Raw genomic sequence first — 121,902 nt, forward strand, 5'->3', positions numbered from 1 at the left:
CAGCCTAGAGAGAAATGCTTTGTAAGACCTTGGACGCACTCTCACTCCTTGCCTCACCAGTCTGTTGTGCTTTCTTAAGTGTAAGACTACAGGCAGGAAATGGATTTTTCATCAAGTTTTTCCTTTCCCACAGCTCCTTTTGGCTGTCTGCTTTTTCTACCATTTTCTAGACATGCTGAGTCCCAAAGCTCAGACTGCTTCGCTGCTATAATTAAATCAAATTAACAAACAAAACCACACCATGTTCTAGAACACATCAATGAGCCTCAAAAGAATCACTGAAACGGCTAGCATTTCCAAAAAAAAGGTCAATTTTTTGAGCAAAGGATAAGTCTAGTAAGTCCTAACAGTTATGACTGCAGTCACGTGTTTTTGTTTCATTGCATACAGACCCTAACAAACCTGTCAGCACAACAACTATAATTCTTAATACAATATTAGTATTACATTTAGTTTAATCTTTTCCATTTGGAACTGGGGGGAAAACATGCAAAGGGAACAGGAGCTTGACTGCATAAGTTCTGAGGGAGACAAATGCAAACAGACTGTGATTCTTAGAAACTTGTATTCCAATTACTTAAATTAGCACTCAAATTTGAAGTGCCCACAATACCAGCATTAAGTGCCTTTTGAGAACAGACTTAAAAATGGTTCCCCCTTTTCACAGAATGGCTGAAGTTGGATGAGACCTCTGGAGGTCATATAGTCCAACACCCCTGCTCAAGGACGGCCACCTATAGCAGGTTGCCAAGGATGACATCCAGACAGCTTTTGAGCATCCCTAGTGATAAGGACTCTATATTCTCAATGGGAAGCTTGTTCCACTATTTCAGCATCCTCACAATAAAAGTATAGATAACCATTTTTATGGTTTAGGAACACTACTCCCCAATTCAGTGCCCCCCAGCAAGACTCTCCCAAACCAGATGCCACTTGCTTGCTCCCCACTCCCTCCTGCTCAGGTTGAGATAAGAACAATTTACTGGAAACAGCAATGTGATATGAAAGGAACAATAGCAGCAATAATGTTATTAACAAAAGGTACAAGACAAAGAAACAATTCACATGGAAAGTGAAACACCACCAAACCCCCTGTCATGCCTTCTGTCCTCCCAGCTGGAAAAGAGAGTCCCTTACTCCTAACTCTGACAAATCACATTAGATAGTATTGAATAACAGTGGGATCTGGCCATGCCCCCTTCCAGCTATTGTAAAAAATTAACCCTGTTCTGGCCAAAACTAGGACACACCATTATATGTACATAATGGTTAAATGGAATTTCCTCTGTTTGTGCTCATTGCCTCTTAGCCTGTCATCAGACATCACTGGAAAGCACCGGGCTCTACCTTCTTTACAACCTCCCTTTAAGTATCTGTACACATAGATAATATGCCTCCTGAGCCTTCTCTACTCCAGACTAACAGTCCCTGCTCTCCCAGCCTTTCCTCCTATGGAAGGTACATCAGTCCTTTCACCAACTTAGGGGGCCCTCACTGGACTCTCTCCAAGACACTCCTGTACTGAGGAATCCAGAGTTGGACACAGTAGTCCAGCTGTGCAGGCCTTGTCAGTGCTGAGGAGAGGGGAAGGATCACATTCCTTGAATCACCATGTTAAACTCCTCCTAATGCAGCCCAGGATATCATTAGCCTTCTTTGAAGCCAGGGTATGTTGCTGCCTCATGTTCAACTATGGTCGTGGTCTCCACTATGACCCCCACTGCCTTTTCTGCAAAGCTGCTTTCCAGCTGGTCAGCCCCCATAATGTAATAGTGCCTGAGTTTGTTCCTCCTTATGTGCAGGACTTCACACTCAGTGTTGAAATTCATGGAATTTCTGTCAGCCCACTTTTACAGCCTGTGAAGATTCCACTGGGTTAGCCACTTCTACTTTGGTGTCATCTGGATACTTCAGATGGAATATTCCACCCCAGTGTCCAGGTCATTAATGCAGATGTTGAACAGGGCAGTAGCCAGTATAATGCCCCTGGGTACAAAGCTAATTACTGGCCTCCAGCTAGACTTTGTGCTACTGATCACTGTCCTCTGGGCTCAGTCATTAAGTCAGTTTTTCAGTGCATCTCACTGTTTGCCCATCCAGCCCATACTTCATCAACTTCTCTATAAGGATTCCATGGCAGAGAGTGTCAAAAAACTTACTGTAATCAGGGCTGACAATATCCACTTTATCCCCCGTGTCTAACAAGCCAGTCATTTCATTGTAGAAGGTTATTAGGTTGGTCAAGTATGACTTCCTTTAGTGAATCCATGTTGATTATTCATGATCACCTCCTCTTCATGTGGCTAGAAATACTTTCCAGAATTAGTTCTTTCATTACCTTACCAGGGATCAAGGTGAGACTGACCAGCTTGTAGTTTCCTGCATCCTCCTCCTTGTTCATAGGTATGACATTTTCTTTCCTCCAGTCTTTAGGTACCTGGCCCAGTCATCATGACCATTCAAAAATGGCTTCACGTCAACATCACCCAACATCAGTGAGCTCCCTTAGTACTTACGGGTGCAGCAGGACCTCTGGACTTACATAAGACTAGTTTGCCTAAGTATTCTCCAACCTGCTTCTCCCACCATGGGTATGCCTTTCTTGCTCCAGACTTCCCCAGTCTCCGGGTCCTTAAGAGTACTGAAAGTTGAACTTTCTAGTCTTTCTAGTAAAGACTGTGATGAAGTACTTGGCCTTTTTCGTGTCCTCAGGGCTCCTGCCCCATTTATCTGTGATCTCGTATTTTCTTTAGTGTTCCTTTCACTACTTACATACTTATAAAAGCCCCTCTTTGGTTAGTCCCAAACTGCCTTCTGATCCTGCCTCTTTCAGGAATCACTAACTCACCTTTATCCACGCACAAACTTTTTCTGACAGTAAAAATCCAGCCATTACAAGCATCCTGATGTTGTGCAAATGACATTGGGGGACCCAACCACCACTGGAGTGAGAGATACCTACACATCACAGCTAATCTTCATACACTTTTATTCACCTCCTTAAGACACTCTTCTACTGTTACTCCTATTTTTCTTATCACCTTCACTTTTCATTATTAACTGTAAATGCTAAGCATGAACACAAGGTCCAGTTATTGTTAGTACTCAACATTCCAGTATAACACTTTAGTGTTTAAATACTGGAAATAAACACAATCCCCCCTTCGATAGGGTGCCATAGATGGCCTCCCATAGCTCTGCTAGTTTTTTCACCATCTAAAGACAAATTGCTCATTAATCTTACTTCCAAAGCAAGTCTTAGTTTCAAGCACTTGCTTGTGTCAGCCACACAAAAACAGTAATAAATTTCATTTTTTTCCCAAATTTCCACTCTATTTTTTTAATTAAGTTGGAGCTACAGCCAATTCAATTATTTCATCTCTTAGTATGCCAAGTGGAAACATTATAGTGTGTAAACCTTACTCTTTCCCAATGTAATGCTTTTTTGAAGTCTGGAACTTTGCTTTATTGGTTCTTTAACTGTATTTTCATAAAGAGATGCTTGCACATTTGAAATCACACTTCATTGTGCATCCCCAGTTACCATGTACATGTGTATACTTGAGTGATACATAACATGAATGGCAACATGCAGTAATATGCATACATTTGCAAGCCCATCAACAGCTTTAAGAACTGGCAACTTAATAACCTAGTTACTGAGCATATAAATTTCTTTTGTGACCCAGACTTTATTTCTCATGTTTTAAATTCTCTAAGTCTTGTTATGTATCTCCACCAGAGGATATACATAAAAAAAAGTTTGGAATAAAAACTTACAGTTCTTAGTGCTCTAACTCACATACTTAAAGTCCATTTAAACACATTTTTAATACTGTAGAGAGTAACAAAAAACCCAACCCAAACCAAACCAAACAAACAAAAACTCCCCAAACTTTCAAAGAGACAATGGAGATTTAAGACGTACTACTGAGTTTTATGGCCTATAATAACCCCGCAATGACATTAAAATTGCCAGTGTTTATCCCAGCAACAAATGTGACCCAGCCTGTACTGCTTTCTTTCAAAGTTTGAAGCAATTAACTCAATAGGTCTCCAATATATTCAGATTATTGTTACAGTAAGAGGTTACAACACATCAACATTATTTTTGATGAGTGGAAGAACATTTTTGAAAGAATCTTTACGGCACTTGAGAAACTGCAATTTTCCCCCCTCCCCTCAAAGAAAGAAAATATAATAAATGTGTACTACCTTGTCACTTTACAGCTTGACTCAATCAGCTCATTTTCAATATCCAACAGACTAGAAGGTAAATTGTATTCCAAGGATGAGGCCATTCTTTTTAAACGCAGTAAGCCAACACAGAATTTTGCTCCCATCTCTTCCAGTTCTCTTGTCCCTATCTGCAATCCCTAATTTGAAAATGAGATTTAAAAAATACAAAATAGTACATGCAGATGGAACCACACATGCTGCAGAATTATTCTACATCAACACTTTGTTATTTTATTCAATACAGTCTCTTGGTTTAAAGACAGAACAAATAAGAACTGTAGAGTAAACTCTTAGCAAGAATAACAGAAGAGAATCAGAAATAACTAGATGATTCCTCTAAGTCTGAACAGAGACACCCACGTTTTTTGGAGCTTTCTAGTCTACTTCTAGCACATCAGTATTAACAGTTCTTGACCCAGTAGCATTTGGAGAGAGACAGAGATCATGTCCAAATTTATAAGCATAAATAATTTTTAAAAATAGAGACAAAATTTATAAAAATTAATTTCAAATACAAGATTCTTCAATGTAAGTTCCATTAATAAGAAGGAAGAAAGACAAAATTCATATTGTAGCTGTGATTAAGTTCATTGCTATGTTCTAACACATAGATATGACTATTTAAGACATCAAAGTTACTCCTTGACACAGATATCTCTTCTCCCCTATAAGTTAGAGGCTATGTGTTAATTCTGAAAGCATTTATTCACACATTTAGTAATTAAAACTAACAAATAAATTATCAAAGGTCATAGTTGTTTTCTAACTTGAATGATATACCCAGGCATTTTCCTCTGCAAAGACTATTTAGGAGGTAGAATTTTTGTAATGCTCTCCAAGTGATAAAGCCTCCCATCAGATAATGCTACACTTTTAATTTAGTCAGGAGTGCAGTATACAGAGACATAACATCTGACCTCAACTACTTTATGAATTGAGCATAGTCTAGAGTGACCCTCAACTGTTATGGAATTGGCTAGTTGTAACCGTATATACACTAGCAAATTCAATGGCACAACCCAGCTCCATCTCCCCCTTTGCAACTTCTGTATCTCTGGAGAATTTAAAAGGGTTTTAGTTTGGATCTTCTAAACCTCTTAATGTAAAGATTAGTTGAGAAGAAGCTTTGACAAAACAAACAGGGAAGCAGAGGAGCCAGGAATTGGTAGTAAGCTAAGTCATCTAGTAGGAAAAATACATGAAGCAAAAAGAATGGAGTAGAAAACTTTTTACCAAAAGCTAAAAAAAAAACCAAACACATAAGCTTTGTATGTGTTGCCACACTGACAATGTGTTTTAAAATGCAAGGTTTAAAAGAAAGTATGTTGCTCCAGAAATGGTTCATCCCACACATTGTTCATGTACTGTTTTGAACATACACACAACTAATAGATGGAAAGTTTGATTTTCTTGTGAGTTCTTTTCTTCCCTTAGTAGTCTTCATAAACAAGGTGCTTTACAGCAACAAGATAAAGCTATATCCACCATTCTAAACAGTGCCATCCTCCACCCAAATGGTACTGAAACCTGTTAGCAGTGAAGAAGAGTTGGATATTTGAGTATTATTCTTAATAGTAATGCTACTTACCTCTTTTATAATGCTTTTGTGCTGTAGGTTTCAAAGCACTTATTAATAAAGGAAGAATTATCCTCACTTTACTGATGGAGAAATGGAGGCAGAGAGGGTTGAAGCGATTTGCACAGTGTCTCACAGCATGTCACTGACCCCGCTGGGAACAGAAATCAGTTCTCCTCACTCAGTGTAGTACCTTATCCACAGAGGCCTATTTTTTGTTTTTGTTTTATATTTGTTTGCACATCATTAACTTTCAAAGGCCCCAAACATAGCTGGGGCTCCACTATGCTAATCACAGGAAGACACAGTCCCTGCCCTAAAGAGATTAAAATAACATTAAGGACAAGAGGCAACAAGTATGCAGAAGAGGAAGAGAAGTGTAACAGTAATCTATCTCACTGTTACAAAGATTACTAATGTGCACAACTTGATGGTTCAGAAACTTTTCCAATCAGCGTCTACATCTGTTGCTGAAGAACTTATCATTAGTTGGTAGGTTCCTTATAGATAGGATATGTATAACAGGAGGCTCTCTAAGTTGAAAAAGGAGTAAGAGTAAAGTATGACGGAAAGTGCAAAGACAATTGTTAGAAAGATAAATAGCGTGCACATGTACCATGGCTGCTATTTTCAGCAGAGCAGAAATAGGATACAACTAAGAGAAAACTAAATGGATCAGGTTGGAGGTGGATAACTGTGGAACACTGGGAGAATAAACTTCGAACTTACTACCCTAAAGGGCCTACATAATTGTGGTAAAAGCCCATGCTAAAGTCTAGATTTACTTCTCTCATTTCTTTAAATGATAAGGGGAATGCAATACCACACAACTGCCAAATACTGAATTTCTTAATCCACTGTTATTCTTCCAGCAGCCAAACCTCATAATTTCCATGAAACAAGACACTCAAAGTGTGTTTCAGGAAATAACAATAATAATCATCATCATCAGTTGCCATCACTAAGGGACCTGAGATGAAGTTCAGTTTCACTGAAGCCATAATTACACTCCTTTTCTTGATCTTGTAATTATCCTCAACTGTTGTTCTAGCACTTTTAACTGTAGCCTACTAAAGATGTTGCTTTTAAGCACAAGCCACCTGGAAGTAGCTGCTTTTTTTTTAAACATGGGCTAAATGTCATTCCTTTTCCTTTACATTTTATACAATTGTCTTTCTTCTAGACAGTAACATTTTAGATGGAAGGTTGAAGTCTTTCTTACTAACCGTGTAATGAAGATACCTTCATATGAATAGAGTGTTTCAGTGATTAACTTTGCTACCTGAAAGCAAAGAGACAAAGCAAAGGCACAAGAGACTGTGACCCCAAGTTGAGAAAAATGTTCCTGTAATATGTACTTAACCAAATTAAGATTTGGAGAAGTCAGTTGGACAGCAAAACATCATGCTGATCTTCTGTGTTCAGCAGAGGCTACAAAGACATAATCATTCTTGAGAACTCAAAATCTAAAGGCAGAAGAATCATCGTAACTGAGAAGTTTGTTGACTGAATCCTTACTTCCTGAAGTCTTCTCTTCATGTACATCATAGAATTTCCACATAACAAAATCTTTTCCATTAACTTCAAAACTGATCAATACTCCTAAACTTAGTAATTTCTCATCAGGAAAGGGACTGATTTCAGTTTTCAGGTGGCTTAAATTATCAAAAACATTGTTCTTTTGTCTGCCATATTAATTATGCTCCATAGTAGATCCTGGAGAATCTTTTCCCCTGAAAGTTTGTTTTTCAACATCTTGAATTGCAGATGACTGAGCAATATTTGCAGCACTAATTCTCAACACACTACAAAGACTCCATGTAATCAGTTGAAAAAAGATTGCTTCCAGAGATACTCTGTTATTAGAGATCCTAAATTCAGGTAAGAATTGCTAACTTCAATTCCACAGCTTCCTGGCTGGAAACAGTCTAGCATCACCATTGTCCAAGTAAAATGAAAAAGAATAAAAAGAAAAACTGATGTTCAGATATTACCCAGCTTTGGCAAAGACTCAGTATTTCTTCCACAGACAACTAAATTGTTCAGTAATCCTCTTTGTATTTTGAACAAAATTCAGCAATGACGCCAAACCGGAATAAGACTGGAAAAGTGCTTCAGACCTTTACACAGTCCAGTCTGTGTATCTGAGAGTCTGAACTCTCATGCCCTTTGGGATGGGAAGTAGGAGGGAAGGGAATTTCTACAGTTCAATTTCTATTTTGAAATAACATATTATGACATATATAATTTAATTTATACCCTAAGTTTATTGACAGAGTTGCTGGCCCCATTCCCTCCACAAAAAAAACCCAAACAACAAAACCCAAAAATACCCCCCAAGCCTGAGCCTTTTTATCTCTTTCAGCTTCTCATTGGGGAAATGCTGTTCTTTTCTGTTCGGTCCAGTCAACTTGGCTTTTTAGATATATTTTCTTAGTAAGCCTGAGCATTATCCTAGTGAAGAAATAATTAAGAATCTTCCTGTACGTTCAGAGGATGACTAAGACCTCACAAACTGTTTTATGCCAAATAAAATGAATGGCAGAACAGCAATTTTATCTCATCAGCTACTTTATATTACACAGAGGAATGCTCTTTCCTTTTCAGTAAATGATTCTTCCACAGAATCCAGCCATTTTTTTCCTTCATTGCAGAAGAAGGGCTTTGGAGTTTTAAGCATCTTGAAAGTTTGTCCACAAAGCTCTTCACTTTTCTTAAGTACTTTCTGTAGCAACACTGCATGAAGATTCATGTTTAAGAATATTCTGAAAATTTCAAAATAAGCAAGTTGGATCAGTTATCTTTCTTTAAAGCTCCATAATGATGTAATCTGAGGAATAATGGAATATTCTGACAATAGCAGGAATGCTTCTGTATTAATTGACAAAATTTAGTACTTACAGACCTACCAAAATTCCTGCCAAAATGTCTGTTTTCCTGCTGTCTAGGGAGACAAGCATGGATGTTGGAACATACATTAATATACTAAATATACCTTGTTCCAACTTTTTTTTGTCCCACCCTATCCTTGATCCCGGCCTTCTGATCCTCTGTCTGTCAAGCACCTTATTTGAGGCTTGTGATCATTTTCTTGATTAGCATTCCTAAGCTCTATTTTCAGGCAGAGGAAACCAACTTCTTCCATGAATGTTGTCTACTATTGACACACTAAAAACAAGGCCACATTTTGTTTTCAAATACCCAGCCCTGTTAATACTTTTCAAGAAGAGAAAATGAAAACAAATTTTAAATCAAGAAGTCAAACAACTATAATGAGTTCAGAGATGATGTGTAATTTATAATGGTGGTAACCTGATATGAAAGTGTTTTGATTTATAAGCCTGTTTCTTCAGCTACATAGGAAATTCTGTGAGGGACACTACTAAATACCTGCTGAAGAATCATGAACTGCCCTGGTGAAGTCTGAAATTGCCATGTATTAAGGAGATTTTTATTATAGTATTGGCATTGATTATTACCCAATTTTAGTAATCTATTGGACAGAACAGTTCTGGTTTTTTTTAACTACATGCATATATATGTGTTACAAGCAATGATTAATATTAATCTTGTTAAAACAGCCCATAAGCATAACTGTTATGCAACTTATAATATTGCAAACTATGTAATTTCATCCTGCCATTAGTGTACCCAGACCTCAGAAGGTTTTAGAAGGTTTTAGAAGTTAAAGCAAGCGAGCAAGCAAATGGGGTTATAGAATAAGATACTGATGCAAATGGAAGAAATTAAAAAGAAAGAAAAGTTTAACTGAGATATCTTCTTACCTTATATTTGCCCTGGTCACATCCACATAACGTGCTTTCCATTGTGTAGCTCCTTTGTACTCCTATCTCTCTCCAGACAACAACCCGTGCTGTAGATTCCTTGGACTTTTCCACTACAAAGCTGCAGCTGCCCATGCAGAATGCTGGGGCAATCTGACTCAGGATCTTGGGGAGTGCCTGCAGGACAGCAATTTGAAATTATTTCCTTTACAGAAGGAGATGATAGGGGGCCACATAATCACAAACCGTTATGAGAAAATTTTACTGCAGTTTGAATTAAAGTAACAAGAAAACAAATCTCCATCTTAAGTTTTAAAAACAGTGTCTTCAGGTTTGCCTTTTCCTACTTAATAAAATCCTTTTTTTCAGATTCAGTCACTCAAATTGTTAGTTATGTGGGTAAGAATCAGGATACAAGAGAATTCTTCAGCTGATCATCATCTTCTCCCTAATTCACCAAGCTAAGCTTGCTTAAATTAAGTGTACCACTCTTTGCATAAAGTTATTTAATTCAGTTTCAGACTGTTTCAACAATCCCATTTACAGACCTAGCAAAACCAGTACTTTATTAATACATAAAATTAATTTGTATACAGCAAAGCACTAGGTGCATATTTAACTTCATGATTGTGAATCAAAATTAGTATAACTGTTTACATGACAGCTTCAAGGAATAGTTACACAAATATGTGTGTTTGACTAATGCTAAATGACTATTCTTTCCAGTTTTTACTTGTGTCAGTTAAAACAAAACATGACTGCTTCAAATTTATTACTTCAGTAGTACATACACCATTAGTAGTGTAACCTTGCCCAAACATTTCAGTCCACCTTTTTGAAATCAAAAGGTTTTTTTCCCCACAACTCTTATTGACTGTTGTCTTCTGTACAGTATAGCAGTGCAGGCTGAAGAGACAAAACCTCATATAAATGTGTTACAGCAGCAGGATGTGAATGGCATCCGATTCAGCATCCAGGAAATCACACAAGAAAATCAAGAAGTGATAGATTTTGCTTTTTGTAAATGAGGGAGTACAGAAAGCACCTCTATTCGTTTACACTCATGGATGTATAACAAGCATTTTATCATGCATTCACGTGTTTGTCGAGCTTAACTCTGCATTTCCTCAAAAAAAACAGGGGGGCCTGGATGCATTTAGGTTGCACGGGTTTGCAGTTGCCACGAGGCGGCAGTGGAGATTCACAGAAGAAACAGGTAACATGCAATCCTCTAAATTTTTGACATTTTTGAAAGTTTATACAATGCAGTGACTGCTTTTGTGGAAGTTGATTATGTATATGTAATTAGGGGCACATGTCTTACCTACAAATCTGTATAAGAAGAATCTTCCCTATTTCCACACACAAAAATGAGTATTTCTCAGAACAATCCTGTATCTTTTCTTGTTCTAGAATATTGTTTGCCATGTTTAAATGACTATACGCTCATCTAGTAATTATGAATGCACAGAAGTATACTTTCCTCCTACTGTCTCTAACAGTAATATTAAACACACACAAAAAAAGCACTTACTGGTAAAAAGAAACAACAAAAAAAAATTAAGCACTCTACGTAAATATTTAAAGCTCTCAAAATACTTAAAAGTACACTCATGAACTAAAAAGAGATCATTTTAAATAAGTCTGCTTATGTTATAGAGTCATTACTTGCACAGAATATTATCAGGAAGTTATTTTAAAAGTATATTCCAAATCCATGCCCAACGACAGAGGTACAAATGCCAAACTTACCCTGTAACCAGGGTCTTCCATCAGGTCACAAGAGGCAGCATTAACACTCGTATGCCACATTGTCTCTTTGATGCTGCAGCCATACATAAACACATTCTTTTTACGAGAATGACCATGATAATCACAGTAGACCTACAATAAATCATTTGGTAAAATAAAACCAAGGCATACGGAGTTAACATTTTATGAAAGTAACATAAGGCAAATTTTTTTTATTATTTGTATTATTGTTGAAAGTTCAAAAGAATTAAGCAACACAATTCCTTATATAATTAACTTGTGTATTATGACAAAAACCATGGGATTCGTCTAAGGAAGGTTTAACCATCTATCCTAGCCAATGTAACAGATTTACATCTACAGGTTTGCAGAAGACCAGTTCTCCAAGTTAAATTTAAGTGTGACACGGTTTACAAGACCACATTAAAATGTTTAATTCATAGACTAGTTACATAGATAAAGTTGAAAAAATTCAGAATTGCTTACACACACATACTTACCAAAGGTAAACGTTTTATAGCAGCCAGATATTGCAGTAACCCTTTAGCATGGTAAATAGTGGGATGCAGATCTGGATTTGGATTTTGCCACTGTCTGTTTAAATCTTCTCCACTTAAAGAGCAACGGTGGCTATTGTGGGGGGGTGGAAAAACGCATGATGTAGTCTGTATTATCATACTTTTAAATAAGCCTCCCCCCCACCTCAAGATTTCCTCATCACCACTGCTTCTTTGGAAGGAGTCTGGCAAGAAACAAACTTCAATTTTCTAACATGCCATGTAATAGAATTGTTTGGGGTATTTTAAGTTATGTTACAGAGAAACTAAAAATAAATTAGAAGTAGCTTCTTATGTGAAGTCACTTTTAATATTGTTTATTTGCTGTTGAAACTGACGGCTTGAAATTCTACTCAAATGTTAGTTCAAAATTAGTAATTTAAAATTTAAGGTATCTTTACATTTTTGGTGTCTTGACTTCTGTAATTTAAAGACTAATGTCAACTAGAAATCTAATACTTGAAACAGGAAACTGTTAGGAGACAAGGAGCTGTGAGAAAAAGAAGAAAGAAAACAAACAAACAAAAACCCAGCAAACAAATAAAGATCATCTCTGCATTCAGTCAGCTATCAGCAAGAACTTTTAAACTTGCAGAAACTCATGACCGTGTAGTCATCTTCATTACATTTGCCTTTAGATTGTCTCTGCTTGGACATATTTCTTAATTGTCCCTGTAGCCTGAATTATTTCATTAGAAGTGTTTCAGTATATATATGCTCTTACATTTAAAGACAGAGTTCTACTGAAATCCATAATTGGTTTTATTTTTATTATTTTGTTCAGAAAACTTTTTAAAATATTACCCATAACTAGATGAGAAGAAAATGTAGATTCATCATAGCAAAATTTCTATTTCATTTGAATTCTAGTAACCAAGTAAATGGAGACTGCTGAATGCTTACTCACAGCAATTTCAAAAGGTTCTGAAATATCCCTTAAATCTATTAAGAAAAGTAGCAGTAAGTGAAATAATTACTATGAATAACTTTAATCAAACCAGGATACTCTCTTACCCTTTCTCTTGCACACCTATTAACTTTCCACTTTTAACAACATATGACAACAGCCAAAAGATATATTTACGTAAAAAATTTTCTCAAATATGAGGCTTTTTTTTTTTCATTAGGACTAGAAGTTGTTTAGCTTTTCCTAAATGTCAGGTGTGGTCTCATATAACACTGTTACACATATCCAAGACTGGTGTTCAGAGAGACAATTAAAATGTCATGTCAAATCACATAGCAATGATTATTATCAATGGAAAACTAAAAATATTTTTTATAAAACTGAAAATTGTGACACAATGCAACTACATTTTAAAAAGAAAAAAATGAAAAATTCCTAGCAATATTGCAACTGTTGGTTGGATTTCATCTCATTAAGTACTGCATTTGTATCTTTCCAGGATTACTTTAGATTATTCTTTTTAAAATAATGATGTAAAGAATTAGTAGTGCAGGCTACATATTTGTAAGTAAATGTATGCTTACTTTCCATTGATGACACCATCTGGATTGAGCATGGGAATAATTTTGAAAATGTAAGATTCCCGTAAACATTGGGCATTTGGACTATTACTCATAAGGTATTCCAGTGTTCCCTTCATAACCCAGCTTGCATTAGTCTCTCCAGGATGTACACGCGCAGACAGGAAAACATAAGGACGATTCCCTAAAAGAAGTATGCGTAGAAATTGCAAGATATGATTTAAGCTAAGTAAACAGTTTGTTAAATTGAAAAAAGAGCCAATAGCCAGCTACATTCATTACAATGCAAAAAACTCAGTATTTGTGATTTGAGTATTACTGAGTATGAGTATTATTGATCGAGCTTGCCATAATATTTTTTAAAGGACTGCTAATTACAGAACTATCACAGTGGAGCTTTAAATTAAATCAGACAATTATACAGTCACAACTAGTTTGAGCTAGCAGTTATGATAGGACTTTCACAACTTTTTTCCCAACAGCCAAGAAAAATACTGGGGTGGACAAACAAATCAGGAATGCTATTACAGACAAAGCTCACTTCGCATCACAGTAGCTTACATATTGGCTTTATGAAAGATTTATTGACAAGCAAATAACCTCAGCATTTGGAGAAAAACATTACTCATTAGGCACTCTTTTCCAAGAAGTGTTGTCTGCAAAATGTAACATACAAAAACATCTAGCAACAAAAATTTTAAATATATTAATATATACTCTTATATTTCCAAATATAAATAACTTTATTTGACTACTACAAATAAATATTACTAAATAGACAGCAAATCCTAACTACAGGTGCCTCTTAATTTCAAGGAAGTTATTAACCTTATTTTACATTGCTGTTTTTACAATGCATAGCAGCCAATACTAATTTTTTTTCTATAAATACCTAGTTTTGCATTATTTTCAGATGATGATAAGAGAAGTCATACTTACTGAACTGACAGACATGTTCATAGTAACTGGATTCTGGCATGGCTGTAATAGTGATTAATGGACAACTGTTGCCACCCAGGGTCTTGCAGAGAACATCTTGTCTAAAATATATCTGTTGAGGGTTGTGCATAGATTCCAGCTTCTGAAGATGCATCTTCATCCAAAAAATAATGAAAAAATACTTTGAATCCTTCAAATCACATGACAGCATACTTCAAAGGTACTATTTAACAGATCTTTCTTATTATTCTAAATAATGCACAAGTTTCCATCATAATTCTGACGATGAAATATCATTCTCTACATCTCTGACTGATTGAATACTTCTCTTTGCAGATTCTGTTTTTCCAACTGCTTCAAGAAGGATGAAGGCAGAGAGGGTACATTATTGTACACAGATGTTACTGTAAGGGTATATGGAAGGTAAGAACCTCTGCTGCATTAAGGTTATCTGATAAATGACCTTTCCACTGCAAAAAGTGATAACAAGTAAAGGAAGAATCAACAAACAGCAACAGAGAGCTGAGACACAGCAGAAACAATAGCAAAGACCAAAGTCACCAGTCTCTCACTGACAGGCCATTAGGAATCTACAGACAAAGATTTGGAGTCACCTGAGGAATAAGGAGGAAACAAGAGGAACTTGAGGATTCAGGAAATTCAAGAGGGGGGCTGCGGTACCATACAAAAAATCAAGCACCTGATCCCTGCAGTATGCCTTAGCTATCTCTCTCTCCTTAGCAGCCTCACTCTCTATTCTGTGCATGCAAGTGCTATGTAGACTAGTGCAACTAACAAGACAGGTGTAGGTGGATTTGAGAATGATCAAGTGTCTCAGCATCATTAGTTGGAGACGACACACCTCTTGGGAGCATCTTTGTGGGTACCAGAGACTCTGTGTCCCATGTCCCTGCTGCTGTTGGAATCAAAGCAGACTCCAGCAGATGGAGCTGTAGGCACTGCAGGTACCCTTCAGTCAGTGGCATCAGCAATGAAAGTGTCTCAGTGCCAGCTACTGCACTAGGTAAAGTGTGTTGGTGTTCAACCACTGAAACAAGAACAGTGTGCTCCCAAACTGGTGGTGCAATAAAGGCTGATTTCTCAGTGCCAGCACCTAGAGTAGCAACATGGATTACAAGCCCATGTGCCTGGTACCAGCTGCTAGGGGTGGCGGGTAAGCATAAGCATTTTCCCCACAGCAGGTGTGCAAGGGGGGAGTGCATGTGCAATTTGCTAGCAAACTCCAAGGTGGACTACCAAGCCAGTATGGGGTCCCAGGTCAAGGAATGGGTATCAGGTGGGCAGAGAGTCCATGCTGGCATCTGGGCAGAACCACAAGTACAGAGTGCCTGTGAGATGAGTGAGATTCTCTTAATTATAGTAACTTCAGTTATCAAGAAGTATATGTAGAACAGCAGGATACAAGTCATTTGACCCAAATTTGACTCAAATACAAATATTTCATCCAATTAGCACTGTTTCCAATCAATTATCACAGAATGGGTAAGGTTGGAAGGAACGACAGTGGGTCTCCTGCTCCAATCTCCCTCCTCAAAGAGGGCCATCCAGGAGCAAATGGCACAGGATTGTGTCCAGACAGTTCTTGAATATCCCCAGTGAGGGAGATTCTACAACTTCTCTGGGCAACCTGTTCCAATGCACAATCACCTGCACAGTAGGGAAGTTCTTCCTCATGTTATGGAGGAACTTCCTGGGTGTCAGTTTCTGCCTGTTGCCTCTTGTCCTGTTGCTTGGCACCACCGAGCAGAGCCTGGCTCCATCCTTTTGGCACCCTCCCTTCAGATACTTACAGATATAATATATATTGATGAGGTGTCTTCTCTGTCATCTCTTCCTGAGGCTGAAAAGACCCAGTTCCCTCAGCCTTTCCTTGTAAAAGAGATGCTCCAGTTCCATAATCATTTTTATGACTCCTAGAAAACCCATTTAGCCTGCAAGCATCAATTCTGTTTTTCCAGGACTGTTTTTCAGAACAATCTATACACTTTGCAGTCTAAACACTAACATTATGAACATTTTCAAATTTTAAGGAGCATTTTAAATTTTATTAAAAGAAACAAAAAAATGTACTCATGAATGCTTATATTTCACACTTTCTAAAACTATAGATATTTATCTGTGTAACATACCATAATCTTCTTACCTTTAAAGTTGAGTATGTATACGGATAATGGTAAGCAAAGTAGCACACATCATCTTTATGTTGGAAAGTCACTGTGAACGTAATTGTGTAATAGGATTTTCCTTTCTGACCTCCAGCAGCAATTGAACTTCTTGAAAAGTGATTCCTAAAGCAAAAATAAAGGTAGCATACATATTAATTTTTTTCATACCATTGATTATTTCTGAGCACACATTTTAAATGTCAGAAGGGTTTTTAGAAATTCTGCATACATTTAGGTTACAGATTCCCACCAGCTGTAAAGATCCTGTCTTACAGCAGTGATACACACATTCATCCACATTGGAAAAAGGTGAGCAAACAAAAACAAGCAAAGCAATAAAACAAACAAAGCCAAACAAAAAAAAAGTAAGCAAACAGCTATCAACCTAGAAGGATTGCATATGGATATGCTGTACCATGTCATCCTGTGTTCCAGGATTGCTCTACACTGATTGCACCATAGATTACAGGAGGCTCATCAAAAGGACCATGTGGTCAGTATTAGCCAAAGTCAGTAAGAAGATTTCAAGAAAGCATGCATATATACAGTCCCTTAAAAGCTTCTCTGAAACAGTGTGCAGTTTCTGAGAAAAGTATAAAATATGAAGAGCTTAAATATTAGTAGTGTGCTTGCAAAATAAGACCCTGTATATTTCTATCACTTCTGTTATTCTCCTTAGTAACTTGGGAAGAAAACTCTGTTCACAACAGAATAACGTAATTATCAAATGCAGAAACAAATGTTTCTCCTCATAAATTGTACCTCCTGCTAAACTTCAGTTAAGATTTGCTATACGTTTGATTCACATACTTACTTATAGTAACAAATATCTGTCCCAACACGAGTCCAACATGGTTGAGAATTTAGTGCTTCTTGAACAGAATACATGAGGGGTTGCATACCTGAAAGAAAACGTGCATCTCACTTTAATGCTTAACTTTAAACAGAAAGATCTTAGCACTAATGGACCACATCAACACGTACATACAAGTCTACAAATTACCTACACCTATTCACTCACTATCATAGAGTATATTTTCATGAATGCCTGGGTATTGTATGCTCTTTCAACCAGATGACAAAAGATTCCTGATTTTCAGAAAATAACAATTAAAGAAAAGAACCAGATCCATGGAAGACCAAAATGAAATGAGGTTAGCATAAACAGTAATCTACAAAAAATCCTGGGTCCCACTCCATCCAACTCACGCAATAAAAAGGCTTCAAAGAGAATATAAAAAATTATACTATTATCCATTCACATAAATAACTGAAAAATAACTAAATTTTAGGACAACTTTTTTAACAGTTATCTCTTTAAATTATGTATTTTTGGATAGTATACTTAATTTGAATACTTAATATGAAGTTAAAGCAGAAAATAACATATAGTAATTGAACATCATTTACTGGTTGAGTAATTAGCCAACCACATAGACTGATTTAGTCAATGTACTTAAAAAACCCAAAAGTAACTATCAAGTAAGTATATGCAACATGAAAGAAGATTTAAGACAACTGATGAGGATTAGTAAATAATTTAGAAGCATCTTATTATTGGTTAAACTACTTGGTATTCTGTGACTTGATCAATGTGAATGTTATGTGTATGACAAAGAAGAATATAATATTACTCTGTACAAAGAGTTGAATTTGGGGGGGAGAAGGAATTTCTTTTCTTCCTTCTTTAAGGACAGATTTCAGAATATATAGCAAAAAAAAAAAAGAAACTTCACAAAACAAACGGTTTTAAGCTGAATAACACACACCACATACACACTCCCAGAGAAGTGGAAGAAAGGCATATTCACTAAGCCAGTACTTTTGAATGAGGTACACGCTTCAGATTTGCTAAAGACTTCCAGGATCATTTAGGAAGCCCAGCAATTCAAAGGCAAAACTGTTTTAGAATGTCTCTGCTTATTTTCACATCTGAAAATATACCTCTATGCAGCAATAGACTTATGATGTCATTTTTCCTGACCTCTGTCAATCAACAGGCTTTGGTGCTGTCCACCCCACCCAATGGTCTTAGATCACTTTTAATTGCACCGGTAAATTCCTTCCACTTTGGCCTCACTTACAACAAAACTTCACTTTAAAAACTGACAGCTCGTGGTTTAAGATACATTTTTAATTTTTAACTGAAGCTGTCAAAACATCTTCTATTAAAATAGTATTAAAATAAAGCATGTAAACTGACAACATGAATACTACTGATCCTGTGGAAAAGGGAGGGAAACAGCTGAGATGTCTAGTATAGATATTTTTTAAGTATTTCTTCTCAAAGTATGGGAAATGTATCTTACCGTAGTTAAACTGACTGTTTGACTTTTCACAGTTGATGATGTTAAATCGGTAACCAATGCCAGTTTTCATTCCACTGACTTCAAAGTAAAACCACTGATGATAATGATTGCTATTTATATCCGAGTTCAGAATTAGATCATACTCATTTCTGAAGATCAACAAAAACAAATCAATCTTTTTTTTAAGAAGCAGAAATAAAAGGCCTAAAGTATGAAAAGAAGAACTGAAATATCTTACTTTCTGATCTGAATAACTTTGCGCAGGTTTCCAGATTCAAATTTGGAATTAAACTTCAAAACATCTGCCTCCTCTGGTATGGAACAACTATGAGTAGAAAATTAGTCCAAAATGAATAAAACAAACTTAACTAAAACAAATTGATTTCTTTCAGTCCTCACTTGGCAGTTCAGAAACTACTTTGAATATTCCTCTAAATACAGCCTGGATAGCAGAAACACTGTTACATCAGATAAAACTTTCAATGAAATATGCTTTAAATATTGCAAATCATATTACAGAGTAAGTAGAATAGACTTGGGGCCCCCTGGTGGTCTAGTGGTTAGGATGCAGCACTCTCACTGCCGCAGCCCAGGTTTGATTCCCGGTCAGGGAACTCCCCCAGGCAGATGGAGCTCGTCAGCCCTGTAAGGCCATCCATCTAAGAGAAGGTCACTCTAAACAAACCTACGTCCTGAGGACCTCGCTGCCACTGTCCAAGCTCGCTCGGCCCCGGCAGATGAACCTCAGGATTAAAGGGTGGGCTCCGTTCAGCGCACACTGTGTCTCACCTAAAAAATCCACTGCACAGGCTTGAAGGGTAATGACCTTTCCCAAATCTTCGCTCGCAAAGACTGGCCATACATACAGACTAGACTTAGAGTATGAGTCAAATATTCTTTTCAGAAAGGTAAACACTTACCTCAAATTATCAAGGTCATACACAACTCTGTCTATAATGTCATTTTGATAAATCAGCCTTTCAATATCTTGAGAGATTTTTGTCCTAAAATAAAAGGTAAAGTTCTCATTTAAACTTTCACATAGTATTCTCAATTACAAAAGAGGAATTAACTCATAAAGGAATGAAAACTAACAAAGTTGACATGAAGATAGTGGTATAGTTCAGAGAGATCTCAGCCTCACCCTCACTTATGTGTACTTAAGTTTAAACACCTGCATTCACAGCTGACTGAATCCAATATTTATATGTGAGGGAACTGAGTTTTCATGCAGACAACCCACTGGGTTTTATCTTATGGAAAAAAATGCAGTTTCGTACTTTATAATAGAAGCAGGAATAACTCAAACGTTACTTATGTTAATGCTTTAATCCAGGACAACACTTGATAACATTAGTAACTTATATGAGTCCTACCATAAGCAAAATTAGGGAGTTTTAGAGAGTAGGTCGTACAGTGAGCGTGTTAGTGAACTAGCTTTTCACCTCTGGAGATCTAGGTTCATTTAGCGACTAGGTAACAAATAAAAATTAATTTGGTGATGTCAGCCAAATGTCAGGTGTATGCTTATCCAGATCATAAAACCATTGCACAACTGGCAGTATCTAGGTCCTGGTTTGGAAAAGTAAGAATGTGTTGCAGTTCAAGAATGAAATATAGTGGCAGAGCTGTGTGGAAAAGCTTGCACAGCACCTGCAATAAGAAGAAAAGGAGGTAGATTAACAACGAAGAATACAAAAACAGAGCAGTAAAGTATTCATGCTGGAAATTCGCAATTTAATTAAAATAAATACTGTTAACAAATGAGAAAGAGAAGGTAAGTGCACAGCTCTAGCACCCCTTTTTAAATTTAAACTAACTGGAAAAGAAAAAAATTCACAAGTCCAATGTACTGACAAAATTGTGATGAGGTTGACTCATCACAATCTATCTGAACAGGTTCAGCTCAGGACAGAACCACAAATTTTTCATCTTGCACTTGATCTTACAGAACTCTTCAGACCTCAGCATGCCTCAGCTCTAAAAGGTCATAACACTTCCTATCATCACAGGAGTTTTGCCAAGACAAACCTCCATCAATGAAAATACTTCATAAATACTATATAAATAATAATGGCATTCAAATACCATTATAATGACCAATGTATAAGAAAGGAAGAAGAAACAGTATTCAAGATGCACACTAAAAGGAAAAGGAAAAGGAGTAGTAGACATTTTCAGGTTCCAAGAAAACCAAGATAAGCTATATCAAGATAATTAAAGAAAAAAAAATCTGGAACCAACACTGTTGATGTGAGCTGTGTTCTTATAGACTAGTTCTTTGTGGATCCTGATGATTAGAAAATACAAAAGTGTACAGAAAAAAATAACAACCTAAATTTTTAAGGAATGGAAGAAAAAAAGCAGGAATTTAAACCCAAATTTATACGGTATTGAACTATATCATAATTTTCTTCTCTAAAACAGAGTAACATAAAACACTTCAGTTACTCTCAATTTCATTTTTCCAAACAATAATAACCTGGTGAGACATTTGATGATAATTACATGCTACTGAACTTAAAAAAAAAAGTACTCCAAAACACTAATTCAAAAACATTTCATCTCTTGGCAAACTGCAAGACTAAAGAAAAAACCCCAAACCCCGCACCACATTGCTCTAACAAAAGTATGAAGAAAACCTACTCAATCACACCTTAGACCCACCAATGTTTTCTTAAATTACATGGATGGATTAAAGCAATCATTGGTTTTCTAAAGAAGACTTAGCTGATTAGCAGTAACTAACTGCTTGCATTAAGGAGAACGTAAATCCCACTGAATGTCAAAAGAGCTTGGACACAGCTTTGTAGAAGGCTTTAAAGTTTTTACATTCCCCTATCAAGCTCATTTTTACCACTTTCCTCAAAAATACGAATCCTAAGAAGATTAAGCCCTTTTTAAACAGGTTCCCTTCTCAGAAGTTTGTTATGTTGAAGTAACAAGACTTGACTCATTTGTAGAAAACTGAATTCTTAAAACAGTGTATCTTAAAAATGTGATGTAGGATTTTTGATTCAAGGTTAGCAGTACTATCTGATATTTCATTCTTGTTTCACACAAGACTTAAAGAAGTTACTTTCAACATACGAAATATAACAAAACCAAAATATTTTAAAGTTAAAATATACCCTGAAATTACGTTCTACAAATCAGCTTTATGTATAACCACACAAGGTTCATTATTACAGTTCTTTATATCTAAGAACAAGCACTGGAATGACAAATTATATCTGACTTCACTCAGTTTTATTCAGGAAATTTCAGAATAATTAGTTAGTACAAAAACATACTTGAGGATTTGCAAGATTTTCTTACAATGCAGTTCTTAGGTGATTCCTGACTAAAGACTATCTCTCTTCTAAACTAACTATCTAATAAAGAACTTACAGGGAAGATTCTCTTCCTTCAACACTGAACGCTATATTCATTATGTCATTAGTTTTCAGCACTTGTTCATTTCACTGGTAAGATCACTGTTTTACAACAGGTATGAAACAGCTAAAGGATTTTAATTATACCACCTAAACACACGTAATCTCTTAATCATTTTAAAATCTAAATGTAAATATGAAGAATCTCATTAAGTTGGTTATAGTTACAAATATAAAGCCAAAGGCATTCAACCTCATAATTAGGCAGGTGGCAAAGTCTCATAGCTACTATTGTATGTTCTGCTAACATGAGGATTTGTCTACAGTAACCTACTATGTATGAGCCAACCCTTCATACCAACTCTGCAAATTATCTTAAGAGTCTCATCAGTCTTCATCACTCCTCATCATCTCAGAGAAGAAATAAATGGGCGTGTTGATGTATTGTTTTCTGTTGGTTTGCTCTATTTTTCCTTGTGTGTTTATTGTGTGCCATTCTGCAGGACCTAACACAAACTGCATTCTCAGCACTTGTTACCTCTAAATTCCGTCATACTACAAACACCAAAACCAAATACTTCAGAGTATTAATTTTTTAACTTTTTCCACTACATTTTCCTGAAAGATAGCTTTTAAGCACAGCAGAGAGAAAAGCTGAAGCATCTTCGAACTGTCCTAGCTTTGCTAAGACCTCGAGAGCATTCAGTTGGGGATTTTTTTGTTTATTTGGTGGTGTTTTTCTGTGGATTGGTATGTTATTTTGCAAACCACAAAATTTAGATGGGAGATGGTGGGAAGGTAGAAAGAGAAAGTATAAATTAAACTTAGTATTTAGAAACGGAATTACAGAATTAGCAATTACAGATCAGACTGTGTTCTTCTCTATGGCTCTGCACTGATCAATACCCATTCACCTACCTTCAAACTGCTTTTCACTGAAAACAGTTTTACATGCCAAAGTAAACTGTGTAACATGGCCTGGCAACCACAGAATCACAAATAGTCAGGGTTGGAAAGGATCTCTGGAGATCATCTAGTTAATCTCATCCTAAAAACCGTTCCTCAAGGGAACAATAACAACAACAAAAATGAGTATGGTAACTCACCTCTGCACCCCATATGGCCTTTCCAGAATAGGTTCCTTAAATGGGGGTGGAATATGGCCAAAATAATCTGGATAGGCCACTTCTGAATATTCCGGAATAGATTTTGTGCTTTTTACCATTTCAATATAAAGATCACAGTCATGAACTGATGATACATCGGAAACCTCAAGCATGACTTGTTCCCCTGATGAACTAGATCTGGAATCCTCCTCCTCCTCTGAATCCACTCCAGTGCAGCAGAGTTTTCCCAGCTGGACAGATGATCCTTCAAATAGGCTACTTCCACAGGGTGAAACATGTTCACAAGGCTTACCACAAGCAAGTGTGGTAAGGCTAGCTATGCTTTCCTTCTTTACTACACACCCTGGACCATAATACTGATCATTTTTTGCACTGTTCTGCAGACTGATTCTGTCTAAGCCTTTTACAATTTCTTGGCTTAGACACTGGCATGATGGAAGCATGTTTCTTTGATCATTTTGGTGATGTGAGCTACTGTCTTTCATACCATCTTTCTTTGGTAGTTCCAGAAAGACTGGCCTTCTATTATACTCCTCTCTCAAAAAAGGATTGCTTTCCTTCAAAGCAACCCCTTTCGTTGACTGGTTTGCTTCAGCAGAGTGCTCCTCGCTGGCTGTAGGAACAACAATAGGTCCACTCAGATTTGCATCAGGTACAAAAGGCTTTGGTTCCTTGGAAACTAAGTCCCATTCCTTAAAAAAAAAGGTGAAAAAATAATTTAAAAAAATTTTAACAGTTCCTAAGTTCCATTTACATTAGAAACATTTCTCTTTCCCTGTTCCTGAGGTAAGTTTTTTAATAATCCAAAAGAAATGTAATTTAAAAGATAACAGTTATTATGTTATAAACTATACTAGCAATTAAGGTTCATCTTTTATAAGATGAAAGCTTTAAAGCCATAAACACATAGTTCATCAATAACAAAGTATCAAGTCAATGCAATTGACCCAGGTATTTTAACCACTGATTTTAAGTAGATGCACAGCATAAAGGAAATACCTAATACAATGAAGCTCTCTCAGAAATCTCATGTCCTTTCTTACTATTTTATTTCTGCCATGTCCAATAATTAGACATCAGAAAACAGTTTTGTTTACATCTGCCCATAGTTCCCTTCTCAGTCAGACTGAAGTAACCATAACATTTAACTAAGTTACTTAGTATATAATCACTCTCATATGTAGAACTAGAACTGCAGACCCACGTTTCTTGGCTAGAGGAACTATCCATCAAAAAAAGAACTTCAAAGTGTATTCCAGAGTCAACATGACGTTAACAAGAAATGTCCTGAGAATCATATACTTTACCTGAAAGTTTTCTGAAAGTTCTGGGAAAAACTGCTCATACATTTTCAATTCTTCTATGGGTCTTCCCAATTCCTGTCTAGGTTTCAGTTTATTAATATCAGTCTCAATATCATCATTCTGAAAGATCATCAGAACAAATTAATCTTGCATCCAGAATAAATACACTTCTAAAACATTAATCTGAAACATTCGCTTCTCATGCCTGACACAGCCATGCTTTAAAAGCTGAATACCCCTATTTGAAAATTAGCTGAACTGCAGCTTTCATCATGAAGATTTAAGCAGCTCGGTTTTATTAGTATGCCTAAGTTTCTATTTCAACAGAAATACTAAAACATCTCAATTTTCTTGCTTTTACACAAATTTATTATATACAGATATCAGACTACAGTTTACATGAGATCTGTGCATATTTTGACTATTGCAACTTGGAATGTGGAGACTTCAACTGATTGCAGTGACAAAGCAATGCTGCTTCCGTAGAAGACACTCCTTTCATCAGGGCTCATCAGATCCTTGAATAAAAGTTGTCTTTCCAGACTATGGACAGACAATTCAATTAACTCCTAAATACCTGTAATATAAAAATACTGAATAAGGCAGTTCTGACCAAATATCCATCCGTGTTCCAAGTGGCAGGTGGAGAGCAGGATAATAACTTCCCAAAGTGGTACAACAGTGAAAGATCTATTTGTGCCTCTACAGTTGCCTGAACTTACTACCTTGCTGAAACACTGATATACTCAGTCCCAGTCCAGAATGATCAAAAAAGTCAGAGCAGCTCTTACATACTGAGCAGCTTATGTAGGAAAAGTGGGCTGAGAGAAATACAAGTGGGGAACAGAACACTGCCAAAAGAGTTTGCAGTTCTGTTCCACTGTACTCCAGACACATTAAGTGTGAAGTAAACAGATTTTGATAAAAATCTTGAAGCCATCTGAACAAGAAAGGCTGATATTTCCAAGCAGCACCTGCTTTCTTTAAGTTTCAGCAGCTTTTTTGATTAATTTTGTCTCTACCAACCTTAAAATGTTGGTCTTTATCATCATCATTTTCAGTTTCAATTTCAGATTCTGTTTCAGCATCATCGTTATCATCACTTTCATCCACTACATCATCCACTACAATACAAAAAAGTTTGGTAAGGCAGATTATACATTTAATCCAATATACAAGTTCAAAGAACTTCTCTGTTCTGAGTTTATTCTCTTTTTCACTTACCACATGAAAAAAAATTTGAAACCCAACTCATTAACTAGTCCTGTTTGTTATGTTTTCATTATGTTTTCTCATAAAGGGTTTCTCATGCAGGAAATCTGCTGATTGTCAATAAAAGGCTCACTCAGAACTTTACAAATTATACTGACTTCCTAGTGTATTCAGAATAACTACATGTATTGCTTTTACAATACTGACCACAGAAGATTGCACTTTTAAAAAACACAGACCTCTACCCACCCCACATTTTACATGTCTTTTAACACAGAAGTTTTTCCTTTCAAAGCAAATCCTATGTATTCTATTTCCTTAGGTTTTTCTCTTCTTTTTATAGAAGATAACAAAACCATTTGAAAAAACATATCAGTAGTTCACTTCACCAGACTAGGAAGTTTCTAAATAGGTATTATAGAGTACCAAACATACTCTATTAAGTGGAGATTTATTTTCTGTGAATTTTGAAACACACTTCTAGATCTATTTTATATGTGAAGACAAAACATATACTCCTTACTCCTGGAGTTTGAGTCTGACCCACTTAAACTCCAGTAGGATAGCTTACTTCTTTCAGACCATGATGACATTTTGTTTTAGGAGATACTGTGAATAAGAAGATATTAATAAGTCTGACTTTGTCTCTTTGTTTTAGAGTAACTTTTTGACAGCAACTTTATTAGTTGCCTACCCAGGTCCAAAGCTGTTTCACCATATCTGAATATGCATTAAACATTAATTCTCTGAAACTAATGAAAGATGCTCACAATGGGCTGAATCCATTTCCTACAAAGCAGTATACAAATGCTTTGCAGACAAGTGTTTCCTAAGAGACTGCAACAGTCCAAGAAAGCAGCTTTACTTTTTCATCATGCAAATGAAGGAAAAACCACAATAATTTAAAAACGCCAATGCTTCAAGTGGCACATGCTTATCTAAATTCACCACACCCTGAGTTATCAGGATAACAGAAAGAAAGGAATACATGCTCCTGTAAAGCAGGATGTACACTACATCACATTTCACACAGCAGAATGTACATAAGTGAGTTAAAAGGAGAGACCATTTAAGTTTGTATACAGCCTATTCTTTACACTTCAGACTTTGATGAACATCACCTTTTAGTTCCTGTTTTCTTTTTTATTTTATAACCACAGGTGTGGACAAAGTTTTCATCACTTAAAACCTACAATTAGAAACTAGTGATGAAAACTTTGCAGTCACAGACCCTTTCCTAGTTAAGAAGAGCATCAGAGCCCAAGTTTTAGGTGAAAACACAAATAACTGCAATTGATTCCACTTTACACAAAGCAGCAATAGACATACTCAAAGACAAAGTATTACAAAACTACCATACCACCAGGAGGCAAACTGTACAGCTGAGCCACAGGACCGCTGGCAGGAATAACTGGGAGTTGGAAATGGAAAGCACTTTTAATAGTTGGTAAAGGAAGACGATTTTTAGGAAAACATTTTCTCATTATTAGGCTGGATGTGTTGACGAGAGGATCAAGAGTTCTTACTGCAAGGCACTCCTATTAACAGAGAATAACAAAAAGTATTTATCAAACTAACAGTCAAACTACATATGTTACACTATTAATAAATTCTAGAAATCTGTATTTTGTTTACAAAAAAATTTGCTAATGTCTCCTTTGAAGGTCAGAAAAACTTCTACCAACTCATCTTTTTAAAAATCTAAACTTCAAAATTAAAAGGTATTTTTACCTCATCTTTTTTTAAATTAAGTTCAACCACGCCTTCCAGAGATAGTCACAGTAAAATAATAGCAAATATTAATTTAATTGTGTACTCTTTCACTCTGTTTCAGGCTGGTACAGAAAATAATGCTTACTTCCATAATCAGGACTGACCACGAATCTCATAAAAGAAATATGACGAACTTGAGGTCAGGATCTTTTTAAAGCTAAAGAGGCAAAAACACCAACATAAGAAAAACCAAACACGATAAACTTACTTGTGAAGTGTTGTAAAGAATTTTCATCCCATTGGCATCAATGAATGCTTTTCTTCCCAGTTTGATGTTTGTAACACTTTTAATGCACTGCAAAACTCCTTTACGTATCAGCATGTATCTGTGACGACTATCATGACGGTGCCAATCAACATAAATCGTTAAAAGCACTTGCACATATCCTCTGTCTACTGCTCTCCTGGCATTTGTTTCTTTGCAAAAAAAGTTAGGAAAGAAAATTAAAAATTGACCAAATGACTTCAGTATTACTTTCAAATCAATGTTTAAGTTATTCCTTTTACGCAAGAGAGTTGTTTCATTTTAAGTAGTGTTTTAGCCACACTTAGCAGAGTTTTACATCAACCTAAACAGAAATGACTGAACAATTGAGACCAGTAGTCTAAACTTCACTCTTAGAATAATACCACATGTAATTTTCGTGGTTTACCAGAAGAACAGTGTGCATTACACTTAAAGGTAATGGTAAGATGATGTCATCCGCAAATTTAAAAAAATAAAAATTCTACAAAGCATATCTATGTCTATCCGCACACACTTTGTAGACAAAATATTTGAAACAAACTTCTTTTCACTTGCAATCCATACAGTTTTTTGCAGCAACTATCACTCAAATTTGATAAACTTATAATACCTCTACCCCAAATACTGGATAATCAGTATGACAACTGCACTGTACAAATCATAGATTAGTGTTTTTATGAAGAGATTTACTTACATAAAGTGTAAGAAGTTACAATATCAAAACCCCTAAGGAGAAGACATCCCTAAATAAATGAAAAAGATCTCCTGCTTTAAAGACCTTTTCAACACTTCATTTCTCTCCCCAATACTAAAATTTAACTGCCTATTTACAGAATAGAACACTGACAATGATATAGAATCATTTCCTTCCCTAAATTTCCCTAGAAGAATTTGCAAAATTTTTAAATACACAAATCAGAAGACCAAGGTATCACACTGAACAAACATGAGTAAACTGTGACAATCAATACCAAAATTTCCTGTCATTTGTCTGAAATGGTTTTCTGCAAATCTAGTCACACCTCAGTTCTTATCCAACTCCACTGGAAGTACTAGGAATGCTGCAGCTTTAACACAACTGTTTGGAGAAAATGAGTTTTTAATTCCCTTCTAGCTACAATCCTGGTTCAACATCTGCAGAGACAACATTTGTTGCTTGCTGCTGGATGAGACAGTCCATGCCTGGAAACAGACTATTGTTTTGTTACCCTTAATTCCACTTCGTGAGCATCACTGAAAGACTTGTCATTAGGACCCAAGTCCTAATTACTCAGAAGAATTACTGAAGAATACCTACATTTTCCCCTGTCATCCACAGATATTTTCATATATATATATATAAAAGATGCACAGGAGTTAAGTTACAGACGTCTATTACTGAAGAGCTGAGATGAGTGAATGTAAAAGGCTAATCCTCTACCTCAGATCCAGATCGGTTTTGCAGAAGCAGTGAAGCCCTTCTGCTGCATAACTGAAGAAACACTAACCAATTATTAAACATATAGTTATATACAACATAAATAAAGCACCACAGACTGTAGATAAAACTGTACCTTATTTCTAGCTTTCCTCACCTTGATTTTGTTTAGGCCACAGACTTAATGTTAGTTTTACTCTGTCTATACACACACACATATATATAGCTCAAGTAGACAAACAGTTTCTTGTAGTCAAACACTTACTTGATTTTAGCAATGCAGCAAGTGTGTCTAAAGCAACCCTGTCAATATAACAAGAAAAGTCAAAACAGCAACCAACCAGTAAGCTTAATCTACAATACTATAAAACTAGACAAGATATTTACTGCTAACAGACATATAAAGTCTAGCCTCATCTTTTCCTGGTTGCATTGTATCACAGACTTCACTTTTAAGATTTGATTTTACTAAGAGATCACATAAATCTGCTGTATCTGAAGTCTGATGGTAAAACTTAAAAAATATCAATGCAATGGCTATCCAAACTTCCAGCTTTTGCAAAAACACGGTGACTATGTAATGTGTATGACCGACACTCAGTGGTTGTGACAGTTCTGAAATTCATGTTTTTGTTAGCAACAGAACAAGTATTTCCACAAAGGACATTTTCAATAACTGTAGGTCAGTACTGGTGGTGTATTAATATATTGAGAAGCAACACCCTTCAATCTGTACTACCATACATGATGGTCAGTGTGAGAGTTTTCTTGTACACAAAGAAATTTTTTCAATTAACTCAAATGTACAACTAGAAAACATATAGACTTATTTTTCTCCTCTTTGTGAAACAGACTTCATGTATATGATCTTACATCATAAACACGGATATCATGATTACTCACATCATAGAATAGTAAGTTCCTATGTCTAATTTTAGGTTGGGGCTTAAAGGAGCAGGGTTTTTTTTTTTTCAGTCTGCCACAGGTAGGTACTTCAAAAAGGTGGAGTGTATAAAGAAAGGCTATCTTCAGTTAGATCCACTTAGCTAATTTTTACCCTAAATTCACCGAAAAAAACCAAAACAAACCCCAAAAAGAACCCCAAACAATCAAAAAAACCCATAAAACCTATCTACCACCATGGGGCTGGGAATCTAAAGTCATCACTTTCAGCTACACAGTGAATTTTATGTTTTTTTAAACACAACAGCACAATGGTCCACTAGACAAATATTGCTGGGACTTCCTACTCTATATTTTATGTTCTTGCTCTGAGAGTCTATAACTGATTTGAAATAAAACAGAAAGAAAATCTGATTACCAAATAAAAGGGATAGTGTCACACCAAAAGCACAAAGCTGACGCAGAAGCCAATTAAACAAATTGAAAAATGATGGGACTGTCTTGATCTGTTTGTCGTGATTTGGGGATAATTATTGTATAGTTTCCATTCAGGAATATTAGAGACAGAAAAATAATACTTATAATATTTTACCAGTACTTCAAACAGACATTCCAATATTTTGTGTTACTTTACTGGGTAAAATGAAACTTCCCATCTCCTTTCACTTTATTAATATTTATTATTCAAGTATTAATTGTTTGATTTCTCTAATACTATTTTTAATTTACAAGTAAGTTTTGAAACATATACAAGGTTTTACCATACACTATATTAAAGAGACCTTACTTACTTCATAAGGCTAGTGTTCTTTTTACTAAAAGGGCCAATGATCTTAAACATCAGTTCTACTACTCCATTCTTTCCCAAAGATACTGCATTTACAGCTGGAAGAGTTAAAAGCAATCCATTTTAAGATAATGTAATAAGAACGGCAAAAGAAAAAAAATCAGTATACTCAAACTAAAATTGACACAAGTTAATTTTGAAGTACAAAAAATGCTTGTGCTTTAAGACATACAATGACAGGCAGACACACTACACATAATCAGCATGACAATCCAATCTTGATAGAACTAGGAAAAGAAAAAAAACGTAATTACTACTATACAAATAAAATCATGTACTACTTCCAACACAGGCTTCTGCTTTCTTTGTTATTAAAATGCATTAAAAAAAGAATTTTCTTAACAACAGGCTTTTCAAAATTTCAAGTCTAAAAAGTTCTATGACTTGCTACTATAATTTAGTATTAGGATAGACAGGTACATTCACCAGGGTTTGAAAGCCAAGAGTCTGCTATAAAATTTAAAAATGCCAATTAGTATAAGTTTTCCTGAACTACATGTTATGAACATATGTTCTCAGAAAAAACAGTATAAAATTAACCCATCGGAAAGGGAGAAAATGAAAAGAAATTATGCTAAGACTTATTAAGTTCAAGAAATATGCACTGAAAGTATACCTGGCTAAAGTCCAACAGCCACTGAAAATAGAACCTGCTGAAACAGGCACAGAAATTCAATTCCTGACTGAGTTTAGCAATATGTGCTCATGACAAAGCAGGAAGACAGCAGCTAAGACTTCAACATAACAAATGCTGTTATTAGTGTAGACTTTAGTATGTGAACCTCAGTTGCAATTTCATCACCATTAGCAGAAACATTACACCAGAACCTAAGAAAAGTTAGGACTTATTCTAATAGTAACTGTACTCAAACTTTAAACAGTTTGAGTTTATGAACCAGAATGTTATGAACTACTACTTTTTCTGTTTCTAAGGAGTGGGAAATACAGAAAGACAGAACTGATCTTAGCAGAAGCCAAATTGGAGACTCAGTTCAATATGCCATTTTCAGGATGAAGCAAGTTTTCAGCTAAGCAATGTTAACTAATGTAACTAACTATCTGTATTAGACTCATCAATTTGGAAGCACTTTACCTCATTATCAGTCAGCTCAACAGAAACAAAGCTTCCACATTTTGAAAGTATTAAGGCTTTATGAATTATATCTGCTCATGAGAATGTCCTGAAAACATAATCTCAAAGATCATCAAATCAGTTCTCTGGGGCAAACATGGCTATGTTTTCAATTTCTTGCACTTATTTAAGATGTTTAATGACCATTTTGAGCTCAAATGAAAAATTTCAGAGCATCTAAACAACAGTAGAAATACAGCAAGAACCACACTATTTTGATCAACTTCCTACTGGCTGTCTGAACAACTAGGCTCTTGTGGAAGAATAATATCCCAATAGTAGAGCACTTGTACACAAGGATTAAGGAAAAGGTTAAATTAAGAAATATAATATTTCCTGTGTGAACCAAGTGTTAAATTAGCAATAAAAAAATAAAATAAAGAAACAAAAATAAAAAAACCATGAGCATGAATAATAAAGAGAATAATTATTTAATTCTAAGTGCTTTCCCAAGCACAATGTTAGCATTTCCGGTTTACATCTTCACACATCAGCATTTATGCAAATTAGATAGCTCAAAATTCCACACATTCCATAAGATTGGTTAAAAAAAAACCAGCTTCTTCCAGAGTTTAAGTAATTTTAGGATATAAAAAGCAAGTTCTCAGAAAGAAAGTATTTTAAACACTTAATATTAAACAAACATCCAAATCTGGTATTTTAACCTTATCTAGGTAAAAAACTTTATATTACACGGAGAATAAAATAATTATCTGCAATACTTACAGTTGGTTGAGTAAACTCTTAATACTTGAAGACATGGCAATATTAGCCTGTGGTTCTGCAAATTCTGCTTCACTAAATTCAATGGTATGTTTAGGACACCATTTATTCTTGCTTTCATGCCAATCTTTTTGTCTGATGTCAAAGAAATACAAGATCAATCACACTAATTTTGAAATTATTATTAAAAAATAGAAGTTAAATGGCTGAATTTCCTCTAGTCATAGAAGCAGATGTCAGCTCTGCGTATCTACTTTGCACCACTCTTCCCCCCCATCTCACTCCTCCTTTTGCTCTCCTCTATCAATTCTGAATACATAGATGCTTACACAATAGGAAGAATTTTTTTTTTAAGTTTCAATTATAAAACTTTAATGTATTATGCCATAATATCACCTTTTGGACCAATTTTTGCAAGAAGAGTATGAAGAAGCACCATTAATTCTTCATTTGGTGGAGAGTCTTTGCTGGCAGTCAAAAGCAGCTGTAGTAAGATCTGTGTCCCTCCTTTGGTAACTAAGACACTTGCTCTCCGACCGCCACCTAGAAATTGAAATTGAGCTGATACCTCTAAAGCCAAAGAACAATGAAATATCTAAGCTACAGTTATCATAAGTCTTTAGAACAGCAATATTTTAATATTTTATTCATATGTGACTGCACTATGCAAGAACATGCTGGACTTAAACTTATTATTTGTGTAGGATTATTTGCAAGGTGACTTCAGTCTTTATGTTCTTTTAATTCTGCATATCAGTCCACCTTAGCAAATGCCAACAAACAAAAAACCAAAACAATAATAATAAAAAGCCTCACAAAAAACCCAAACCCAATAAAAAATAACCAACCAAAACAAACAAACAAATGCCTGAAGAATAATGTACAAATATAATCATATGTGACTCCTTAAGGAAAACTTACCAACTGAGATTACCTCAATGAGAATATTCAATATATTTAGAATAGTTTGAGGATCTTTTGTATTCTGCAACAAAAAAGACAGCGATGTTTGCCTAACGTAGCAGTCTATTACAATGGTTTAGATACTTAAAGCTAGGAGAAATTGCCACCACCAAATCAAGTAGAACTTAGGATGTATAACCACCCAGCTAAACATCCCACTACGCACTTGAATTAACCACAGAAGCAAATAAAATCTACTTTGTAGGATGACACAACAATTAGAACTGATAGGTGACAAGAAATTCATAAGTAGGTTACTTAAAGACAGTATCTAATCATTACAGACCAACACCACAAGTTTTGGAGACTCCAAAGGATAACACAACATATTTCATAATAAAAAGCCCAATGATAAAATTCAAAACTCACTGTGCACCCATAACCACAGAGATTAAAAGATTTTACCTCTAGAGTTGCCAGGATAACTTCTATTCCAGTGGAGCCCTTAGAAGTCATCTCCTTCCTGGTTTTTTCTGTCAGTGAGAAAAAGACTAATACTAGCTTGCAGAAATAAAATATGTGATCAGAATGATCAGAATATCTACACTGTAAATAATAAAACCTATTAAAAACTATATAAAACTAAATAAAAAACTTAAGCAATTCTAAAACTCATTTTTGTTTTCACTTGTTGAACAATCTTGTCATGTCCTAGAAAAAAAAAGACTGTAAAGAAAAAAAATCAGTAAGAAAGCTCTCTTCCAGAAACTTCTACTTCTCATAGATACATATATATATATATACACGCACATACATATATCAAGTGAATTATTACTTAAAGTACAGCTGTTTGACAACAAAAAATTAACTTAGAGTAACCAACACTATACCAGATAGCATTAAACGTGGACTTAAACAGATGCTGTCAACAGCAAAAAAAACAGATGGACAGTCAAGTTCACTAAACAGAAACAAAAATTCAAGTCCAGTAAGGAAGATACACAATAAGGAAGGCTCAAAAGGGAAACTACTAAAACTACAAAACTTAGATAATTACCTTGACTCTGAACCAGATGAAGGATCTTAGAAGTAACATATCTGGCATTGTCTGATTCTCCTAATACAGAGTCCAAATTGATCTTCTCCAACTGTGACAGCAGGGACGTAGTCCGAGAATTGGCAGAAACGCTACAAAAAGGATTTTTTACATTTTTTTTTTTTTGTCTAGATCAGAGAAAGAAAACCACTAACAACAGAAACTCCATCTCAGAGTAATGGCAGTGGCTAATTCACCTTCATATTTTATCTTGACTGTAAAACAGTCTTAATCCTCTTTAATTCTGGCAAACTTACAGATTTTGCAAAGCCTGAATTGCGGCAGACTAATTATATGTAACAGCATCTCCAAGAGCAACTGCGAACAGAGAAATCAGTTGCACCAAGTAAAATGCAGATATAGGTACAGATGTTGTTTATCTATGTCACTTAGAGTAGTTTGTATTTAATAATTCGCATTAAGTGACAGGATACTGTATCAAACCTGCCACTCAAGGAAAAACTGGCTACAAACAATTCCAAAGACTGTCTCACAGGCTGGCATTTTGAAGTGGGAGAAAAGACTGTCATTCATGAAATGAGCAAACTAGCACCCATCAGCTGAAGAAAAAGAACACCATTTTGAACGAGAAAGCTTTGGAACATTTCCAAAGTTATCATCAGGGTTTGGATTCATTTTGAACACAAGGGTATTGTGGTCTGCCAACAAAAAAATTGCCTTGAAAATGTATTTTAATAGAAGACACAATTTCAAACCAGTCATTCATATAGGCAGGTAATTACAAAGAAAGAATTACTGTAAATATTTATAGTATTCTAAACAGAGTCAGCCTAGAAACTGTTTATTTGCTCTCTAGTTTAACATCGTAACAATTATTCAGAATACTTTAGAGATTCACATTCCTACACGAAAGTAATCTTTAGACAAATGTTTGACATTTTAATTACAGTCATACAGTTAACTACAGGAAATTATGACTCCCAAGAATTAACTACATTGACTTTTCACTTCTGTAACATTAGGGTCCCACAATAATCAACAATAATTCATTTTACACTGACATTGTTCTGACTCCCTACAATAAAACTGAAGTCTACAACATTGCTTTATAAATTCTGTCAGTTTTGTTTAAAACAATGAGGAATTATTACTCCTTGATTTGTATTTTACCTTGGTGTAAAGGTTTCACACTTGCAGTTAACTCTACTAAAATGTTAAAATCAAGGGAGTAAGGTAGCCAAGGCCAAAGATTATACTGCTGAGAAAGCAAACTGATATTAAGAGCTGCTGAGGAAACTCCTTTTACCACTTTCACTTTTCCAAATTGACATCTAAATGAGAAACATAGCCAAAATCTATTTCAGACTACAGATGATACTTACAAGCTGCTAACAACAGGAATAAGAAATGGTTATATTAAGCAGAGACTTAAATCAAAGCCATTTTATATTGTGAAGTAAGCATATCACCTTCTCAGTTATTTGCTAGACTTTGATTTCAGAATATTTCTTTAATCTAAAATAAATCTGTCTTGGGTGCTGAAACACTAATTTCCTTGTTTAAGTAAAGCATAATCACTCCAATACTTTCTCATCATCCAAAAGCAGGCTTAGTATAAAGGTATTTTTATTTGCGTAACCTTTTTTTGTGTATTTCTCCTCCTCCGTTTATCCATTTGAAATGCTCCAAAATTAACCCAAGATTTTAATGAAATCCATAAGCTCCGTTGATCTAGTATACAAACTGACAAGCAAGAGTCACGCCAAACAACACATAAGCCAGTGTGTATGAGAACTGCTGCTTCAACTTCCGTATGTGTGTGTATATGTATAATTTCCATTGTGGTATATCCCTAGTCTTACCATGAAATAAATGTAGTTTGAAAGCTGAAAACAAGCCAAGAAAGCAAAGCTGATCCTTAGAAATAATAAAGATTTTAAAAAAAAATGGAGAAAAAAAGTTTTTGCAAAGATAAAACTCACATGTAGGCATTAGAATGTCAAAGCAAACCTCATTTTTGACCGCTACAGCCTGCAAAATTCAAGCAACACTGGTGCCTGTAAGCAATTTACCATGTACAGGAAGTTGGCATCTAACATAGTTTCTCCATACTTACTAAAAGTTTTAAGAGGTTTAGGTAGGGTAAGTAATTCTCATTACTGGGTGGTATAACAATTTAAGTTTTAAGATTTAGAATTACAATCTCTGCCTGGGGACAGAGCTTCTATCAAGAGCAATAAGCACTTATTGCTGCAGAGATATCTTTAGAATGGTTTTCGGCTATTTGTCCTGCACGAAGTCTTCCAATAAATATAGCCAAATAAACTTCATGTCTTCACCATACCCAAGCAAGCATACTTGAAACTGGCATCAGCTAACACTGAAATATACATTAAAGTCTTGATATCCTCTTAGTTATGACTGAGTTTTCATCTTAAACTAAGATTTGTACTCTTATTTATTAATATTCTACACTAATATACACAGTGGTTGTAAAACTGTGACAGTTTTCAATGTCTGCACAGTAAATTAAAAAGACTGTAGGACAGGAATTATGGCAGCCAGCCAGACATACAGGAGTAGAATCAGTAGTACTTCTGTGAACCCATTTGACCTAAGAACAAAATGAAAGCCTAATTTGTAATGAGACTCTTTCTCATATCTGTAATGCAAATACATATGTTTTGATCAACAAACCATTCAGGATCCAAATCTAGAAGACAGTTCTCCAAAACAGAGAGGCACCATGGAATCCAATATTTTTAACAGCAAAAAACCAGAATGGCACAATAAAAACTGTGTCTTATCAGAGCTATGTTTTCTCTCCAGCTGCTGACATTGCAGAACCTCGCACAAATACTCTGAAGACTGTGTCCTGACTTTCATGGTGACCTGACAATGACAGACACAGCAGGAGCTAAAGACTCAGAAGGAAGAGCCAAGACCTTCCTGTGCTTAGATTGTGAGGGTATAAAAGCCCAGGGGTTCCTTTGCTCAAGGTCCCTCCTTGGAGGCACCAGCTTGAGCTGTTTCTGCGCTGCTACAGCATGAATAAATTGCTTTGGGGAACGAGACATCTGAGACTCTGCCATGGGAAACCTGGGGTCAAATTAGTATGCAGGCAGTGTAGACCAGTCACAAGAATTCTGATTGGAGTATCCAATATACACTGGAGTCATCAACCATCAAACTAGAAGAGCACTAACTAGGATTCCAGTTCAGTCAAAAGCCACTGTCAGAAGGAATGTGATGACCCAAACAGATCTCACACACCAACATGCAGGCTATCCAGGTCTCCAGCTGCCATGAGTGCCTGAGTTTGTCACTGATGAAGAGGGCAGCGGAGACAAGATGAAACTAGTTTTCCCACAATATGAATAACCCTTTTTGTTATTAGAAGTCGCACTTTTCACCTCACTCATTCTAAATCCTTCTCACAAGAGCACTCTGTAATCACCGAGTTACATACAGTCTCTATAATCTTTAGTTATTAAAAAATTCTGACTAAGAAGCACCAGAAGAAACTTCATAACACCATAAAAACTATTCTCTTCAGAGTTCGATAAAGACCACAGCTGCTCTTCACGGCATACATATGCCAAACCAGTCCTTAACGACCTACAAAGATGATGATTGAATAACCAAAGGCAATTTCATTCTAACGCTTTGTATCCCTTCATTTGAAAGTTTCTCTTCCTGAAGTTTAATCTTAATATTTCTGGCACTTCTTACTACCAATGTGACTGTCCTTTACCTGTTCCAGTCATATACCTCTCTAAGCACAGTATCTTGCACATATTTCCATCAAATATTCTTAACCATTTTCTGCATTTCACGAGAGTATTTTGAAATTATTTGGTCCTGCAGTAGTTTCACAGATCTTTCCAGCTTCAAGGTATCTGCAATTTTAACAAGAATTTCCTTCTGTTATGGATCATTAGTCAAAACCCAGAATATTTCCAATCATTAGCTGTAAGCAGAAAGAGAAAGAAAGAGCACATGCAGAAATAAACTGTGCACCGTTTCCTTCTGACAGTCATCAACCACCACTAGTCTAGTAGCCAGTCAGTGCTTTATTCTGTCCAAAAACAACCAATAATTATTCTTCTGGGATGGATTTAGACTTTCTTTAAGTGTCTTGAGGTAAAAGTTTACCAGTTTTATTTGATCCTGTACAGTTCATGTCTCCATAGGCAGGAAACTCTTTCTTCATTCCACATTCAAATGCTGCAGCTCAAAATGCCCCTCACACCACCACTTAGCTTGCAGAAGGGAAGCACTAGAGGCGACCTCATCACTCTCTTCAGCTACCTGAAGGGAGGTTATAGCCAGGCAGGGGTTGGTCTCTTCTCCCAGGCAACCAACAATAGGACAAGGGGACATGGGCTCAAGCTCTGCCAGGGGAGGTTTAGGTTAGATGTTAGGAAGAAATTCTTTACAGAGAGGGTAATCAGGCATTGGAACGGCCTACCCAGAGAGGTGGTGGATTCACCATCCCTGGAGGTTTTTAAAAAGAGATTGGACGTGGCCCTTAGTGCCATGATATAGTAACTGGAGTTGGATCAGGGGTTGGACTTGATGATCTTGGAGGTCTTTTCCAACCCCATCTACTCTATGATTCTATGAACACCCTTGCCATCATTTCAACTGCTGCCAAAGCTTACAGCATTACTCGAGGTAGCCAGAGAGCTTTGTGGATTTCTTCCTTCTCTGGTTAGGAAAGCTACAAGTAGATACAGAGGATGCATGCCCAGACAGTGAGAACAGAGGACTTCAGGGGCTCACACTTGAAAAAGAATTCCCTCAACAAGAAAACATTTTCTCAAAGAAAGATCCCTCACTGCAGGGACATTTCTTCCACTCCCAAAAGGTTTAAGCATTCTAACTCTGATTATGAAGAAGTGCTGGACTCACAACTCTCCATTACTCACTGTATGCCACTTTCATTATGCAAATGCTAGAACACATCATCATAGTTTTCTGGTTGTCTACTCACAATGAGAAAGATAACTCGAATGGCTGCCAAGGTAGCTTATAAAAATTCCCTTATCTTAGCATGGTTTTCAGCTATTCATCTTGCAAGAAGCCTTACAAAATATAATAGTCAAATGAAGGATGTAACCACTTTCCCAACTGTACCTACTTCCTCTGAAACTGCTGTATGCAGTCAGCCAGCACAATGATGCATAAGGGAGTTTCTTCTTCCCCCACAGTAAACAGGTCTTCTGTATTTTGGTATGTTCCAGTGAGCCTTTAAAAACCTATTTTAAAATAGGCAGGCTTTTCATGAGCTTGTTCTGATTTTATTCCAATGCAAATAAATTCAAACTATTTTTTTTCTCAACCATTTCCACAGTTACCAAATAATCTTTAGAGAGCTAATACTTCTTATTAGTTCAGAGCTATCTCTGTAAACAGAGTCACCATAACTTATTGAAGATTTAGGGAACAACTGTTTTGAATTGCAGAGATAAAATGTTTACTTTATCTCTATAAATAAAGAAGAATAAATGGCACTTAAGTGGCCGCTCTGCAAAAACCTAATATTCTTCATGATAGTATATTTCATGTATTATAATTTGTAGTGTTTTCATGAATACTCATTGCTAACAGAGAGTTTGCTTTCCTTATCATAATGCCTAAGGAGCTAATATACTATAAGGAGAAAACGTAATTGTTTCTTTACTATTTCTTTTGACTCCCCCCTCACAAAAACAGGAACAACCAGCCTCTGATATCGAGCCATTCTACTTCCAGTCAGCAACAGCAAAGATGATACTACACACAAGAATTTAAATTCAAATTTTAAATAGATTCCAAGACACAAAACTAATGCACAATAGAGCAGATTCTTCATGCAAATTCACCCACTCACTTAGAAAATAATGAGTACTTCAGAGAACTAAGACTGAAGCCGAAATTCCGTATTTTGCTGCCTGTACATATTTTTTTAATCTGATTAGATCGTTTGACTTAACAAGATGGTATAACCTATGCTATCTTAAGAAAAAGACTGAAAGCCTTTCAATAGTTTCCTGATGCTAAGCAGCCTTCCAGAAACAATCTCATAAGCTTTTCAAATGCTTGCTAAAACAAGTTAACATGTAATAAACACAACTTTTCAACTCGACATCTTCTACAATCCCACTCTTGTTTGTTCTAGCTATGTGTTGGATTGCAGGATTGTTGCAGAATGACACACATCTTATGACAAAATCATGGCTTCTTACACAGTATTATAAACTTGTTCTTTAATTCCTTCCGCAGAGATCATTTTATGCTTTGCCAATATGTGTAGTGAAATTATTAATATATTTTTCAATTAAATTTAATGTATACTTTATATTTGAACATATCTAACAGTAACTGAAAATTTAAATTTTGCAAGTTATTTATTAATTAAGCTACTTCATGCTACCAATATTGATTTGTTCAGTGTTTCAGGACATCAACTTACATAGTCTTACCATGGACCCATAATAATGGAAGTTTCTCCAACGCTAGTCTCAGCTTCATATATTTTATTTATCTTATTATTAAGATAAAGACTGTTTTTTCACAGATCTCAAATAGCTTCATGTTGAGAGGTCACTACAGTTTTTGCAAATTTACCTTTTTTCAGATGATGTTTTTACTTTGTTCATATCGAAAGATGATTCTTCAAATTGCCATTTCTGATAACCTGGAAGATATTAAACAACTACATATTGTCAACATCTTTTGTTCTTTAATGATGAAATGCTACCACCATACTGAATGTCTCTACACTAGAAATGCTAAAGAAGTTAATTCACATTAATTGCATTTCTCCACACTGTCACAAGCTCTTCTCTCTTCAAACTATTTGATCCAGCTTTTAAAATAAATTATTGCATTGTAAGTATGGAGTATGATTCTGCATTATAATTCAGTCTTACCAAAGCTCAGAAAATCTGATTATAATAGAACAGGAATTCGTACAAGTCATCTAATAGACATTATTTTCCTGTCCATGATGGAATTTTATCAAGTAAAGTTTTTGCTGAAGCCAGTAAATACACTTTTTTAAACCTACTTGACAATGTTATAAGATGCCACAACATACTTATTTCTGACTACCATTTCATGTATCTATAGAGTAATTAAGTCTAGAGGTACAGTGAGAAACATGGAGTATTTGGTGTTCTTATTTAAGCAAGACCTGAATATATTTCCTGGACAGAAACCATATCATGCTAAGAACTCAATTTTCCTATCCATTTAAGGACGTAATGTCCTCAGGGCACAACACTTCCTCAAATGGTGCCTCCAAGGTTGCAGTCTACAAGACCATTAACTGAACCTCAGTACCCATTTGAGATCTACTATGAACGACAAATACTCCCACTGTGACAAAAAATAGTATCCTCCAAGAGCACAGTTAGCACAGAGTTAGTTTAAAGATAGAAGACAGAGCAAAGGGGAAAATGGATGTTCAAAGATATGGGTGCTGAGAATGAATATGATAAAGCACTTTTCTTTTGGGAAATGCAGGCAATAAATTCAGCCAACTACACACACAGAGCTGCCCCCCATCCCCTTCTCCCCAAAGAAATGTGTAAAACCTCTCAAAAATCTTTGTTGTTCAGCTCCTAAAGTAATCAGATTTTTATTACTGGTAAGTTCCATGCTGCAACTGCTAAAAGCCTAAAGAAGATGAAGTAAGAAGCAAGCTTATTTCCAGACTTACCTGAAAGCAGAATCTTTTCCCAGCAGCCAGGAAGCAAATGCTTAGCTTTTCACCAGAATTCCAGCTTGACTCAAGTTAACAGGTGTCCTAGGTTTCTCCAAGTACCCTTCAAGTGTAAAGTATCTCAAAATCCTTTAAAGAAAATAAATAGTTACAAGACAATAGCTGTGCCCACCACAATACACACAATGTCATGAATTATAAAGTCTGGACCATTTGAACCAGGTTGCAGGTTGCAAGTCTTACTGGGGGGAAAATATTAGACTCTTGAATGCAAGTAGCCAGGTCTGTTTTGCTTGCAGCGTTGACCCACTGTCATACAGATGATGAACGGTCTGCCAGTGCCAAGACTGTCTATATATTATAGTGTACTGAACTGCTGTACAAGTGGAGCCAGCTACTGAGCTGAACTATCTTGAACTGCAAGATCTGAATTTGTTTGTCTAAATTCACCACAAAGTATTTAATAAGTGCTAAAGTGCTTACTAATACTCCAGGTCAAAGGGAAAAGTCAAGCAGATAAGAAAAAGTACAAGAACCTCTGAAAAAAACCAAACCAAAACAAAAACCCCAAAAAACAACCACCAGGGAGAAGGAGCATGGAAAAAATGAAAAGAAATAGAAATGTACACAGTAGCAATCCAGAGAGTTGTGGTGAAACATTTATGCATACTAAAGCAAAAAAGTTTCTCTAACATTTTACCAGGTAATGCAAAATTACTAATTTAAAATTACTAATTTAAAACTTTAAATATTATCCTTATTTTGAATAAAGGATTGATAGAAAGGTAAAGGCACAAGGTGAATGAGTCTCAATTTAAACATACATTTTAAATTTAATACCACTTGCCTGAGAGTGGTAGTTGAGCAGAGGAAAAACTAGTATCAGTTCTGCTTCTAAAGGAACAACAACAATAACTGAATAAAAGCACCTCAAGTTGAAGGGGAGCAGAAGAAAGAAGTGTTGACTAGTTAAAATTCCAAGCTAGTATATGCTCGATTCTCTGCAATCTCCCTCTGCCTTTTCACATTGCCTGTGAATCCTCTCACCTACACAGTGGAAACAGGCAGCGTCTTCACGGGAAATTTCTCCAGATGCGTGAAGTTCCAAATCAGAAAGCTGCATTCACTGTAATAGTGCTACCAACAGTACAACAAATTAAATGGACTGCAAGAAATTATATATAATTTTCACCTCTTCCTTTCTCTTCAGAAAAGCACATAATTGCCTCACTCCAAGGTCAATTCGGTGTCACTGAGCCACTGACTCACCTTCTCACTGATCCACCTTTTCAATGCTATGAAATTTTGACATTGGCAAGGTTCATGCAAAAGGGAAGAGTATAACCCCTCCAACAGTTACCTTTCATATGAAGTTTTCACATTTGCCAAAACGTAACAGAATAGCATGGAACACAGTATCCTACTTCTTGGATAAATATCCTAACCACGAAACTACTGCACAAAATGGCAAGCACTATCACAAAGCAATTTTCTTTTGCTCAAAATAATGGCTAAAGAAATGAACTTGTACCATTTCATTCAGACCTCATATTTGGACATGACTATTAGGCATTGCTGTGAGTGCCTGTTAGACTACAGAGGACTTGTAAGGACACCATCTTCCTGAACACTAAGTTGACATACCTGTATTAGATGAACACCCAGACGCTCAGCCTCTTCAAGGCAGTAATAATTCTGGTCAGACATTGTAACAGGATTCAGAGGAAATTTTACTGATGTAAGTTCTGGGGCTCTCAACATAACTGGGATGTGGACTTCCTGAAGCAAGTCCAGAGCAGGGCAATAAAAATGAGTGGGCTGATGGAACAACTCTCCTATGAAGACAAGCTACATGAATTGGGACTGTTCAGCCTGAAGATGAAAAGGCTCTGGGGAGACTTTATAGTAGCTTTCCAGTACCTAGAGGGGGCCTCCAAAAGAGCTGGAAAGGGACTTTTTACAAGGGCATGTAGTGATAGGACAAGAAGCAATAACTTTAAACTGTTTAGGTTAGATGTGAGGAAGAAATTTTTTACTGTGAGGGGGTTCCCCCAGTCCAGTGCAGATTAAACCAGAAGCAAACTGACCTTTCATTTCACATACCCTAGTCTCAGAAGCTGTTCATAGGTCAAAAACATTCTTTTTCAAGGTATTTGTGAGTCTGTTTAAACAAAACCATCTAAAAAGACTTCTGTACTCTTCATTCTGTAGGTCATCTTAATTCCAAAATACTACTTATGATTTACATTTTTAAACATAGCAGTAAATTATTTGCAGGAACTATTTACCTAAGTAAATCTACACTTGCAGGAATAAGGTCTGTGTTCAAAATTTAGAATAAGCAGCAACATGTGACAGCAACAGCCACTGTCTCAGTACCAAAAGCAACCTATCCAAAAAGCTTGTAGAGAGCAAAACACCGTGACAACCAGCATTCTAAATGTGGCAAAACCACATGAATACCCCACACAATATGGAAAACAGCAGTATATTACTTGACATTATACAAAAAAACATTCACCAGGACAGCAGAATGCTCATCCTTTGACAGCAGTAAGAACTGGCCACTGCTACTGATACAGCAGTGCTGCCTCTACCATCTCATCCTCCTGTACCTTAAGGAGGACTGGCCTTTTGCAAAAGGCTTAGCAATTATATTTTAAGTAGTGCCTCTGGCTATTTAATCTTTTACTCTGTCACGCATGACATATTGTTTTCCAGTTCAGCATCCCAAGCGACAACTTCCACAAGTATCTTTTTAAAAAACTGGTTGTTTGTGCTTTTTTTCAGGGAAAGCAGTTCTATTTTAAAGTCATACAAACCAGCAAGGTTATCAGATGCAAAAAATTTCCCTAATAAAAACATAAGACCTAATGTTGGATAAAAAAATCTCACAGGCTAATTGGGGATGCCAGAGTTATTTATACAAATTGCTTTGAATCCTGAAAGCTTAATCCACAGCACAATACATACATGTTTTGGTTACCTATAAACCAACTTAAAACTCTAGCGATTGAAAACCTGGGGAAATCCTTCAAGCTTTACAACTAAGTTTCAAGTTGGTAAACACTACATCATACTCAACCACAATCTAGTAAACAGAACCATATACATAAATAATTATAACTGATGTGGTAGTGAAAATTTGTTTTCTGAAGTTGACTATTCCTAGCCCAGTTCCTGAACCTTCTTCTACAAGAACTGGAAAACAAAAACATAGACTTCCTACTCCAGGACAAATCTTACTTTTCAGAGGAAGTTTCATAGGAATTAAAGTCCTAGTCAATAGTCCAGAGGGAGACAATTTTCAGAACCAGCTATTTCTTTAATTAAATTCTAAAATAGGGTGGAATGGCTTTGAATACACACTAAACAGTTATTGCTTCCTAATACTTTAACATGCAGCCATACAAAAAACTTTTACTGCCATCAAAATATTATAATATCCCTAAAGGTACATTAGAAGTATTTCTTCTATGAAAAGAATTTTGTTCAAGATAGTAGAAAAACTAGAGATACTTTTCCTCCAGATATAATTGCAAGACTTTATGTGGAAAGGGTAGAAAGTAGTCCTTCATCTAATGACTAAATACCCAACACTTCTAAGTAGAAAAAAAAATCTGAAGTTTTTGGTCAAAGAGAGTCTAATTTTTAAATCCAAAACAAAATGAAAAGACTAACAATCCCTACCAGTCAAAGAAAAAATACTTCTGAAAATCAGCTATGCCTTTCCCTTGTACCGTTTGCTATAAATATTTATAGTAGGGAACAAAAAAGTCAGCTGATTAGCTCACCCATTGCTGCATTATAGCAAACTGCTGACTTTTTGACATGACTAGGTAAACTGCAACATACAATCAGACATTCAAAACGACATACATAAAGCTTCACAGAAGACTGAAGCACCAAAGTCCTTTACAGCAGCTTGCCAACTATGTCACGCAGCCATTACCACCAGTCCACTTAACTGTAAAAAGAAGGTCTGACACATGTAGCCAGAAAAGCTGTAAATACCCAATAATGATTATGAAAGAAAGAAAAGCATTGGCCAGGAAAAGGCAAAATAAAAAACAGTACTTCATTTTTTGCCTGGAAAGAAGCTCCTAGAAAGTTACTGGCATTGCAAGCATAAGATTACTTCAAGATATGACAAACTTGCTATCACCAGGGTCACATGGGATCACGTTCAAAGCTGACATGATTTAAGCTGACAGAAATACTGCAGAAGTCAGCTACTTCTTACCCCACTAGCATAACCCTTTCATCAGGTAGAAAGTGAATGGCACAGGGAGGGAGAAGGGAGCAACAAAAAAGCCAGAAGGAAAAGGACAACCATAGCAGAAACTAAGCATTTCCCTACACCAGGAACTGAACAAGAACTGGAAACCTTGTAACTTTAGCCAGCTCTTGGAAATGCTCCATTAATACAGTGGGAAATGTCAGAGGTGCTTTCCAGCACCTAACCCAGTGACTGCTCCTTTGGTTTACACTGTCTCGATGGTTAAGGTCAGCCTGTAAAAAAATCAACCCAAACATCTAAACTTGCTAGTTCTAGATGAGTTAAAGCAAACCCTCAATCCTGGTTTTAATCTGGACAAAAAAAAAAAAAAAGAAAAGAAAAAAAAATCCATGGTTCTATGTTGCAGATTTATCTATTCAAATACCTTCAAGCCCTTCAACCTCATTAGTGCACAGAAACACAATCACCACAACCCATAATACTCTCAGCAACTGTTCTCACTTTTAAAATCTTAATTTTGATCGTTTTGCTTATGAATTATACTTGGAGCAATTAAAACAGTATTGCCTACCTCCAGTATGCAAAAGCCTGGACATTCTGTTTCTCATAAACTTTAAGTTGTACAGAAGTTGTAGTGAAAATGTATATGTGCCTTGTAATGCATTGAATGTTTTAGGACTGTCACCTTTGCGGCTGTTGCAAAAAAGAGGAAGGATGTTTGGGTGCTCCCCTCCTCCCCACTACTTCCAGTCTTTCTATGCTTAACTGTTACAAAACTGTATTTTCAATGTAAACAATGCTGAATCATCCATGTATCCAGGCCACACACTGGACAGTTCATAATCTTCTTGATGCGTAGCGCAGGATATTGGACAGTTAAGCTGTGGAGAGTGGCAGGACCTGAAAACATACCCAGAGACACACTGCCGTTATAAATCCCTCCTACGTGCTCACACAAGCAGCTGCCCTGTTCAGCACTCTCACGCTCACTCCAAGAAAATTGACTTCCCGCCTATGTTGTTTAAGGAGTTTCAACATTTCAATTACTGCAGTTATATTCCAGAGTCAGGGTGACTCAAGCAGCATTCAGTTCTTTCAGGCATTAGCAATTCGTATCATAGGAGCAATATCCTAAGAGCACACAGCTCGCAGATAACAGGAATTAAAGGAGATGTTTCAAATAACACACTGAGAGCCAAAACCAGGTGATCCCCAGCTATGTCTAGCAGAGTATCATCATAAATTTTAAAGACTGTGAAGTCTCTAATCATAAGACACACTGCTGACAAGCTGTTGAGTGACAAGCTGAACACCTTTCCTAAACTAAAACCTAAAAATGAGGTGAAATAGCAATCTCCTTCTGTAAGCCAAGACGACTTCAGAGAGCCCTTCTCCTGATTTTTTCCCTTTTAATTGTAGCTTCTAACACATAATTTCAGTGAATTTGCTCCCAGAAGCAGTAAGCTAACCAATATAAATCTTCTACCAAGAAACCTGAATATTTTTCAAGTTCAAAAGCTTGTATTTGGAAGACGATCTGTGAACACGAAACCTAAAATATGAGCACTGTCACCTCCAACACCTAAACTGAAAGTTAAGCCTGAGATCAGGTATCATTTCACACATAGATCAGGTGTCACTTCACACACCAAGACTACTCCTTGGTTTAGTATCATTTCCTTGCTTTCTGAAAAAAATAAAAATACTTTTTTTGAAGCTTAAAATCAAAAAAGTACTTCCCTTAATTTATGCTGGCATAAAAAAAAATTCCCAGTAGTGAACTGAAACATCAGAAACTATGTGTTAAAATTATTTTTATGGTAAATAAGAACATCTCCATAAAAAGAGATTGTCTTGCCCCTCTTCCACCCAAGAAATAAAAAAATATTCCAACACAGACTTGCACTCACAACACATAGCATGAGATATAATTTCCAGAAAAACTCTTCCGTCTCAAGTATGATTTCACTGAAGGATTAACCAGAAGGTGGGGCTATCCCACTAGCAACATCCAGTCACCCAACATAATACAAAATACACACTGAAAGCTACAAGCAAAACAAGGAAGATTTTCAAGAAATATAACCTACAAAGGCAGTGCACACATGTATTTCTCTAAAGGAACAACATTTGTGGGAATATTCGTTGGAGAGCTAATTCCCTCATGACAGAAAAATAAATACACAAAAATCAACATTCATATCACAAGACTATACAGAAGTTTCATAGTGTTTTTACACTATACAGTTACACAGATGAATTCAACCTCTGCCTGTAGATACTAAAGAAAGTCTACCGCTCTAATTATCTGTAATAACAGTTCATTCAGCTCAGGACTCCTAAACATCTGACAAAGCTCAGTGCCCGAAAACAGTTTACACTGAAGAAATACACCACGCCACCCCTTGATATGCAACCTATTTCTCAAACCTTCTCTGTCGAGTATTTGAACTGACACCTAGAGAAAAATACGTGATATGACAGATTTCCATCACTGCAAGAGGAGGCAGGAAAAGGAGGGGGCAGAGGGGGAAGAAAAACCAAACCCTAAATATAACACACCCCTACACACGGAGCGTTAAGTTAGGCAGACGTTGGGTAGGCCAAGTCGCGCGGTACATGAGGGAAGTGTTATTCCAACCGCCGTGTTTTCCATGCAATGCCCGCGCTGGGTCACCCGTCCAGCGGGACAGGGGGCACGGAGCCGCAGCGTCCGGAGGCCGGAAAGGCCGGGGGTCACCTGCAGCCTTTGCAGCAGCAGGACTGCCCGGCAGTGCCCCCCGTAGGCGCGGCGCGGAGGAAGCAGCTCGCCCCGCGGCCACGCCGGCCTCCGTGCGGCTCCACCCCCGCGCCTGCGGGCAGACCCGACCCGCCGGGCCCGGACACCAGGCACCAGCTCCTACGCGTAGGGCCCGCAGCCCACCTCCGCGGGCGGGCGCGCGGCCCAGGCTGCCCCGCCGCTCCCCGGCAGGTACGCGCCCCGCAGCCGCGGGAGCCGGCACGGGGAGGAGCCCTGCCCGCCCCGCCCCAGTCCCGGCTCCGGCGCCGGCCCCGCCCCGCTGCGGCCCGCTCCGCGCTGCCGGGGACGATGCCCGGCCGCGGGGCTTCACCTTCGCGGTAGGCGGGGAACCCTCACTCACCCCGCGGCGCTCCAGCGGGGGCGCCGTGGCGGCGCCGGCTCCGCGCTGCGCCCCCCGCCGTCCTCACGCGCGGCAGGACCCTGCCCGCACCGCAGCGCGTCACCGGCCCGCCGCGCCCCGCCGCGCGCAAGCGCCGCCACCGCCGCCGCGGGGGGGAGCGGTGCCCGCGCCGGCCGGCCGGGGGGAGCCTCACGGATGTGGGATCGGCCGCGCGAGGTGCGTGAATCCGCCGCGCCCGCCGCCGCACCCGCTCACGGCCGAGCTGTTCGTACCGATATAAGATATACAGGTACCTAAGGGCGGGTGCCAAGAGGACGGAGCCAGGCTCTGCTCGGTGGTGCCAAAAAATTGGACTGGAGGCCACGGGCAGAAACTGATGCACAGGAAGTTCCACCTGAACATTTAGAAGAACTTCCTTACTGTGCAGCTGACCGAGAACTGGGAGGGATTGCCCAGAGAGGTTGTAGGGTCTCCCTCTCTGGAGCCCAAGACTAGCTCAGTTGGTTAGAGCATAGTGCTAATAAGGCCAAGTCAAAAGTTTGATCCCGGTACAGGCTGTCCACTTAAGAGTTGAACTTGATGACCCTTGAGGGTATCTTCTAACTCAAAATATTCTGTGATCCTGTGAGATACTCAAGAACTACCTCGATGCAATCCTGTGCCACGTGCTCTGTGATAACCCTGCTTTCAGCAGGGAGGTTGGACCTGATGACCTACTGTGGTCCCTTCCAACCGGATGGATTCTGTGACTTAGAATTCCACAACTCCATTGGGTGCTTCTCCACAGCCCAACCTTCACCTGCTTTTTATGGCAATCACAGTGAAACCAAGGAATCCCACTGCCCAGGACATTGAAGAATCATGGAAGCGAGGAAGAAAACTCAGTGATTTGTAACTGTCAAAGGCTTCAATTCCCCCCCCACACACCTTTTCTGCTCCAAATCTTTGCAAACGAGAAATAATACCTCATACATACCAGAACATTCTACGGCAAATTAACCTTCACATGCCTGGCTCCTGGTTTTCAACTGCTCAGTATCACTGATGACCTCTAGAAATGGGCAATTTAATCTCCCTCTCTGACACTTGTTAAGGTGGAACAGTATTTCTTTCTTCATTAAGTTCCTCAAATGAAGAAACTGCTAAGAATACCAAGGCCAAATCCAAATACTGATAGTTGTTTACAAAACTTATATGGGAGAAGCAGCCTTTAGTGAAGGCTGCTAAACTGAAATCCAGTTCAAATCTCACACTAATAATAGTCAAAAATAAAGGCACAATCCCTAATAGAAATATGCAAAGTTAATTTCCCAATAACATTGTGTATCCATGGAGTCGGCCATTCTTAGTCTTGTTCAGTACAAAGCAGATTTCAGATCCTTAAAACTACACACTTTTATTCATCTTCCCTTCCAAAGTACATATACTTGGCTACCGCATTTGCAATTCCTGTCCTACACACATCATTCATTCCACTCACAAAGACAAGAGCAAAGACAGCCAAGACTTTTCTACTGCCTAGGAAGTAGCTATGTGTTTTGTGTGATAATTTGCTACCCTTCCATGGGGCTGATTCACCTGAAGAATTGTTTATAGTTACTGTTTGTTAGTCCTTTAACTTGGGTGGTGTTGCAGTGTTAGAAAGGTAAGTTCTGCTTATCGTCCATGCAACAGTCCACAGATGATCCCTGCAGAAAACATACACATCTAAACCTTATGGACACAGAACAAAGCTGCTTTACTGGCAAGTCAGAAGAAACCACGCAAGTGAGGAGCAGTGGACTACTTTTGTGTAGATATGGCAGATGGGAGATCCTGGTCCTCCTATCTCCTGTTTATGCATAGATGCTTTAATAAATTTTCTTAAGTCCCCATCCCACCATACTAACAAAAATGGATAGTCAGTTGTCCATTTATTCTGCTATTCACTTGGTCTTTCTTTGGCAAATAATTCAACATTAATTATGCTTCCTAGAACTTGTAAACCTATGGATTATGATCATAAAACATACATGTATTGGGAAGGAGATTCCTCCCTCTCTTACAAGGTTCTCCAGTTATCTAGCACGAATGAGAAGAATGCAGGTTATCAGAATGCAGGACTTTACCAGTACATTGGCAACAGATAGGAACAGAAAACAGTACAGCTACAAGGTGTCTGTGAATTCTATTAATAGAATTATTTTAAATGCATAGTTCTGTCTGAAGCAAGGCAGAAGACATGGAATAAATTCAAATATGACTCAGGCAAAGACAAAAATAGTGTCAGCCAGGCTCGGGTAAGTAAAGAGCAAATAAGGGGGGGTGTAGATAAAAATCTCTTGAATTTTTTTAAAGCTGAAGTCAGAGTAAGTGTACTTAAGTTAGTTATGAAAACAATGTTTTAAACAGCTCTGTATGTGTCCTGACACATGACAAAAATAAATCGGTTCAAAATATGAGAATTCTTTACTGAAGAAAGAAGACACAGCAAAAGCTCCAATTAATTTAACACTGCCAAAAAGTGTGATTTCATTTAAGAAAAAATGAATTAAAATACTTGTATCAGTTACTGAAACCCATTTACTTTTCTCACTGTTAATGTAAACAAAGAATGCAGAACATAATTGGATGGGGAGGTTGCATTAATCTTGATTATTCCACCCAAAAGATTGCTCTATGGAGAACCATTTTTACTAGCTAAACATTTATTTATGGAAAGTTAAAGGTCACTGAATGATTGAACCTAGATTTTCTTTTTTTGATAGATAAATTGATTCAAAGTTTAGGATTTATTTGTACAGAGAACAAGTTTACCTTTAAAAAAACAGACTCTGATGTACAAAGGCAGTAGCAGGCCACTGCTGTTCTTATAACAATTCTCACAAATTCAGATGAGACTGAAGGAATCTGCCCTAGCTTTGTTTGTTTTCAAACATAATACTGTGTGCAAAAGTGAGTTGTTTATCCATTGAATCTCTTATAGAGACATAGTTAAAAATCATGTTAAATCAAATACAATTCTAAACAGTTATCTCATGCTATGTAGTTAATATAATGGTTCATTATTCTTTTGATTTCACAAAATTTTGCAACATTTCAACTAAAATCTTTAATAGGTATTGTGCTGGTTTAAAGGTAAACCAGCAGGGGAAATGGACTCAACTCAAAAAAGAGATTATAAGTCAGAATAACAATTTAATAAAATAATACAGTAAGTACAATTATACAGACAAACAATTGGTTTTAACCCACAAAACCCAAATGTATAACCCAGCACCCTGGAGCATGAACAGAGTGATGTTCTTTTGGCCCCAAGTCCAAAGGAAAAGGAGAGGGGAAAACCTGTTGGTGAGAGTGCTGTTGCAGTCTGGTTGAAAAGAGGTGGTTGCAGTCCAGTCGAGAGTGGTGGTTGAGAGCGGTGATCTGCAGTCTTCCTCTGGATCCCATGAGTGGTAAAAAAAGTTCCAAGACTACAAGATTATATATTCTCCAGTTCAGGCAGGAATGCTCAGTACCTCCCTCAGGGCGGGGAGTTTCACAAAGGGTGTGAGGAACAGGGAGACACCCTTCTATATCGCAGGCCTCTTAACACCTACTCTGTAGCCTGAGGAGTCAGGCTGCTCTGGGCAGAGGGTGTAAATAGTCTATTGAAAACAGTTTCTGGGAAATGGCATGGAAGGCTATAGAATACACAGTTTTGGGTTACACCCATCCAGTGATGAACTGGTCTCAGCTGTCCTAACTAGGACAGGCATACAAAACTACTGCAAACAATTTACATTTTTACTTGGAGCAAATCATAAATCTGTGGTGTTTTGAAAAAAGTGATTGCAAATTATACGGCCATTAAGTAAATGTTTGATGGGGAGCCAGGCATTCATCTCTGAAAACAGCAGCAACAGTAATACTGTCTTGTGGAGCAGAATTTCACATAAAATTAAGTCTCTAGGTTTGACCAAGTGACCCACCTAGGGGATGAGGGAAAGGTTGTAGATGTAGTCTACCTGGGCCTTTGATGCTCTCTCCCACAGCATTCTCCTGAAGAAACTGCCTGCTCATGGAATGCACAGGTGCAGTTTGCTGGGTTAAAAAATGGCTGGATGGCTGGGCTGAGAGTGGTGGTGAATGGAGTAACTTCCAGCTGGTGGCTGGTCACTAGGGGTGTTCCCCAGGGCTCAGTGCTGGGCCAGTCCTATTTAATATCTTTACCAATTATTTAGATGAGGGGATCAAGTTCCCCCTCAGTTTGCAGATGACACCAAGTTGGGTGGGAGTGTTCATCTGCTGGAGGGCAAGAAGGCTCTACAGAGGGATCTGGATAGGCTGGATCCATGGGCTGAGAACTAGAGTTTGGGGTTCAAAAAAGCAAAGTGCTGTGTCCTGCCTTTGCATCACAACAGCCCCAGGCAGCACTATAGGCTTGGGGAAGAGTGGCTGGAAAGCTGCCCAGCAGAAAAGAACCTTCCGGCTGCCAGCCGGCTGAATGAGCCAGCAGCGTGCCCAGCTGGCCAAGGAGGCCAATGGCGTACTGGCTTTTATCAGAAATAGTGTGGCCAGCAGGACAGGACTAGGGAAGAGATGGTCCCTCTGTACTCGGTGTGTACTGTGAGGCTGCACCTCAAATCCTGTGTTTGGTACTGGGCCCCTCACTTCAGGAAGGACATTGGGGTGCTGGAGCTTGTACAGAGAAAGGCAAGGAACTGGGAAAGGATGTGGAGCGCATGTCCTATGAGCAGTGGCTGAGGAAGATGGAGTTTTTTAGCCTGGAGAAAACAAGGCTCAGTGGTGACCTAATCACTCTCTACAACTACCTAAAATAGGGCGTAACTTGCTCTACTCCCAGGCAAGTAGCAACAGGACAAAAGGACACAGCCTCAAGCTGTGCCAGAGGAAGTTCAGGCTGGAACATCAGGAAGGATTTTTTCACTGAAAGGGTAGTTAAGCATTGGAACCAGCTTCCCAGGGAGGTGGTGGACTCACCATCCCAGGAAGCGTTCAATAAATGACTGGACATGGAACTTAGTGCTAGGGTTTTGTTGGCATGGTAGTGTTTGGTCAAAGGTTGGACCTGGAGGTCTTTTCCAACGTCAATGATTCTATGATTTGTAGAGCATTTGGTCATAGGAATGTACCTTTTAATGGAACAACCTAAGCACTTAGGAAAGAATTAAAAAATATATGCCAATCTACACTCTATGTGGAAAGACAAGGACATTAGAGCTTTCATAAGATAAAAAGGCAGCTTACATTTTTACATAAATCCCATTTGCATTCATTTAGTATTACTGACAAGGCAATACAAGCAACGAATTAAGTGACATTTTGCAGAGACACAAGTTTTCAGAAAAGAACGGGCTTCTCACTCCCAACTGCATGTTTATAATCTGTTAAAAAACATTTACTACTAAGTAAGCAATACAGTATGACTTCCAGGATCAGACATACAGCTAAATAATCACAAGTAATTTCGAAAGTTAATAGTTATCCCCCTGGGAGCAGGAAAGGGATGTAAAGCATTAGAACAGACTGACCATGGAAGAGGTGGAGCCACCATCTCTAGAAGTGTTCAAAAACATGTGGATATGGCACTTGAGGACATGGTGTAATGATGAGCACGGCAGTGGTGCTAAATTAGTTGATAGCTGGACTTGAAGTACTTTTCCAGCTTTAATAATTCTCTGATTCTAGGATAAAAGCAAGGAGTACAAGAAAAAGCTCTGCAAAATAATTTAATGGGTTGCAGCATATAAGCATTTTTAGATCCTATCCTGTTCCTTTCAAATTATCAACTGGCTAATCATTGTTTCCTATTAAAACTTAACCTCTCTTAGTTAAATCTACCTTGCCTGTTGCTATACTTCCATGTACTCAACATATCCAGTCAGTTCCAGATAATGAATACTGCTAACAGCTCTCCTTAACTCTGAAAACCAATCACACCTTCACGTGGGAGCCAGCACTTGTCTACATACACATTGGAGAATTTGGTTTTGGCTCTTTATCTCTAGATTTCTCGTTCCTTGATAACCATTAGAACTTGGCACTTCTCCAGCATTGGCTCAGTTCTTTTTCACCTTTGAGATCTTTTGTGCTCTATTACAGGTGTATTTCAATGCATACAAAAGCATTTCAGTTCAACTTCATATCTGTGGTTCATTCAGCTACTTTTCTTTTGTAATGCTGAAAATGAGATAACCTACCAATATTCTTCATACAAAATTCAGAATGTATAGGTTTGTATCCCGATGGATAATGTTCATCTAACTGTTGTGGAGAGTGGGGGTTAGAAAGAGTGGGTTTTTCAGGGCAGGAAGGGGGCAGGTTTCTAAAGTGATGCCCTGTGTTTCACAGGTTCATACCAAGTCAGCCACTTTTTTTTTCCATATGCCCAGTGACAATCACATTTAATGTATATGTGTAGGATGTTAACAAACCCACTGTGACCCAGCCAAACTCAAGAGGGAATCTCATCTGTTTCAGTTAAACAAGAATGTCAGTACTCACAGCATAAAAAAAATAATTAAAAAAATTATGTGTATAATTTTTAGCCTATCTGAAGGTTACCTTCTTTCTATTTAGGAAAGTATTTGCTTACTGTGAGGCAGCTCCCTTTTCCTTATCTCTCTGCACCAATTGCTTCCATTAACAAGGAGATCCAAAGCAATGATAAGTTCCTGAAAAATCAGTCGTACTTTAAGCAAGGCAAAAGATAAAGAATAATTTTCAGAAATGATTATGAAATACCTTCTTCTTGGGGAAAAGCTATAAAGGTATCTTGCAGCAGATGACCATTTCCACAATTGACTTCTTGAGGGAGAGGAGGGTTCTCTGTGTTATTCATAAAATGATAAACAAATGATTTAATTTTGTACAAACAGGTCAATAAGTAATTCTACATGCTTTACATTTCTTGATCTTTAGAGTAAACTAGGGAAACTTATCTCTTAAATCTGCTTCCATTTAGCATGCTTTAAGAACAGCATCCAGAGCATGAGGAGACTACATTATTAATAGAACTTACTCATAAATCATGTTTTTTCATTTGATTTAATTGACCTTTGTGCAAACAGTACTTCAAAGGCTGCAGATGCCTTTTTGCTTATGCCAGTCAAAATTCCTTTCACAGGATTTTTTGTTTTTAAGACACAGTAGAGGACAAGTTTGCTCATTTCTTCTCTTAAGTATTCTTTAAAAATTCATAATGCTTTAGTATGAGTTTCTGCAGTGTAAAAATAGGCATCCTGTATTACAAACTCATACAAAATACATCACTAGCTTCAACATTAATGTGATATCATTCTGGAAAGACAAAAATAGCAGGCAGTCAACTGACTATACCCTAAACTGGTACATGGTTAGCTGAAGTATTCTTAAACAAAGCAGCCTATTTAAGTCAAAAACATGATGGTATGTTCTTACTGTATTACAGGAACAAAGGTACTCCATAAGTAATACTGAAGCAAGTTCCTTATAATTCTTAACCTACTCCCACTTCAACAAGAAGGAAGCAAAAACATGTTTTGGTCACACTACAAAGAATTAGCTGGAGGTTGCTCTTCTTCTCTGTTTTGCTTAATGTTGAGAACTACTTTGTGGAGCTTACACATATGTGCTTGACTAAGAAAACAAGAGATACTTTTGTAATAAACTCCAAGGCATTTTAAATACTAGTGACTTTTGTAAACCATCCCCACAAAAAAAAATTGTGTGTGTAATCTAAAAATAACTAAAAAGCGATTTTATTTTTCTGGATGTTCCCATGCACCTATCACATGTGCCAGAAGTTAGATCAGTCCTTCACAGAATTCTGTCAGTGTGCTTCATTGCATCATTTCAGATTGAAGTGCTTTGATATTCTCAAAGCAAAGCATCTCAACTTAGGGGTTACTGCAGTGAGCATGTGTTAACTTTTTTACCGCTATAGTCCTTTCCCACAGATATAAACAAGCTGCTGTTCATGTTTGATGCCTGGTATTTTGCCAAGAGAAGTGGTAATTCCTTACATTTATTTACAATGGATCCATCGCCATGATGACTTCATAAAAATCAGCTTATAATTGCAACCACTTAGTCTGCACAGAACCACAAATAGATAATTTTTAATGGAAGCATCCGTGACAAACTTCAAACAAACTACTTTTTCAGAAAGTAATTTTTGTAAAATATTGGGGTTTTTTAAAAAAAATTTCATCGTTAAATGATTATTAGAGATTATATGGACTACAGCCCTTCTCTCTTGAAATTAAAAATGGAATTCACCAAAAAAATCAACTGTCTTTCTACAGAACAGAGTGCCGGTCAAGGTATCACTGTCTGCTCTATTAAAGACAGCTAGCTTTCATTTACAAATGTTTTAACCACTATCGGGTTTAATAATAATGATCTGTTCTTTGCTACCATAACATTAGGATCATTACAAGATGTCTGTTATATAGTGTTGCATATCACCCCTTAAATTACTTGTGAGTGCAACGGTGAACCACCAGACATTTCAACAGCCATCGAGCTGAGGACATTTCTTTCAGATAAAAGTAGGTGCTGTCATTGGTTTAACAGAAGCTCTCACTAAGATTTCTGCTCATGCTTTCCACCAAGGACAAATGTTCTGTACTTCATGCATGTTGAATAGAAAGGTTGATGGATAAAGTTAGTGTTTTTATTTTAAAATCTAACTCCTTGGAAATAAAATCTACTTAAGGCAGCCCGTACTTGGTGAGTAAAGCTGCTTTTACATTGGTGATCTTGGCCAGAAACTCTGTAAGCATTCAGTCTATGTTCTAAAACCGCAGTTCCCTAAAACTTCCCTCCCGACAAGAGATAAACAGCACATCTCGGTAAACCGTACAGAAAACACACAGGTAACCTCTAGCAGAGAACGTAAGGGAGATGGTAAAAGGAAAGAGAGGGAACGTCTGACACAGGAAAAAAACCAACCAACCAACCAAAAAAAAACCACCAAAACGCTTCGAGTCTGCTTCCAGTTCAGCAAACTGCCGGAACGAGACCCGCGCCGGGCGCTCCGCGCCGACCTCGCCCCGACCCCGTGCCCCGACCCGCACCGGGCGGGCATCGGCCGGCACCGGAGCCCGGCCTGGACTGGGCACCGCAGGGGCGGCGCCGCGCCCCCGCCGGCAGCGGCTCACAGAAACACAGATCGGGTAAAGCTGGAAGGAACCACTGCGGGTCATCTGGCCCAACCTCCCTGCTCAAGCAGGGTCATTCCACAGCACATGGCACAGGACTGCGTCCAGACGGTTCTTGGACATCTCCAGCGAGGGAGACTCCACAACCTCTCTGGGTAATCTGTTCAGTGCTCAGTCACCTGCACAGTAGGGAAGTTCTTCCTCGTGTCTAGGTGAAACTTCTTGTGCATCAGTTGCTGCCCGTTGCCTCTTGTCCTGTTGCCTGGCACCACCGAACAGAACCTAGCTGGATCCTCTTGTCCCTCCCCGTTTAGATATTTTACACAGAGTTCGCAACAGACCCGGAGACTGAAGCCCCGCACTCGCTGAGCGGCTGAGCAGGAGCACTCGCCCCCTGGCGGCCTCCGCACGCCCTCAGGCCCCTTACCAGCCCTCCTCCCGCCGCCTCCCGCACCACCGCGGCCTCAGGGAGCCCGGGCCGACACCGAATGGGGTGGGGCCGACACGGAATGGGGTGGAGCCGCCACTGCTCCCCCCACCCCGCGGCCGCAGCAGGCGCTGACACCGGCGCTGATCACCGGCGCTGATCACCGGCGCGCCCGCCGCTCTTGCCCGCCCGCCCGCTCACGTGTGCGGCTGCGCGGGACGCTGGGGCCTGGCCGCGGGGGTGGTGGCGGCGGCCGTGGGTCTGCGCGTGTGCGGCGGCGCAGGCGGGCGGCGCAGGCGGGCGCGTCCGGCCGGCGGCGGAGCGGCACACGGGGGTGAGGCCCGGGGAGGGCGCGGGTGGGGGCGCAGGCAGAACCAGACCGCGGAGGGACGGAGAGAGGGAGTCAGTCCGCGCGGCGGTGCCGGTGCCCGGGCGGCGGCGCGCTGGCCCTTCCCCTGCGGCCGGGCAGAGGAGCCGTGCGGCCGGGCGGCAGTTCACGGTGCCCACGGTGAGCTGCGCGGTGCTGGCAGCGGCCAGAGTTCGGAGGACCTGCGGGACGAGGAGAGCCCGGGAGGCCTAAATGTCCTGAAATCCAGTGGGGAATTTAATTTAACTTATTTTAATTGTTTTCCCACGTATTTCCTCATCCCAGCCTGCTGAGCCTGGCAGTCCCTGCGGTCTCTTGAGAGCTGATGCCATCCTGACGCCCCTGGCGGGGAGCTGGGGCGAGGGGACCCCTGGGCTGGTGTTCAAAGGCCTTTCGATGCCCCCGCTCCCCCTTTGCTTGTGTTAATTCCCCATGCCCGGCCGGTCTCCTACCACGGAGGCCTTTGTTCAAAGCTTCCGTGGCGGCTGTGATGAAGCTGTTCAGAGCTTACCTTGTTCCCACTTGTCTCTTGCGAGGCACATGAGGTGAGTTCAGCGTTGCTGGTGTCTCACAGGCAGGCTGATCGGGAAGGCATGAAATTCCTCGGGGCTGCCCCGCATGCTGGGAGGTTGAGAAAGCACAAAACCAGTTCGAAATAACTGATCGGCGGACTTTAAGACCTATGTTTCACTCTGAAGTTGCTTAACATTCGTGCAGTAATTTTGATACTGCTTTCTGCTGAAGAAATCAGAGGAAATAAACCCTTTTTCACAAATTCGTTTGAATACACTTCATATGAATAACACTCGCTTGTGATCAGTTTTACAGTTCCCTCTTTTTAATTCATTTTGCAGAACAATAGGAGGATGTATAGTTTAATAGCATAAAAGAACAAAAAAATCCCTGTGATATCTGCATCTGTTGTAAGGGAGGACTTCTTTATGCTTCCCATTTTATTTCTAATTTGACAGTACACTATGTGGCTCTGTACAGCTGATGTTTTGGTGTCCTTAGGTTTTGACGTTTCACAGCCCACAAGCTAGTTGTAGAGAAATGATGAATAAGGAAATGATTTTTTAAAATATTCTTCTATTAATAAGGTTGGATTTGTTGGTTTTATGTGACAGTAGTTGTTTAAATAAAATCCGGTTAGTAAGTATCTCTTTCTCACCTAATTCTTGAAAAAAGATATTCCCGTGAAGCACTTTCTCTAATTTGTGCAAATGTATGGTGTCTCTGGTAGGGATTTAAAGGTGCAGCATCATGGTTATGAAAGCTTCAGTAGAAGATGATGATTCAGGATGGGAACTCGGTATGCCTGACAAGATGGAAAAGAGTAATACAAGCTGGATAGATATAACCCAGGATTTCGAAGAAGCTTGTAGAGGTGAGTTGTATTCCTTGTGTTCTCAGAAAACTTGGAATCCCTTGGAGTACCAGGCATAGTGATTTGAGGTCTTCTAGTCTATAGTTTGACCCAGATTCAAGCCTCAGATGAATGAGCTACATTGATTCTGTGTTAACTGTGAGGATAGAAATGCCAGAACCACCCCACCTTGCTCCTTTTTCCAGATTACATAAATATCTTTTTAATTCACTTTTTGTCTTACACATTTTCTCACCTGCTTTTTTTCCTTTGCAAAGATTTCTTCTTGTCTCTTCTGCCAAATGGAAATATCATTCATGCATGCGGAATCAAGACTTTTTTCTTTCCTGTATATTTTTGGATCTATAGGGTCCAAGAATTCATTTAATTCATCTTGTCATCTCTGAAGCAAGGCTGAGTTTCTGAAATGATGTAATGCATCCCAGTAACAGAGAAATAGTTGCTTGCATTTAAACAGTGCCTTTATTGTTGTTAGATGCTACTGCTAGTTTACAGTTCTTCAACTGATTTTATGATGACATTAGTGAAAAATAAATATAAAACTGCAGCTTACCACGTGCATTGTTACATGATGATAAACACAATTTCTGTATGCCATCAGATAATTTCCGTATATTACTTATATCTGTATACTTATCAAATGTATCTAAAGACTTCTTTAAAAGTAATGAGGAAAAGCAAGCCTTTCAGTAGTCTCCCCTGGAAAAGATTAAGACACCTGCTCAAAGGAGCACAGGAAACGGCTCATACTGCTATTTCATAGAATAATCATCATAGAATGATTTGGGTTTGAAGGGACCATCTTGTTACAAATCCCCTGCCATGTACAGGAGCATCGCCTACCAGAACATCCAGCCTCATCTTAAATGCTTGCAGGGATGGGGCATTCACAACTTTTCTGGGCAAGCTGTTCCAATACCTCACCACTCTCACAGTGAAGAATTTCTTCAAATATCTAAAACTCTTTTAGTTTAAGAGCATTCCCCCTTGTCCTATCACTGCATGCCCTTGTAAAAAGTCCCTTCAGCTCTCTTGTAGCCCTCTTTCAGGTACTGGAAGGCTGTTAGAACGTCTCCCTGGAGCTGTCTTTTCTCCAGGCTGAGCAGCCCCAGTTCTTTCAGCCTGTCTTCATAGGAAAGGTGCTCCAGCCCTCAAGTCATTTTTGTTATTCTCATCTGAAGTCACTCAACAGGTCCCTGGTGTTCTGTGCTGGGGACCCCAGACCTAGACGCAGCACTCCAGGGGCGGTCTCACGAGAGCAGAGCAGAGGGGCAGAATCATTTCCCTCTACCTGCTGGCCATGCTGCTTTTGATGCAGCCCAGGATATCAGGTTTCTGGACTGCAACTGCACAGGGTGTTTAGTAATTCTAAACTCTCTTTTAACTATTAGAATAACAGAGAGAAATGAGGGTAGACTCTGAACCACTGGGTTTCTTATAGTCTTTCAGTCTTGAAAGTGCTTTGTAAGTAGAAGCAAACGAGGGTCAAATGGAAATGTCTGATCTGCTTCCCAAACCTTGTTTCTTAGCATCAGAGGGTTTGGTGAGTGACAAGACTATGCTGGAAAAGTTATGCTATCAGGATGATTGTAACTGTTTATTCTGTCCTGTTCCTTTATAGAACTGAAGTTAGGAGAACTGCTTCATGACAAGCTGTAAGTATGCACGGGGGATAGTTTTCATTTTTAGGTAGGATCAGTCCAAGTATGTTAATATTTCCTGATAACTAATCTTTTTAAACTTCAAATAAAATATTTGAAGTATTCAGAGTATCATTTTCCCTCAGCAGTATGTATAAGCTGCACATGTATGAATGCTGAACAATTCTCGTGGTGTCAGTATAACATGACATTTTCAATGAATTAATATATTTTAGAAGTTCATTGCACATCTTATGATCAGTGCTGATGACACTACTGAACCTGCTGAACTATTTTATGTGGATGTGCTTTTATAAAAAAAATGCCAGAAAGACTTTAATACTTTTAAGTTGGTTGCCTCAGATGTCATTATCAAGTTTAGTATGAACAATCCATATGCTTTAATGTAACTTAAATGACATGCTAAAACAGAAAGTGAGAACTCTACAGATTGAGAAAAAGTATATTTCAAAAAAAGGCATGTGCAAAAGGCTTGCTGAATTCATTAAAGAAAAGATTAAGTTGTTTAGCCACACAAATCTATTTACTTGCATAAAGCAAAAAGTGCTTATTTGAGACTAATAGCTCAGAAAACAGAAGCACACTATTAAATCAAAACCTGTTCAAAAGTATGTGCAAGGATGTCACCATGCTCTGTAGAATTAAAGCACATTTTCAGGTTTAATTTTATACATAACAGCATTTCAGACCAAATCCACTTCACAGAATTTAAGTGTGCCACATGCAATAACCTTTTTATATTATAAAGACTGGTGCAGCAGTTCTGATAAATGTCATATGCACCAGAAGCGAGACACTGTACCCCTTCTTCTATAATTGTCTTTATTTGATGTGGTTCTTCTGCAAGCTCCTATGCCCTGACTGCAAGTTCAATATACTGCTGAATATGCTAGCCTGTGCCAGATATATATTGTCATTAGTTTGTGGGGGACGTATCTTATTTGGTTTTTTGGATGTGGTGTAATAAAGAACAGCTTGTTCAGTTAATACTAGTTTATTGTGTTAGGTGATCTTTAAAAAGGTGCTGTCATTATGAGGTGTATAGAAACAAGTATGCATAGATGTAGTAGTGGGATATTTAGCTCAGGAGTGGTTTTCAGCTTTAAAGAAAGACAAATAGTTTTCTTCTACTTTCAGCCATCTGTTTTCCTACTGACTTGTTGAGAGATCCTCAAGTTGTGATGATCTGAAGATCAATACTAAAGTTCACATACTTTATTGTCTGTGGTCAGAATCTAGTGTACTCAGTTTGTCATCATATGCTTTTACATTAGTTTTTGAAGACTGTTTTGTATAAAACAGTTACATTCAGCATGTTTTTTTTTTAATCTGTGTTCTTAGTTTTGGTCTCTTTGAAGCCATGTCTGCCATTGAAATGATGGATCCCAAGATGGATGCTGGTATGATTGGAAACCAGGTTAACAGAAAGGTTCTTAACTTTGAGCAAGCTATTAAGGTTCGTGTGAATTTCCTAGTTTTGCATACCCTGTCTGTGAAAATATGATACAGTTTTATGAAATTACAGTTAAGCACAATTCAGTATAATTAATGTTTTCAATCTTTACTTGTTATTTTTTTTATTACCCAAAATTAAAATAAAAAAAAGTAAGAAATAGCTTGTGATGTTTACTTTTTCTTTTTTTAATTTTGTTTCCTGCATTATCATGATGCTAACTCTTCAGTGAAAAGTACTGTGAAATTGTTGTGTATTGATACCTCAAGTAAATATATTTTAGAAATGGTTTTGCAAGTCACCCTATGCATTCCCAAAATGTGTCTTTCATGTGAAGATGTATTTGTTAGCCCCTATTTAGCTGAATGGAAGCCAGCTTCCTTACAAAAGTCAGAATTAACACTTCATATATTATCAGTTTATTAGCATTGAACACAAGCTGAGTAATTTGACAACATTGACAGTAATGATTAACTTTTGATTTATGGTCAAGATAAATTGGGTTAGGGCAGATTGAAAGACTTTCTGTTATTTTGGAAAAAAAAATGCACTCAAAGGCAAAAGTATTTTTTATGGTGGACTTTGTTTCAAATGGACTAAGAGAACTTAGAATGTATGCAGGATTGTATGCACTGGACAAATAAAATGATCAGATACAGCTGCAGCCTTTTTGGTCCTGACAGTAAAACTGTACAAGTGTTTGCAGTTTAAAAAGCAGTTTTCAAAGAATTGGTCCTGCATATTATCCCTTGTTCAATCTTTATTATGATTATACATACTATTTTGTGATTTTAGTGTTGACAGTTAACTGGTTTTAACCTTCTATTGTCTACTTATAAGTCAGAAATGGTACTTTAGCATTCTCTTTGAGTAGCTTTATGTTTGTTCAGTGTTTAACACAATGATAGGAAGGCAAAGTTTTTCAGAATTTGAGACATTGTGAAGCTGATCAGTAAAGCTAGTGACATACAATTACTCTGAAATCTTAAGAAAATTTTAATTTTTGGCTGTACAAATAAGTTGTATTTTGCCTATATACTTCCACAGTGTTTAGGGTTTTTTCCTTGTTTTTTTAAGGATGGCACCATTAAAATAAAGGATCTCACTTCACCTGAGCTGGTAGGAATAATGGATACATGTTTTTGTTGTTTGGTAAGCATTTCTCTGTTCTTCAAATTAGGTGGTTAGGCTTAGAAAATATATGCATTTTATTTTAATTTCCACTTAGTTATTTGCATTGGCTATTATAAAAGGCATAATATTGATTTCTTGTTGTTTTACTATAGGAAATATGAATAATTTTAAATTATTTAAAAAAAGGTTTTACAGTTTCTTGTTTTATGACTGTGTGTTATCCTATTGCCTGCTGTGTTTTGGTGTTTGACTGTGTTGGAAGCCGAGTGTGCAGTAACTTGTAGCACTTTGTTGCTCCTTTCTGTACAGCCATAATTGGCTGAGCTTACAGGGGCATTTTGAAAAAAGAAAATAAATCCATTTAGAAAAAACAAGTAAAGTATCACTTACTTGCTAATTGTGAATTTTTTCCCTAGGTATGTGTTTTAATTACCTCAGTAAATGATACTAATTTTCAGTTACTCTTTAAAATTATATCCATAACATTACTTTGTTTTTTAAAACATTTCAAATTAGTTTAGTCCAAAAGACATCTAAGGATGACTGTACATCTGATATGGTGTAATGTAATTTGTCTTCTGCCCCTAGCCCCCAAAGTGCACTTTTTTTGAAAAGGGACAGTGATCATATTAAAAATATGGTCCTACTTTAGAAATTTAAATTTAAATTTAGATTACAGAAGCTTTCCCTGTAGCTTAAAGCAATGTGAAAGTAGAGAGGGGGGATTGTGAAAGAAGCTCTAACTCACAGAAGAGAGAGAACATGCAGAATATTAGTGAGTTGTTTCATAGCCACTTGCATTTCTTCATTCAGTATTTGTATAGAAAAAGCTTTTAAATCTGATGGTCTCTTGACTTAATGTCATGTCTAGATTGCAGAGATTAGACCTGAACTTTATTGAACACTAGAATTTTAGGCTTGTTATAGGCTTTAGTAACTTCTTATCTGCCACAGCCATCAGATGGATAAAGGTTGAAACACCTTCACTTGCCCTTTTTTGGTAGATGGAAAGTTACCATAGTAAGGAGTTCTTTAATGAGTCTTTGAAGCACAGTAAGACGGAAAAAGAATGGATCTATAAAAATGAGGATTTGACTGTCATGAGTAAAACACCTAATTTTCTTTTCTCTAGATAACATGGTTAGAAGGACATTCCTTGGCACAGACAGTATTCACTTGCCTTTATATTCATAATCCAGACTTCATAGAAGATCCTGCTATGAAGGCTTTTGCTCTTGGGATCCTAAAAATCTGTGATATTGCCAGAGAAAAGGTTAACAAAGCAGCTGTTTTTGAGGAGGTATGTGTTTTAGTATCTCCTATGGTTAAGTATATAAACAGTCTGGTAGGATGTCACTTGATGAAAATATGAAAGGCATATTGGTATTAAGGATTTATGCAGAAAATAGTTACCTCAAGCTGGATTTGGGCAAGAAAGTCACCCAAGCCATTGAGTATATTCAGTTGCATAGAATAAAACTGGACATTTATACTTGACGGAGTTAAACAAAAACACACCCTGTGCACACACCCACCCATCCCCCCAAAAAAGAAAAACCAACAAAAGACCCAAAACCCAAGAGGAAAACAACCCACCAAAACCCAAAACAAACAAAAAGACAATCCCAAATCCTAACCTGATAATGTAGCTACAATTTTTTATATTTCACTACGTATTTTCCTTGATTTTTTTTTTAGGAAGATTTTCAGTCAATGACTTACGGATTTAAAATGGCCAACAGTGTGACAGATCTTAGAGTTACAGGTACAGTTTGTGCTTTCTGCGTATCTGTCCATCAGTCGCTTTCTCTTCTGAGCATCTGATTACTTTCAGCCACACCTGATGAATTGGTATGAGTCTCAGCTGTTAAGTTTTTCTATTAGTCATGTGGAAATTGCTGAGTAGGTGAAAAGAGATCAAATTATTTTTCCTTGAAGAAAAGATTCAGCTAATTGTTACGAGAAAAAGAAGTGCTTTTAGATACAATGACAAAGTGACTGGGCATGAGCTCATCATGAGATGGATACAGGTGACTGTAAAGTGCACTGCTTGAATTCTGCTTTTTTGCCTTACAATTTGTTGTCTTCAAAACAGGTTGCTTTAGAATAAAGTGCATTCTAGTAGTTCTACAACTATAAATATGTATGTTATTAGGTACATAATATGTATTTTAGTCTTTTGATGCACCTTTTTTCATACCTACATTAGTTTGCTATTGATTTATTTTTGAGAAATTTGTGAACACTTTAGCTTTGAATCAGTTGGTCTGTACTCTGATTTTTCAGTTGTTGCATGACATCCCTACCCATCCCTACAAGAATATTTTTTGTCTAGTCTCTAGCTAATGTAAAGCACTCCTAAACTTGACTTTCCCCTCAAAACTTTTTTCCTCTGGGTGATGTAGGTGTGCCTGGGAGTGCTTCTCAGCTTTTAATTCTTCTGTCTCTTTTTCCAGGTATGCTGAAAGATGTAGAAGAGGACATGCAAAGACGAGTGAAGGTATTGTTTTCACATTCGCCTTGTCAATTATATTTCAAGTGTACTTAACATAGGTTTGGGAGAGGGAGTTGGATTATGAGGAATGCAGGAGGTTTGTGTCATTAAATGGTGGGGTTTTTGAAGAACTGCCATAATAGTTTGTGTAACATGCTTTTAGTGTGACTTTTAGCTAAAGATAGGGAAGTCTTCGGACTTCTCTGTACTCTTTAGTAGTTGCTTCACTAGTAGAAGGTGGAATCATGATGTAGAAGATAACACTGGGCTGGGGCACAGAAAGGATGAATGTAACTTCTGGTTTCTAGGCAGATATATTATGTAATGTTAAAGAAGTTATGTAATTTTCCTTTACCACAGTTTACACTATAAAATGTTCATGCACTTTCCTTGCTTATTTGCAGAGTTTACTGAGATACATCTCATTACTGTAGGAGAGTCATTCAAATACCTGGACTATATATTAAGGAATTTTGAACTTGAGAACTGATTTTTGGCTTATTTAACAGATGGACGTTCTGGAGAGGGTAAAGGAATTTTATCAGTAGGTTGCCTTTGCTATTCTTGATAAATTATTTGAAATTTCTTTACCTTCTAGAGCACTCGAAGTCGACAAGGAGAAGAGAGAGATCCAGAAGTTGAACTTGAAGTAATTAATTGTTTGCTTTTTTCCCTGGATTTCTTGGATGTAAAGGGGAAATCTAAATGTGATATAACCACACCCCTGCATATAAAAAGCAGCCTGGGGAGTGTGATCAACCAGTAACATGTGGAAGAGCCGGCAAACAGAGCAGGGCACATTAGCCAGGGCATGCTGAGGCAGTTGGTGTGACAGTTCATGCAGGGAGGGCAGGAGTCCTCTGGGCAGTTTTGGGTGCTACAATATAAAAAGGTTATAAAGCTCTTAGGAAGCATCCAAAGGAGGGCAGTGAAGATGGTGAAGGGCCTTGAGGGGAAGCCGTATGAGAAGCAGCTGAGGTCACTTAGTCTGCTCAGCCTGGAGAAGAGGAGACTGAGGGGAGACCTCATTGCAGTCTACAACTTCCTTGTGAGGGGAAGAGGAGGGGCAGGCACTGATCTCTTCTCCATAGTGGTCAGTGACAGGACCTGAGGGAATGGCCTGAAGCTGGGTCAGGGAAGTTTTGGCTGGATATTAGGAAATGACTTTTCATGCAGAGGGTACTTGGGTACTGCAACAAGCTCCTTAGGGAAGTCACAGCACCGAGTCTGACAGAGTTCAAGAAGTGTTTGGACAACATTCAGACGTGGTGTCATTCTTTGGGTGGTCCTGTGCAGGGCCAGGAGTTGGGCTGGCTGATACTTGCAGGTCCCTTTCAATTCAATATATTCTATGATTCTAGATTTAATGCCTATTGCTTAGTAATTAGCAGTATAATTTTATTACAGCATCAACAATGTTTAGCTGTGTTCAGCAGAGTCAAGTTTACCCGGGTACTGCTGACTGTTCTAATAGCATTTACAAAAAAAGAGGTATGTTCATTTGGTGTTTCTGTGTTCACATTGTGATCTTGTGAAGTATCATTTTCGTGAAGATCAGGCAATTATTCTCTAGATTAAGGAGATTTGAATTGATGTGGGTGCAGGTAAAGTGTTTAAAAAGGCCTTATGGCGGCAAACATTCAGTTTTTGTTCAAACACAGGGAAGGCTAGTAGCTGACGTTATTATGGCCTTGCAGAAAGACAGAGTATTCATTATAAAACACTTAAAAATATTTATGGATTTCAAATTATGCTTTTCACACACATGAACAAAACTTTTCTTACTTGATTTCAGTCCCCTCCTATGGAGTTACCTGACATTGAAGTGTTTTGCCCATCTCTAAAGAACTATTAGCTTTTCCTTGCATGCGATACTGAATTTGTACCCAGACATCTTTGGTCTGAGAAGAGGAATTAAAATAGCATTCCATGAAATTTGCCTATTTTTTTGAATATATGATTTCCTTATTGCTGAAAGGGGAAGGAACTTCCCGAGTTAAGGCAAAGGGATAGAATCACGTACTCCCAAAGAGTAGTCTTTCACATAGTGAATACAAGACTTCCAGTTGTAATTATTGTAAAGTCTTATACAGTATTGAATGTATGTATAGATATGTAAAATAGAAAGAATGTTATTGCACAGAAATGTTGGATTTATTGTTCAGAATTGGTTGTATAAGAACATCAGAACCCTAATATTCTTTTTTCTTATACTAGCATTAGTTATATAGTCAAAATATATTGGTTCATAATGTGAATAATTGTTTCCTGCCTTTCAGATGAGTGCAGTTGTGGAAGCTCAGAAACTAATGACTCAGGCAGCTGACTTGCTTTCTGCTATCCACAATTCATTGCATCATGGTATGCAGGCACAGAATGATACCACTAAAGGAGGTATGTATCAAATTATACCATTTTTCCTTTCTTAAATATGCTCTCTTCATAAATGTAAATATCTTTGTGTATTTAAAAGAAGTTAAAATCACTGTTTACTTTGAAATAATAACACTCATTATACAAGTTGTTACACATTTGCATTCTTTGATTTTAATTTTATTTCACTAAATGGTGGTTCTCCTGAAAGCAATACTGTCAATTCATAGCCAGAGATAATGTGAACTTTTGGTTAAGTGCATTGCACTTCAAATCGGTGCATATGTTATTTTAAAATAGGGAACAGCACCTCACTGTTTCTACAGGTATGTGTGGAGGGTTGAGGGTTTTTTTAAAATAGTAATCAGTGTCTTAATTGGGTAGTTAGAGTCTCTGTAAGTTAATTCACAGATAAAAACTTCATTTTGGCCAGTTGAATTATTTGTATTATACTTGCAAGTTTGAAGTAAGTTCTGAAAACATGGCTTATATGCACCTTTTCTCTGTCTCTATCCCCTTCTCCTTCATTAGATCATCCTATTATGATGGGCTTTGAACCCCTGGTTAATCAGAGATTGCTGCCCCCAACTTTTCCTCGATATGCAAAAATAATTAAAAGGGAAGAAATGGTCAGTTATTTTTCCAAACTAATAGACCGAATAAGAACTGTATGTGAAGTAGTCAACTTAACTAATTTGCACTGTATACTGGTAAGCATTAATATTTCTTATTTATTGCCAAACATAAGATCTGAAAATGTAACTTGCAAAAAATCATTTCATATATGCATGGTGTTGCTCACTGGAGAGAAAACTGAACGCTGTATATGTATTTGGTGTTTCTCGTAGTGTACAATTCCAAAGTTTACTGTCTTTCCTGATATTTAATATTTTTCTTTTTTTGACAAAGACCTTTTCTCCTCTGAAACCTCTCACTTTTCCTGTAATTTATGAGGTAATTATACATGTTAGTGGTAGAGGCCAAGCAAGTTTCTTTGGTTGAAGAGCTGCATTTATAGCATCAGATTATAATTCTTTGCTATATGCCTGATTTTTTCAGATTGATTAAGCATACTCTGCGAATGTGCTTACAACATGAGAGCACTTAATACACACTTGTTTAAGTGTGTAATTTCCTAGATAGGCATAAAGTTAAGCACCTGCTTATGTTTTTTCTTGAGTAAGTGATGTTACTCTCAGTTACTGCCTACAATTATGAGAAGACACTTGAATGCTTGAAATATTTTTTACTATACATGTGGTCACTGACTGAGAAAACAGACACAGTTAAATCAGTTCAAAGATCAAAAAAGATCTTTTGTCTTCCTATTTCCCATTAAATTAATTAAAGCAGTGTTTGCATGAAGCATGTGGTATCAGTTAAACATTACAGTTTGTTCAATACCTGGTTTGGTCATGTCAAGATCTTAAAGGTTTCACAGTGTTTTTTTCTGTACTATAATCATCTTTCCAGTTGTTACATTTGAAAATTCAGAAACCTTTTTGTTCTGTTAAATAACATGTAATTGCAGAAAAAAATGGATTTTATCTTCATAATCTGTTCTGTTCAAATTATTCATGGTCACTTTCTTACAAGTTGTATAAGCTATGTTATGTTTGCATGTACTTTATACAAAATAGAGGTGTATCTACACAGTTACGTATGTGTGTTTATAAGAGATGCAAATGTGTGTGTGTGTATAATAATGTCACTCTGTGTTTATATATACATAGCTAAATTGACATATTAACATGAATTGTCTTTTTTTTTCCTAAATATAAATTAGGACTTCTTCTGTGAGTTTAGTGAGCAATCACCATGTGTTCTTTCAAGATCCCTGTTACAGGCAAGTCCTAATCTATGTCTTTGAATAAAATACTTTTGGATTCATTATAAATATGGATTTTCTGGTGATGTTTAAGTATTAGGTATTATGGAAGGAATCCTTTGTTGTGAGGATGATGAAGAGTTGGAACAGGTTGTCTAAAGAAGTTGTGGATACCCCATCAAGTGTTCAGGGCCAGGAAGGTGTCCCTGCCCATGGCAGAGGAGTTGGAACTAGGTGATATTTAAGGTCCCTTCCAATGCAAAGCATTCTCTGATTGTATACATGGAGGCTTATGATCTGATCTAATATTTTAAAACATTTTTAAATACTGTTGCTTAGATCATTTTAACACATGCTAATTTAAAACAGAAAGTGTTAAAATTTTTCACTGCCATAATGCTGTGCCTGTACACACATTTTTATGCTGTTCTCCGTATGCTGTCTTAGTTTGGGGCTAGTGTTTGTATTCATCACTGTTTGGACAGAATTTAATGTATAGATGGCCTCTATTGCTACAACAGTAAACCTGATGGCTAGTGCAGAACTTCTCACTGCTTTACTTACCTTAAAAGTGCATTCCTCAGTTCTGAATAAATAATTCCTTATAAGAGGTTTTGATTATAGTAGGGTGTCCCTTGATGTCAGAACTTCTTTACATTTGATCCCTGTTAAGCCATGTATAGAGCCAGTGGAATATAACTATTGGCAAGTAGAATGCGTTCATAGTGTGTGTGTTCTGCCTTTCTGCCACGTGAGTTCGTGCAGTCCTTGTGGATGCAGAGATTTATCTCCAACTGCTGAAGAACCATGTAAGAAAGGGGCACAGCGCTTGTGGAGGGAAGTTAAATAAGGATCAGACATGACCAATGAAAGCAGTAGTATCCATTGGGGTAGAAGAAAGTCTGCAGTAGTCTGTAGATTTGTTTTTATCTGCCTCCAGAGAAGGCACATAATCTATTTCATGCCAATCTTCAGAAATATCTGTCTGATTTATCATCTTCAAAGTGGAAGAAATAAAATAATTTTGCGTGCATTGTGTTATGCAAGTAGCAGAGCTGTATTTTTTGTCCTGGGAATACCATAAAAGTGTCAGATCTCAATATGCCTCTATTTCTGAGTCTGTAGCCTTGGACCTAGTTGAACCATTTCAATTCTAAAAGGAATCTTACAAGTTTCTTATATATAATATATACTGTAAGAGCTTTCTATTAGTAATTCCTAGTGCATTACTTTTGACTTAAAATATATTCCTAAAAACACATTTTTACTTTCAGACAACTTTCCTAGTAGATAATAAGAAGGTGTTTGGCACTCACCTCATGCAAGACATGGTGAAAGATGCTTTAAGGTCTTTTGTCAGTCCTCCAGTCCTTTCTCCAAAGTAAGTGAATCTTGAGTTTACGCATTTGTTTACATCTCTGTTGAAAAAATATTTCTGCTTACAAGAGCAAGGACAAATGCACAAAAAAATATTAATTTTTTGTTTAGTGATTATGTATGAAGGAGTCAGTTGCTGTTGCTGCAACTAGTGCTGTTCCTTTTTTAATTTTGTACTACTTAGACTGGTGACATTTATAAAAATATGTCTGTACACGGATATTTCTCTTTTAGATGTTGTCTTTATAATAATCACCAGGCGAAGGACTACATTGATTCCTTTGTGACACATTGTGTTCGGGTAAGTGATCGTTCCAGTTACAGCATGTTTATGTGTATATGAGCACCTTGAAGATTTGCATACATTTGAACATGAGACCAATTAATTTAGACACTTGACATGATGGCAAAATTGCAGAAGTTGACTATTTTAAAATGGTAACACTTTTTAAAAAGCCAGTCTAGTTATTGATGCTTTTTTCCTGTGTTCTTCTTCTAGATTTTTATTTAACATTTTACTTTGTTAAAAATCTGCACCTTCTACCTCTTTACAAGGTAGTTTCATGTAACAAAACAAATGCATAGCATGTGTAAAAACAAAGTTATTTTTACCTTCTCTCAAATTTAATTTTTTTAAAAAATTGTTTTAAAAGATTCAGTTGTTGAATATGGCACAGTAAAAATCTCAAGAAAATCACAGAATTATTTAGGTTGGAAAAGACCTCTTAAGATCATAGAGTCTAACCCAGCACTGCCAAGTCCACCACTAAACCATGTCACTAAGTGCCATTGACCACCTAGGCGCATGGATTTAGGCATAAGAAATATCTCATTTACACCAGGCATTTTGTTCTGATCACATTCCTAAAGGATGCTCACTCAATCTCACGTTGACTTGTGTACAGAGATATGGGTTCTTGCATCCCTCCAGAGACCTTGCTTTCCTGCTGCTTGCGCTCTGTAGGGAGCGTTAAGTAACACACCTCCTGATACAGATATATAGAGCAGGTGTCTAAGTAGACATCATAGTACTCCTCCTTTACTTTCAAAGTTGTGTTGATAATTTAAAATGATGCTTTGCTTCTTTCAGCCATTCTGTAGTTTGATTCAAATCCATGGACACAATAGAGCTCGTCAGAGAGATAAACTGGGTCACATTCTTGAGGAATTTGCCACCCTACAGGATGAGGTAATGTCCTAGGCAGCAGGCCAGCAAAGTTTCTTTCCAGATATATTCCTACTGGAGTGAAGCATGTGGTATTAGATCCTAGCTGCATGAAGCAAGTCCTCTTTAGGACAAGGATTCCTAAAATTTAGCCCAAGAAATCAGTAGGATTTCTGTTAGATCTGTTAACAAAAACATTACATTTTTTGAGATTAACTTTGTCCAGTACGTAGACTTCAGGGAAACCTGTTGTGATGTAATCTGATGGTAACTCCACTGCTTTTAGTCTCTATTCTGCTTGTGACTGTCAGTCTGGAAGATATAACCAGGGGGAGATAGACAAGCCATGCTGACAATATACCTTTGAAAATTTAGCCTTATAGCTATGTCAGGTGTAAACTGCAAAAGTAAAAAATAACCCTTCAAAATACGTGCTCTGACTGATTTTGAACATTTCTGAAGAATGAGAAGGGAATCATGAGTTAAAAATATATTTTCACTTGCTGGAAATCTTTTTCCAGTAGCGAGAGTCATAAAATAATAAAATATTTCCCAAGATATGCACAGTAAGAACAATTGAGGACCTTGGAGGTGGGGATGAAATTTTGTGTGCTCCAGCTTTTCTCAAGATAGTTTGATTGAGTTTGTTACAGTACCGCAGCTGAGACACTGTTTTTTCGTTTTGTAGCCAGTTACATGAATTGTTCTGTTCAGGACTACTGTTAATGTTCCAACTGTGGGAGACTTTATGTCTTCCATACAATTCTTAAGACAAAATTGGTCTTAGCAATATTTTAGTTAATCTGATGGGACACAAAGTGTTTCTTGCATGTCAAGCTTACAAATAAATTTAATGTTTCAATGCAGCTAGGCTAAAAAAAAAAAGAGAGAAGTAATTATTGCCAATATAGAAAAATAAACAACAGTGTGTAATGGGTTCAGTGCTCACATGACTGCTAATGATCTAGATACCAATACTTTAAAAATTTGAAATTTAAAATACCTAATGTTCTTGCTACACTGCTATTTGAATATTGTTATTCTGTGCAGCAGAATTTAATTATGTGAATATCTTTCCAGTTTTCTGACAGTTCTAGACTATAGAAGTGGCAGTATCTGTAAAGGCATATTTCAGTCTTGTAATCTGGAGCATGACTTTACTGACCCAAGTTGTATTCACATTTTGTTAGGATTTTATTTCTGGCAGAACCTGGATATTGTTTCAGTCAAATGTTCTTCCTCCCCGTCTGTTACCTTGCTGTCTTTTTATTGATAGGCAGAGAAAGTAGATGCAGCGCTTCATAGTATGTTACTGAAGCAGGAACCACAAAGACAACATTTGGCTTGCTTGGGCACCTGGGTCCTATATCATAACCTTCGTATTATGATACAGTATCTTCTCAGTGGCTTTGAGTTGGAACTTTACAGTATGCATGAATATTACTACATATATTGGTAAGAAGATTCTTTATTGGCAGCTGTTCAAGGAGGGATGCTCCCACAGAGCTATAATTGCAAATATTTGACGGAGGGACTCCAAATATGATTTTATAATCTCAGGGTTGCTCAACACTGTTTGGTTTTTCTATTTATAATATTACAGAAGGAGAAAAAAATGTTGTTAGTCTCTTTCCTAGGCTTACTAAGTAGTGTATTTTTTTTCCTGAAATAGTAATTGACTCTCTCTTTAGCTTTTTAAAACAGTGTCTTGTATAGACAATGAATGAAAAATATGTTGACTTTTGGCAGACAGGAGAAAAGCGATTTCTTTTATTCTTTTATGTTGTTAAAGTACCAAGATCACTAGTCTTGTTGATCTCTAGTATTTTTGAGAAGGTCTCCAGTTTTAAGTTATGACTGTAATTTGAAAATTGACTAGTTAGTTAACATCTTATTCTGTGAATATATTTGAAGAGACATCTGCCTTTAGTGAAAATGATTGCAGTACATGGAGACAAAATACTTTTTACTTTTCCACTTTCATTCACATTAATTATTTGTCATAGTTGATTGTTTGGTCTGAAAGATAAATTATTTTCAGATGGTTCATTTTTGAATTAGCATTAAAAATCTGATGATGAACCTTCCTCTGCTAAAGTGTTTCTATACTTTGGTGGTTTGTTTTTTGCTCTAATTTGTTTGAGTTTCTTTTTTTTTTTTTCTGTAAAGCTACCGAAAGAATCCTTTGTAAGCTGCAAACCTTCTTATCGAGAGATTAAAATAGTTGAAATTACATAAACTTCAGTGCATTTCATTATGTTTCTATGTTGTTTCAGTAGTGGATTAAGTATTAAATGAGAACATTAATACTAGTTACCAGAAGATGGCAATATTCTTTAGGTAATACCTCAATAAGTAATGCCAAATTTTTTGTGAGACAATATTTGTTATACCTGCTTGTATTTCCCTTTTAATAAAATCCCTTTTAATTGGAATTGTCATGTCAGCTGCTTTATCTCTTTAATGTAAGCGAAGAACAAAAAGTAGAAGAAATTTCAGAGGGGAAATATGCAAATGAAACTCAAATTTCTCAGTATTTTTTCTTCTGAATTGTGACTTCTTATGAACTATTACTTATTTTTCATTGTGCTCCAAATCTGTATTTTTTTCTACTCTCTTTTTCCCCCCTTATTCCTTTTGAAGTCAATCAAGATATTTATTGAATCAGCTTCCACTATTGCTCTTAAAGATGTATCTTAAATCTGAAAGAATTGCATGTGGATGTTGTGCTTCTGTGGGCTTGGCCTCTTTATGTAATAATTCATGGCTTTTTAATGCCTGAAAAAAAATCAGTAATAATCTTGTTTCTTGAAATAATGCATAACAAAAGTAGAAAAGGTATTAACATAGTAGTTTTTTAAAAAATTCTTCATTTGCTGGGAGAAGGAAGAGTTCTAGAAAAATTTGATCTTAAATAGGTTTTGAAATAATAAGAAGCTTAGACTTCACTTTGTAAATATGTAAGAAACTTGTATACTTTGAGCTGTCTGTGGTAGAATGTGTACGAAGTCTTGTTTAAAATAGAAAAAGACACAAACCAGAATAGGAAGGTAGACTGATCTGTTGATTTCAGCCATGCAAAACAAAGAGTTTTAATTGCCCGTGAAACCTGTCCTTTACTAGGACACATGCTTTACATCTTGGAGGAAATGACTTGGCATTGAGCAGGTGTATGTGCATTATGAGTACATTCTGCAGTGCAATATGTAACACTCCATACCATTTTCACTCTAGGTACCTGTCAGAGTTCCTCTATGCCTGGTTGATGTCAACACTGAGCCGCGCTGACAGCGCTCAAATGACAGAGGAAAGAATAATGGAGGAGCAACAGAAAGGACGTAGTAGTAAGAAAACAAAGAAAAAGAAGAAAGGTACTTAGGTCTAGAGTGTAACTCAAAGACTTTTTTTTTTTCCCCTTTTATGCAGCCATGTAGAATTAAAATTAAAAATTTACAGATTCAGCACTGATATGAGTAGAAAAGATGTCCTAAAGTTTAAAGGCTGAATGTAAAACTTTTTTAGTTAAGAAGTCAGTTGTTGCATAAAAATTTCCTATTTGTTTTCTTTTAAATAGGTCTTTCAGAAAAACCCAACTCACTCATATTTACAGCTTCATCAGTTGTGTTAATGTGATGGATCATGTGAAATGTAATTAACAGTTCCAGAGCTATTACCTTTGAGAAATACTTCCTTTCTACCTTCTATAATTCCTGCAGTATTGTGCTTTTTTTGACTGTAGCTAGATTCAAACACTAAATTTTCAGTGTATTTCTGTAATTTCTATTTGACTTCAGAAGGTCCTAAAGCATGTTTCTTAATTTTACAGCAGTGAGTTGCCCATTCTTTTCCTTGCTTTCTTTCCGAGGGGAGCAAACAATGGGTTATGAACAGCTCAGGATCATATCCACTGAATTCCCTTGTCTCTAGAAATGCAGAAAATTACTACTGTACTTTATTAAGTTAGTGCCAAATGTTGGGCAGTTTGGCAGTAGTTAAGCACTGGAAGCAAAAAGGAAACCTACAAGAACATTATCAGGATAAAGTTTGTCTTATTAGGATAAAAATATGCTTTAACCTTTTAGTCTTTAGAAGTCAAAAGAAATCAATGAACTAAGCAAACAGACCTCTCAGCTAGAGACTGTAAGTTCGAGGCTGTTTGGTGTTGTATAGTGTCATACAAAAACCATTGACCAGTTTATTTCACTGACAGTAGTATGGTGTTCATGTTAAGTATATCTTGAGGTATTTTGTGTAATTAGGAGCCAGGTGAGCAAAAATGCATGTCCATGCTTTGGATGCTTCAGTTATTTTAAAATATAGTTGAGAGTTTTGCCACTTTCTGGAGACTTGGAAAAACTGTTTTGATCTGAAATTAATATATTGAACTAAACTGAACTAAAATTGAACTGAACTTTTTATGTGAAATTTGCAGTTCGTCCTCTCAGCAGGGAGATCACCATGAGTCAGGCATACCAAAATATGTGCGCTGGGATGTACAAGGTAACTTATATTCTGTTTGTTAAAATTTTTTTGTAACAGGGATCATGTATGCATTGCATGCCTTTGTTTTTAGTGGGCCTGGAAATTAGGTTCAAGTTTATAATTTGATATGGTAAATTCTCCACTGCTTTTTTGTCCTTCCAGTTATAGCTAAATCATAACTTTGATCTTGCTCGCAGCAAAATATGACATAAAGCTAACACTTCTTACTGTATTTATCCTTTCCTTGTAGACAATGATCGCATTTGATATGGATGGCAAAGTAAGAAAACCTAAGTTTGAACTGGATAGTGAACAAGTTCGATATGAGCACAGGTTTGCTCCATTCAACAGTGTTATAACGCCACCCCCAGTGCACTACCTGCAATTTAAAGTGAGTTATCTTAAAACGTGGTGCTGTCCATGCTTTTATAGAAGTCATTTACTCACCTGCTTTAGACATTGTTGTCATTGTAAAAAGAGCTTTAATGTCCTAAAGTTCATACTAAAGCTAAGTCCAAATGGCAAGGAGTTCTAGCTTGGTTATGTGCAAGGAAGATACATTGCTTTGAATTCTTACTAAACTTAGATGCTTAGATTTTTTAAAATTGGTCTGATGTGGCAGTCTGAGATGCTGGTGTTGGTTTGCATGAAAATAAAATCTCTTGGAAGTCCATTGACAGACTTTTTGGCTGTGGTTAATTATAGCAGCATGTTTTTATTAGTGCAGCAAGCAAATGGAAAAACTGAAAGTAATATTGAGTGTTGGAAGGGACCAGTGGAGGCTTGTTTTGTCCAGTCTCCTCCCTGAAGTACCATAATAGATCACATTAGCTCTATCTTTGTCTGAAAAAATCAAAGGTTGAACATTTTCTAACTTTTTTGATTAACCTGATGCAGTTACTTTTTCTGTTCCATTAAGTCTTTGGATAACCTGATTGAGGGCTGTACTATTCTCCTTTTTTCCTAATGTTCAGTCTGAATTACCCAAACCACAAACTATGGCTTCTCATGTTATATTGTCTACCATTATTAACAAGGAGCCTTTGCCTTCTGGCAACTTTATAACTGTCTTTCAGGTAGTTGTAGGCTGCAATTAAGATGACCCATTAGCATCCTTTTTGCCTAACTGAGAAAGTCCAGGTCCATTGATCTCTCCTTGTGGCTCATATGCTGCAATCCCCCAGCCACCTCCATATCTCAATGTCTTTCTTGAACTGAGTGGATCCAGCCCCAGATGCAGCATTTCAAATATTACAACACAAATATGGAGTATAGGATGATAACCTTCCTTGATCTGCTGGCCATACTCCTGCTTGTTTATTCCTATACAAGGCTTGTTTGATTTGTAATAAGAGCACCTTGTTGGCTTGTATTCAAGTTGGTGTTTGCAATAACCCTGCTGCTCACCCACCTGGTTATTAGCCTCTATTATTTGGGGGGTTAGTTTGAACTGAAACAGTGCTATTTTGTATGCCAGTCACTCTTCCCAGTTTAATGTTATGAACAGCTGTAGTCGAAATTAAGACTATCATGACTTCCTCCTTGTCACTGAAGTTTGGTGGGGTTTTTTTATCCCTAGTCAAAAAAAGAAAAAGTTTAAAGAATTAAAATTACATAAAATGAAGTTTTGAACAGCTTCAGCACTTTGCTTGTGGTAACCTTGATTTGAGTAAACAATATAATATACTTTTTTTTTCTCCTATTTTTTTCCTGTAATTTCATACCCTGCTGCATGGCACTATTAAAGCAAATGAATGACAAGTTGTTGAAGAGAAAGATTTTTTTTTTTTTATAAATAATATAAGAACTTCATTGCATTTTGTAGCACTAGAAAGTAGTCACTGAGCACTGCATTGCTGCTTGGATTCTGCCATTTCATATAAATGTTTTCAACTTCAGTTTTTATTCTTAAAATAGTATTTAGTTGATGTAAGTTTTCTTGAATATAGTAATTTGCTTTCATTTCAGGTGATGAAAATAAAATTTTCTGGCAACTGATTTTAATATATATTTATATATTTCTATAACACACTAGGAAATGTCTGATTTAAATAAGTATAGCCCACCTCCCCAGTCATCAGATCTCTACATGGCAGCTAGCAAACACTACCAGCAAGCTAAAATGATTCTTGAGAATATTCCGAATCCAGACAATGAGGTAAGACTGAAATACTGAGAAAAGGAGCATTTGCTCAAACTAGTGTTTGTTTTCAGCTCGATCTGCTTGAGATCCAAAATGTACTTCATCAAAATGCTGAACAAAGCTGAGTGCTTTGATTAAAGAGTGGACAGAGAAGAATGGTGGCATCTTGCACAGTGATCTGTTTCAGTACATCAGACAATATAATCAAGGTTGTGCCCACTGCTCCCAAAGCTCTCTTTGCTGAGGATCTTAGACGCTGGATAGCAACATATTTCCTTCTTCCATATTGACTTCTAACCCCTTTCTAATAGCTGTTTTAACTGATACATGCCCACCCCACTTATCTGGAATCTACTAATTCAGATAGACTCCTGAAAGGTGGGAAAAATAGGTTTGAATATCATCAGGATGAAAAGAGCATTGAGTGTCACATGTGTTCCCTGGAGCAGTGTTCTCAGCACTGAGCTGTAAATATGGATAAGAATTTTTCCATCTTTGTCCATAGCCTAAAAGCTTAAGTGTCTGTGACTGTATTTTGGAGGAAGGAGGATGCTTTTTCTGTCACATCTGAGCAGGTTAAGAATAGTTACAGGATTAGATCCTCCTGAGCATTTAGGAATCAATTCCTGTTCTCTGGATCCTGATGGTATTCACACATAAGCTGTCTACTTGTGGCTAACCAAGATAGTTCAGAGGTAGTTTTGAGGATGTCGAGAGCACTTCCATGCAAAAAGCCACCAGTTTCATACTTGAGTTTACCATTCTCGGGGTGCTGTAATGTTTAAGATAGATGCCTAGAGTCTATCTATACCTTACTTGTGAGAGTGTTACAAAACCTGCCATAGTTGCCGTTTTTATGTTCCAGAATTTTTAAAGCAGTGGTTTCTATGATTTGTTGAATTTAATAAAAAGTGACTGAAAATAAATGCACCTTTCATTAAATTTAATTATTCTGGTTCTTTGCTTATTCCAGCAAATCCAAAACACTGTGATATCTGTTAAATTGGTCTTGTAAGAGAAATGCTGTAGTGTTAGAGTATATAAACATTAGAGTATTATCTTTGAAATAGTTTGAAATTGGTCATATGCTTTCAGTTGAAGACTTCTTGCTGTTTTGTGTTTAGGTCAGTCGAATTCTAAAAGTTGCAAAACCCAATATTGTGGTCATGAAGCTGCTGGCAGGAGGCCACAAGAAAGACTCTAAGGTAAGTAAAATATAGTATTATATACATTAGGGTTGAACTCAATGATCTTTTCCAACCTGAATGATCCTGTGATTCTATGCGAAGCCACCATAGCTCTCTTGGGAGCCAAATGAACAGATTCAAGCCATAGTTACTCTTAACTGTTAAAAGAACAGGGAAAAGAAACTTAATTCATTTTCCCCTTGGAAATAGTTTGTTGTAGTTATTTAAATATGGAAAACTCGCATCTCTAAATGTTTTGAGGAAAAAAAAATGGGAAAAGCATGTGGGACAATACAGAAAAATATGGATATTCTTCAAGAGCAGGAACAAGTATCCCGTGTATCAGCAGCTTGTGTGAACAAAATCGTGAGAGTGCTGGCTGTCAGGATTAGTGAGTGCCACTGCATGGGTCAAGGCACAGAAGGATGAAGGAACACACCTAAGAGGCACACCAGCATTCTAAAACTTTGTGGCCATCACTGCTGAATAATGATTGACATATCCAGAAATGGGTTGGAGTATTTTTCAGATAATAATTTAAAGAGCTAGGACTATTTGTTTTTCAATCTTCTGCTGTTAGGTTTTTTTTTCTGTCTGCAGGGTATTCTCATTATGAGTATCAAATGCAGTAGTACTGGTGTGTGATGTTTAAATCTTTTCTTTCTAGGTTCCTCCAGAATTTGATTTTTCTCCTCATAAATACTTCCCAGTTGTGAAGCTTGTTTGAAGGACAAGAAATTATTGTTAGGATACCTGAAGATACCTGTGTAGCAGATACCAGCCGTAAGAGGGATTATCTAGGCTTACACTCAGACTGCAAGGGACCTCCAGGATACAAGTACTGTTATGTGGAATATGTGTAGTCTGCTGCCTTCATCTGATCTGACAACTGCTGTTTGAAAGTGGTTTGTATAAAGTTTAATGCATTTTATGTGTGAAGCTGATTTTAATCAACTGTATTGTTGAAGAATGCCATACTTTAATTGATTTTATTACAGAGTTAATCATAATTTTTATTAATGTGATCTGAGAGAAAATGGTGGCTTAGGGACTGAATAAAAATCATGCAAAATTCTCCATTCAGTAAAGTCACTTAGAGAGATTGTGAGTTTCCGTATTTTTGTCTAAATTGTATCAAAATTGCTCACTTTGCAAGTAGAGAGAACGGTTTTATTTTTTCCCCACATCCTGCAAACTAAAACAATCTTTACAGAAATCAAGGGCAGATGAAAACTATGCATTTAGCTCCTACTGCACTGAATTCAGTGATTTTTGTTTTACCAAAGTCAGTTTTCTCAGAGGTGTTTTGTCTGAAATGTAGAAGAAGCCTTTGAAGACAGTGAGAAACGGAGTGATTCCTAGTTGGAGTTTGTTCCTTTGTCTTTATTCTCACGGTACTGGAGACTCTGCCCAGCAAACACTGCCACAGTCACTAGCAATAGCACCAGATATTGAGGGGTATTTTTACTCTGCAATCTGCAACTTTGTTTCAATCATGCTACTTGCCTTGGAAAGGAGGGATTGCTACTTTGTTACATCACTCAGTTCTTAAATTACCTTTTTTCCCCACTTTGACTCTAGTGGGGCTGCTAGATCCTACTGTGTTCTGTAGTGATAGACAGAGATAGATACCAAAACAGGAGAGGCCCCAAACCTCCCCTTTCCTTCCTAGAATAGTTCTGCCTCCTGTGCTTTCAGAAATAACAGAGGTAAGCTGTTGTGTTGAGCAACCTCCTACTGCAAGAGGGGAAAAAATGTTCAGAAAGGTGACTTGTTCTTTGATAAACCCCCTACTAAAGGCCAAACCATACTTAGGCTATATAAGCAAATCCTTTGTTGGACAGGACAATTCTTATTTTGGTGTAAAATTACTTCCTCTGTAGGGCTGAGCTTTTAATTCCTTCTTGACCATGCAAGACCCTTTTCTGTGTTTGCTCTATCACCTAATTTTACTGTAGAGTAATATCACTGCAGCTGCATATCCTGAGCAGCAGCACTGCTGAGGCAGAGCTTGAAAAGAATGAGGAACCTCTGAAGTGGAACACCCACTTCTCTGCCAGCAATTTGCAGCTTCTTGAAATAAGCAGAAGTACTGCCCTGAAGACATGATTTTCCCAATTTCTCTGCTAAGGAGATTGCATATCACATTACTTGTTTGCTTATCATCATGGTTAATATACCTGAATACTTCTGTGTAGCTGCCAAAGGAATACAAAGCCTAAAATATGTAGATGTAAAATAGCACTGAGAATTCATCTGGCCATCACAAAAATTTTTCTTGTCGTTAAAATCTTGAACTACATGACAGTAGCTCAAGGACAGTTTTTGATATTTCTCCAAAGCAAGCAGCCAGTAAAGGGAGAACTACATCACGTATGGAACTAAGAAAAGAGTAACAATCATCTTTCCCATTTTCACTAAAATTAGAAGTGGATGAACTGTACAGAAGAAAGCAAATACTCACTAAACAAGATAATTTTGATTTTAAAATGCTTACTTAAAAGGGCTCAGGCTTAGTTAAAAAAAAAAAAATCAAGGATGTGTTAATTTAATGCCAAGATGATCACAGAAAAGAAGTAATATCACCCTAGTTATATTCCTGTAGCACTTGAAGCCATTGCAAATAAAATTGTAGTCCTTCATGCTTTTGAACATTGCTTTTATGCAGGTTTTCAGAGGTTTACAAGTGTGCCTTGTACAAAGATGGTCTTGTTTATGGAGGACAGTGTCCAGGTGGCTCAGAGAAACCCAAAGATATACAGAAATACAGCCAAAACAGTTTTAAAAAAGAACTCTCTGGCAATATACTAATTACTCTAAGTAGTTTTTCTTTGGGATTCTTAACTTGATAATGGTAAAGCTATTAATTCAACTTGAATACAGCGTTTCACTGTGTATTTTACACTCGTAGAACATATGCTCTTTAGCAATCAATATTAAATTCCTGATCAACTTAATCTGAGAGGCATAACTGTTTACAGATAAAGTCCTATGAAAATGCTGAGAAGATGGGTAAATAATTTTATCATCCAGAATATGGGTAAACATTTTGATGTTAAAACATGCCATTATTTGCAAAAAAAAAAAAAAAAAAAGCCAATAATCCAAGTTTCCCAATACCAGAACAGATGCTCATACCTCTTCTCTTCTGCTTACAAGCATTTGTTTTTCCCTGCTGTGTTGACTGTAGTGGCCTAGACCTGTCTGACTTAGATGGTGAAAAACTATTAGTAAAAGTGTTTCTGTGTTTGGGGTTAATAGGCAGCATTTGACTTAAGCTCTGACCTTCACTTGATGAGAACTAACACTTTTTTTATACACAAAAAAGCCAACCTTCCACTTGCATATTTAGGTATCTTAAGGTTTAAGAGTTGTAAAGTAGTACACTGAGGAATGACACATCACAAAAGGAGTTAGTTACAAAATGAAAGGGAAAGTAAAGACAAATTTATATTTTCTTAAATGGAATTGTTCGTTGGCAAGTTAGGCACAGCTGTCTGCTGTCTAAACAGAGGTTGGTTCATACTCACAAAGACTGCTCTAAACACAGATGTTAGTCTTGGGAACAGACACAAATACAAAAATGCTGCAAAACAGCTGGCTACAGACATGGAGGTTGGACTGCAATAAAGGGTGCCCTAGTAGTAAGTAGAGGATATTTCTAGGTTACTGCAAGTAAACTAGTTTCTAGTTTACATTGAACAAGTTACAGAAAAGACAAGACTACAGAAAATTAACAAGATGATAGATTGTGATAAACACAGGACTTTACAACGACTACAGCTTCACCTGTAGGAGTCACTGCCATATCTTCTAAATGCTTAGTCTGGTTTACCTCCTTCAAAAGTCCAGCAGAGAGGAATATTCACATTGAACAGCTGAGATGATTGCTGTTCTACAAAGCAACTGTTTGCCTTCCTACATTTTAGCGCAAGATAGTGGTTGGGTGGACTAAAGGGTAGCACACCACTTCAGAGAGCTTCTGTCACAAAAAGTTTGTGAGTTTGAATTTTTATGCTAAACTTAGGCAAGTTAGTGGTAACTGAATCATACTGTATTACTGAACTTGTGAACAGGAGTCCAACAAAGCTTTCAGAAAAATCTTCCTGCCTAATCTCTTAAAAAGAAGGCACTATTTTCAGAATTGTTTTATTTTTTTTAACCTTGAAGCTAAGAACTCACCCAGACAGTGTAAACTAGAAACTTAATTCAGAAGGCCCAGGTGAAATATATCATTCTGTTTTCTGAGTATATTTATGTTGCAGTAAAAAAGTGCCAGAATAGGCACAAGGGTAGATTGCAGCATGGACTGTTTTTCATCCTTCCCATGTTCAGTGGCTTAGCTCCTCTTAAGTTCTTAAAACTAGGCTGGGTATTTCTCTGTTGTGCATTGCTCAGGGGAGAGATCCATCCTTGGCCAAGGACTGTTGTTCATGTACCAACAATCCACATATATCATTACTGTAGTATGACTATAGCCAACTTCAAAGTTACTACATTTATTGCTTGCTGATTTCAGTTTTATAATCAGTAGGAATGAGAGTCAGTGCAGACGTCAACTGCTTTAACAAGCCTCCAGAGATTTCAGATTGCTTTTTTCCCCACTGAAACAGTACCAAAACTTCACAGGAAGATACTACTTCATTTGGGCCGTTATTCAAGCTTCGAGAAGGTAATCAAAACATTCTCAGATCACTTTGCTCTCATCATTGCTGCATATAGATGAAGAGGTGACTAAGTTGCATCATGAACCTCCTTTGTTCACAACTGTCCTCCTTCACCGTGGTCAGATAAGTGGTTCTTCATATCTTCAGGGTTTTGAACTAATGAGGATAAAAAAGGTAAAGAAATCTCTTAAACAGGCAGAAGTGATAGTTTTTCATAAAGAAAGTTCTTCTATGTAGAAAACTACAGGAGAAATTTTGTAAAGACTATTTAATACTGTATAGTAAAGTTACAGATACCACACCCTCATGCCCCCCATTAAAGAGTAGCTTCAGTGATGCTATACAGAAAATAAGTCACACTATCAACCTGAGGGGAAGCTCAAAGAGAAAACAGAAATTAGCTCGGTATATCTTACTACAGAATACCATGCAAAATACCATCTTAAAATTTTTCAGCACATGGTATTTGGCTTTAAATGTTTTTTTTTCTTTTTTTACCATTTTCAATCCCTGCAAGTGCTGCTTGCTTGTCTGTTTCTGATTCAGCTTCATTCTCATCTAAATTGTAATCAACATCCTTGTCCTGGTTCATTGCTTCATGTTCCTGTTTTTCTGAAAAGATTTAAAATGAAGTAGTTTTATGCTACACCATAGGGTCATTGCACAGAGAAACAGTGACTGTAATCATCATCCATGTAATTTACTTTGCTGCTGAATGAATTGCTGTTCAGAGTAAGTTTTCATATTATTTTTCCTTTTGAATGTTAAATTTCACAGCAACTTTTGCTGTAAATCTTGTCTAAAGAACCAGATAAAAGCCAGAATCTTTTGGTATTTGGAAAGTGCGATAAAATTCAGCCAACACTCAGATGGACAGAAAGAAAAAGCATTGAACAATTTCAGAATACATTAAGGGACAGCCTAAGGAAGAGCAAAAGCTGAAGCCAACGCTGAAAACTTGACTGTGATATTGCTTTTAAATGTATTGCCACTACCACCAAAACGTCTCAGCTTCTGCCCTTCTTGTTTTGTCCCGCAAGGGAAAAGCTGTGAATATAGCATAAAAAAGAGAGTAGTTTATGTGCTAACCTGACACAAAAGTACTTTCCTAGAAGAGATTTTCTTCACTCAGTCATTAACTCATCTCAAGCAACTTTTATTGACTATCTTAAGATTTCTTTAGATAGAGAGCTCAACAATAAATGGAAACATTATTTCTGACTGCCAAATGACTGTCCTTATTTTTCAAATAATCAGCCAGAAAAAAACATAACAGCAGAGAGGTATAAGTATATCCCACAAGAGGTATAAACATACTCCACTCAAGATAGATTAGAGCTTCTGGTTCAAAATATTCTTAAGCCCAGCCCTCCAGTTAGTAAGTGGCTTAGAAACAGGCTTGAAAATTTAAGCTTTAAGCCTTATGTTGTCCATATTCAGACCACCACATCAAATAGATTTTTATAGTTACAGACCTAAAGCTGTCTAACTTTCAGAAGCAGCTCTTCCTGAAAGACAGAGAATGCGCAGAGAATACTGAAGAAGTATTTCTACCTTAGGGCTCCTTTGGCTACAAGGAACCTGTGCAGTAATTATGGTATTTTTGTTGAACAATCAGCCTGAAGAACATACCGCTAGTCTTTTTTGCTCACAGAAATGCAGACTTTTCACAGGCTGCATGGCAGAGCTTTTCTTTGCTCTAATTGTTGGATGATTTTTTTAACCTAATCTTTTTGCTATTTATTTCTGTTAAAATGGCAGCATTTTAGGTAACTTTTAATTACATCTCTTTGGGGTGCAGCCTGCTCTGGCCAGCATCTTTTTGGAGCAGTTGGAAAAATACTAGTTTATCAATGCTGTTAGTTTATTTATCCCTGCCAAGTTAGTAACAATGTTAACACTCAGACAACTCATAACTCATGATTCTAAGAATGTCTTTACTAGAAAACCATACACAGCATTTTTTGTGGGCATCAGTTCCTGCTCTGACTGCCATAAGGTTTTGTCTTTTGATTACTCTGGGCTACTGAGTCCACCTGAGACCAAATCCCTCTAGAAAGACAGAGGGATGTCTAGATACTGGTCAGGTTTGGATACATCAATACTCTGCTGCTCCGTGCCATGGAGATGTGATTCAAGGCCACATGGTAGATGCCAGAAACCAGCACCTGTACAACATCTGATCCATGGTTTTGCAGACTCACAATAATAAACTTCAGAAACCTGAAGTCGTAAGAGTTTTAGTCATATCTTATTTTTAAATACTGATAGCTAGTCTTTTTACAGTGTCAATGGTAATGCTAACTGCAAAACATCCATGCATAAGTAACTCTCTACTCATCCATCAGTGCTTTGAATGGTTAACACCTCATCCTTTTCAAATGCATCCTATTCTTAAAAAGCCCCAGTACCAAAACATTCTGGGGCTAATTTCCCCAAATGCCTTGTACAGCCTAATGGAGAGAAAGCCAGTAAGGCTGCTGTGGAACCCAGCCTGGCAGCTCCATGTTGCACAAACAGAAGCCTCCGTCTTTACCCATGGACTGCAGAAGACTGCTGGTGACTGACACCTTTCCCATATCACACCGACCTTTGTGAAAACTTGTAGTCAAATCTGGACAGCTGCCACTGCTGTTGCAGAAATCATGCCCTATTCCACAGTTTCATTTCTTTACTGTTCTTAACAATATTGTTCTTAACATGCTACGAACCAGCCTTTCCCAGGGACAAGTCGTCCTGCTTAGCATCGTAGTTTAGGAGCTGTTCCCTCTCAACTTCCTCACTGGCAGCCTGCTCTGGTGCTGGCTGTAACACATCTTGCCCAGCTACGTGTTTTTCATTTCCAGATGGATTTGGCTCCTTCTCTGATTCAGGTAGCATCTCCTTGTGACCTGCAGCAGCCTTGAGGGGATCTTGTGGTTTTTTCAACTGACTAAAAAGCTGCTCCTCTTCTGCCTTAGGCTCCTGTTTTCTGATGTCAGCTGGGCCATCTATTCTTTCTGAAAACAATAAAAATTATTCTGAGTGAAAAAAATAATGCCTTTCAGTCATGGCACAAGTTAAAAACCTTTAATAAGTAATGCTTTATATTTCTCATTCAATTCTTGTTTTTCCTCTGAAATAATATCTTTCAACCGCCTCAGTTCCAAAGATAAAAAGAAGATAATTCATGTTTTTCCTACTGGGAACAGCTAAAGGAGGAGACTTTGTTTACCATCATCAGATTCATGCTTCTACATCCTGTAAAATTTTGGGGTGTGTGGTTAATAACTCGGGCAAGTGAAATAAAGCAGTTTAAATAAAAATTGCGGTGTGCTATATAAACATCGGGTTTCTGTGTATTATATTTTGTTACAAACAATAAAATTGATTCTGTATTTGAAAGTAGCTCAAGACAAAGCAGTCACATAGGCAGCTTTGCAGGTAAACCACGGCAGTTCTTATTTTTAAATATGAAGAAGAAGTACAGGAGTGCTATCATTTTTTGGCAGACATTAACTTATCTTTTTTCCTGTGTATCTGCATTTGTAACTAAAAAAGATAAAATTTGCCCAAATAAACTATATGTAGATGTTGTCTTCAATTGCTAGCTCTCTAAAATTAGAGAGTTGCATGTGGACAAGATTGTAATTTAAGATAGCATATAAGAATAACTAAGTAGGGAATCGAAATTCTATCACACTACTGTGCAAGATGGACACACAAGGTCCACTCAAATTAACAGTTTCTGAAATTTAGTACCAAAAGCAATCACTAAACCATTAACTAAACCATTAGGTTAACTAACCAGATCTCCTCTGTATTATTGTCCTTACTTGCATTTTGCTCAGTGACAAGTGGGAAGCATGTACGTGTGTTTGTTTTAAGCCTAACTTTCAGCTATTCCTTAGGGAGGAGTAGCAGACTGGATGTGTCAAACTTTCTAAGCAGGCAGATTTTAAGTGTGCTTGAAAATCATGCTTTCCAAAAGTGTAGCGTATTTTCTCCATATTAAATGAGAAATATGACTCCAGAATTGTAAATATTTATATTTTCTTTCACATGCAACATGTCAATTACAACAAAACTGAACTAGTAGAAATGCCAGCAATAAAAATGCTTCAGTAGTGCCTCTCCAAGGCTGGAAAACTACCTAAAGTTCAGACTCTTGGTGTCACTTTTTTCCATCTTGATCTTGTGTACAAAAATGTTTTTAAATGTTCAATTAAATTACAACTGTTAATCAGTTGTTAGTAAGACAGTGATTTCCATCTCACCTTTAGCATTCATCAAGTCTGTCTGTCTTAGTGTAGGTACTGCTTTAGGTACATCTTCAGTGGGTTTCTGCTGTTCCAAGTCAATGTGCTTGTTGAACTCAGTTTGCTTCAAGGCTGGCAGTTGAATATTGACCTATAAAGTGAATGCACACAAGGTAAGCATTGGTCTATGTAACTGCTCCTGGATTTGGAAAGGGAAATGGAACAGAGGTAAGAATTCAGTAGGGGGAAAAAAATCCCAACACACTTGGAAATATTTGCACTGAAATTTTTTATTGGTGATGGAAGTACCACACAATTTTGAATATGCAGTAATGTTTCTATGTAACAGCATGACACATTAGGAGAATTTTAACAGACCTTCTTTATCTGCGGGTAAGAATGAGCTCACTGCTGTCGATTATTCTCTGAGCGTCACAGAACTGTAACACCCCACATTTATCCACTGTTACCCTGCTACTGCCTCAGGGTCAGCAGAGCAAAAAAACAGATGGCATTAACTACTATTAGTAATCTGTTGGGCAGGAAAACTGTGTTTGGACATAATAAGACTTCAGTTACGTAAGGCTTGTATGGGAACTGGTCCGTAACTATGCTGAATGCAGGATTAAGAAAAGAAAACATAAATTACCAACTAGACAATAGTACCTGTTTAATATCATAGAGCTTACTTAAGAATGTATTAAGTTCTGGCAGTAGACTGCTCTCAGCATCTGACCCACTTAAAGATTAAGGCTAACATATACATGATCTTGAAGATCTTCCAATTTAGCAATTAAAATTCCATGTACTGCTTTTACTCACATTGGCCTTCCTCACATGGCCATGGCCTCCCTGTATGTCAGTGGTGGCCTGTTTGCATACCTGAGGCTCCCTTCCATCTCCTCCCCATCCCCTAGATCTCGTGTTTGACAGTCCTGTGGCTTGGTGGTGTCTTCACCAGTGGATCCCCTTATCTACAGCATAGGGAACAGGGAGCTCGAGGATGCCATTAAGAAAGTGAGTCCCATATGTTTTCACAGCAATAATATTACCACCTCTCTCCATAAATGACTCCCAGATTATCTGAATTAAGTATTTTGGTAGGGGGCCGAGGGAGGGGAGTTTGTTTGTTTGTATTAAATTTGTTTGTTTCAATATCATAATTATCATTATTGCTTTGGTTGTTGTCATTAATGGTTATTAAGTTTTTTATTAAATTTTTGCATTTGCTTCACTACATTTGAGTCATGCACCATCCTTCTGTCACCTCCTACCCTGATGCTCTGTTGTGTGTCTAACACTGGCTCAGAAGGATCTCTGTAATAAAACAGGATCTCCCCAGTGCATCACTTTCAGCCTGAGCTCTTCCTCCAAAGAGGCTTGAGAAACTGCAGCACTGAAATTTCGTTTCCTCCACGTGTTCAGGACTGAAAAGCTCAGACCTCTTGAGAAACACAGGATTTGACTAACAATTCACCATTAGTTCCTGGTGAAAATGAAGGATGAACTGAGGGATGTACCCAGGGCTTTGAAAACACCCATCCTCTATGAAGGGAACCTGGAGCTGCCTGTAGAGAATGGTGATTGTCCAGCTACAGCACAGTACATTTCTAGGGTTGAATGGAGGTTGAAGAGATTTAAAAAGATGGGGTGGCCATCGTACTCCTAATGCAACCCCATACACAGCTGACCTTGCACCACTGGCTCATGTGGCATCCCTTGTAGCACCCAGGCTCTCCCCTTCACAGTCACTGCTCAAGCAGTCAGGACCCCAGCTGTGCTGACATACAGGGTTATTCTTCCCCCTAATGTCATCTCAGAAAACATCAAATGAGGGTGCAAAGCCAGGGCCAGTGGGGAAAGAGCAGAGTGGAGCTGTTTGTAGAGGAATTTATGAGAATGATCAGAGAGAAAGACTTGAGAGGAAAAAGAAAAAAAGAAAAGTTAAGCTTAGATACGATGAGGCCTGCTTGAGGTTACCTGCCTGGCGGCTCTGCATCAGTAACTTCAGTGGGACAAAGAAGCCACAGTTGATTGCTCCAAACTGATATCTGCTTACTTCCATGGTCATGGGAATCTGATGCTCTCCCAGCCATCATCAGCTCGTTGCTGCACTTCCATCATCACTTTCTACAACTCCCTGAAAGGAGGTTGCACCAAGGTGGGGAGTGGCTTCTTCTCCCAGGCAACAAGTGACAGGACCACAGGAAATGGCCCCAAGTTGCACCAGAGGAAGTTCAGATTGGATATTAGGAAAAATGTCTTCACTAAAGGGCTGTCCTTGGAATCACACTATTTCCGATAGATCATAAAGATTTAACAAATGTTGAAGCAGAGCAAAACTTAATGAGCTGGGCTAATGTTAGTTGGAGACAGCAGAAAGGTGGAGAAATACTTGAGAATTGGAAAAAAAAAATTTCAAGAAATTATCCAAACAATACCTGGCTATATTTTTTTGAATCTTCAGAGAATTCTTTGTTTTCTTTGATTTGTGGTACATCACTATCCTTTTTTGTAAGTTCATCTATCCTTTCTTCACATTGTTCTTTTAATTCTTTCATCTGGTTGATGCACTGTGACCTGCAGAAAACATGAATAAGACAGTTAACTTTCATCCACACTCTTCTGAAATGTTCTTTTGTAAAATTATATATTTTTTAAACATGTTATTATTTCCTTAGTTCTATTATCTAGGCTTACATTTGAGAAGTCAGTAGGGAAAAGTGTTAACCTAAGTCCTAAGGACAAACTCATAGTGCAGGTGGTCCAAGTTCTATTGGGAGAAATTAATTTAAACGGCTTTTGTCTGACCAGCTCAACAAGCTACATGATTTTTTTGTGTGTGTCTTCCATGAACCACTCAATTTCAGTTAAGTTAAAGTAATTTTGATCCTTGAAGCATTTCTAGTATGATAACAGAAATTCATACTTTGATTTTAGCCAAGAAGAGGAAACAGCAAAGTACTAATTGAAATAAAAAACAGGTTGTTGATCTACTGTTAGCAAACTGAACACCCTTTCTCAATATTTCAGTAAAGTGCAGCACTGCAAGACATACATTACAGAAATGGAGTTCATCAGTAGCTAATACAAGTTCCAAAAGGATATTCCCTTAAGATGCAAGCATAGTGTATCTTTTACATACTTTTAGTATTTACACAGTGCCATTAAAATCTTAACCTTTGTGACAGCAGAAGTCTTCTGTTTGCATTTCTGCATCCTGCCCTTCCCTTACAGCTCCATAACTCCAAGGTAAGTCTTGGGCTGTTGCTGCAGTGTTTTTCCTAAAGCTGCCAGGGCAGTCTTTTCCCTTGCTGTGGTTGTGCTGGAGATTCTGTGCAAAGCCCCTAGGAGTGTTGTCTATGTCAGTGTCTCAGGGGAAGTGCTGCAACTGGAGCAAGATCACCCTTTCTCCCCCGCTCTCTTCATAACTTGTAACTTTCCGTTTATATCAGAGGAAGAACAAGACCAAGACCTAGTGAGTAACAAAGCAGATAAGTATTACCCTGTAACACACAAACAGAAGGCTTATAAACTAGCCATCACATGACCCCAGCTATGCTTTGATCCCACTGCAAACAGGAACGAGCAGTAGTGTGATCAAGTGGATCCCACTGAGAAGTGCATCACATTAGAGGCAAATGTGGCGAAAAAGCACCATCATTGTCAGTACCCACTGCCCTGGAAAGCCTACCCAATCAAGAATTTTGGCTGGGGACCACACTGTTTCTTTTCCCCGCTGGTCATAGCAGCAAAAGAGTTCATTGCAGGGTTTAAACCTTTTTTCCTTTCTATCTCTCCTTTGTTTTTTCCACTCAAAAGTAACTATGTCAGCTTAAGACCCTACAAACACATCTTTCTGCATCCAAAATCTCTCTCAACATCCTTTGTACAACACCACGGTCAACACACTGCGAGTTTCTCCTCCCTTTCACTTGGACAGAAGGCGGGTAAATGTCTTCTGATTCTGGCTCTGACCAGTGTTATTGCAAGTGTTAATACCCCCAGTGTAGCAGCAGCTGGCTCAGACGGGCACATTCCAGTTTCTCAAGCTGCAAATAAGCTACTAACTAATCCAAAGGAATTCTCAGGGTACGTGCACTCATTTTTATTGCACTCTCACCCTTCTCCACCCCTGTTTTTCAAAAACAAAAGATCTGTTCTGTAGTTCACTCCCAGAAAGGAAGAACAGTAGCAGATGGCTACACTATGAACTGACGAATTAATTACCCTTATTACCATCTCTTCTTCACTAGCCATTGTTCAAAAGTTTGATTTTGCTAATGCTAATACCAATGCTAAGAATCATCAAAATAAGCAGTGCTTCCCAAGTTGGTGAACATCAGGGACAATAAAACAACATAGGCTTGACTTATGCACACGTTCATTAATTTCTAGGAAATTAAAGGACATCAGAATTACCTGTACCTCTTTGCAAGCTTAAATAAGATGCACTATACAGACAACCCAAAGTTGGCGATAATGCAGCCTTCCACAAATGCTCTTTCATCCCACATTGCAAATGAAAATGAAGTTCAATTAACATCTGTGACAAATACTCACTGTTTAAAATCTATTATCTGCAACAGAAATCACTTCTTTTAAAAGGGATTTCTGCAGATGTGAATACTCTACTCGTGCATACAAAAACTGTAGTACAGGGACAGCACTAGTTTCTGTCTCATCCGATCAACGTGACATATTTCAAATGTGCAAAACCAATGCTCTTAAATTCAGTCTCTGTGGCATGTTTTCTCCCTCACAAGATTACATAGAGCAAATTTCTGGGCGAAAGAGATCACCTGCACACACAGAAAGGAGCCCAAGTAATACCCTCCCCAGCTGCTCCCAGGACTATCACAGGAGACATCAGCCCATTCAAGACCCACCTCCATGAGCTCAAAGGAGCACAGAGGCACAAAGGTGGAGACAGCCTAAACTACAGACTCAGATCTGACAGACTGACCAGACCACCCCACAGCACATTTTGCACTAGTGGACAGCCACTCTCAGGGGAGAGGGATGCTACTGGTGTTGTCTGTGCTCCTACTTCATGTGTCTGTGTTAACCTGCGTACCTGGCGTGTACAGATGTGCTCTGCATGCACAGGGACAGATGTGCAGCCTCTCCCCTCCTGGTCTGCTGGATTTGCCAAACCCCAGCATGAGAAACAGAGTACCTTTGTTCTTCAGAAGCATATATCATTAGCTCCTTTCATACCTGCCAAGAAAGATTGCTCATGCACTCACACTCTTGCACTTGTCAGGTCTGCAAATACCAAACTAATTAATCAGACTTTTTACACGTAGCAAAATTTCCAAAGAAGTAATTACATAAAAAACAAAGCTCTTGGGAATCAAAATGCATCTGAATATTGAAATGTATTTAAAAGATCAGTCCAGTGTTTCTTTCTGGGTGCCGCAGGAGAGAAGGGTCAATGTGCCAGTCGGCCTTTGCTGAAGAAGCTCTACCACGAGCAGACAGCACTTGGCACAGTGTGCACCAAGGCTATCCCATGAAGTTGACTGCTGAGGAAAGTGCACTCCTTTTGCACGTAACACCAGCAAGTTCACATAGCTCCTGCAGACTTCTTTATGGAAAACACTAAGCTTGCTCAAAAAAAAAATGCTAAGATGAAACTTCAAGACTTGGGTACAAGAAAAAACAATGATTTTTTTTTTCTAAATTCATAGACTTTGTTCCTATGCATTCCACATGTACAACTGTTTTTACCACTACCTTCTACAGAGTAGTAACTGAATGTTTAAAAAGAGTGATCCACAACGTGTACAGTTAAAAAAAGGCATTTGACTTCTGTCATCTTTTTATAACACTTTCAATTATACAAATAATACTCTCTTCACTTTTGCACTGGGTAAACTGTACTTGATACATAAGGTGTAAACCTTCATCCATACAAATCCAGGTAAAAGAAAGAAGCACATAATCAGGTCTAATGCCCACTCCTGGCAAGGCAGACGAACAGAGAGGCAACATATCGGTTTATTTCTAATGCTGACAGGAGGAAGGCAGACATTAAAACTAACGTTTGGAATCTAATAATTTTTATTTTTCTAGGCCCATAATTGCATTGGGAAAAGCTTGTTTCTAAGCATTTAAAGTGACAGCATTAAGTGAGCATTTAGCAAAGAAGAACATACGTAACGAAGTACAATCGAATATCCATTTCTACAACTACCAGAACACAATGTAAAGTTATTTATTCTAGTAAACACAACAATGAAATATCAGTGTTCCAACATCCTCCCTAAAGGCACACAACAAGTAACATCTTAAAAATACATTTATATATGTTCCTAACAGAACTGTGTGAATGCTGCACAGTACCCAAGCTATAAATTACTTCACGAAAATTTGAGTGCGAAGTTTATTTTCCTCACTTGTATAGTTACAATAAACATCTAGAAACAGAAAACAAACATTTAGGTATTATTCAGCAAAGCTAGTGAAGAAAGCATAGCTCCTTGACTGAGATAACTGCCTTTATGGACTCCCATGGAGACACTGCAGGAAATGGTGCACCTGTCTCAGGACCAACTGGAGGTAGCTAGCTGAGTCCCTGTGCAGCTCCCACATGGCTGATTTATCACATCTGTCTCTACACCTACCCTGACAAAAGCAAACTCATGTAACATGCTTAGCTCTTCAGCTTGAGCCAGCCCTGACCTTCCATTAAATGAAGAGGGATTCCCTTTAGTACGCTACCACAAGCAGGGATGCTCTGTCAGTGATTTCCTCAACAGAGCTGAACACATTTCACCAATGAAAACATTTCACCAGATACGGGTAATAAATGAGTTTTCAGAAGCCAGACTCACTACAGTTGCTTTGTATCACTTCTCTGCACATGTTATCAATCCATTGCTTCATAGATGCACCTGTCATGTGGAGCATGACTGTACAGCACATACAGGTACCTAAGGATCCATTAATTCTTGCTGATCTCAGACTTAAAAGGAAGACACCAGCAAACAGATTCACTGACTAGCACCTGAGGTTCCATGAGTCCCAGGTCTGCCATTTAACTAAACAGCAAACAGATGGTGCTTAACAAGTGTGGTACGCAACAAGCGTAGAGAGGAAAAAGCACCTTAACAGACACATAGGCAATGTGGCTTAATGAAAAGTTGGTACAAACTGAAGTTGCCAACTTCCTTCTACTTTTCTGTTAGAAGTCTTAAATTACAACTCTGCTAATACAATCCATCTGGGTCATCATTATTAAATGAGTAATAACCAAAAAAAAAAAAAAGTCACAACCAACTGGTAATCAGTAAGCATTGCAAAAGAAGTAATAATAATCCTTCATTCTAAGGTGGGGAAAAAAAAGGAAGAAAATAGGTACTTCAAGTTTAGCCTGCAGAATTCAAGTTCTTTGATTGCCATGTTCAGCTTTTAGTCATGATTCCTACAAAATCTGGCTAAACAATGGAAAAATACCTGTCACTAAAACAGTTATATTCTTGATGGAAAATCGTTATGAGAACACGCAAACAGCAAATTCTATTGCTTTTTTTGTCTATACACCAGAGGAGAGATACAATAGAATGTGAAGGCAGGCAGAGGGAACAAGAATATTATTGAACAGAAAGAACCCAGGAGAAATTCATAGAAATACCAGAAATGTGTATTTAGGGTAAGGATACTGGTAAGTACTTTTTTTTCAGTTATCCATGCTTTATAATTCAGTGGGATGTCTCAAGAAAACCATGTGACTAGCTATGAACTGTAATGTAGAATACATGGTCTGATCAGTATGGTGCCAGAAATATCCCAAGATCTCCGGCAGCTCAGTGACATACAGCTTCTCATCAGGTACTCCCCTACCTGAATTCAAACTTCTTCAGAGTTTGGCCTCTTCATGTTTTAGTTTTCCCCCCCAACTCTTAGGTGATTATACTCCTACCTTAGACCTCCTGCAATAGAAGGAACATCAAGAAGTGTGGGAGAAGCCTGTGGATACTGAGATTCCAAGATTGCAAGGTTTACACTCTTCTCACAACTGTGAGCAATTTTAGAAGATGTGTCAGATGTTACTTTCTCCTTAAAAACGTACATTTACCAACAGTACTATAGCTAACACAAGAATACTCTAGGTTATAACCAAGTCACCTACAGCTTGGGAAGTCATCTTTTATAAAGCACATACTTACAGGTCATATGAGAACTTCCTCTGAAGGTTAGTCTGGTTCTTCTGAAACCAATAAACATCCAACTGCAGCTTTCCATATTCTGTCTGTAACTCTTTCAAGTGTTCTGATCAAAACAGGATTAAAATACATAGTAAAATACACGCAAATAAACACATACCTATACATACAACAACAGAAATCTCAACAAATCAATAGTAAGCACACTAAATTAATTCATCTGTCATGCTAACTACATTTTGCATAAAATTGAATTTATTCAACAAGGATTCTCAGGGTTGGGCAAAAATAGCCTTTCAGCAAAATATACTAGCAAAAACAGTGTAACATATCTTTTTACCTACTTTTCTTCATCAGGAATATTCTGATTTGCAAACCCTGCTAGGTTTCAGCCCAGAAAATCTTTAGGTTTATGAAATCACAGTCAGAACACAGCAAGAAACAGTGTTCATGTTTATCAGCATCTAAAGACAAGCCTACAATGCTTCCCAAAATAATATGCAATTTACAGCTACGTTCCTGTATAAGAAACAGAAACAACAGAGGCACCTATAATTTAGAGTTTTCTTCCTGATAGAAAGCTCTGCATGAGGGCACCAGCAGGCGGTACACAACATATTTACTTGTTTATAGGACTTAGAATTCATTTCCCAGACCTCCTGAGGAATACATTGCTAGTCACAGCTCTGAAGCACCAACATGAATAGAAATGAATTAGACTGAGTTTTCTTATTTAATATAGGCGTTTGTGAATTCCTCCAGAGCTAAAATGCATGACCCAACATCTAGGGAAAAATGCAAGAATATGCTGCAAAAGGTAGAATAGAGAATAAATACATTAATCTAGGTTTATTCTGTATTATTTTATATAGTAAGAGTCAGAAGTACTACATGGACAAATCCTTTTACCATTGAGGTAGATTATTCTCACACTGGCACTATGGTTCTCACTTAACTGGAACTATGCAGAAGTATCTAAGTCATCGCAGCTCCTGCACCATCCCCATGACTTGAAGAAAGGCAGCGTTCTCAGATGACCTCAGAAAGATGCAAGGCTTAAAAACAGAGGGCCTAAAAAACAGCATGAGAGAGATGCACAGGGATATTACAACATACCTCGTAGATTCTGAATCAGTCGATCATTTACTGTGATGTTTCTCAGCAGTAATGCCTGAAAGAAGCAAAACAAAAAACAGTGTTTTAACTGCAAAGGACTTGTATTACTATTAATATTATAAACAACATCTATCAAAGCACTTGTAATGATCTGTTTTTTGTGAAGTGCTCTGTTACAGTCAAACAAAAACTTTTAGCTGTTTTACAGATCTACTATTGCAAAGAGCAAACACTCATTTTAACCCAGATTCCCCACTAAAGGGGGCATGGGGAACGTACTAATGCACAGATGTAAAGAGGAAGGATTTAAAAGTTAAAGATACTAAAACTCCTTGCTGCTTTATTGTACTTTAATCTCCTTGTTCTTTAATTGACTGCAGTCACAGTCAAATTTACTGTATTTATCTCTTGAAGAAGAATACAGCATAGTACAGCTCACTATTAATTACCCTCTCACTCAGGAATCAATACACCTGCATTCAGGCATGCAAAGATGAGCTATGAAAGCATTAATGATTGAGCATAAAGGAACTTCACAAAAGCAACGTGAAGCCCTTGCATTGTATCCCTTTTCTAACTATCATCTCCACTGCTTTTGTGCTGGAGTGGTCTTCTTCCATTCCCTCATTTTGCTCTCTCTCTCATTCTGAAGAGGTAGTCAACATAGGAATATGTTTTGTCCATTCTTTCATCAACCTTCATCTACCATTTCATATACACACACGCCCCACAACACCTGAAAACTGACAGAACCAAATCAAGACTAAATGAAATTAATTGCTGTGAGCAAGATACCAGGATAACTCAAATTCATATTTAACATTTAGCAAGTGTGGTGTAGAAGAGTTCTTAAGACTACAAAAAGAAAGAAACCCACCTATTCTTCAGAAACAATCCAGTCCAGTCTTAGGAGAATATTTCTTAGGATTCAGTGCCTATTTCCTCATTATTCTTGTCCTGGGAAACCTCAGTGTTCAAGGCTCCCAGATCAGAATATACCAAGTCCCCAGTTTCCCAAAGTTTCTGCTCTAGTAGTGATGTGTACATATGTCCACACCACCCAATTGCGAAGAAACAGCAGCATCCATTCTGTCTGCCCAAGTCACCCTGAAACACTGACAACATCATCAGTGCCTTTTTTCACACAGACTACAGTAATAAGAGTTGATTAGCTGAAGTGCAGTGTTCAATCAATCTGAGTGGGCAGGCTAGCATCCAGCAGAAGAGCAGATTTGTCTTTGGTTGACCCTTTAAAGAGTCCCTGTTACCGAAGTATTTCTACACCATTCTGTATGTACAGCTGGTATGTGAAAACCACTGTGAAAACTCAAGAGCAAAGGTCTTGCTCATTTGTTAAAAAGGAAAATGAAAACCAAGTAACACTAATAACAGCATATATGTTCAATATATCTCCCTCTCCTTTCCTATAGGTAAACAAAAAAAGAATTTGCTTTTAATGGTTTATTGGAGAAAGGAAGCTAATATTTCAATGGAATTCCAAGTTTTGTTAATGCATGAACCATGTAGCCAGGTTGTTCCACGATTATCATCTTCAGGGTTGTGGCAGTTTGAGCCACGTTAGAAATCCAAAAAAAATCCAATTTTCAAGCTTTCCCCCACTCCTTATCACAATGTATCCTAACATCGGAGAGAAACTTTCAGGCCAGAGGCTTCTGTAGGGGAAGGGGGAAATATATACATTTATTTACACAAATAAATACTATACAAACCAAAGGCAACTATATATATGTCGCTGATAATGTCAGAACTGCCAAAGCGACACAGGTATCAGACGTAGTCCAGGTGTAAGGTGAACAGGAAGCTGTTTATTGCTCTCAAGTGTTTCTTTTATATTCTTTGTACACTATCGTGCCACAGTACAATTGGTCAAAAGTCTCAAGCATAAAAAACTGTAGACACTGCACACACTCTTATTGGTGACACTGAAGAGACTGTCCATGCTGTGACATGCTATTGGTGACACTATACACATTTTGATTGGTGACCTTTGGTCTGGGCTGCATTAAGTTTGTTCTGTCTGGCATTACAGTAAATATTTCCTAAAAGTTGTTAAAATTATCATCACTAATTGCCAGACTGCTGACAGGTTCTCTGTCAACCCCGACATATATATATATTACATTACTATCAGTCAGTCCTTTCAAGCCCCTCCTTTAACTTTAGTCCAGGAGCAGCCTTTAAGGCTGATATGTAACAGTCTGCCATGGGAGTGTTCTGGGCTCCTGAACACTCCCCCCTCACCAAGTCCAGCAGTTGTTTGTTGTAGTCTCTCCTCACGAGGTCTAAGAAGATAGCTTTGAGTCCTTGCTCTCCTGCTGCTGGTGATTCCTCCCTCTCGGTGTCCCACCTTGGTTCATAGGCTGCTGCAGTGCAGCTTATCAAGCACCCACATCCTAGAATCTTCATTCCTCCACGTCAGTTCTCAGCTGCCTCTGGTCAGCTTCGACAGGCAACTCTCAAGCTCTTGGCCCATCTCCAATTTCACCTGGGACTCTTCTCCCAAGCACCAAGCTGATTTATCAGCCTGTCCACTTGGCTCTGGTCAAAATGCTGAGCCTTAAAATCCACCCCCCACCAGCCTAAATGCAGTGGGGGGGGAAAAAGCCCCCTAGCCTTGGCCACAGGCAGCTCGGTTCAGTTGGGCACTGTCCCAAGCGTCCCGCAGCTGCAGGGGGGGAAAGAAGGCCTACCCTCCTCCCTCTTACCTCAGGTGCTGTGAATCTCTTCCTTCACAGCACACACTCCAAATGCTGACTCTAATTCTAACTCTCCCCCCTGGAGGGGAAGAGAGGGAGCCCAGCCACCCCCTGGCCTTGTGCATCTACACCCAGCAGACACCAACAGCAAATAACAACCAAGACTGCAATGCCAACCATTTCTGGTGCTGTGAGATATGATTTTGAGCAGAAGTGAACAACATGGACAGTGACTGGCTCTCCAGGGAACACTGCCCTGGCACCCAATCACCTCTGAGCCCCCAAACTCTCAAGGGGGGCCAATTTCAAACTATGACAGGGTATACAGCATTGGCCATTACTAGAAACTGTCAACGGACCAGGAAAATCAGTAGGATGTAGCAATTTTATGTTCCTACAGTTTGTTGTGCTTTGGTTTTTTTGGTTTGTTGGGTTTGGGGTTTTTTTTGGTTGGTTGGTTGGGGTTTTATTGGAGTGGAGCTTTGTTGGTTGTGGAGTTTTTTCTTAAAATGAAACTCCCAAATACCAGGAGTGCTTATGTGACAGCAAAACAGACAAGTGTCAAATATTTTGCACATCTGGACAATAATAACTGTGATTAGCTGAAGTGAGTAGAATTATTTGCCATGTATTTGCTCTTTGAATCACAACAGGGGAAAAAAGTGCGTCTTGGTCTTTCTGGATTGCATATAAAACTTTCTTTTGGCAATGCCACACCTATCTCCCTGAATGTGTGGGCAAGAGTCCAAGAAAAAAGTAATAAAAATCCGGTTAGCTGTTTAACTTGAGCAGGAAATACTGTTTAATAATTTATAGGACCATATTGCAACTGCCAGCTTCCAATCTGACTGTCGCTCCAGTGTTAAGTAATCTTCACGTCAAGGCTGTGAATTAAGCAAACATTGTTTTCTTTGGGGTTTTTATGCAGGTCAAGAAAGAAAACTGCTGGTAAGCACTGACCAGACATATGGCAATACTCAGTTCTAGAAAGCAACTCACATTTTAAACTTTATTTAGCCCACAAAACAATAGCTATCATCCCCAGAAAATCCAGCTTTTGGAAAATAACTGTATCACCACATCAAAATCTCATGTTTTGTGACAGAGTGACTCTGAAACATAGAACCAGCTTCTTATATTTGCAAATATGTCTTGCACAAAAGTCCCTGTGATTGCCACAGAGATAAAAATCAGTCTCCTGACTGAAGACAATGTTGTGGACAGCAAGTCTTCAGAAACCAAAAAATCAAAAGTCACACTTCCACCAGCAGTGAGGGAAAAATCTTGCTCCAGCTGTATGGCAAATTTTTTAATGACAACTGACAGAGATTTTGTCATTATTATTCACCATAGAACATGTCTACATTAGTCACATTCCACTTAAGAAACACAAGATAAAGTTACTGTTTAAAAAAACCCAAAAACATAATGCAGAAATACACATGAGGGAGATTATTTCAAAACCTATGTTTTGAGCACATGCTCTGGACTATGTACATGCATTTGATCCAACTAACACCTTACACAGTATTCTCCATAGATATATGCCTTGGAGGAATTACTACAATTACTCCTTCAGCATTTGCTACAATCATAAATCAAGCTAATCCAAGTACACCGAACTGACATGTGCTTTCTAACTGACTGCAGGTGCTGTATATAGAAGCATGAGATACTGCAACAGGAAAAAGAATTAAAACAGCAAAGAACCTGATGAGCGTAAACACTGATTTTAAAACTAACACTTAAGAAAAAAAGGGCTTTGAACTTACAAATATAGCACAAAGGAGACAAAGATGAGCCACAGGATCAGTAACTCACCTGCTAAGAACAAAACCAACTGGGAACAAAGCAAGATGGGAGGCTAAGATTTATATATGCAGAAACAGACATCTATAATTAATCAGGGAGAAGCAGGGCATAATTAACTCGAAGTGATTTAAGTCCTTACTGCAAAGAAAAAGAGTAGACCCATCTCACATGTTCCCACTGCTCCCCAACACCATGATGGTATTAGCACCAAAATAATGTTGGTAACACACCGATGCTTTAGTTGTTGCCAAGTAGTGCTTACCCTGAGTCAATGCACCAGTGAGCAGGTGCATAAGAAGCCAGGAGGGAGCACAGCCAGGACAGCTGGCCAAAGAGATACTCCACACCACAGAATGTCATATCCAGTATATAAACTGAGGGGGTTGGTCGGGAGGCATTGATCACTGCTGGGGGATGGGATGGGCATTTGTCAGCTGGTGCTGAGCAATTGTATCGTGCACCTCTTGTTTCTCTTGGGTTTTATTCCTCTCTCTCTCCTTTTCATTACTATCATCATTTCATTTTGATTCAGTTACTCAACTGTTCTTATCTCAAGCCATGTGTTTTCTTCAAAAATCTAGGGAGAGGTGTGGGGACTGAGTAAGTGACTGTACAGTATTTAGCTGCCAGCTAGGGTTAAAACCATGACAACGAGCCACAACAAGGATTTTTCATTCTAGGCCAAGATATTAAGGGCTAACTACATATTAGTATGTGGGAAAAAAAGTTCATAAATAAGATTCCTAAGAAATATTTCTCCTTTAGGTTGGCCTGGGTGCTGCACACTCATGTATACTTTAGTAGAGGCACATCAATTGAAGCAAGACTTAAAACAAATTTCAAGCCCAAAATGGAGGAGACATTGTTCATGTAAATCTATATTTCACTGAACTGAATTCCATTCACAAATTGTAGACTTTTTCTCATCCTCAATAAACATAAAAAAATCCCACCAAACCAACAAAAAAAATTCCAAACAAGCAAAAAAACCAACCAACCAAAGAAACGAACAACCCACCCAGCCAACAAAACCCAAACCCAAAAAACCAGCTCTGTTCTTAAAGAGTGATCATGGCAAAGGTCAGAGACTCAAACTTGTTTCACATCCTATGCTACAAGCAATTTAGACTCTCCTTTTTTGTCATGAAAGACATGTGCACCATGACACGGCGTAGTTCAGCCTTCAAAACTGCAGAAACCACCAAAATTACAAGATTAACAATTTCTTACACTCTCAGCAGAAGAGAGGGGAAGTTAACACATATTAAAAAGAAATTACTTTTACACGTGCAGTGCACTAGCAAACAGATTGGAGAAAATAAGCCCTGTAGAGCTACAGGAATTTCAAGATATTGTTATATTTAACTAAAACCCAAATAGTAGGCAGCGTAAGGAAAACAAAAACCTATGATACAAGATTCTTAATATAAAACTTGTACAGATACATCCAAGGTACCTTCTGCGTTTCTTTTTGTCCATTCATTTTGCTATGAAGAGGTAGAAACATTCCACTAGTTAACTCTTAAACTACACATACTCTAAATTCCCACTCTCAGGGTGCCTACAGTGCAGCAAGTCTCGGATGATGATTTTGCTTCTCCCCACCATGTGGAAGATACATTTTGAACAGAGGTGGTCTGCTGTACCAGTTATGAGTAATCAGACTGATTTCTTTTGCTAATTTAGCAATATCATGTTATGGCAAGTATGGAATGTTCCTCAAAGCCTTTCCAAAACTAGAATATGCAAGATTGTTTGGTTTGAAAAAAAAAAACACAAAACAAAATACACATAGGCACCTTTTCCTTTTCACAGAAGGCTTTCTTCTCACTCCCTGCTGATTTACTGTAATTCCTTTTCAGTGGAGTTGACTCCTTCCATACCAATAGGTATTTTGTCTCAGAAGACTGTGCCGGGAATTGAAATTTTCCCAGAGGGAGGGGACCAGAGAGAAGCTGTGGCCTGTGTTAAAAAACACTGAGCAACAAGACAGTGATGTGCTTCACAGAGAACATACATACCTTGGCCCCTCTCCTCAGTAAAACAAGATATAGGCTGGGGAAGAATTTTGTAAATTCAAAGAAAATTATCAACTGCAAAAGCATGTTTTTTCAGTTAAAGGTAAGAGATATTACATATATTGTTGTCCTGATACGCTCTTCAAAGAGACAGCTGTGGCTGTGTACATCCCAATAGCTACAAGTCCCAAATAACAACCACAGAGAATATTCTTCTTTAGCAAATTGCTTACAGATTGTAAACAACCCTTTTGCACTCCTGATTCCTTATCTGTTGTTATCAAGTGTTCAGGTAAGATTTCTTGATCTCTTCATTCTATTTCTGTAGAGCTTTCCAAAAGCCATTTCCTAAATCTACACTACTCCTTAAAATTTCAAGCAGGTTTTTTAAAAACAAACTGACAGTAGTGTTTTATACATACTCAGACTTAAGAGAATAATTACAACCGCAGTTTTCCAGAATTACATTGCTTCAGTGAAAGGTGAGCCCACAGGGTATTTCCAGCTCAGATTACCTCCTACTTTTTATGCCCTCATCCTTTAAGTAGCCAGAGACAGTTCTACTTCAAAAGAAGGCAGATTTAACTCGAAGTGATTACTGCACTGCCACTGACAATGACTTTAACAGGGCAAGTACCTTATTGGTGTATCAGTTTGGTATGAAACTAAATCAGTGGCATAATTATTCTGTATTTTATCAGCAGAGTAATAAGACACAGTGAGCAGAGATGAACTGCAATTAAGATGGGTCTCAAATATTATTTTAATGTTGCTTTTGCTAAGGAGACCAGATTGTGAAAGTCTCCTTGCATACAAATTTCTTCTATAACCAGAAAAACCACCATTTCTCCCTGAAAACTTGGAGGGTTTGAGAGAGACCATTCATTCCTACACATCTGCTGAAAGCATTTTTATTTTTCTTTATGAACAACAAGAAGAACTAAGCAAATCTCATTTATGACTCAAAGACCTCTCCAGTTAGTTATACAGTTTGCATCACTTGTAAAACAAGTTGAGAAACTCAGGATTTGGATTTGCATTCATTCTTCCTGAATAGGTAAATACTTGCTGCTAATCTTTATGGAGTAAATAAAGCTCAGTTCAAGGAGCAAGCTTCCCATAACCAGAAAGATTGAATTCATTACTCGCCTCCCAGGAATCCCAGATTCCACTGGAATCCATGGAGCCGAAACCCAGGGATTTCAGACACACTTATACATAGATACAGACACGCACAAACAAAAAAGCACTCAGAAACCATCTTTCCTTATATCCCACATCACTCTGTGGAATAACCTCTGAACCTAGACAGCTTCTTCAGATAAAGGCCATTAGTGAGGAGAACTAAACTTTCCCTCTCTTCCCTGCCACCATATCAGAGGAATTCCTAAATTACAATGGATAGATCCATGAGAACTTGGCTGACGGCAACTTTGACACATACACAGGTTCCCAGTAACACAACCCTCTACTGTTAAATTAAGAGTTGGAAAACAAACAGCACCTGTGCAGGATATTTGCTCATGTGCTGCAACAAAAGCAAATTTTGAATTTGACACATGATGGTGCACAGGCACATACACACTCATCCTACCACTTCAGGCTCCTCAGACATGCACTTCTCCAGGCACAAAACACAGAAAACAGGAAATTAGTCCAATGCACCACTTTCATGTTATGCTTCCTAAAGCATCAGCTCCTGGGGTTTCAAAGAAAGCTTCAAAGACTGTTCCGTTACTGAACAACCGTATTTTACAGTGATGGAGGGAAAAGCACTGAAGAAGGATGGGCTACTAGACTGGCCCCAAAATCCACCTTTCCCAGCATCCCATCTCTAACACTGGAATGCCAAATTAATTCCATGGCAGCCATAAAGCACAGTATTTTCCAAGCAGCAGCTGAGGAATGCTTCAAAACAGAATAAACACCTTGGTATTGGGTGGTGGGGCAGGTGCTTGTCCCAGGTTATCCAGTTGTTTTTTAACCTACACAGACCCACTGCAAACTGCATATTATGGATGTCACACAACTGCATGAAGAGCACTACCTTCTGCCCAGTCTGAACTACAACTTGATGACAGCCTTCGAAGGCCATCAGTGGATGGAGAACAACCCTGCCATGTCTCTCCTAGCCACAAACATTTTCTGCTCCATTTTGAATCCTGGAGACGACTGTGATGACTCCTCCACTGATTCCTGTCCAGCCTGTAACCTACACTGTGGATTCCTGCAGAAAAACTACTGCATAGCTTTGGTTATCCTTCTTGTTCTCCTCTGTGTGTCTTTCCCAGCACTCCAAAACTCCACTGGTAACCTTCCCACAGTACAAAAACTAACCCAGTGTATTTCTAAGCTGCTTTGTAACTTTTGCCTTATCATTCACCCCTGAGATAGCGCTGTGTTACTGCACGGCTGCTTAGTATCTCTACAAACTACGCACATATTGACTTTTGCAATTTCAGGTGTGAATGCTTTCATTTGTCTCCTTCATCCTTGTCACTGATTCACTCAGAAAAAACTCCAAGAGACTTCAGAAGAAAGACTTTCTTTGCCAGAAGCTGCTTTGACTCTTCCCCAGGCTACCACATTCTCCCCTACGTCCAACAGGAGTTCTGGTTCTGTAAAATACTTTTCACCACTTTTCCTGGCATAGATGCCAGATGAGCTCCTGTCAATCTCTCAACATCACCCATCTGGCTAGTCTGTGCTGTAAACTCCGTGGCCAGCACTTACACTTCTAGCGTCTTTTAATAACTCTGGTTATATCTCCTTATGAAAAGGAAGCATAATAGTCTGTTACATTTGCCCTTTTCTTACCTTTGAATCTTTTGGGTTGGGTTTTTTTTCCCCACTCATGCATGTGTTTTCACTCCTTGCAAGACAAAAGCAGAATGCAAAACAATGCCACAACACTCAGCAGCAACACCCAATACTAGGAGGCAGAAGCAACAAGAAGATTGATTACCCACTCAAATGCTGTCTTACCATCCTGGGATATTGTTTTAATATACACATACATTAAAAAATAAATAGACAAACTATACCTCATCTTTTTTTAAGTATATGCAAAGACTGAACCCAAAGAGAAGAGAGACATTATCAAAGAAACGTATTTGTCTCAAAAGAAGTAAAAAGAATTGGTTTAGTATTTCTTTTAAGACTTTGGGTAAAAATTATTTCAAAATAAAGACATATACCACTGATGTGCATACTCCACCTTCCATTTTTACTCAACTTCTGTTCCTCTAAATCCTTCAAAGATTATTCTGGTGATATTTTGCTCAGTCACCACAAGTTTGGAACAGCAAACCATCCCCTCATGGTGAACCCACTACCTGAAGAACACCTACTACTATCATGTGTTGTGTCTGTTCAGCCTGCTGGAAGTAATAGTCCTGGAAAGCTGATCTATAAACTTCAGTCAAGAGACTCTACAGGAGAAGCAACTGAACACTTTCAACTAAATATTTCTACTAACAGGGAGAAAAGTGATATCAATGACTAACAGCCACATTACCACATTAAAAATGGTATCAGCAACAGGAGGAAAATACACAACAAAACAGTTTGCAGGATACTACACAGCAGCAACTGCACACACTGCTATTTAACTAGCTAAGTTCACATTCTTCACAAAGCACTTCCATCTCTCTGGCAACACTGTACAGTCAGGAGCTCTGCCATGAAAGTCTAACCTTCTCATGTCTTCCCAGCACTACTGAGTTTTGGAGGCAAAAGGCCAAGGTCCCACAAAATTTGTAACGTGTTTAGAAATGAACGTCAACCATTTATGCTTACAAACATATTTGGAAATACAAATGTATATCTTGGTGCATTTTCCTCTTTTCTTTAATTATTAAAACATTAGTACACAGGAAAGAAAGCCAGAAACCAACCCAAGACTGGTAACCACGATTTACAAAGAGGGTAGGGGTTTTAGTCAGAAGTGCCATTACTTGCAGTTTCTAGTATTTCATATATTACACAGCAAATGCTATAACATGCATTCAATGTCCATTTTCTAAATATTATAAAACACAGATAAATGTTTTGGCATACCAACACTGACTGTATGCCCACCAGTTGGAACATGTGAGAAACATTTTCTGTTGCAGAGATTGTCTTGGTAATTCACAGTCTCACAGAAAACTGGCTAGAAGAAACCCTACCTTCTCTTCCTGACGGGCTCTGTCGGCATTTTCCATCTGAAAGCTGTGCAAGGACTGGATTTTGTAAATCTGCTGTCGCTGCTTCTCTAGCTCCCCTTGGAATTCATTCTTTTTGAGCTCCACAGCACCCCTCTCCGCTGCCGCCTTCCGGACTTTGCCTTCCAGATCCATGACTCGACCCTGAGGAAAAGCACATTAGCCAAAGGCAACAGAAATGCTTCCCCCTTGCCAGACTCTCTTCCAATACATTCAAGGAATAGCAAATTTCACAGCTCTAACAACATTCATGTAATTGAAGTACTACATCAGCCAGGGATACTTTCCATACACACAGACACACATCTCCCCAGTTTCACATAAATTAACAGTATAGCATATTTGGTAGAGACTGTCAAAATTTCAGTTAAAGATAAAAATGGAAAGCTGCCTCCATACTTGAGCTTAAAAAAAAAAAAAAAAGATTACAGTCCACAATCCTTCTGATATACAAGGCCAAACAATTACTTTAATTGAACCCACACAATTCTGACATCTCTACACTTCCCAGTGTTGATACTAAACCAACTCAAAGTGAAAACTCATCTCTCAAATCAATCTGTTTTCCTGGAAGACCTATGAAAGAGTAGAGGGATGACAACACTGCCCAATTTTCACATGAACAACTGACATATGGCTATTACATAAAATACACATACGAGAAAAACTCAATTTAGAAACAGAAAATCATCATTCTTCATGACTGCTCAAAGAACAGAGACAATCAGAAGAAAATTCAACACTACCACATATTTCACAAACGAACACAGAGACATAAGATGAGGAATCAAGCCTGATGTTAACAAAGCTCCTTTTTTTTAACTCCCCTTCTATTTTTTTAAGCACCAATTTAGTTTTACAGGACAGTTTCTAAACATTTTGGGTTAAAATTGTTTTTCTGCAACAATGAGGAGTATAAAGACGTGCAGGAGGGTGAGGACATCAACAGAATGTACCCAGACAAAAAGGCTTGATGATTCCAGGTGGACTAAAAATTAGATAGTATAGAAACTGTGCATGTTCCAAGACTTCAAAAAAATCTTCTTACACCACAGTAATGCTCCATATTGTGGCCCACCTACTCTGCTTCTCTGCCACAGAAAGCAAGAGAAGGGAGTGGAGGTAGAGAAAAACAATAAGAAAAAAGACTTGCAGTTTAGTTGGAAGAGCAAAGAAAAGCACTTATTCTATTTCAGTCATAATAGCTGCAAAGTCTTGCCAACAAGCAAATGGATCGACAGAGTGCTTTAGAAGGTCCATCCATGCCCTCAGCTTTGCTTTTATTCCATTTGGAGTGCGTGACCATGCCGAAATGATTTTCAGGCTAAGTTTGGAGAAATGTACGGGATAGTACAGTACATCAGCAACATCAAAAAGGACCTTATGTCTCTAGGTTATTGAGACCAAGATTAAACAAGGATGGTAGCATATTTTTTATCAGTCTCAGCTGCCTCACAGTTGTGTAGCAAAACTTCAGTGGTATTGACACAGTCACTACCTGCTGGTAGCCACCATCCTGAGGCCAATGACTAAAGGGAAAGCAAGGGATGACCAGAGCCTCAGAAGCCACAATAAGGAAGAGCCAAGACATACCCTTAACTGCATGGCCAGAGACAAGTGGCTGTTTGAACAGTGCCCACTCTGAGGTGAAACAAGAGTTTAACTCCAGCTGTCAACTCAGTACTAAAATTCAGCTCAGTTACAAACAGGATACAAATTCACTGGTAAAATCTGGGAGGAGCTCTCATCAGTCATTACCTGGCATCTCAGTTTAATGAGACTGAAGTATTTTGCTAAGGAGGATGAGTTATGAGGAAGACCAAACTCCTCCCTCTAAGCAATTGTAAATCCAAAATTAAGAGGCTCCAGTTGAGGAAGTATGGAGAAAGGAAAAATAACAGCCCTTTATTGAAGGATATATGTGTATTGGCAGAACAACAAAAGAACACAAAACCAACCAAGCAATAATCCGGTACCCAAAAACCCCCTTCAGAACGGAAACAGTTCAGTACTTTCTGCCTTTTGGCACGATTCTAACCATGGTCAGGAGGAGGTGCTGTTGGATCACCAGAGGAGCAGAGCCCGCAGTGCTCGGCATTGGTCGGCAGGGCCGGTGTTGGGCTCCGGTGGTAGCCACGTGGGGACCGGTATGTGAGAGAAGCTGAAAATGGAGACCTGCCCCCCCACCGAGAAGGGGAACGGGAAAAGGGGAAAAAGGGGGTTCTTCCCACAAAACTCACGCAGGCTGTGGCCAGGATTTCCTGCCCTTCATCAACGGGCACAAGCTGCTGCCAAACACGGGATCAGAAAAAGGAAAAGGCGACCTCCTCCCCAGAAAGTTCCACTGCAGTTGGGTCAAGCCTCTCCGATGAAATCCGAGCAGATCTGGGCTGGGGGCAGAACAGGGCGCAGGAAAAACGGAGGCAAGCCAAGGCCAGAAAACAGCCAGATGACCAGGCCGAAAAACAAAGCGAACCTCGGACCGCTCCAACACACACCTTGCCTGGGTTAAGGTAAGAGTGAAGTGCCTCCCACTTCCGAGGAGAGAAGAAAGAAAAACTCATGACCCTGCCCCACAGTCTTAGGAGGGCCACGAGCTTGGAATGCAGGCCTGCTAGTTAGTTCTTTTTGTGTGTGTCAATCACCCCAGCCAAAAGAACCAACCTCCCTCTCCCTGTTCAACATCCCTCTTTCATAAGGATGAAGTAGAAAGAAAAAAAAAATTCCACTTGGTTTTTCTAGAACAAGTAAATCTATGATACCAGGTTGTTCCCTTTTAGGTTTCCTTGCTAAAAACAAAGGAAAAAAAAAAATCCATCCTGCATGAATTGTCACAAAGCAGAAACTTGATTCACACAGCCTACTTTGGAATAAATGCTCTAGAAAAGACTAAAACACAAGCTCAACAGCCACAAAAACTATAGTTACCATTAAAAAAATAGCAGGTAATTATTCTATGTGAGTTTTGTGTCCTCCTTTAGAAGGGCTACTAAGAAACACAAATACAGATTTTTAGACACTGAACAACCTAGATTTTCTTGTATTTCATGGGAAAGTACACATACAATCTCATAGGTCATGTAAGAGAACAAATCTAGGGAGACGGGTGTGCTAGTTTTGGTTGGGATAGAGTTAACCTTCTTCACAGTGGCTAGTATGGGGCTATGTTTTGGATCTGTGCTGAACACAGGGTTGATGTTTCTGTTATTGCTGAGCAGGGCTTACACAGAGCCAAGGCCTTTTCTGCTTTTCACACTGCCTCACTGGCAAGGAAGCTGGGGGTACATGGGAGGCTGCGAGAACATACAGCTGGGACAGGTGACCCAAACTGACCAAAGGGATATTCCAGACCATTGACATCATGCACAGTATATAGAGTGATGGGAAGAAGGAAGGTGGGGGGGAACATTTGGAGTGATGGCATTTGTCTTCCCAAGTAACTGTTACACCTGATGAGGCCCTGCTCTCCTGGAGATGGCTGAAACCCTGCCTGACGTGGGGAAGCAGTGGATTAATTCTTTGTTTTGGTCTGCTTGCATGTGTGGCTTTTGCTTTCCCTATTAAACTGTCTTTATCTCAGGCCACAAGTTCTCCAGCTTATACCCTTCTGATTCTCCTCCTGATCCTGGTGCTGGGGGAGTGATGAGCAGCTGCATGGTGCTTCATTACCAACTGCAGTGAAACCAGGACAGCTGAGCAAATTGCAAAAACCCATTCCCATTAAAAACAGATTGCCAGTCTCAATGTACAGTTAAGAAAAAAAAACCAGAGGATGGCATTTGCCATATCTTTAAACTGAAACAGCATAAGATAGCTGAATGCCTTGTGTGAGCAGAAGGAATATACACGCAGGTCTTCAAGTTTTGCGTCCCACTCACCTACAAATAGGCATTCATCCTATTACCCCCATCTCCCACTACTAATAAGCAACAAATATAATATTTGCGAAAGTTCCTAAAACAACCTGAAGCTCCTGGCTTGCTATATGCAAGGGAAGCATCCTTCTTGTGAACTATGTTCATTACCCACGAAAGTACAAAACAACATGCAGAGCAAAAGGAAAATTACCTGCAGATCCATGCTGCGAGAACTTGCAATCCAGTAATTGAAACCCAAAACAATGATGCATGCCACAAGTGCAGCCATGAGGAGCGGCGAAGACTTCATCCCTCGGCAGCTGCTTCCTAGACCTACCATTTCCAAGAAAAAAAAAAACAAATCCAAAGAACCACAACAGTGTGGAAACCTGCAAATTAAAAATGACACATTATATTACATCCTCCACTACAGCCATTTTATATACACAAAAAACTTTTCTTAGCAATAATGCAATAGCTCTCAGCTGATGGGCATACACCCAGCAAGGAAGGTATACTATCTAAGTATTTCCATCTGAAAGACAAAGAAAGGCCATCACACACTATTAGCTTGTACATAAAGCTTCACATGGTCTTGAGGGGAATGTCTTGAATACACCTAACAATAGAATGAAAATCTGCAATAAACAGAACAAACCAGCCTTTCTTTTATTATATATTCCACCCAAAAAGTTAATTAGACAACACTGGTCTACAGAGAGAGGACAGATTCCTTATTACCTAATTTAGAGAGAAAATCAACTTAGTTTTTCTGTTTGAGAAGTAATTTGTACTTTGCTTCCTAGAATTAGGCAGTTTCAAGTTACTTCATCCGATAACACTATTTTAACTTCTTTTCTCCAAGCTTGTAAATAAATAAGTCAGATTGAACCAAATTATTTTAAGGATTATCTACAAATAAAAATAAATAAAAATATTAGCAGACACAGCATTGATTTCAATGCTAAATTGTATTAAGTGGTCTCTGCTTTGATCCTCAGCTGCCTGCTTTGCTTCTAACAGAAAATAAATAACCTTTCTGAAAATAAATAACCTGCTTTAATGAATGAGCAGTACCAGGGGTACTACTGGTTGCTATTGAGACTTATGTTATTCCTATGAAACAGCACACCTTAAAAGATAAGCAGGGGCAAAGGGCAATTGCAATTCTCTATATTCTAACAGGCCATACTCATTTTATTATGTGGTAAAACCTGGTCGTAATAAGCATAATGGTACCTAGATCAGTGAATCCTAAAACTCCACCAGGAAACTCAGTCACAGCTTCTAGTAGATTGCTCCCTTGTAAACTGAGATTAACTTTTTTTCTTTCTGCATTCCTGCAGACAAAAGCCAGCAAAAATGAGCACAGAAGATCAGACAGACAGCAAATACAGATGCATCACGAGACACTAGTTAAATATAAAATGGGTACATCTATTACTAACATATTGTACAGTTTCTCAAGGCAGTGCTCTTAAACAAACCAACTTCTTCCCTACAGATGCAATGCACAGGTTTTAATTAAAAGTTATTAAATGGTAGCAACTCTCAAAGGATTTACATGTGGACATGCACTGTAAACACGGGGAAGAATGTGATGACAGGAGTTAGCAGGTACCAGAAATGCTGATTTCACTGTATTTCCAGCATTTAAGTCCTTCAACAGCTCACATATACCTAAGCGTGCACATGCATACCCTGCAAGATTGCCTCTTGCATTCAAGATATAATCTATTTTCTCTCCTTTTCTCGGCACGAAGTGCACAATACTGCCAGACTCAAAACAGTTTCAAATCTCTATGTTCATTTGAAAAGTCTGTGAATTTGTATTTGGGGATGGAGAATACAGAGAGTTCTAAGAGTAAAATGCAGCTTCCTGAGAATGTTGTCTTTGTATACACACACGCAATCACACAAACACCCCACAAAACAATCCAAAAAAAGTATGCATAGCTGCAGAGGTCTGACACCCCAGACTTGAGTTTCTTGCCTAAGGAAATCTCAGCCAAGGAGGTAACAGACACATGCAGCACAGCTCCAGTGGACACCCACAGGGCCACACAGAGATGAGGTAAGGTCAACACTAAAAGGCAAAGGCATGCGAAAGAACCATGTGGGGGTTTTTTTGTAAAGAAAAAAATAGAGATGCAGCAGAGTAAAACAAACACGCAGAGATATGCACAAGTTTTCAACAGAAAGTCAAGAACTGCAGAAACACATACATCTTGCATGGACTATTCTCCTGCTGTGCCTTCCTAAGATGAGTGCCTGAGAAGTACAAAGCCATCTTGCCTTACACGGGATCTCTGAAAACCAAGAACCATAGATCTCCAGAGCAGAAAGAGAGGTGGACAAAGGGGATGACCAGCACCATCACATTAGCTAAGAACAAGAGAACTGATTTGCCTCTGCATAACCAGAATAAAATACTATATTTCAAAAAAGGTGTATCAGAACCTGCCATGAAATCGTTTGTATCCTGTTCTTTGCTGTAAGAGTATTAGTTGGTATATTTGAGAACACAGAAAAATTACTAAACACAGCACTGCAAGACATAATGCACCATTCCAAATATTCCTTGAATAACATAATTGGTATATTCCTTACTGCTGACAGAAATAAAGAAAGTAGTCCACATTATCAGCAGTAACAACATGCACTGGAATTTATCTACTGGATAAATATATGGGACTAGTTGTTTACCTCAAAAATTTTCAGAGGTAAAGCAACTATACTGTTCAAAGGAAGAATGATTTGTTCACCATGCAGCTTAAGGCACAGGCACAAAACTACGTTAAAGAAATGCCAATACACCTAGAGAGTACACAATTCTGGCAGCATCAGCACCTTTTCTGCTGCTTTCAGCTATTAAAAACAAACAGGCAAGAAAGTGCTGATTTCACTAAAGCATTTTTGACTTTGCTCTTTCTAGAAAACCCAGTGTTGTTTGTCTTTAAATAATTTATGCTAATTAGGAATACATTTTTATACTGACCAGAAGGAAAGGCAAAAGGAAGAGGAAAGAGATGAAACACACAGAAGGATCTTCCATTTGAATAGCAGACCCAAAACTTCACCTCAGTTGCAATACTGATATTCCTTCTATCATCAGCTTAAAATAAAAACTGTTTAACTTTCTGTCATGGATACCTGCACCCATGTATTTTGGAGAAGAGATAAGCAAATCAGCTCAGTAAGTACATTTACATGAAAACGCGTTTGCACATGCTGTTTTCCAGGAAACGTCTGGTGTGGCACAGTTATTTCAGTTGAAATCAAAATAAGTTTCTGATTTTATGGGTAAAAAAGTAATTTTACTGAACGTGAAGGAATCCATCTTTCACCACTGTCCACAACAGATGAGTACATGCATAAAATTCCTGACTGCTGAACAGCAGATTTCATCCTGCTTTGCCAACATAGTGATGCTTCATCAAGAGGGAGATATTTTAGACTCTAAGATATTCAAGCAAATTAACACATAGCATACTTTTACTTCCCACACTAATACACTATCAGTCTGAGCAATTCCTTCGTTTACCCGACTCAGCTGAAGTACAATAGCTGACATTGAGCAGTCTTCCACTACAGATAAATAACAACCTCGCTGAACAAGTCTCAAGACTAAGGCTTTAGAAGTAAAGACAGAGCAAAATGGTGCATTTCAGGCTCCAAGACGAAAAGCCAAGTCTCTGCTACAGGGTCCAGCTCTGTGTACTTCTGTAAGACCTGCCAAGCAACAACTGGAAAAGATGAAAAATTCAATAGGCACACAGTGAGCAGGGAAGCAAAAGGGGTCCCTTATCCCTTACCAGCGGACCTGCCTACCAATGTCCTCCTCTACCACCCAGTCATTTCATGGTACAAGGCCACCGTAAGCCAGGGCAGCATCCAAAGACCAAGTGCAGCTGAAGCGGCCATTGAAAAGTAAAGACACCTTCTTGGAGATCTGAGTACTTGGAACTCTAAAGAAGGACAAAGCCTTAGAAAAAGTCCTTTGGAAAGGCAGGGCCATAACCAGAGGGGGGTGGAGAAAAAAACCCCAAACAATGACCTGCGGGCTAACGGGGCTAATGCACAGCACAGAGGACACACAATCCCATCCCGACCAGACCAGCCCAGGATGGGGAAACCTCCTCTCATTAAGGGCCCCCCACATGGTGCTATCTAATGGTGCTATTCCCATCTTTTACAGGTTCCTCTCCAATTTCCCAGTGACATTCTGGAAGAAATTGCCTTTTTTCACATATTGTCATAAAATTCCTATGTCTGACTGCTTGGATAAAAATATACTGGATTAACCAAGCAAGTTAATCAAAATCTCTTCCATTAACAACTTAGTTACACTGAGACACAGCTAAATCAGACTACAAGGTACTACAAACTGAGACACAGCTAAATCAGACTACAAGGTACTACAAACTGGGTTTTATTAAGGAAAAAAAAAAGTGAAATAAAACTGTAAAAATAAAAAATTCTTTAAAAAGTGAATTGGAGAGCAAACATTTGGCTGCCCAGTCTTCCAAAAAAAAGAGATGATGGTTTGCAGGTGGGTGGAAACAGAGTGGTGACAAAAATCAGCCAAAATCTTTTCACTTTAGTTTTATAAATGGTTAAAACACAGTAGTTATTATCCTCAGAAGAGAAATACAGTTGTTGGTTCTCAGTCACAATGGGATCTTACTCCCAAGTACCACTATTCACAGCCACATGGTGAGAACCAGTAACAGCTAGCAGCAACGTTTATGCTTTCAATGTTGCACACACTGTCACAAAACACAGCATATGGACCATCTTACCATCCTCTACAGAAACACTGTTTTTCCAAAGGAGATTCAAAGTTTGTGTACTGAACTCAAGCCTTTCACAGGGACTTACAAACTGCAGGGGGAAAAAAAAACCCACACCCTGAAACATTCAGTAACAGCCATTATTCATACTCCCATACTTTGGATGACTGGCTCACTTTAAAGTGTCAACCACCAAGAAAAAAAAAAGGAAAAAATTTAAACAAGGATGCCACAGAATTACTATTTTACTGTTTACCCAAATTATCAGTCACACTTTTCACAGGAAGAGGAAAGGAAGGGCATTTTCACCACAACACTTTCAGCAACTGCACTCTCATCCTGCTTAGGAATAACCGTTTGATAATCAATTCAGATCTTATGTCTCCCTTTTCTAATACGTTTTAAACTAGAAGTAACAGATCAGAAAACTATGAAAACACTAAAAAAGCACTATCCTTTCAAAGGGCGGTGACTCTTCTTTCAAATAACTACTTTACAAGAAATTAATAACCAAACACCCTTAATACCCTTTATCTGATTAAAGGGAGTTCTCGAACAGGTGTGTGGCAAAACAGATGCTAGACGTTTAAGGTAGGTATCTATTCTAATGACAGAGATTAGGTAGCCAAAGAAAACTTGACAAAATCTTCTAAAATACCCACACAAAGTTTCTGGACATGCTGCCTATGTGTACTTGTAAAAAATAGTACCACCACCTGAAAATATTGTGTATGAAAACAAAATTAGTCAAGCAAACTTGTACACCAGAACTATCTCAACAGTTAGTCAGACTGTTTAATTCTTTTTAGGGAAATATTTTGTTGCCAGTATTTTTTCCATACAACATGAACTATCTTAGGATCTTAGTATCACAATTAATAGGACAGCCACTTATCTTAAACAAAGATTAGGAAACCCACTCAATTGCTACCATTTCCCCACCACAGCAATACTACACATATGGTTTCACTGTAAAAAATGTAGATCTCCCCCAGGAGAAACAACTTTTCAACATTACAAATAGTTCTTTAAGAGCAAAGTGCTGTTAAGATGTAAGGCTGTTCAAAAAGAATCAGCTAAAGAGCAAGATTAATTAAAAACCTGATCAACTCCTCCCATCTTCAAGCTGACAAGGGATCAAATAAAGCAAAGCAAGGCAAACCTCCTGGGTGCAGAAGACAAACCAAACCTTCATTGTGTACCCTACAGTCAACCCAACATTTCTGAGGAGGTGAGGGTAACACTTTTTCAAGCAAAAGCAGGAAGGCTTCTGGAGGCACGAACTTGTGAAAAGCCGTCAGTCCCCACAAGCAGGGGTAAGATCTCCACAGCTCTGCCCAGGGGGAGAGAAAGCGGTGAGCAGGCTGCCGCAGGGCTACCTCGGCGGACAAGGGTGAACAGTCCCAGGTCACAGCCCTGGCTGCGAGAGAACGCAAGAAGTCCACTGAGTCCGACGCTCCCCGGGAAGGGCAGCCGGGAGATGATTATCGCACACCTGCATTGTCGCACCCTTTCTGACATTGCTATTTCTACCTCGGCTGCCAGCATCCAGAGATGTTTCTGGCGCGAGACGCTTCTCGATACAGAAAAGGACTGAAGAGGGAAGGCTGGCTGAAGAAACAAGAAATGCAATATAATTAAATGCTATCGGTGTCAGGTACGCACGCCAGCTAAGCCTCGGCAAGCTTGCTCAGCGCCTCCGCAGGCAAAGCCGGCGGCGAGAGGGAATTTCCCGCGGGACGGAGCCCGCCCGGGCCGCCCCTC

At 38.1% G+C, this 121,902-nt stretch overlaps 3 protein-coding genes across 16 annotated transcripts in view; 1 reads left to right on the forward strand and 2 right to left on the reverse strand.

Moving 5' to 3' along the window:
• Window positions 1-49,989, reverse strand: part of AGTPBP1 (ATP/GTP binding protein 1) — a 57,336-nt gene extending 7,347 nt beyond the window's left edge. Inside the window, exons 1-27 of one of the 9 annotated variants that reach the window (XR_001921751.1) lie at window positions 43,609-44,033; window positions 42,559-42,690; window positions 41,463-41,532; window positions 34,851-34,981; window positions 34,259-34,326; window positions 33,812-33,875; window positions 33,287-33,433; window positions 32,894-33,025; window positions 30,980-31,073; window positions 29,551-29,588; window positions 27,830-28,038; window positions 27,209-27,386; window positions 25,663-25,760; window positions 24,640-24,756; window positions 23,312-24,024; window positions 19,752-19,835; window positions 19,070-19,156; window positions 18,832-18,980; window positions 17,337-17,424; window positions 16,501-16,645; window positions 14,337-14,490; window positions 13,401-13,581; window positions 11,853-11,982; window positions 11,353-11,484; window positions 9,601-9,777; window positions 5,828-5,969; window positions 4,264-4,376 (exon numbers count right to left, since the gene is read on the reverse strand). Coding sequence is in view for 8 of the 9 variants with exons in the window: in XM_008934196.3 (XP_008932444.1) it covers window positions 4,216-4,376; window positions 9,601-9,777; window positions 11,353-11,484; window positions 11,853-11,982; window positions 13,401-13,581; window positions 14,337-14,490; window positions 16,501-16,645; window positions 17,337-17,424; window positions 18,832-18,980; window positions 19,070-19,156; window positions 19,752-19,835; window positions 23,312-24,024; window positions 24,640-24,756; window positions 25,663-25,760; window positions 27,209-27,386; window positions 27,830-28,038; window positions 29,551-29,588; window positions 30,980-31,073; window positions 32,894-33,025; window positions 33,287-33,433; window positions 33,812-33,875; window positions 34,259-34,326; window positions 34,851-34,981; window positions 41,463-41,494 (3,509 nt within the window). In the remaining variant the exon portion in view is untranslated. Of the gene's footprint in view, window positions 1-4,215; window positions 4,377-5,827; window positions 5,970-5,994; window positions 6,132-8,167; window positions 8,581-9,600; window positions 9,778-11,352; window positions 11,485-11,852; window positions 11,983-13,400; window positions 13,582-14,336; window positions 14,491-16,500; window positions 16,646-17,336; window positions 17,425-18,831; window positions 18,981-19,069; window positions 19,157-19,751; window positions 19,836-23,311; window positions 24,025-24,639; window positions 24,757-25,662; window positions 25,761-27,208; window positions 27,387-27,829; window positions 28,039-29,550; window positions 29,589-30,979; window positions 31,074-32,893; window positions 33,026-33,286; window positions 33,434-33,811; window positions 33,876-34,258; window positions 34,327-34,850; window positions 34,982-39,993; window positions 40,102-41,462; window positions 41,533-42,558; window positions 42,691-42,804; window positions 42,822-43,608; window positions 44,035-49,373; window positions 49,468-49,941 lie in introns of those variants that run through there. The other 8 variants (XM_008934196.3, XM_018080937.1, XM_018080938.1 and 5 more) reach the window with 8 other exon arrangements.
• A 10,309-nt stretch (window positions 49,990-60,298) lies between these two features.
• NAA35 (N(alpha)-acetyltransferase 35, NatC auxiliary subunit) lies at window positions 60,299-83,636 on the forward strand. 4 transcript variants are annotated; one of them, XM_018080944.2, is made up of 23 exons: window positions 60,300-60,405; window positions 61,104-61,247; window positions 62,869-62,902; window positions 64,250-64,364; window positions 65,439-65,513; window positions 66,628-66,795; window positions 67,194-67,260; window positions 67,952-67,995; window positions 68,588-68,638; window positions 69,397-69,480; window positions 70,269-70,383; window positions 70,894-71,072; window positions 72,149-72,208; window positions 73,465-73,571; window positions 73,802-73,868; window positions 74,658-74,756; window positions 76,009-76,187; window positions 77,967-78,103; window positions 79,165-79,232; window positions 79,465-79,605; window positions 81,250-81,372; window positions 82,482-82,562; window positions 83,212-83,271. In XM_018080944.2, exons 2-23 carry the CDS (start codon window positions 61,124-61,126, stop codon window positions 83,269-83,271), a joined length of 2,178 nt encoding a protein of 725 aa, XP_017936433.1. In that variant the 5' UTR covers window positions 60,300-60,405; window positions 61,104-61,123. The 4 variants fall into 4 exon arrangements, with proteins under 4 accessions (XP_017936435.1, XP_017936433.1, XP_008932443.1 ...); XM_018080946.2 differs by lacking the exon at window positions 69,397-69,480 and having other exon boundaries at window positions 60,299-60,405; window positions 83,212-83,636; XM_008934195.2 differs by lacking the exon at window positions 60,300-60,405 and having other exon boundaries at window positions 61,105-61,247; window positions 83,212-83,636.
• Window positions 83,637-85,186: 1,550 nt separating this feature from the next.
• GOLM1 (golgi membrane protein 1) lies at window positions 85,187-121,689 on the reverse strand. Of its 3 annotated transcripts, XM_018080948.2 has the most exons (11): window positions 121,672-121,689; window positions 116,585-116,685; window positions 115,557-115,734; window positions 111,453-111,632; window positions 100,737-100,791; window positions 99,624-99,726; window positions 93,891-94,029; window positions 91,468-91,600; window positions 89,923-90,210; window positions 87,710-87,823; window positions 85,187-87,367 (listed from the first exon to the last, which is right to left on the reverse strand). In XM_018080948.2, the coding sequence occupies exons 3-11, from the start codon at window positions 115,683-115,685 to the stop codon at window positions 87,306-87,308; spliced, it is 1,203 nt and encodes a 400-aa protein (XP_017936437.1). In that variant the 5' UTR covers window positions 115,686-115,734; window positions 116,585-116,685; window positions 121,672-121,689; the 3' UTR covers window positions 85,187-87,305. The 3 variants fall into 3 exon arrangements, with proteins under 3 accessions (XP_017936437.1, XP_008932467.1, XP_017936438.1); XM_008934219.3 differs by lacking the exon at window positions 121,672-121,689 and having other exon boundaries at window positions 116,585-117,742; XM_018080949.2 differs by lacking the exons at window positions 87,710-87,823; window positions 121,672-121,689 and having other exon boundaries at window positions 116,585-117,742.
• Between the last annotated feature and the right edge of the window lie 213 nt (window positions 121,690-121,902).

Source organism: Manacus vitellinus, unplaced genomic scaffold (assembly GCF_001715985.3).
Source record: "Manacus vitellinus isolate BGI_N305 unplaced genomic scaffold, ASM171598v3 scaffold_50_pilon, whole genome shotgun sequence".
In the NCBI taxonomy this organism is placed as follows: Eukaryota; Metazoa; Chordata; class Aves; order Passeriformes; family Pipridae; genus Manacus; species Manacus vitellinus.

What these genes read in the sequence shown, in the direction of transcription:
- NAA35 (XM_018080944.2), top strand. Translation starts at nt 61,124, where the DNA reads ATGGTTATGAAAGCTTCAGTAGAAGATGATGATTCAGGATGGGAACTC. An exon ending in GAATATTACTACATATATTG is followed by an intron (nt 76,188 to 77,966) that starts GTAAGAAGATTC and finishes TTTTCACTCTAG; the next exon opens with GTACCTGTCAGAGTTCCTCT. An exon ending in TTCCGAATCCAGACAATGAG is followed by an intron (nt 81,373 to 82,481) that starts GTAAGACTGAAA and finishes TTTTGTGTTTAG; the next exon opens with GTCAGTCGAATTCTAAAAGT.
- GOLM1 (XM_018080948.2), bottom strand. Translation starts at nt 115,685, where the DNA reads ATGGTAGGTCTAGGAAGCAGCTGCCGAGGGATGAAGTCTTCGCCGCTC. An exon ending in GAGCCCGTCAGGAAGAGAAG is followed by an intron (nt 100,792 to 111,452) that starts GTAGGGTTTCTT and finishes TGCTTCTTTCAG; the next exon opens with GCATTACTGCTGAGAAACAT. An exon ending in ATTCAAAAAAATATAGCCAG is followed by an intron (nt 91,601 to 93,890) that starts GTATTGTTTGGA and finishes TTCACTTTATAG; the next exon opens with GTCAATATTCAACTGCCAGC.